Below are 144179 nucleotides of genomic sequence, written 5' to 3' on the forward strand. Positions count from 1 at the left end.
TTCTTGTACTCTTCAAGAAGTTGTCGAACCTCGCTTTCTCTCCCCGCCGCCTTCTTGAGGGGGCATCATCTAAGTCTAGTCTCTCCTCTTCTTATCTGAGATTGGGGCAACCTTGTTGCCAAAACGTCTTCTTCGTGTCGTCTTCATTCGAACTTCTTTGAAATAGTGTTGTCTCAACACTATGTCAAAGAGGGGCAAAATGTAGACACCTAAATTTGATTACACCACTTTGGTAATCTAATTTAGCCATCTCTAAATGCATCATTAATTAAATTCCTATTTAATTAATCCTTTTCTATCCCCTAGCTGATTGATTTAATTAATCATCTATTGTCCTAATTGATAAATCAAATAATCTATTATTTATCAATTAAATCCTTTTCTCCTATCTAATTCCGAAAATCCCCATTTATTAAATAAATCTATTTGATAAATAAAATCCTCAAATTCAAAAACTCCTAACCTATCTCTAATCCTCCATTTAGCCTAATCCACCCCATCCACCCATACTAACCAAGCTTAGCCACTAACTCACCCACCCTCATTAATGCCATCCACTTGCACATCTCTAACATCCCTAATCTAATCCTAAACCCAAGCCTAATCCACTCCTTAATGTTGTCACATTCCCTAAACAAGTTTAAGACTTTCCTAAACCAAATCAAAGTCTCCCCTCAAAAATTCCAACCACCAAGTCATGAGTGCTCTTACAAACCATAAAAGACTCTTACAAGCCCACTCATGACTCTTACATCCATCTTCCACACTCTTCCCTCTTCCACACTCATTCCTCTTACATCCCTCTTACATACTCAACCCCACTCATCATGCTTTTAACCAACCCTTTACCCTACCCTCTCACGCTCATCCTCCTTGTGACAAGTGTCACCTTCCCATTGGTGCTAAACAAGCACAATCCATGTGCTCCCCTTTGAGTGCATCTTAGCCCTCCTTAACCATCTCCCCATCCTTGCATCTAAGCCCTCCATCCCTCTACCCCTTAGCCTATAAATTGAATCCCATCCCAAGCCATTTCATCAACAATCTTTGAGCCAAAGTTACCATGCTATTTTAAGAACCAAAGCCATCAATCTTACCCTTATAATGCCAAATTGAGAGCTCACAAAGCTACCAATTTGCCATTACCCACCTCCATTGAAGCAACTTTTGAGCATCTTGAGCATACATCCACATCAAAGGACACATCTACAAAATCAAGAAAGCATGGAGTCTTTTCTCTTGTGAGGTTTGCACTTTTTGTTTGCTTTTCTTTGTCTAAACATATATGTGAATTTAGTTTTGGTTTGTGAATGTTTCTCTTATTGTTAATGTTCTTTGCATTCTAGATCTTGTTCTACAATGACAACTTGTGACCTCTAAGCTATGAAAAAAGGTGTAATAACACCTTAGAAGAAATATGCAGATCAAATCCCAAACTTACTCATATTTCTAAGGTATTTGTCCCCTATTCTTAGGGTTGCTCTCAAAAATCCCTAAAAAGAAGAAGAAGACAAAACCTCTAGACTAGATTGGACTAAACATAATCCATCTAGGAGAAAACAAACCTGACCTAGAAACGTCCAAATTCACACTCCTAACTTGGCTAGAGTCAGTACATGCCAAAATCAAAACAAGGAGCTTTGACTAGGTACTCTTGAACCAACCTCAATAATGCAGAATGATGCATGGGAGGTAGTTTCTAGACCAACAATAGGGAAGTGGTTGAATCACGTTGGGTCTATAAGATCAAGCACAATGTAGATCCTAGCATTGAGAAATACAAGGGAAGTTTTGTGGCCAATTAGTTATCTCAGAAAGAGGGGGTAGACTATGAGGAGACACTTTCTCAAGTGGCTAGGTATACTTCTATACAAGTTGTGATCACATTTGTTGCACAAATGTGATTGAAAATCCATCAAATGGATGCCAAGATAATATTCATTAATGGTGAGTTAAAAATGGAGGTAAACATAAAACAAACATAAGGATTTATAGTACACACCAAGGAGACCCATGTGTGTAGATTAAAGAAAGCCTTATATAGACTCAAATAGGATCCAAGAGCATGGTATGAGTACATCAATACATATTTGGAGGGAATGAGATTTGTGCAGAGTGACACATATGCTAACCTCTATTACTTAGTGGTTGGGGTGAGATTCTCATTCTTGTCTATATATGGACAACCTATTTCCAACAGCTTCACTAGTGCTCATAGACATATGCAAAAGGGATCTTGTAACAAAATTTAAGACGAAGGATTTGGGACATGCACTACTTTAAAGGAATGGAGGTGTGGCAAATAGATGGAGATATTTTCATTGGACAAGGGAAATATTGCCCAATGAAATTTTGAAGAGGTTCAAGATGGAGGATAACAAAGCCATGCCTACACCCATGATCATGAATTGGGTGAAAGTAGACATATAAAGGTAGAAGGAAGTAGATCACACCTTGTACAATGGATGTATAAGGTATTCTAGAGTTGAGCATGTAACATGATGATGTATGTAACATATGCATGTTAGGGAAGTTTACAAAGGCTTCTTTTCTTAGAAATGACACTAGATCCAAGGGTGTTCTTGATCTAGTACATTAAGATATATGTGGACCAACATCGATTAAGTCTCTTAGAGGATATGAGTAATTTCTTACTTTAATTGATGATTTCTCTAGGACTACCTATATATACTTCTTGAAGACCAAGGATGAGGATTTTAGTCACTTCTAAGAGCTTAAGGCTCTTGTAGAAAATTTGATAGGAAGGAAGATAAAGGTTCTTGGGTCAAACAATGGAGGTTAGCACAAAGGGAAAGAGTACCAAGAAACTATTCCAAAGAATAAATTGAGAGAGAATGAATTGTTCCTTATAATTTGCAACATAATGTGGTTGCTAAGAGGAATACTTGTTCTATATTAGAGGAAACATGGGCCATGGTACATGACTGAGACATGTTGAGTTACGAGCATGGGCTGGTACAACAATATACATACAAAACAAGGTTCCACATAAGGTTCTAGATAAGATAACACCAAAGGATGCTTTCATAGGTAAGAAGCCATATGTTAGTCAGTGTAGGATATTTGGAAGTTTAGCTTATTATTATATTCCAAAAGATGCATATACCAAGTTAGATAAGACTGCAGAGAGTAGGTACTTTGTAGGGTACAATGAAACCTCAGAGGAATATCATAGATTAATTCCAAGGACCAATAGGATTATAGCGAGATGTGATGTCAAATTCATGGAAGAAAAAGAATTTAACCAGAGATCCAAAGATTTTATAGCAGATGATTAGAGTGAGTACCCAACATATGCTCTGAGGATAGTTCAATTGAATCAAGGGCAATAAATTATCAACACAATTACTAGCATAAGCATAAAATCAAGAGGTGAGAGTTCACAAAAAGTGTAGCAAGAGATGCCTCATGAAGGCGAGGAGGTTGATATTTCATCCTCTATAGTTGGCAGGAGGAACCATGAGGTTCAAGAGACACATAGGGTACTTAGGAATTTGAGGCATCTCTTGGGATGAGTACTAGACAATATAGACAACCAACCAAATTTAATGACTTTGTAGCATTTGGTAGTTAGTTGATAGATAGTGATCCTTCCATCTATCAATAGTTTGCATAATATTATGTGTGGTGAGATGCGATGGTTGAGTAATATACCTCAATAATGCAAAATGATGCATGGGAAGTAGTTTCTAGACCAAGAGATAGGGTAGTGGTTGGATCACATTGGATCTATAAAATCAAGCACAATGTAGAGTCTAGCATTGAGAAATAAAAGGGAAGGTTTGTGGCCAAGGTGTGATGTTAGAAGGTGGGAATAGACTACAAGGAGACATTTTCTCTAGTGGTTAGGTATACTTCTATACAAGTTGTGATCTTATCCGTCGCACAAATAGGATTGCAAATCCATCAAATGGATGTCAAGACAACATTCATTAATGGTGAGTTAGAAAGGAGGTATACATAAAACAACCATAAGACTTTATAGTACACAACAAGGAGACCCACACATGTAGATTAAAGAAATCCTTGTGTCAAATCAAATAGGCTCCAAGAGCATGGTATGAGTGCATTGATACATACTTGGAGGGAATGAGATTTGTGAAGATTGAAGTAGATGCTAATCTCTATTACTTAGTGGTTTGGGGTGAGATTCTCATTCCTATTCTATATGTGGATGAATTGTTTCCAATAGGTTCATTAGGGCTCATAGAGGTATGAAAGAGGGATCTTGCATTAGAATTTAAGATGAAGGATTTGGGACTTATGCACTACTTTCTAGGAATGGAGGTGAGGTAAATAGATGGAGAGATTTTCCTTGGACTAGGGAAATATTGCATTGAAATCTTGAAGAGGTTCAGGATGAAGGATAACAAAGTCATGGCTACACCTATGGACATGAATCGGGTGAAAGTAGACACATCAAGGGAGAAGGATGTAGATCCCACCTTATACAAGTAATTTATTGGTTCTCTCATGTATTTGGTTAACACGAGGCCATAAATAGCTTTTGCAATAAACTATATTAGTCAATTCATGGTTGAGCCAAAGAGGATGCATTGGATAGTGGCAAATCATGTGTTGTGGTATTTGTAAGGTACAATTTAATGTGGGATTAAATATACTCAAGGTGAAGGAATCAAGTTGATAGGATATATTGATGCGAATTGGGCAAACAATGTAGTAGACAAGAAACACACTTTGAGATGTTGCTTTATTTTGGGATCAAGAGCTATCTCTTAGTTTAGTTGGAAGCAGATGTCTGTGGTTTTAAGAATCTAGTATTTTATAATAGGTCCAAACATATGGATTTCCAATATCACTTAATCAGGAATTGAGTACAATGAGGGATTTTTCAACTATAGTAAATACTTATAGAGGAGTACGTAGCAGACATTTTGACTAAGGCATTGGGAAGGTAAAATTCAGCTTCTTTAGAGATATTTTGAGTGTCATACAAAACAACTTCCTCCTAAGAGGGAGTGTTAGTTTTGGTAGCTTAGAAGTTGTTTTTCTAACTACAATTATTAGTAAAAAAAATATTTTTAGTTCTTGCTGTCGACAGGAAACTATAGCATTCAATGCACTTCAACTTTTTATTTTGTTTGTCCAATTAGAACAATTTATTATTCAAATAATTTTTGAGCTATAGAGTTTTCATATTTATTGCATTAAAAATAATTCAACATAATATATTTATTGACACTTTGATTGGTTGTTTTATGCTACAGTAGGGAGTGCAACGTTTTCATATGTTGTCCAATTAGGACAGTTTATTATTCAATTACTTTTTGCAACTATAAAGTTTTAATATATATTATATTTGAAATTATTCACAAATATATATTTATTGACAATTTAATTGGTTGTTTTGTGCTACAATAGGGCTTGCAATTTTTTGTACACAAAATACAACAAATTATTTTAGAGGCTTAATACATTCTACTGTTGCATACAAAGACAAATGACAAATTAAATAAAAAATGTATTACATTTAGCTTCTCTTCTTCACTATTTACATTTCAATTGACATAATATTTGACCTTATATTTTGTTGCGTTGTGAATTATAGAATTCGTCCCAATTTGTTTTTTTTTTAAAGATAATTTGGAAGAAATTATTGTTCTTAAAATAAATCTATCATCAATATTTGGTACCTTTAAGTTAATGAGAAATTCTAAAAACCTTTTTTTTTTCTAAAAAAATCTCTAACATTTATTATAATTGTTAAACAACACTTTACATTAATATTATTTTTCTCTATTGAACTTAACAAAAATCAAAACTACTATCTGCAACACAAATCAAAACTATGTAGTTCCTGCCCTAGTTTACATTTTCGAACTACATTTCTGATATTATTGCCAAACTCTTTTAGGCCAATTTATGTTTGATGATTAGTATTATTATTTTAGAGATTATCAGATGATGTTTACACTCAGTTTATTATATGATGAGATTACTTGGTACTCTATATTTCATGCATGTATGATGATTATTCAATGGTTTCAGTTATCGATGATGATTAGTTAGATGGTTTATTATTCCAGGTGCTTCTTATGGATACTTACCCCATACTGCATGTGTATGGTGTGCGTGTTGTTTTATTTATGTATGGTGTTTCTGATATGGTTAAGGAAGGGAGTTGTAGTCACCTGCTAGTCGGGATCTACACGATGCACCACTTCCTACCATTGTCTGTTTAGCTTAGAATATTGTGTTTGTACATGCGTGAATTTTATGCAGGTTGCAGGTACCGAGTATCGACTTCCCTGAATTGTCAGGATGAGCGTACCCTATCGCACTGTCTCAATGGTAAGAGAGGGGAGATAAACTCTTAAGTCCAAATCCTAAACCCTTTAGCCAATTGTCCTAATTGATAATTAGGACAAGTATCTGAGTTAAGTACCCTCCGAATGCATCAAATGATGTAATTTTGTGATTATAACCCTTTTTGTTTGATATGGTATGTATTTTTCTATGTTGGGTTTTCGTATGTTGCTTTATGAGTCCTTGGTGTATTTTCTATTAATTAAGTCTAATTAAAAAGATTAATTAATGATTTAATTTAATAGAGAATTATTATGATATCTTTATATTTAATTAATTAATTAATTAATTAAAAGAATTAAATTTGGAGATTAAAATTCAAAGATAAATTTAGAACAGGATAATATTTATTTAATTTAATAATAATATATTTGGAGTTCATTTTTAAATAAATGCTAAATATTATTGTTATTTAAATTAATTAAATATGTTATCAATTAAGTTCTAAAATAAATTAAAAGTTGAAAGATATTAAATTATTAAGAATTCTAGATCGCATGATCTAAGCATGAGTTTAAATATGAGAATTAAATTAAAAGATTAAATTATAGAAATTAATAATATTATTTTAATTTCTTAAAAGTGCACATAAGATTAAAGTAATAAATTAATTTAAAATAGAAGTCAAGTGAAATATTAAATAAAGTTATTTAATAATTCAACTTAATGTGCATGAAAGTGGAATGCAAAAGAATAAGAAAAGATAATAAAGGTTAATTTGGAGTTAACTGAGTTGTGCAAAGAGTCTTCTCGGGTAAACGCACAATTAGTGCCCCGATTTGAGGAGAAATTGCTTATCACAACTTTGGGGGTTCATTTTTGGAATAGACGAATTTGGACGGGAATTTTTGGGAGACAATTTTTGGTAGCAAATTTCAGAAGGCTGATACCAAAAAAGTTTTCCAGGAGAAGGTTATTGAGAGGAGCGAATTCGCATACAGTTCCTGGAGATTGCATAATAGCATCAGGATCAGGTAGGGTCTTGTGTTTTTGATTATCCATTAAATATGCAATTATCCCTTCCTGCCTTCTTCGTGTCTGGGGTTTGTAGATCTGAATTCTCTGTGATGAAAGTTTTAAGCTTTCAATATTGTGAATTTATTAATTGTTCGTCAATAATTTCTGTATCCATGGAGACTGGATGAATTAATTAGAACCCTTGTTTTCTTGATTTAGAAATTAAGATTTAATTTAGTAAGGGTTTTGTTTTTTGAAATTGAAAGTTCTAGATATATAAAAATTATATATATATATATATATATATATCTTAAAAAAAAAAAATTGTTTTATTGAAAATTAAACAAAACTAATTTTTAAAATAAAACTCGATTTATTTTATTTATATTGAAATTAAAAAAATATATATATATAAAAAAAAAAATATATAATAATAGTTAATGTACTTAGTGGGGGGGAGGGAATCACCCCGTACCCGCCCCCCACTGTCAGCGGGCCGACAGTACCTGCGTCGCAAGTACTACGATGGCAGGTACAGAGTACCTACCGCCGCAGGCCTGCGGCCAAGCCGACAGGCTATAAACGTTTTTTTTAATTTAAAAAAAAACAACTTTGTTTAATTCGCTTTTTTTTTATATAATTTTAATTTTATTTTTTTTAAAACAAATTTTATTATTAAATTTTTTTTTTAATTAATAAAATTATAATATATTTTAAATTAATAATAGTTTTAACTTTATTAATATTTAGTAAATAAATATTAAATGCATAAGCATAGTTGTAAATATTAATTTATTAATTTTGGTATAAAATTAATAAATTAACAATTAGTGAATAATATTTGACTAAATTATAGATTTGGATTATTGATTTAATGTAAAGTTATTATAGAAATGGGTTAATCGTAAAGGGTAGTTGTGAAAACTTAGTTACTTGAATTCGACATTAAACTGAAACATAAACCTTACCTTAACTCAAATAACATACTTTCAGATCCAATCTCTGAGACTTTGATGTTGTCTTTGTACTTTGAATGTTTTGGGGTTGGTTGACCAGTTTAGGTTGTTACCAAAGGCTCGGGGGTTGTGAATGTGATGTCATGATGAATTGGTCTCGATCTTTCTTAACCCGACCATGGTAATGTGATGAAGTGCTCTATGACATGATTGTGTTTACTGTTTGTTATTGCTTTCCAGTTTCCTTTTGTGAAGCTGAGGTGTATGTATTTGAGAATACCTAACTTAACCATTTCTGAGTCTCGATCAGTTATACTTGTATTACTTTCTGGTTGCTCATTGGAGAACCATTGGATTTTGTGACTTATCATTGATGCCTTCAGTTGCTGATAGAGAATTGTCCTGATTACATGATTACTATTTGATATTATCTGTTGCTCATGAAGAACTGATGTAATTTTGTGGATTATCTTTTTATGATGTTTTTCAGTTGCTTGTATAGGACTGAGGTGGTTTTATTATGATTCTTTGATTTACGAGTTCATGAGCTAGGGTAGGTTATCTATGTGTAGAGTCGGGAAGTGGCTTGCAATGGGGGTCGGAGCCCTAAGAGGCTGCCTTGAGAAACCCATTGTAAGTCGTTTTTAATAAGTGAAAACATTTACACTAAATGAGAGAAAATGAACCTAACAAGATAATTGTATGTTCTCTCCCATGCCTTGAGTGCTAGTACAGGCTAGGATGGGGTAGAGAGGACGCTTGGTTACGACCTTGCATTCCATAGTATGCCTCGTCAGTACGAGAGGATACTAGTGGTCGCAGGATCAGTAGGGACCCGGGATTCCTAAGGGATTGCTCGGGTAACTTCTACATGACTTTTGCGATGACACTTTCTCGCTTTCATATTAGGTTTCCTACGTGTCTTGTGGTACCTCTGGGATTTAGATGTCGATCTTTTTAGGAACCCTTGAGTTAGCATACTTATAGGATTTCCTGGACTTAGAGAGTATTTATGATTATAGGTTTTGTTATCCTATTTGGGACTTGAGACTATCTCCTCAGCGCGGTGGGAGTGGACCATTTAGGTTCCACGCGGTTGGGTGGTAGTGCTTTTACTCTTACCATTGAGATCCGTTCCGTGGTCACTGTGGCTGGAGTTTTCGTGATTGGCATTTACCTTCACTTTGTTCTAGGATTATTATGATGGATGGTTAGATTTTATGATAGATGTTTTATCATTATGGATGTATCATGTATGGTGAATAGTTTCATATATTTTACTTTACTTTGTATCATGGATTTGAGGATGTTGTATCTTGATCTTTACATATGTATATTCTTTTAAGCCTTTCATACCCTGTGACTTGTACAGTGGATGATTGAGCATTCCGAATTAATTTGCCAAGGAGCATTCGGAACAAATGTATATTATGGACATTGGAGTTTCTGATTATTCTTTCATATGTATGTGATAGTTGTTAGACTTAGAATTAATTAAATTTAAACGTGACTCAACGTCTTGGGATCTTTAAGAAATGTAACTTACAATGTATGTTTGTTGATGATTACATGTTATTGCTTCCGCTACTATGTGTTTGATGTGTATGTTATACTTTCTTACTTAAAAAAAAAAAAAAAAGTTTAGCAAACTTAGTGAAACTTTAGGTTAATTCTTTTGGATCCCTTGGCGGGGCGTTACAAACTACTAAACTACTATCAGTAGGATCTAGACACATTGCGTTCTTGTTATTACTGGGAATGTAAACAATTATTTATTAATTAATTGACCTCTTTTAGAAACATCTAGAAACTAATTTGTTAGGGTGTTATTAATCTCAGTTATTGATTGAGAATAAATCTCGATTGTTGGTTTTCCAATGAGAGTAGTTTAAAAGGGGGTCAATGGGCATTTGGAGAACACAAGTTTGAGAAGCATTTGCAGTGTTAGCAAGTGAAATTGTAGTATTAGCAAAGACACAATGATAATGTTGGAAATAACGATGATGGAATCTTAACAAGAGAATTTGGGAGATTATAAGAGCTCTGACAATAAGAGGCAAGCAATTTATGTATCTCTTAATTTGCTAAAGTTTAATATGATTCCTCATCTAGAATACTAGTTTCACCTTTGTGGTTTCTTGAGGGATAATTTGTCCAAAAATATTGTGATCCTTGTGTTGTGTAATCTTTTCATTATTTTATTTGTGAAGTTGCGACTGTGTTATTATTCAATATTTGCATTTGAGCAATCAAATGATCTATATAAGATAGTTGATTAATAATGAGTAGCTAAAATAGAATTTTCACACCCCTTACAAGACACCTATCAATGTAATAAATCATAAGCTCAAATACAATTTGAAATTTTCTTAAAAAATCTAACTCTTATTGTTTATAAGAAAGAAACACCCATGTAAGAATATGAACATAAAGTTCTACAATACATTTGTAGTATTGTTTGTGTTCTTTTCAACTATTAAATCAATCTAAACAAGAGACACAATGCGTCATAGTTCCTGCCTAACGCATAATGGTTGTAGAGGTGTAGACAAGTGATAATAAGGTTAAATAATTCTAAATTAACATTGTGAATGCATTAATTTTTGCCTAGAAATGCACTTGTGATCTGATAGGATGGCTCATATTTTGTTGTTAAATTCTTGTCCCAGAAATGCAGTTGTGATCTAAAAGGATGGCTCATATTTTTGTTGTTAAGTTTTCGTATTATATTATTATATGTTTGGGCATTTAAGCCCAATAACAAGAGGACAAAGTCTCTAACTATGTATTATTCTCATCTTGATTATCAAATGGAAGCCACACCATTTTTAATTATTAGACAGAGATAAATAGCAGTATAGAACAATAACAACATAAACATATATGCAGAGGAAAAAATGATAGATAATATATAGGAGGAAGAGGAAGAGCGATAAAATAGTAAGAGTGATACCAACATAAGTTGTGTGTGTGTGTGTGTGAGAGAGAGAGAGTGAGAGAGAGAGAGAGAGAGAGAGAGAGAGAGAGAGAGAGAATTATTTTCCTTAATAAAACAAATAGTCAAAATAAAATCATGGTTGTAATGAAAAATTAAAATATATTATATTTTAATTAATAAAACTAACAATTTAATTTTTACATTAAAACTCACATTTGTATAAGAAAAAATGAAATGTATTGAAATATAAAAATATTTTATAAATAAAACTAATTGTTTAATTTTACACAGTTAGAAAAGGTTTACTACTTAATGTTTTGTATTTCCAAAATTTTCATAAAATTAAGTAATTTTTAACTATGAAATAATATCTATATAATTTAATATGTACATTTGTAAATAATAAATAGATGTAATACATATAAATTTGATGTTGATGAAAAATATGATGTAATAAATAAGAAATAGAATATAACTATTTAATTTTAATACATAGTTTATAAAAATTTGATAATAATTTACATATATTTTAGAATTGATTTTTTTTTTTTTTTTTGTGGTTATTTCCTTTAGTATTTTTTATATTGTAAAATACAATTATTAATTTAATATTAAAATATATATTTAAGATTTAAATATATTTAAACTAAATGATAAATTATTTAAATATAAAATATTAATAATAATAAATGATATAATTTACAAATTGTAACATTTATCAATTATACAAATTACAAACACTATTATACTAGCAGTTGCATGCTTTTGTACATGCAATGAATGCGCCGATGGGAGATGAGATTTAAGAGAAAAATGTAGAATGAACATTAAATAATGTAAATTTAAAAAAAAAATAATGAAAATACAAAAATAAAAAAGTTGAAGATTAAAACTTCGATATAAAATTTACAATATTTAGAAATTTGAATATTGCTTAAGAAACGTGTTCAATAATTTCAAGATTATACAATTAAACTCAATTTATCAAATATGAAAAAAATAATCATTTGAAAAAAAATCAAAAATTTTATTACCAAAAATAAATAAGAGAAATACAAAAAAGTATATGAAAAATTACGACATCTCTAACAAATATTCTATTGACTAAATAAATGATAGAAATTGAAAAATATTATTTAAAGAAAAAACTAACCTAATATAAAAAATAATTTAAAGTAATTTAAAAACTAAAACCTAAATCAATTTAAAAAATCAAAAGTGTAATAAATAAAGATCACAACATAATCTAATGTGGAGATCACAAATAATTGGTTTTTAAATAAATAAGAAAAGAAAAGAAATAGTTAAAAGTAAATTTTTAAAATATAATCTTATGTAAACAAATTAGATTATTAATAATTTTTAATTTAAATAACATAATATTTACTAAAATCTTTTAAATAGATTAATAAATATTATTTATTTAAATTAAATTTATCAAATATGAAACAAATATTCATTCAAAGAAATCATCAAAAAAATCTATTATAATTTTTAAAAAAAAATATGTCTAACAAATATTCTATTAACTAAATAAATTATAGAACCTAAAAAATATATATTTAAATAAAAAATTAAACTAATTTAAAAAAAATAAAATAATTTAAAAACTAAAGTCTAAATCAATTTTAAAAATCAAAAGTTAGATGAATAGATCACAACATGAGTTAATATAGAGATCACATCTAATATATAGAAAAAGAAAAATAATAGTTAAAAGTAAAGATAACAACTAATAAATATCTAAACAAGAGTTAGCAGTGGAGGGAGATAAAAACTGCCAGTAAATAATTAACGAGAAGGATTTTCAATTTTTCGATCAAACTTACAACTTTCCCGGCCAACTTGCAAATTTTCAATCAAAAATTTAGTTTTTGAGAACAAAGTTCCCACAAATAGCCTATCAACTATAAAATATAATTAAAAAATAATATTGTTTAATTTATTTTTACAAAAATAAAATAATAGTAATAATTTGACTAATTTTATTAAAAAATCAAAGTTTAAAAAAAATTATAGATTCAAATATAAAGATATAACATATTGAAATTATATTGCTATTGAGAATTAATGTTGATTAGACATGTGCAAGGTGGAAGTTAAAATGATTGAAAAAATAAATCTTATCAACTTGTCACAAAGATAAAGTTGTAATTCATGCAAGATGAAGTTGAGAGAAATATTTGTATTTTTTTGAAGAAATTTAATTTTCTCCTCCACAAAAAATAGTATGGACCAATAGAATGAATGAAAACTGTGATTTATAAAATAATGAAAAATTAGAAAAACATATAAATATTTGAAATTTAATATAATCTTTAAGATTATATAAAAAAATAATTTAAGATTATAATATAACAAACATCTTTATCTAGAAAAAATATCAAACTATAGAAAAAGACCTATTCTTATAAATAAATAAATATATTTGAAATCTTAAATATAATGTAGGATGTCAATGTTAACTATAACTATAAATCGCAATATCTCTTGTTTCATGAACGTTGAACTTGTAGTTGTGGGTCCACGTCGGATAATCCAAATTAGTCTGAACTAAAAACCTCATTGATGTAGCGAATATCTACCCCACGTACCAAACAGAAAGTAAACCTCTGAACTAAAATGATAAGGAATATTTACTCAACTAATTTTTACACCTGTCTGCATCCTTTTTAGATGGACCGGCCAATAAAGACGACTTACTTTTTGAAAGCACGGAAAGGGAAATTAAAAGCTTTCCCTGCCTCCCCAAAAAGGAGAGCCCTAAAGTTATGACTAAATACCCCTGCAAGATTTAATGTCTCGAAGCCTGGCCATATGCATACCCAATGGAATTTTAGTACTCGTTTGTATGGTCTGGAATTTGGGAAGATCCGAAGTGGTGGGTTTGATTAGAAAAAAATTCAGCTGGGCAGCTGATCATCATGTTGAATTGAACCGTTGACTGTCATTTTGAGGTTAGCTTTTATGCTGAATTGAGATAATTTGGATTCGTATTTCTTGTTTCGATCAATTTGAGCTATTATCCGGGAAAAAAGAATAAAGAAATTGCGGGTTATGAATTAGATTGTCTGGTTCAGAGAGGTTTCCATTAGTAAGAGATTTTAAAAGCTTTAGTTTAAAATTGGAATTTTGGGAATTGTGGAGTTCTTAGAGCACGGCATGCAAACTTAAGGTTATCGAGGTTCTTTCTTTCTTTATTTTTCCCTTTTTCCCTTTTGCCATTTTATTAATGGTAAATTCTAATTTTGGGGCAGTGTCATAACTTCGCTTATTTTGATTTCGATTGACTAAATTATGGAAACAGCTAAAGAATAATTTAAATTATTTACATGCAAATCTCAATTGGAAACGTTGGAGTTAGGGTTAGTGAGCTCAAACCCTGCCCATTGTTTTTAATGTTTTTTTTGGAGTCCTTGGAATTAGATTTTATGATAGAGGAGTATGCTTTCTGTCAAATTCATCGAGGACTTGTACCTGTCGTTGTTAGTTGGGAGGGAATGGATGGTACCCATGATTGCTTGTGCATATTAATGTAACGTATATCCTTGGAATTTTAACAACATAGTTTTCCACTTTAAAAGCGTCAATGACCTCTGAAAAGTTCGAAGGTGTGTCATAACAGGTGCATTGTTAGCCGGGAAACATACTACCTTGATGGATTGAACTTCGGCTGCCATTTATGTCTTAGTCTAGATTGAGATTGTTGGGTTTGTAATATAATTGAGCATGTAGTGGTCGATATACAACAAATAAAAGAAATTTTTCACTTGTGGAAATTTAAGATTGAACCAATATTTTTTCAGCTAGAGATTGAAAAAAAGAATGTTCTGTTTATTTGAATGTCTTTCTTAGAGAATTTGTCATATCCAAGAAATTTTATAAGTGCTAGTGAAGATCAGAATTTTGGCAAATAAGGAGTTATTGTACGATATCTGCAAACTTAAGGAATCTTGAGGACCATCTTTTTCTTTTGGGGTATTATACTTCTGCTTATTTGGAATTTAAATTTTAGTTGATTTAAAAAAATGTAGGCTATCACAAAGAATCAAAAAATGAAATTGCTACCTATGAATAAGTGGTATAATAAAATGAAAACTGGGATATTTGATTAATAATAAATCTCATTTCAAAACATTGGATTTGGGGTTACTGTGCCGAACCCTGCTTGTTTTTGTTTTGCTTTGTTAAATATTTTAAAATGGAGTGCTTTGGCTTAGTGGCTACAGCTGAGCAATATTTCTTTGGTCAATTTCATCTAGGATTTGTCACTGGCCTTTTATGTTGGGGTTGATGCGATACTTTACTTGATTTAAAAGCCCAATATTTGAACATTTTAACAGCTAATAAGTCTTTTGGAGATTTGAACAATTCACTGAAAAACACTGATAGTACATGATAAAACCTGAAGGTATATAACTAGGTTACTGGTTTGCTCCCTGGACCTGCTGGTTCGGGTTCAATATTGCCTGGATCTGGAGCTGATGTGGTTGGCAAGGAATACAAAGACGATCCTTTAATCTCCATATGGGTTTGTATGCGATAATATCCGAGGAATCGGTGACAAATTTTGGGACCTTTTTGGGCATTTGCATGCAAGATTAAGTTGTGAGACATTAAAACCCTTGACATTGAATGTTTGCAATTGTCGAAAGACACAGATCAATCAATTTTGCACACTGCATACATTCTTCAAAGAGGTTTGAAATATCTGAACTAGTTTAAAGAAAATTATTTGTTAATTGTAGGCTTTTGTTTTTAGCAGTTCATGTAATGGACACCCCTGGATGTCCTAAAAAACTAAACCAAATTGCTGAAAGGAATTATGTCAAACAGTTTGCATTCAACTTCTTAAAACCCCTTATAACTCCAAAAATCAAACGTTTATTTGTTTGTTGTGTTTCGTGCATGGAATTGGTATCATACAACATAAACAAGAAAGAAACTACAATAATATGCAAAGTGGAAATGAACGGCTGCTAATAAAATGTTATTTTCAGAATTCATAAAACTAAATACATGACAGATTTATCAACTCACTAATTACTTCAGCAATATTGTCATAATACTCCAGCCCATGCTTATGAACTTGCTGCTACAATACTTTGTCCTCCAATCAGTGCACTACCTTCATAATACCATTCCCTCCAAGCGGCATAAGCATCGGACAAGTAGTGAAGAAGATATGAGCAAAATATCAAATCTGCCTGTAGCCGAAAATGCAACTAAACTGCCTGATAATAAAGCTGATAACAAAGAATTCCAAAGGCCAAACCCCAAGGGAATGACGTCTAGAATGTTACAAAAGAGGATAAACGTCCTCAAATGCCAAGAACGGAGCTGCAACTCATACACCAATTTCTTCTCATATTCAACCTTCCTAATGAAGCCACAGATGCTTCCTTTTATTCTATTCCCACGGGTCCGCTCAACTCATATGGGCAATGTGGGATAAAAGATGTGTAATATAAAACATATATTAAAATACCCCTTATGTCTCCCTTGGGTACACATCACCATAAAATAAATATTAAAGTAACACTTTAATATTTTACAATTAAATTAGACGTTACTTTAATAAAACTTCAGGCATTAAAATGTATTAGCAATCGAACTCCGAATAATGCGAGTGATAGCTCATCGGAAAGCTCTCACCGAGGAGTATCGAATCCAATCACCAAAATTGACCTGCACTGTGTCCTGCCGACTTACTAAAAATAGTAAGTATGCCTGAAACTGAGTAAATCAACTTCGTTTTGGCCCAAACTGGAAATGACTAGGCCAAAACACTCCAAGATCCCATTAAACCCTTCGTTAGCCCTCGGGACCATGTAGAACAAGGCTAACGCACACACACTTGGTCAACTGCTAAAATGGGGACATTACAGTCCGCCCCCCTTGAAATTGCTTGTCCTCAAGCAATCTCAGTCCAGCCTGCTGAATAACCTGCTCACTCTCCCATGTAGAATCTTCCTCCGGCAGGTCTTTCCATTTGACCAAATACTCCTTCACTATCCTGCTTCTAAGCTTCCTCTCTCTGGTATCCAGAATAGCCTCAGGTACTAACACAAGCTTCCCCTCCTCATCCAAAGGGGGTAAATCTGCAGAAGGCACTACACTCTGACCAATGGCTTTCTTAAGCCTAGACACATGAAACACATTGTGCACTCGATTGCCTTCTGGAAGCTCAAGCTCATAGGCGACTTTGCCCACTTTGCGAATCACCCTGTATGGACCATAAAATCTAGGTTTCAACTTTTCAGCTCCGCTCTTCTTGAGCGATGACTGTCTATATGGTTGTAGCCTCAAGTAAACCATATCCCCTACCTCGAAGCTGCGCTCTATTCGGTGCTGATCAGCATACAATTTTTGTTGATTCTGGGCCTGTTGTATATTCTCTTTGAGCACTTTCAGGATGTCCTGACTATCCTGCAATAAGTTTTTGGCTTTGGGCACTCTACTGTCCCCCAAAACTAAATCCATGAAGCTAGGTGCTTCATAACCATAGAGTGCCATGAAAGGAGTCATCTTGATGGACATATGATAAGTGGTGTTATAACAATACTCTCCCATATGCAACCATCTGATCCAAGCCTTTTGTTGTGTAGTTACATAGTTCCTCAAATATCCTTCCGCCCATTTATTCACAATCTCTGTTTGCCCATCTGTTTGCGGATGATAACTAGTGCTAGGTGTAAGATCTGTACCACACAACCTAAACAACTCTTGCCAAAAAACACTCATAAACTTACTATCCCGGTCGCTGACAATGAATCTGGGCAACCCATGTAACCTGAATATCTCTTTAAAGAAAAGCTCTGCCACCTGTGCTGCTGTGTAAGTGGACGGAATAGCAATGAAGTGAGCAAACTTCGTCAAGCGGTCCACCACCACATAGATGCAATCCCTTCCCTGTACTCGTGGTAAACTAGTGATGAAGTCCATTGAAATACTTTCCCATTTCCTATCAGGAATGGGCAAGGGCTGTAATAAACCTGCAGGAAATGTGTGTTCTCCCTTATTCTGTTGACAAACCACACACTCCCTGACATACCTCTGAACATCATCCTTGAGCCCTTTCCATGAGAACCGCTCTCGGATCTGCCTGTAGGTCTTGAAGACCCCCGGATGTCCAGCTGTGGGTGCATCATGAAATGCCTTCAGTATCGCCTCTCTCAAATGTGATGATGGAATCAAATAAACCCTGTCCTGAACTCTGATCAATCCATCTATCACTTCATAGCGATCATCCTATATGGTACCTGAAATCAATCCAGAAGCCCAAGCATCTCCGACATACTCTGCTATAATCCGATCTCTCCAATCTCCTGAAATCTCTGCCAGAGCACATAAGTGAGGTCTCCGAGATAAGGCATCAGCCACCACATTTTTCTTACCTTTGACAAACTCTATGTCAAAGTCATAAGCCTGCAATTTAGTCACCCATTTTTGTTGCCGGTCATTAAGATCACGCTGGCTCATGAAGTATTTAATACTGTTGTGATCAGTCTTTATCACAAAACGTCCACCTACCAAATATGATCGAAATTTGGCCAATGCATGCATTATGGCCAACATCTCCCGGTCATAGACAGAATAACTTTTCTCAACTCCTCGAAGCTTTCTACTCTCGAATGCAATGGGATGCTTCTCCTGCATCAATACTGCTCCAATCCCATCACCAGATGCATCACAATGAAGCTCAAAAGGCTTCGTGAAATCCGGTAGAGCTAGAACTGGACATGAAGACATTACCTGCTTGAAATGCTCAAAACACCTCTGTGCTGCCCCTGTCCACACGAAGGCTCCTTTCCTGGTAAGATCTGTCAAGGGTGTAGCAATCTGTGAGAATCCCTTAACAAACCTCCTATAAAAACCACATAAACCAAAGAATCCCTTAAGCTGTGTAAGGTTTGTGGGAGTAGGCCATTCTACAATAGCTCTAATTTTTTCGGGATCAACCCGAACGCCATCTGCACTAATGATATGCCCCAGGTAAAGGAGCTCAGTCATGCCAAACTCACATTTAGATTCCTTGGCATACAATGTCTCTCTCTCCAGAATAGATAACACCTCCTCTAGATGATGTAAGTGCTCCTCTCAGGTCTTACTGAAGACCAAGATGTCATCAAAGAAGATCAAGACAAATCTCCTCAGCTGCTTCCTGAATACCTGGTTCATACAACTTTGAAATGTAGCAGGTGCATTGGTTAGACCAAATGGCATAACCATGAACTCAAAGTGGCCATAGTGACATCGGAAGGCTGTTTTCTCAATGTCCTTTGCTCTCATCCTGATCTGATGGTATCCGGATCGCAAATCAATTTTGGTGAAGAAGCATGCCCCATGCAACTCATCAATCAACTCATCAATCCTAGGAATGGGATACCTGTTTTTAATTGTTTTCTTATTCAGTGCCCTGTAATCGATGCACATGCGCATCGTCCCATCCTTCTTCTTTACCAATACTACTGCTGAAGCAAAAGGGCTCTTACTGGGCCTGATATGCCCCATCTCCAACAAATCCTTAATCGCCTTCTCTATCTCATCCTTGTGTTTCTTAGGATGACGATAGGGAGTAATCATAACTGGTTTGGCTCCCTCCTCGAGCTCAATAACATGTTCCATCCCTCTGTCAGGAGGAACCCCATGAGGAATATCGCTAAATACTTTAGCGTGTCTATCGAGTATCTTCTGGACATCTAGTGGATGACTCTTTTCTTGTGGCTCTGGTGAAGTTGGCATAATGTGGCATTCTGCCGCCCACTCTATGTCATCATGACGAAAAAGTCTCTGCATTCTCCTCAAGGACACTATTCTGCAACCTCCATCTGAAAGCCCTCTAAGTACCACAGTTCTCCCCTCATGCTGGAATCTCATCTCCAATTTCGCTAGATTGAGTGTGAACTCAACTAGTGAAGCCATCCATGTCATGCCGAGAATGACATCATAATCTCCCATGTCCACAACATAGAACTCATCCTCCAACTCGTAGCCATCTCCAAACCTGATGCGAAGATTAGATATCTTCCGAGTGCATAATAACTTATCACCGTTAGCCACCATGACTCTAAACCCATCATGCTCCTCTGTCTGTAACCCTCTCCTGGCTACCAACTGTGCATCTATGAAGTTATGTGTAGCCCCAGTGTCAATAAGAGATATCACTTTCTGCCCCTGGATAGTACCCCTGACCTTAAATGTGATTGCCTTTTGGGCCCCTGTCAAGCGTGCCAACGATCTATCATCCTTAGGAATGTTGCTCTCCTCTATAGTGTTACCCTCATCTGAATCGGAGTGCTGATCCTCCCCTTCTGACTCTAACTCTTCTGCTGAAAAATACTCCATTTGATTTGCCTTAGCCTTGAGAGAACATTTATGAGATAAGTCCCAAGGCTCTCTACAATGGAAGCACAGCTTCTTCTTTCGAAGTTCATTCAAGGTTTCATTGTCTAGTCCTTTTGATCCTTCTTTGGGTTTGCTATACTCTTTCTGAAATGATTTTTTGTCTTTGTCCTTGCGGTAGGAAGAATCTGTTGAATGGTTTTTTCCTTTGTATACCGAAGGGGCTAAATCTCGTGCCTTTTTAGTTGCTTCAGCTAACGTGAGTGGATCATGTCCCTTCACCCAACCTCGTAATGGATCAGCAAGACCATCACAAAATAACACCACCAATCTCCTAGGAGAGATATCAGTAACAAGTACAGACAAGCGCTGAAACTCGGCAATGTAAGCATCCACAGAACCTGACTGTTTTAACTGTGCTAGCTCCTTGAAATGTAACTCGGGATCCTTAGTGTCAAATCTCCCAATCAATGTTTCAGTGAATTCCTCATAGGATGTAATCTGATTATGCCCCAAAGTCACCATGCCATGATGCCACCATTCATGTGCAATGCCATCCAAGTGCATAGCCGCATACTTGATAGCCTCCTCAGGCATAGGATTTAGCTGCAAGTATGTATCTACCTTCTGCACCCAAGCTCGTGCAGTCATCTTCCCTGAAGCATCATAATAAGGTAAAGAAAGTTTTCCAACTTTCTTCCTCAGCTCAAAGTTTTGATTCCTCCCTCCTGCTTTAGGCATGTGTCTCATCCTCAAGTCCATATAATCTCTAAGAGAAATATCCGCCTGAAACTCTGGTCCACTAGCCTCCCAGTCCCTCCTGAACTGATCCTGTAACTCGGTAATCTGCGGTTCGTTTACTGGATGAACCGGATCTCTGGGTGGAAAAGTGGGTAGAAGAGGTCTCGAGCTCGCAGTCCGTGCTGGGCGTGCAACGTGTCTAAAGTTATCAGCCTCATTCCCATTATTGCCGTGTCCATTATTACCATTAATGTTATTCTCAGGACCATTGTTGTTGCCTTGGCCTTCATGGTTATTGTTTCCCCCATTGTTATTGTTTCCCTCGTTGTTATTGTTTCTGTTGTTGGCATCACCTGGATTAATATTGACACCCATCTGTCTAGCCATGAGCTGCAACATCATGTCCATTCGCCTATTCTGCTCCTGCTGCATACGCTGCCCCTGCTCTAATGTATCCAGTAACTGTCGGAACAGTACCTCCTCCTGATCTGGACCAGTATTTCTGCCTCCGCCTAATCCTGTATTCCTGTCATCTCGATCACCCATATTATTGTCCTGATCACAGAATATCTCCTCTGTGTCTGTATGGTTGAATTCAATGTCCCCTTGCACGGATGTACTAGACTGTTTGCTTTGCAAGTCTGAAATCCTATTTTGTCTTGCTCTGGTATCGCGAAAATTATAAGACCCCTGTCGCATGCTCAAACATAAATGCTTAGCCTGTGTTTTTTACTTACTTTTTCCCTCTATCCGGCTGTTCCAAATTCCCTATAAGACCTCCACAGGATGGCAGGACTTATAGCTCTGATACCACTGTAATGGACACCCCTGGATGTCCTAAAAAACTAAACCAAATTGCTGAAAGGAATTATGTCAAACAGTTTGCATTCAACTTCTTAAAACCCCTTATAACTCCAAAAATCAAACGTTTATTTGTTTGTTGTGTTTCGTGCATGGAATTGGTATCATACAACATAAACAAGAAAGAAACTACAATAATATGCAAAGTGGAAATGAACGGCTGCTAATAAAATGTTATTTTCAGAATTCATAAAACTAAATACATGACAGATTTATCAACTCACTAATTACTTCAGCAATATTGTCATAATACTCCAGCCCATGCTTATGAACTTGCTGCTACAATACTTTGTCCTCCAATCAGTGCACTACCTTCATAATACCATTCCCCCCAAGCGGCATAAGCATCGGACAAGTAGTGAAGAAGATATGAGCAAAATATCAAATCTGCCTGTAGCCGAAAATGCAACTAAACTGCCTGATAATGAAGCTGATAACAAAGAATTCCAAAGGCCAAACCCCAAGGGAATGACGTCTAGAATGTTACAAAAGAGGATAAACGTCCTCAAATGCCAAGAACGGAGCTGCAACTCATACACCAATTTCTTCTCATATTCAACCTTCCTAATGAAGCCACAGATGCTTCCTTTTATTCTATTCCCACGGGTCCGCTCAACTCATATGGGCAATGTGGGATAAAAGATGTGTAATATAAAACATATATTAAAATACCCCTTATGTCTCCCTTGGGTACACATCACCATAAAATAAATATTAAAGTAACACTTTAATATTTTACAATTAAATTAGACGTTACTTTAATAAAACTTCAGGCATTAAAATGTATTAGCAATCGAACTCCGAATAATGCGAGTGATAGCTCATCGGAAAGCTCTCACCGAGGAGTATCGAATCCAATCACCAAAATTGACCTGCACTGTGTCCTGCCGACTTACTAAAAATAGTAAGTATGCCTGAAACTGAGTAAATCAACTTCGTTTTGGCCCAAACTGGAAATGACTAGGCCAAAACACTCCAAGATCCCATTAAACCCTTCGTTAGCCCTCGGGACCATGTAGAACAAGGCTAACGCACACACACTTGGTCAACTGCTAAAATGGGGACATTACAGTTCAAGAATGCTAATCATGTTCAGAAAGATTTGTAACAACATGGTATAATCATTTCCAGTTGCAGCTATTAGTAAGGTTATTGTAATGAGTCGGAAAAACTTGTTTTTACTTGTTTTTAATGGATCTGAAATGCTGACATCCATTTCCAAATGTGATCATTATTTTTACATATATTAAAGATCGTGCATAAAAAAAATGTTACATTGTAAGGAGAGCTACTGCTCCAGTCCAAAGTTAAGCTAGACCACCAAGAAACTAAACACATCAAAAAATAAGATTATCTCGAATAGTTCAAAACTAAGTTGCAGGGTTCGGATCCTACCAGTTGGGTCCGGGTTCTTTGCGGGTTTGGATTTGGGCTGGGTCTGTGGCAGGTCTATGCAGGTGTTACATCCCAAAATTTGACCTAACTTTAAACTTGTTCATAACCATTGGATTTAACGGATTATTCTTTCATGATCGTGTGAAATAGGTAGTAATTCATATACGTTGTATTAACTGTTAATGAAGATGGTCGTTAACCATTAACTATTATTAGATGATTAGCAGTTGCTTGATTTAAATATAATTATTAGTATGTTTATATGAAATTATTATAGAATTGTTATTATGGCAAAAGTGTTTTCATGGGTGATTGCAGGAGAAGATGAAGAGGAGGGAAGCATTGCTAAATGGGATCATCGAAATGGGATGTTCGCTTTGTTCAGTCATCAAGATTGGTAGGTATGACCTTAAACTTCTTTCGAAAGGACGCAATGACTTGATCACATAATACATTTGTGGGACCTGCATGAGCTATTAAGAAAATAATCTAAGAAAACATAAAATAATCTAAATTAAAATATAAAACATACCTCAAGGAATTTTTAATTGATTTATCATCATATTATTATAATAAATATTTATATATGTACATATAAATATAAAAATGAAGTGGCACCATTAAATTGTAATAACTTAATATAATGATGTCACCCCATTGATATACTTACATGAATGTAAGTATATATTATAATAATAGTGAAACTATAATCTTTCCAACTTTCTCTTACAACCTTTTAATTTTCTTTTCCCTTTCTTTTCCAATTGATTTATATTTGGAAATTCGAATGGCACATAATCTTTTTGAAAACGGAGGGAGCCAAGAAGTCACAACTCGTTCCTTTATGGGGAAGCCAAGAGAGGAGTCGAACGCATCACCATCCCTTATGCTCTCCACATTTTCGAATTCCTTTTGCAACATTGTTTCCAAGCTCCTTTAACCGGACTTCATCTCAGTATTTCTATATTTTTACATCTATCGAATCCTTGCAAATATCAACTAGTAACTTGTTCAAACCCAACGATATCTTCCCTTTGCCGTGCAAGTAATTCCGGTTAAGATTCAGAGGTTGTGAGCGCTGTAGGTGACTTTTCAATTTGCTGAAGAGAATCGATCAGAAGTTCAAGATTATCAAGCATTACTGACTCCTTAACGGGTCATGTAATTACCATTCCAATATGTCCATTTTCTATAGCAGCCGAACCTCTTTTTCTTTGCCTATGATCATGTTATTTTTTAACTTGTTGATTAATCACTGCAATTCATAAGGAACTGTCTTTTTACTTTCAATATAACGAGAATCATCATAAAGAAGTTGATTTGTATCCCTTTAAGAAAAGTTTCTAAATGTATTAGAAACCTGTATGATTGTTACTGATCTCAAGAGCAAGTTTTATAATGTTGCAATTCATGATAAAGGATATCAAGAGCAGAATGCTCATAAACTTTCAATACACCAGGGATTCACTGGTAATGTAGCCATGAAATGGTGAAGAGGTGTCAAAGGGTAGAGTGCTCATAAATCTTTTAATACACCTGGGGAATCATCGGCGGTGTAGCCATGTATGGTGAAGAGGTGGAAAAAATCTGCAAGAAAACAAAAGAGAAATCAGACATGAATAACTTAAATGAAATAAACTTAATAGCTCATGCTCATCCCTGTAATGAAACTTGTTGTCAAGTCGAGCAGTGGTGATCGGGTCGTTGAACCCATCGGAAATCCTTGGCCAAGGTAGTTTATAGGCATGTTTTCCATCTAATGATCACTTGATGTCAGTAGCACCAATTATGTTAAGCATGTCCATTTCATAACTGAGTCGACATTGAAAACACCAGGATGCTCAGGTGGTTGGACTAAAGAACATCCCAAGCCTGATCCTAAGGTAGGGAGGGCTTTTCTAATTTAATAGAATGTGTGGGGATAAGTATGGTCTGAGGTTGGGAGGTTAAGCCTATGTCAATGCTTCTCCTCTCACCAAAGTTGAGGCTTGCACAACTAGCTAAAGATCCTCTGATGACACTTGTGTGTTCCACTCTTTTTCTTGTTAAGCATTTACTTTACTTGTATGTTTCGTTAATTAGTTGATCATGAATATAGTTATGCTAGTTAGTCGTTAATCTAGTTATTTTAGCTGACCATGAATACAGTTGTGAATAGTTAATCATTGATCTAATTATTTCGGTTGATCTTAAATATAGTTGTTTTCTGTTAAATGTTAAAAGCAGTTAATGTCATGTGAAAAGGATTCAATTATCTATTTATGAATGTTGGGAGTTTTTAGTTTAAACCGTCTTTGTTTTAGATACGAAAATCCGTTTGTTATAGTAGTGTCCGCACCATGGACTGTGGGTCCGAGTGGGTTTACGTACCTGCACATACCCACATTCCATGGTGCGGACCCTGCATGGACCCGAGTTTTTTTTGGAAGGGACTGGGGACCTGCAAGAACCCACGGCCCATGGGGCCAAAAAATAACTTAAAAACACATTAAATAATATTTTTTCATTATTTTTTTCTTCTAAACACTTGTCACTATTATCATTATGTTTCAAATTTTATTAATATGATGAACTAGTCTATGTTTTAAATTTCATTTTGCAATTCAGTAATTTAATGTATCATTTCTTTAGGATCGTGACCACAGATTAATGAGTGAGTATTTAATGTTTATCTTTGACATCTGAATTGGTCAATGATCGAGTAACATATATTTTATTGTCTTTTTCTGAACACTAGTATCGCTCCTTTTACCAACAACAGGAACCTATCTTTTGGTATCTCCATTGTTTCTGAAACATGTAAGATACTAAAATTTGATCATTATTAGTTTAGATTGCAGTAGTTAATTAGGTAATTGTAATGACACAATATTTGATGTTTCTAGTGTTCTAGCAGTTATACTATTTTTTTGCAAAGAATTTATTATTTTCACTCTACATATACTATAAATATGGTACTTAAAATGCTAGTTATGAAAAGATGTAAAGACTTAAAGATATAAAATAGTAAATTAGAATTACTAAATAGTAAAATACTTGAACATTGCATTGAGCATGGAATGATTTTTTTAAAAAAATAGTTCAAATAAGCAAATGGAAAAGTTCTATATATCATATGATAATAGTATCAAAGATATTTGATCATAAAGATGTTTTCTTTGAGTGGCATGATATCAGAACAAGTACAAAATCAAAATGACTAAATGTAGTGAAGGAGGCCTCTAGTCATCCCTTTGGAGTTTGGCAAACATTTCATCGTTGGAACTACTAGACTCTTCAAGGTTAAGAGTCAGAAAGGGAATACCAATCAGCCCTGCATCTGAAGTATGCTCATCCTCATCAATCAGTGAGGGATCCTCTGACTCTACATTACATGGTGTTGCTAGGCTCTCCTTGTACATGTGCCTTGCGATCAGTGATACACAAATCACTATGTACAACCACTAGCTTCTCTGCTCTTTGAGAGATAAGTCTGTTCCTCTTAAGAGAGTGGATGAAACTATAAGTAGACTAGTTCGTCTCAAAAGATGAAGAACTAGAAACCTAAAACAACAAACAAATGGCTAGTGTGGTAGTTGTTGATTTTGATCCATGACAAGTCCACTACAAATTCAATTTTTTTTGTGCCACAATTTTTATGTTCACCTTTGGTGCAACCTTATAACCCCTAAGAGTAGCAAATTCGGTCCACTTAGTGCAAATCTTCCCAGTAGTCCAAAGTCATACATCCTATCAATGCACCTATAAAGAACCCTCCCTTCACCCAAAAAAAATAAAAAATTAAAAAATTTAAAGATTTGGCAAATAGAAGATGCTAGTTATGAAAAGATGCATCTTCACTCGAAAAAAATAAAAAATTTAAAAATTCAAAGATTTGGCAAATAGAAGATGCTAGTTATGAAAAGATGTATAAGACATAAAGAGGATTACAGTGAGTAGCATGATATAAGTCCCCTCATCATTTCAAATTGGTGTAACTCTAGTAGGCCTAGGCATGTACCACTTCGGATTCAAAGCATAAGCAACAATGTGTGTGGGATTGCTTAGGCTGATTAGTTCACTGAATAATAGGCCAAATGCTTTCACTGAATGTTAAAGTAGGGTCCCTCTATTGCACATTTACCCTCATCTAGCCAAGCATAGAATTACTGCACACACACACCTCTCCAAGGTTAGGTGCATCCCAATCCCCACATCTAATGACCTGAAAAAGTAGACCGATGATAGAGATTATGTACTTTGCATCTCCCCAAAATACATCACTCTTCACTATCTCCTTCACCTTCCTTTGCTCTATCCTAGACCCATCCCATTGATTCTACCCATTCATCATAACCATACGTTGTAGGTGACTTTTGCAACTCAAACATTGTCTACAAAAGGATGAAATAGGATATACATCTAGTCTTAACTGGTTTCAAGAACTCCTTATTCGCGAAGCTCTTCAAGAACTCATGTGAAGTGCGGTGGTTGCAGATATACATATGCACATCTCTAGCATCGTTGGCCACTCCTTTAATCAACTCAATCTTCCCCATGGCCTTGAGTGCTTTGTTCATGGCATGTACACAACATGAAGTCCACCAAATATGTCTATATGGTGCCTCAATAAGCATCCCTTCAGTTTGCAATATGTGCTACTTTTGTCACTACTTGGATTACATTTTGTGCCCTAATCTCCTTGATAGCTGTATGAAGGATGTCAAATTGAAAATCATTATCCTTTCGATACTCTGAAAAATCCCTGAGAAAGAATGGTCCCTTTGAGCAAATATATTGATGAGTGGATGGTGCCTAATTTCCGTCCACCCATCCATAATAATGCTGCATCTAGAGTCCTCCCAACATGCCCTCATGGTCTCCATCAATGAACTGTCTTGGCATACGCTTTATTGAAGATTGTGGTCCTCAATTTGTGCTCACTTGGTGGCACAAATGATGGTCCTCCCTAAGGAGATTGAGTTACATGAAATAGGATGCCATTGGCAGAAAATAATCTACCAATAACATCCTCTATCTGTTCTTTCAGGTGCACATTAATCATATCAGCTATGGGCTTACTCTTACTTTGCACCTTATGTTTCCCCTTGCTTTGTTGTGTTTCAACCATAGCACTATAAGTGGATGAAGGTTCAAAGGTTGCCCTTGTCAATGTTGTTTCTCTTTTCTTCGATCTAGGAGTAGAAATATGTGGCTGCCCCTGTATTTTCTGCTCATGCAATTGCTGAATACTCTGAATCTGTTGCCTACTAGATAGAATAGTAGGCAGTGGAATTCCCAAGTCATCTGGAACACCCCAATGCTTGTTGAACTCAATTCTATAATGCAGATTTTTAGTTTTCTTCAAAAACTCACATGCTTCCACTCCTTGTACTGGCCAAAAGAGGAAGTCTGCATTCACTCTAGTGATGTTACTAAACCATCTTGTACCACAAATGTTGCATTTCCAATCTCTTGTGCCACCACTTGATGGTATTCGCTCTGTTATCCTTGTTGCAAATGGTCTGAGAGGAGATTTGTGATCATAAGGACCCCTAGCCCACTCTGTCAAAAGTGTGGAGGGGCAATCAGTAGCAGGTGGACCAAGTGGTGCACTACCTATGGAACTAGTTTGTCCTTGCAGATTTGGCCCATGCTCACCCTGTTATTGGTGTCATCATCATGCTTAGGGTTCATACTCTAATTGGCTGGCACTATGAGAATGAGCTTCCATCTCATCATCACTCATTTCATGACTGTGGGAGCTCATCTTGACACTGCATTTTTTAAAATGAAAAAAAATCAATAAACACATAGTTTCAGCTTAGGCCCTATTTAAAAAAATAAAAATAGAACTCTATATTTTTAACAAAATGAAATTTTAAATCGCAAAACAAAAATCCAAGTATCTAAAGTAAATAGGCACACAATTGATTTCAGGACTTTTGTTTTCTGATTGAAAAGATCATTAATTTTAAGCTGAAGGAGGATATAATTATTATAAATATAGCTTATATATTTTTTTGGTAATTTATTGCAAGTACAGCTTGTATCAAGTAGTATCTGTTTTGGCTTTGGTTATTTACAGAACGGATAAGTGGCCTTTGTATGAATGAAATATGCAAAAGAATGATACTTAATATTATTCAGCTGGTATTAAAAAGACATTTACAAGAGGATAATGATTTTTCATTCATCCTGAATTTGATTAATATTTTGAGAAAATTCTGAGATGAATTGTCTGAAAAATGGAGTGTCATGTTGGATATGCAAACTTGGCTATAAACTCTTCTATTTTAGTGTTATAATTGGCCCTAAATATTACCCGACATGGATGGAACTGTTGAATATCTCCGCCAGCATGTGGCCTTTGCAGATTTCTGGCATGTTCAGAGACTAGTATTTAAAATAAACTAAATATATAGGGTCTTGTGTAACTAAGCCTTTTCTGTGATTAATTATAGTTGCAATAAAAATATTCTCATTTTTTTTTATGGATGTAGATATGGTATTGACCTTAAACATTACCCCATATGGATGAAACTGTAGAATGCCACCACCAACATGTGGCCTACACAGACTTCTGGCATGTTCAGAAACTAGTTATTGAAATAAAGTAAACACATAGGCTCTTATGAAAGGATTGCTTGGTAAGTTTGTCCTTTCTGTGATTAATTATAGTCACCAGAAGAGTATTCTGAATTTTTGTGTGGATGTATACATGGCAGCTTTGCTTTTGAGAGACTAAGTTTGGCACGTTCAAATGGCACAATATGAGGAAGAATACGAGAATATGGGAGATGACTATGACATGGGTGATTTTGATGATGATGTTGAAGACTTCTTCCATGGCCGTGGCAGGGGGGATCCAATTGATACTGACTCAGATGAGGATGTTGATGTGGTCAGTATCAGTAGCTACTATCTTCAGTTAAATTTTAAAGTGAAAAACTATATTGTAGAACCAGACTTGTAAGATTTGTCAAGGTCTTTTTTTGGTTATACTCAATGGACTCTTTTTTCATAATTTGAATATTTTATAGGACTTGGTAGATTATATTTCCTGCAGATGAGAAGGTTCTCTGATACTACAGCTGTGCAAGCCCGGCTTGGGAAGGACATTCAGGGCATCCCTTGGGAAAGACTGCATTTCACTAGAGATAGATACCGTGAAACCAGATTACAGCAGTATAAGAATTATGAAAATCTAAATATGCCCCATGATGCATTGGATAAGGTTACTGCTGTTTCTGAGTTTCCGAGTTATAATTTCATCTTTAAGAAGTTTGTATCCTTCCAAAGTTATTTGAACCTTTATGATATATTAAGTAAGAAGTCATTTCATGTCATTTGTTTTCCATCATATATTTTTCTCCTCATTGGAACTAAATTTGTTTTCTTATAATGACAGGAATGCAAACAGGTTAGGAAGGATGGCAAATTTTATGATTTCCACTACAATACTAGATCAGTGAAGTCAACATTTGTCCATTTTCAGGTCAGTTATTACTCTTACTGGGAGTTCAAATTTTATATAATTAGTTGAAGAAAAAATATCCATGCATGGTCTGATCATCAATTTCTGCTCATTTTAAAATTTTTTCTTCTTAAACGGGTTCCAAAAAGCTATGTACACACCAGAAAATTGTATTGCATAACAAGGGGTAGACATTGGATTCTTGCAGCATGGATGGAGTTTTGTGTATGTATAGTTATATGAAACTTGCTTTGCTTACTAATTAACAGTTTTTCTTTAGTTTGGAAGTAACCCTTTGTTAGAATTTATTTTAGTATCCTAGGTTCTTGTTACTTTTAGCTCACTATTGTTAATTTTAGGATAATTTCTGCAAATGTAGAATCATAGCCATTGTAATTGATGATCTCCAAATGCAGATTTGGATCTCATATAAATATGAGAATGGTGTAATCATCAGTTAAATAATATTATATTAACATGAATAATAATAATATGTATAACAATAATTTATATACACACACACACACAATATTATATATGTATATGTGTGTGTGTGTGTGTGTGTGTTATACAATAATATATATTATTAATATGGATAAGTATATATAGGAAATGTTGATTACCAATAACAATAATGTACATTAGATCAAATCAATCCGACTGAAGCTACAACTTTAACAATTATATAGAATCTTAGTATAATAGAGATTTAGGTCCAGTGAAACCTCGGGACTCGCACCTCCCCCAAGACCTCGAAGTACCCATCCCTATGACACCCTTGCACTACATGAAGTACCCGAGTACCCCATCTCTAGTATTTTGCAATTGTGCCACCGTTGAGATGGGTACTTAAATTTCTATTTGAATTTTGATTTTTGAATGTTACTATAGGGTATGCACTATGTTACTATGTTGAATGTTCAATGGTTTTGGTTCATGTTGCAATTTTGCACTGTTCAAGTATTTCAGTTCAATATGTTACACTAAAACATCATTTCATAACTAGCATTTCAAGTTCAATGTGTATAGGATACAAAAGACCTCTTGTGTTGTTCCCTCGCTGTCCCGAAATTGAGGACCTTTGTCCCCCCATCTTGGAAACTCAGCTTGACGTACAGAAGCATCGATGTTGTATTGTAAATTAGGTTCTATTTTTTGGTTGTCTTAATTAATTAATTTATAGTTGTCTATGTTTTGTTAATAGCTTTTGTAAACTCTAAATATTTGGTGTATTCAATTAATACAATTGCTCAGGTTTTTAGAGTTTCATGGTATTAGAGCAAGAGCTGGTCTAGGTGTGACCCCATCATGGGAGGGCCCAGGATCATGAAGAAATTGTGTGGGTTTTTATTTCTGCAACTCATGTTTGTAGATTCGAGGGCAATCTTGTAATGATCCCATCTTTTAGCCTTCACAATCTAAGTGGAGGATAAGAAAAATTAAAGTCATTCAATTAAAAATTAAAAGGTGACTTTGTATTAAAAGCTTCTAGGGTATGTATTAATTATTGGAAGGACGGAAGCCTCTCGTGATTTAATTAATTATTGTCAGGGAGGAATTTCTAGGGTATGCATTAATTATTGGAAGGAAGAAGCTTCTAGCTCTTGCAATTAATTAATGTTTTAGTTCCTTCCAGAAGGATGAAGAAAAGGATAAATAGGGCTGTAAGTCTCATTGTTGAGCAGGGGATTATTGTATCGGAGGATTATGACTTTCATTTGATAAGAGCTTGGATGTGTGAATCACACTCCTTTTTTTGGCAATAGAGGACGTTCATTCTCTGTTGTAACATTCTAGACGTCATTCCCTTAGGGTTTGGCCTTTGGAATACATCTCTTTGTAATTGATTGCAACATTTTCAGCATTAATATAATTTCAGCCTTGGTTCAGCTTTTGGGCATTCCTGGGTGCCCATTATAGTGGTATCAGAGCTATTAGTCCTGCCATCCTATGGAGTTCTTATAGGGAATTTGGAACAACGAGATAAAGGGAAAAGAGTTTGACAAAATGTATACCAGTCCAGATCAAGAAAGTGTAATGTTCAGGATACTAAATACATTACAGGAGGGGCAGTAGATGCAACAGGAGCATAATAGGCGAATGGATATGATGTTGCAACTTATGGCTAGACAGATGGGCATCAACATTGATGATTTGTATGTTGCTCCAGAGCAGACGGTAGTTGATTCCTCAAGTGGGATCGAGACACTTATAGAGCCAGCCAGTTATGATGTTGGTGATATGGGTATTTCAGTGGAATCAGTAGAAACATGTGTGCAAAGTCAGGAGACCACATATGAAGCTTTGTCGGGAGATGGTGCTGAAGTAATAGTGGGATTAGGAGAACATGAGGATACTGTCATATTAGCAGCCACTTCTGTGTCAGTTGAACCATCCAATGAGGAGTTTAATGGTATAAATGCAGTGGTTGATGTATTTTCTAATGAAGCCACACTTGTTGATGATTATGAGTTTTCATCAACTACAAATTCAGTTCAATTTTCTGTTGCACCGGTTAATGTTGTTCCTATGTCCATATATTTTGATGCGGCAGCACCTATTGTTGATACAATTAGCATGAGTACATATGGTTCACCTATAGCTACATCTTTTTCAATGCATGATGGTGATAATATGCATTCCAGTCCAATATATATTATGTGGATGGATACAGGGAAGAAGACATTTCATAAATCTTTTATGGAGTTGCCTTATGGTGACATTCTGACTTCATCAACACAAGTTTTGAATGTTAGGCTACAGGGGTTGGTCTTGATGATGCAGGTTTGCAATTGGTTTTTCCATATGGATATCACATATTGGGATCCAGGTGGAGGTTGGAGTCCATTATGTTAGTTAATTGCTTGAGGACAAGCAATTTCAAGGAGGGCGGATTTGTAATGATCCCATCTTTTAGCCTTCACAATCTAAGTGGAGGATAAGAAAAATTAAAGTCATTCAATTAAAAATTAAAATGTGACTTTGTATTAAAAGCTTCTAGGGTATGTATTAATTATTGGAAGGACGGAAGCCTCTCGTGATTTAATTAATTATTGTCAGGGAGGAATTTCTAGGGTATGCATTAATTATTGGAAGGAAGAAGCTTCTAGCTCTTGCAATTAATTAATGTTTTAGTTCCTTCCAGAAGGATGAAGAAAAGGATAAATAGGGCTGTAAGTCTCACTGTTGAGCAGGGGATTATTGTATCGGAGGATTATGACTTTCATTTGATAAGAGCTTGGATGTGTGAATCACACTCCCTTTTTTGGCAATAGAGGACGTTCATTCTCTGTTGTAACATTCTAGACGTCATTCCCTTAGGGTTTGGCCTTTGGAATACATCTCTTTGTAATTGATTGCAACATTTTCAACATTAATATAATTTCAGCCTTGGTTCAGCTTTTGGGCATTCCTGGGTGTCCATTACAAATCTCCTCTGCAATTTCTACGTTTTTTTTCTTTTGCAAATCTCAAGGGGTTGAAAGCAAATTGCAAATGAGATGCTTGCGTTTGTTTGGAATTTTTGTTTGTATTTGTCGGATTAATTTTCTAGATTATTGGGGTGTCGTGGTTGCAGAATCATGGAGTTTTGTTCACGACATTGTTTTCTTACACTTTTTGTGTCCTTGCCTATGTTTTTTCATAGGCTTTCTGTCCTCACAAACTCCATTCTACATTTTGCACTCAGGCTTAGGTGTTTTGTCTTCTTCCATTTGTGCACTTTTTGGAGCTTGCTTGATGTTTTTTGGCTTGCACAAGCACTTGGACACATTTCCTGCCCTCTCACGACTTTGTGCAAAAATAGATGAGTTTTCTCCTATATTTGTTGTGTTTTTCATGGAGGTCATTCTTAGAATTTTTTCTTGTTGTTTAGGGTGAAAACTATGCCTTCTAAACTCTTGTGCATGGACGCCAACCTTAGGGATTGGAATGGCGATGACATTTTTGGTCCGTGTCTTCAGTTTTTTTCTTGGAGCTGCGATGGGTCAACTTTTCTATGCGACGACTCAATATTTTTTAGTCATTTTTCATATTTGGCTAGAGTTTCAAGCATGGTTTTTAGCATTGAGGGTTTTCATAATTTTTCCTTAAATATAATATGATGGGTTTTTATGATTTTTATCGTTAAAAAAATTATATAACAGGTTTTTCAAAATTTTCTCTTCAATTTTGTGGGTTTATATTTTTTCCCTAAAAAATTTCCTAGAAGGCTTTATAATTTTTTGTCCTTAAAACATTGTCTGTTTTTTTCTCCTCAAATTGTTTCAGGGTTCTATAATTAAGGAAGTTGTGTGGGCTTTTGTTTGTTGGGTTTTATAATTTATTCCTTAAAATCTTTTTGAAAGGTGTTCCTATTTTAGGTTTTAAACCTTGTTCTTCCAAAAAAAATGATGCTTTGTAAAGTTGTTAACTTTAGTTTTAGGTTTTGTCGGTTTTTTCTAAAAAAATCTTGGCTTTTTGCAGTTTGTTTTGAGTTGTAGTGGTCATTTGCAAAAGGTTTTGTATCTTGCACTTTGTTTTGGGGCATTATGCTCATCTGCAAAAGCTTGGAGGGTTTGCCGATTTTTCTATAAAATCATGGCAACAATTCTTGGTGTGTCTTTGGCTGTAGGGAGGGACAACTTTGTTATCCAACATCATGTTGGACCTTTGTGATGATTTTTTGTTAGAAGTTTTATAGATTCCCGGAGGGTTAGTGATAGACTCATCTCAGTGGCAGAGTTCGTGGCAGGTTCATATCTCTTGTTATAGAGCATTCTGAAAAGGGACAGCCTTCTTTGTATTTTTTTTCCAGGTGGATTTTGGCCATTGTTGTTCATTGACAAACTACAGAGCTTGGGAGGGTTTCTGTAGCAACATAATGTCCTGACAAATTTATAACCACAAGACATGCACAATCTTCTATAGTGTAGTTGATAGATTGACCATTAAGGGAGGGTGTTAGAACATTTTAGTATCCTAGGTTCTTACAGTTTTTAGCTTGTTATATAAAATCTTAGTCTAATGGTCATTTAGGTTCTATTTTTTGGTTGTTTTGATTAGTTTATTTTTAGTCATCTCTATTTAGACAAATTATCTTTGTTTCTTTTCTGTTAAAAGCTTTTGTAAACTCTACATATTTGTTTATATGATTCATACAATGATTCCGTTTTATAGAGTTTCCCTCTTGTGAAATATTCATATTTTTTGAAGGGAAAACACTTTTGAGGCTATAAGAAGTCTATCATATATATGCTTTTACCTTTCATAATGAAGAAAGTGGCTACGTTATGATGCATTGAATATCTTGATGTAAGTGGCTGCATTGAGACACATTGAATATGTTGATGTGCAAATACATAATTTTAATTTGTTACACATAAACCCCTATGCTATAGTAAAAATCTTGAAAATCTCATTCTGAAACAATCTCGGGAGATAAAATCAAGCTGGACTGTTTTACTTTTCATCTTTTAGCTTTGTGTTCCATTTTTAGTTCGTCAAAGCAATTAATTACTGTTGCTGTAAAAGGTGTGTTTGTAATTGACATTAGATAATGTGCTTTTGTCCTATATATAGCACTCGAGAAATTATGAAAAATTTGTGAGGAATTCATGTTAGTCTTCGCATGGTTAAAATAATGCTGCCTGTCAAGTTAGGGTGAATAAGGTGAAGTGAGTTGTAATAATAAATCACAAAGCTTTTTCTATTAGATGTTAGAAGAATTGTTTGAGATTGCATTTAAGTTGTTTAGAACAAATAGATATATAATTAGGGAGTGGTTCCAGCATCCTACAATTTAGGAGATTAATTTCTTATATGAGCATGTAATGCGTATTGGATGTTAGATAGTATAAAACTATAAATAAAGATTAGTATTATTAATATGTAGCTCTTTGAATACCAATATGACATGAGAGCAATCAAATGGGAATGGATTGTGTTCATGTGCTCCATTATAGCTCATATTTATTGTGAGGTTGAACATTCAGTTGACTCACAAGAAATGTACTTTTGCTTTTGGTATTTTTCATGCACGATTGTCGTTAGAGCATGCATATTTGTTGTATTAGGTATATTTGCTTGTGTTGCATTAACCAATTATGCACATGCTCAAGAATATTCTCATGCATAATTGAACACATGTTTGCACATTTGTGCTTTAGCTTAAGTCCACTTAGTTGAGCCTAAATTTAGGATAGTCTAGTCTAGTTGTGCCCTAGTTTGCACATTGTACATATCACACACTTCTAGTTTGCATATCTAGCTGTAGTTTGCTATTTTTAGTTTTGAGTTAGCTTTTGCATATTTTGAGAACTATTGCTTATAATAAAAGCAATTGATCTCTTCATTGTAATTCATCCTACAATCTTGCAATTCTTCAATTATAATCTTGCAATATTGTAATCTTTTTGCTTCTTGAGAAAGGTTGCAATTATTTTCTTGTTTTCCCTCCTTGTGGAAGATGTTTTAGCTTGCTATTTGATCCTTTGATGCTTTTGTGCAAACTTCAACATGGTATCAGAGCATGGATTTAGAAAACTCTTCTCAAGATTTGAGGGTTTTTTTAATCAACAACTTATTAAGGTCTCCAAGTTTTCCTTTTTTGGGTGAATTTGAATTTGCTTATTGTTTTGCCTATCTTTTGGAGTTTCACGAACCTCACCATCATGTTTGTAGTGTCTCAAAACCTCAGATCAACCATCGTTTGATTAGATTTCAAGTACTTGCGGGCTTGGGTGGTCTTTATTTTAGTATGTATTTCAAAGCATGCATATATTTATGGGCATTGTGGTCAAACAGACATTATCATCGAGTTTGCAGTGCACCAAAACCCTAAGATTTGATAGTCAATTTGTCAAGATCCGAGCAGTTGAAATTTTGGGTAATTCTGGATGAGGACACACAAAACAAGATGGACAACCAGTCTTGTTAAGGCTGAGAAGATAACCAGTCTCCCTTTCACACTGAGTGCCTATCCTTTCTGCTTAGGCAACCCCTGTGTATAGTATGATGTTGTGTAATTAAGAAAGTGCTCTACATTTGTATTTAAGCGAGATTCTCTTAGTCCTATTTGTTAGGTTGTTGGGATAATTTGTGTACTTGTTATCCTATTTTTGTGCTCATGGTTGATTGTATTCAACTAATTAGCTTTTGAAACAAAATTTTAAACTCCATATGTATGCTTTATGCCTATTATGTGTGTGTGTGTGTGTGTGTGTTTATAAACAAATCAATGAATTTGGTGGTCAAAATGCTGATGTGCGTGTTTATAAACAAATCAACGAATTTAGTGGTCAAAATGCTGATCAAATCATCATCCGTGTATTTATCAGCTGTATTCCTGCCTAAAATTTGTTATTAATTTGGAGAAGGATAATCCGCGCGTGTTTTTATAAACAAATCAATGAATTTGGTGGTCAAAATGCTGATCAAATCATCATCCATGTATTTATCAGCTGTATTCCTGCCTAAAATTTGATATTAATTTGGAGAAGGATAATCCAAATTTTTAACTGAAGTTCATTTTAGGGAGCAACCAAGAAGTCACACTTCATTGTTAAGTTGCTCTCTTGAGTCTGCCTTGCAATTATTACAAATTTTTTAATTAACCTCAGCAAATTTGATTTCTTACTTATCAAGTGCCTATGATTCACTTTGTCTGATTGCTTATGATCACATGCTTCATAAATTCTCTTCATGAGTAGATAACATTGTATGATATTGTCTTATTATGCTAGTCATCTTTGTCTGCAGTTGAGGAATCTTGTTTGGTCAACTTCAAAGCATGATGTCTATCTAATGAGCAACTATTCTCTTATGCATTGGTGCTCGGTAAAACGAAAAAGCACTGAAGTTCTCAATGTCTCTGGACCCATCACACCTGCGAAAGAGGTATAATCAGTTACATTTGATTCTGTTCGTTTAAAAGGAAGGAGTATGCACTTTATGATGCTGTACACTTAATAAGCAATCAACTAAAGCTGTGCTGTCTAGAAAAGATTATATGGAGTATCTATTTCTTGCAGGTGGAGAAGAATCCATGGGCAGTACAAAAAGGTCTTGGGAGAATTCAAATTAGCACGATGTGTGTTAAGAACAATCTTATGGTTGCTGGTGGATTTGAGGGAGAAATGATTGCTAAGGTACAATATTCTTTTTTTTGTTTGGATGTCATCTAAACCATAGTGCTTATGTGGTGATTTTTACCGTTCTCTTTTCTATGAAAATCCTGTTAACTTCTAAATATTGTTCTTCTTCAGTATACGTTGGTTACGTTGGTTACATTGGGAGGATATAAGTAATTTGTTTTCCCAATATATTTCATCTTAGTGTCATGTTTGACATGTTTTATCACATTATCATCGTCTTGAATATTATAAATTGATGTTTGCTTTTTGTGTAGTTAGAGTCAGTTATAATATTGTCTGATCCTATATATCTTGTAGAGGGATACTATGGATTATTCAGCTGATCCTTTTTGAAATATGGCCACCAGAATTTAGATAGCAATGGAGTGTCCTACTGTGCAAAGATAACTCGTGATGAGAATGCCATCACCAATGCCATTGAGATCTATGATAGTACGAGGTAAACCACAAGGATACTCAGTTATCAAACAATTGATACTTTATATATATTTCTTGGGTAGAATACATTTAACAGGATTCTTTATAATTTTTGACAGCGGTGCAACACAATTGATGACCTCAAATAATGATTCTGTTGTCCGGATTTTTGATACTGAGACATTTTCTCTACTTGGGCGTTCTTACTATCCTTGGGCTGTGAATGTATGTTTTGTTTCATTGAAGATTGTTTTAATGAGATTTGAATATATTTAATGCACTGAATATCCAATTTGACTTTGTATGAGCCTTTTAAATGCTATTTGAATCTTGGAATGTTTTTTGGATTAAGGTAAAAGCAGGTTTTACAAACACCCGGAACCCATTAGTATCAAATTACAAGATATTATCGTTTAAGTCCAAAATTAAAACTATGCTTAAAAAATAATAAAACTTTATAAACTACAGCATCCTAAAGACCAGAGACCAGTACAAAACCCAAAAACCAGTAGAAAGACGAGACCAGAAACACAAAACACAAAAAATTAACAGAGAACCAGAGCTAAGCCAACTCCTTTGGTTCTTAGAATGTTAGTTAATGTGAATTTGAGGAATTATTTTGAAATGATACAGAATATTAATATGTATGAATTTGAGCTGGGAAGATATTTAACAAAGATGATTTTGATCTGTTACAGCATACGTCTATCAGTCCTGATAAAAAGCTTGTTGTCGTCGTTGGAGACCATGCAGATGGGATGCTTGTAGATCACCAGAAAGGAAAGGTATAAAATCTTCTGTTGCAACTGGATATTCTGAAAATAATTGTCCTTAATTCCGATAAAATTTCAATACTAAGCAATTATTTTTTGTGAAGAATTTATTTCTGAAAATGAGAATACATCTGTTTGTTCGTATGAATTAATGGGTTTGAATTGGCATGTACTCCTGCCTCAAGAGGTTGTGCAGACTGACAATTTCCACCTTTGATAAAGCAATGCCTTCTTAAATTTTCCATTTTTATTTCCAAGTATTTCCAATAAAAAGAAAATCCAATAGACAATTCACAGAGTATGTCTTTGAAAAATCCAAATTTTGACCTCAATTAGTATTGCAACAAGACAAAGTGAGTAGACTGATAACCAAATCTGTCGTGACAATACAGAAATCCTGTGGATGAAGTTTAGTGACTGGACAGACTAATATTAAACAGCTAAAAGTTTTGGGTTAACTGAAGGCAAGGAATTATGTTTGCATGCAATTATAATATAATGTTTTCCCCAAATTTTTGGGATGGGGAATTCATTTCCGTGATTCCAAATGTTTTTTTCAGAATTTGAGATCAGCAACATAGATACCAGGAAACCCATGGGTATTGATATGAGGGGGGAGATGTCAATCAAGTCAGGCCATGTCAGTAAATGAATAAGGAGATGGCTATATTATTTATAACTTTAGTCATTAGAAATTTTGGAAATGGGGACAAGGACATGGGTGTGGTCTATGGTGTCAGAAAATAAGTTATATATTGGGAATTCAAGAAATTAAAGATAACAATTTTTTAAAGAATTCATGACTTTTCTTGCTGTTGTTTCTGGATGATGCAAAAAACACACAATCTCGTCCGGAAACAACAGCAAGAAAAATACAAAAGAAATTATTTAAAAATATAAAATCACTTTTCTATTATTTAATTAAATTGTCAAACAGAATGAAATATTCTTAAGGCTTGAAATCAAATTATATTAAAATCTATGACAGTGGACATCAAACAATTTAATAGTCAAATCATTCCTTTAAGATAGAATGGTAACAGTTTAAGGTTCAAGGATCAACAAATTTAAGTGTTCATTGCTGTGTTTGCCAGTTTGGGTTTCGGTATGATGATTTTTTTTGGTTTTCAGTATTGCTGGGTGCTGATGTACACTTTTCATATGGAAACCATTAAAAAATTATTAACTCATAATTATACATATATTAAAATATTATTATCATGTATGTAAAATTATATTATTGTCATAAAATATTACATTGTTGGAAGCTTTATAGGTTAGTATTTAAATGAAAGCTAGGAAATGGAATAATAATTAAATAAATGAAGGATAGTTAATTGTATGGTAATAGTATCTTATACGACAGCTTTTGCATGTTCTAAAGAGGCTTTATAAAAGCCAATGTTTGCAAATGTAAATCAATCCAATTGATTACAAATGAAATATTATGATAATATTGCTTACTATCACTTTCATTCATGGCGTGATGCTATATTTAGTGAGCTCCATTTTCAATAATCATTGCGTTCTAGTACTATTATAATCAAAGAAAATATATCTTGAGGAGTTGCATTCAATGTGCCAAGGGGAGTGTTAACAAAAAGTTGAAGACAAATAAAGGTTAGGTTGGTGGACAGCTGTGGTTTTGCAGCCCATGACCAAGACCCTACAACTTGGACGGCAAAGAAGATTTTGTTTATGAATAAGCCAAATGAGCTCAAGGCGAAGTTGGAGAAATAAGAGGATGGGGACACTTTTCCATGAAGTAGCTTCTTGGTTAGAAATGACACATTGCTTTAGAGACATCAATTCTACATTTTGTGTACTTTTCAGATCAAGGAGCCTGTCAGTCTTCCTTTTTTTAATGTGTATAGTCAGAATTGAATGTCTTCATCAATAATAGATTTAGAAATATGTAATTGTGGATAGTAGAGTATGTCTTGATCTACAAACTTGGAGACTTGTAGAGTGCGTCTCAATTTAAAAGAGTGTTGCTGTGGGCAGTTTTGTATATGTTAATTCGTAGCTGGAGAGTTTCTCTTGTGGATGGTTATGTGTCTTGATTCACAATAGTGATGTATTTGTGAATATTCAAGGTTGTCTTGATTATAGGTGTTCATGGGTGGTCAGGGCATCTATTGATATGTTCAATTTGGTATGTCTTGGTTGGTTTGTTATATTTGTGCTAACAAATGGGTAGATATTAATTTGTAGTGTCAAATTATGAAGTTTTACTAGGATTTAACTACAGTTCTTGAGTCAAACTCATTGACCCATAGTTCATGATTAGTTGTTAACATAAACCCATCTCTCACGAGCTGAATAGTTCAGTTGGGACTCATTGCATTTAGGTGCTTCTCATAGGGGTGAAGAATTAGGAATTTTTTGGGAACTCGAGAAAACTTATCCTTGGATTTTCCTCAATATCAATGGGTGGGGGGCTATAGTTTGTCGGAAATTAGCCATTGATTGGTGGGGGACTATCCTGTTATTGGGGGTAAGATTGAATTGCCCTTGTTTTAAAATCCTAGGGCCCTAGCTTACTACCACATTTAAAGACTTTTCAACTAGTGCTATGCCTTATGAATCATATCAATTAGAGAGCTCCTTTAGCTTATCTATTTACATGTTGGAGGGTTTTTGTGCCAAATTATGATGCTTTATTAGATTCATCTTTGTAGTTTTTCAATCAAAATCACTAATCCATATTTTGTTAGCAATAGTTCACATAAAACGATCTCTCTTGAGCATAAATAGTTAGTTTAGCACTCATAACATCTAATAGAGGTGCTTATAGGGGTGAAGAATTGACACTTCCTAAGAGGTCATCCATCTCTCATGAGCATGACCGGTCCATTTAGCACTCATCCCATCTAGTTGATGCTCATAAGGGGTGAATAATTGAGAGTTCCTTAGGGGTCACACATCCTAGTATTACTTTGACTCAAGTGCACTTAATCATAGAGTTTCCCCAAGATCAAGCACACTTAGCTTGTTGCCTCATTTGAAAAACCTTCAACAAGTTTTGTTCCTTATGAACTGTTCATGTAGAATTCATAATCTCATCCATTGACATGTAGGAGACATTTTTTGCAGCATGTCAAAGTTATGATGTTTTATGAGGTTTTGATGACGTAGTTGAGCCAAATTCATTAGTTCATATATCATGAAAATTGGCTCACACAAATCCCTCTCCAAACAACATCAAGGCCCACTTAGCACTCATTGTATTTGATGACACGGGTGAAGCATCTAGGCTTTTTAGAGGTGTTCTATTCTATCACTACTCCAACTCAAGCTCACTTAACTATCCAATGCCTTGTCTAGTGCCAATGGTCCTACCTTTGTTCAAAGTGATGTACTAAGGAGCGATTGTTGGAAGTATTACACCTTTCGAATTTTGAAGATTAATATTTAAAATTAAGTTGTGTTAATAATTAAATAATAAAGGTTGTACAAGAATCATATCCCATAGGTTAATTTTGGGGTGGCTGAAAAAGTGTTTATAAAAGCCAATGGTTGCCAGTAAATTGTTTAGATTGAATAACAAGTGAAACTAATATTAAAGTAATTGCTTATTATCGGTTTTGATCATGGTGTGATCATCAATGTTTGAGTCCCCTACTATTATGATTGTGAATATAATATATTAATATTGTTGGATTAGCTAGGAACAACACCTTGCAAACCAAAGAAAACCTCTACAACACAAAGAAAATCAACACGGAGATGATATTTCACTTGGAGCAAAAATATATTAAGTGTGATTACTGTTAACACAAAATTTTGCATCCATGCTTGGGGCTTGATCCCCAAGCAACTTTGTGAAACATGGAAACAACCTCCAAGTGTAGGACTTGTGCGTTGAGGTGAATCTCCGGAGAAGGCCGACTTCCTTACAATCAGAATGTGCCTAAACTATTGGTTTGAGGGAAAAGAGATAAAGAGAAGATAAGATAAATTTATTAATGTCCAACAAGAGACCACAAAGAGGGTCTAAGGGATTGCTAATACACAACAAAAGACCTGCAAACGACAGGAGTACCTAAGGGTTCTCGGGGAAAAACAACAACAAAATCCAAAAACTTGAGAAAAAGTCTAGAACAAAAGGATACGGTTCGAGGTGATAGGAGGCCCTGAGCCCTCTTTGAAAGTCACTGGAAGTGGAGGGATGTTGCCACGTGTAACCCTTGCGTGGCTTCATGGATCTAGTGTCTCTAGGAGGGAGGCCAAGCGATTGTTTGGTAACCCAAGCCAGAGAGATCAACGTGAAGGAGGGGTTAATGAGATGATATGTGTTTTGTCTCGAAGGGAGCAAAACCTACAAGGTGTGGTCTTGAAGCCTTGTGACCTAGAGATGAAGCGTAAGACACCGCTGATCAGAGTACTTGAAGAATGATGAGAGAGACTGACACTCCCTAAATAGGTAGTAAAAGCTTCCTCAAACCTCATGATAATGAGGCTGTAGAAAATAAAGTGTCTTCGTCTTAGCCTCCCCTATGTTGCAAAGCCGATAGATCTAGTCCTTTCTATCAATTTGGTGATTTGTTTGGATATGGAGCCAATGAAATACCTCCCTGAAAGAGCCCAAGGAGATCCAAAGTGTGTGTGTTCAACACTGGGAAAGGTATTAAGGACGCACAATGAACTCATCCTATATACCAATGAACCACTTTGCATAAAATGCCATCCTTGGATGGAACCCCACAGGGGATTGACCCAAGTGGTACAGATATATTGCCTATAGATGTCTATCCTCGCATGCCTATTCAACTCTTGTCGAGAAGGGAGGAGATGAGCAAGGAAATCCAAAGATTATTGGAAAGGAGGAAGACGGTCCATCTCGATCCCCACAAAACTCAATAGAGAAGATGCCTGGGCATACCAACGATAGGCTCGACCAGTGGAGTCAGCACCCACAGTCGCCTCTAAGGAGCGATAGGCTGAGTAACAGAAATTATTATTAAATTAATTATGCATTGAATTCCAATTTACCTTTATAATTTATTATTTAATTAAATTCTCAACCTTAACAAGTAGACTTTTTAAATTAGGTCTCCAAATTAACTATAAGTATTTAGTTAGTTTCACATTAATTAAATATTTTTATAATTTAATATTTTCATATTTCAAGAATAATGAATTTACTATATAATTAAAAAAATCCACAATGCAAAACCAAGCACAAGGGAAGGGTCCACGAGTTCATGTGACCTTGTTGAATTCAAATGGGTAGTTAGTAGGATACTCGTCCATTGTTTCAAGACTATGAAAGCTTAGGATTAAATTTGGTTTTGAACATTATCTTCCCTCTCTTACCAATTAGATATGTAATAGGGCATGCTCATTCTGGCAATTCAAGGAAGTCAATGCTTGGTATCTTCAATCTTGCATAAAAGACGAGCATGTACATATACAACTACATATAACAGACAATGACGGGGAGTGGTACATCGTGTAGATCTTGTTTGCAGGTTACTACAACTCCCTCAAGGATGTTAGGCATGTCAAACAAAAATGTAAAACATACAAGATATCTATTCACTTCCGAGTATCATGACAGTATCCAATAAATCTATATACATACATGACATCATGACATATAATTCCATTGTCATGAAGATAACCATAATCATTAATTGGAAGCATATAAAGTATCATCATGATGTAAGTAACCATAACCATCAATTGAACACATAAAATGTCTCAACTAAGCAATGACTCATGATATATATAAATCCAATCATAAATAAGTGTCTTACAACTATATCATCAAGATTCACTAAATAAATCAACACACACATGAAAACTGGCCTAAAAGAGTTTGACAATATGAACTGAAAAGTAAATTACAAGTGGGCACTGCATCTACCCATTTAGAGTTAGGCTTACTCCTAGAAGCCTATAAACAAGTCGTGATGCAGCCTCCCAAGTCGTGATGCAGCCTCCCAAGTCGCTGATGAATCATCAGTAGGGTCCTATTGGACCCGTACCTGCTCGATAGTGCAACCCTTGAGGTTCAACTCCTGTTGCTGAAGTATGCGAACAGGGTCCATAGCCAAATTGCCCCCTCTATATGTAATGCATTCTAGTCAAGAACATGTGCCACATTTAGAATATACTGTCTAAGTATTGAAACATGGAAAACACCATGAATGCAAGTTATGTTGGGCGACAATGCAAGATGATAGGCAATTGAACCTATCCTCTCTAGAATCTCAAACAGACCCACAAACCGAGGTGCATGCTTGGAACCCTTTCCATAATGGATTGAATTCTTCTACGCATGCATTCTCTAAAGGACCTTATCTCCAACTACAAACTACTTATCCACCTTATGAGCACTTGCATACTTCTTTGTCTATCCTGAGCTGTGGTCACATGCTCTTGGATGTGCACAAGTTGTTGCTTCATATCTCGAAACATCTCAGGTTCCAACAAAATGTGATCCTCTAACCTATTCCAACTCAAAGGTGTATGAGAAGGACAACCATACAATGCTTGAAAAGGTGACATAATAATTGAACTATGATAGCCATTATTGTAAGCTAACTCAACCAAATATAAACAGTTCTCCCAATTAGTCTATTTGTCCATGACATACATCCTCAACATATCCTTTAACATGTAATTAATTCGCTTTGTTTGACCATCGGTCTCAGGGTGATGTGGTGAGTTGATACTTAGTTGAGTTCAAAGGTCATGTTGTAAGGAAGTCCAAAATGCAGATGTAAACACATGATCCCTATTTGAAATAATCTTTCGTGGAATATCGTGTAGTCTCACAATGTCCTGCATAAAGACTAGCTATTGAAGTTGTTGTATACGATGTTCTCATTGGAGAAAAGTATGCCACCTTAGTTAATCGATCAATAGTGACCATGATAGCATTGTGCCTACAAGGGGTCATAGGCACATCCACAATGAAATCAAGAGAGATGATGTCCCATTTCCATGATGGAACAAAATTAGGTTGCAAAAGTCTAGCTGGATGTAGGTGTTCCTTTGACACTCTAGACACCTAGCCACATAATCAACAATTTTACGCTTCATACCGAAACGATTTATAGTTGTTGAAGGTCTGTGTGCATCTTCTTGACACCTAGATGTGTCGAGTAAGGTGCACGATGAGCCTCAAATGAAACTAGTATATGAAGATCATTTGATGTTGGTACATATATCCATCCCATGTGACGTGAAAGACCATCTAACTCCAACACATGACCTAAAAATGTGCCCTTAAATGGTCTACCTGACTCAATCTCTGAATTCACTTTTTGATACCAAGTATTTGTAGGAATTGCTTGGAGTATATGGCTTCATGAATCCACACTAAGAGTCAAAGCTTATATCTAATGTTTCCTGTGACTCAAAGTGTCAGCTGCCACATTTTCCTTACCTTGGATATACTTGACCTCAAAGTCATGCTTACAAAGAAATTCCATTCATCGCCATTGTTTAGCATTCAGATTAGGCTATAGAAAGATATATCACAAACTGCGGTGATAACTATGAAGCTCAAATCGATGTCCCAAAAGGAAGTGTCTCAATTGAACCAAGGCATAAACAACTATTGCTAACTCAAGATCGTGTGTAGGATAATTCAACTCCTGATCCTTGAGTTTGTGAGATCATAAGCAATCAAACATCCTTCTTGCATAAGGGCAACTCCAATCCCTTTTTGAAGAAGCATCTATGCACACCATGGAATCATCTAATGGATCAGGTACTGCTAGTATAGGTGCACTAGTCAAATGCTGTTTGAGCTTTTGAAAGGCCTCTTCACCCTTCTCTGTCCAGACAAACTTCTTCCCTTTTCTCTGGAGAGATGTAATATCCTCGAAACTTCTGATCCTTGAACAAACTTGCAGTAATGTCTAACGAAACCAATAAAATTGTGGACTTCTGACACATTAGTGGGTGTTGAGTATTCCACAATTTAGTGAATCTTTGAGGGATCTACTGAGATACCCTCACCTCAAATAGCATGCCCCAAAGATTGAACTTCCAACCGAAAGAAATAACAATTTGCTGCATTGGCATACAACCGATTATCTCTATGACATTGCAAAATCAGTCATAAATGCTCCTCATGCTCTTCTTGGGATTTAGAGTATAGCAGAATATCATCCAAGAAAACAAGTACAAAGTGGTCAAGATAAGCACAAATACTCCATTGATCAGACTCATGAAACGGATGGAATATTTGTGAGACCAAAGGGAACTACTATGAACTCATAATGACCATATCGAGTATGAAATGTTGTCGTGTGAATATCTTCATGAACGTGCAATTAATGGTACCGTGATTTAATATCTATCTTAGAGAACACCTTGACTCTTTTAATCTAATCAAATAAATCATCAATTTTCGACAAAGGACACCTGTTCTTGATTGTTATCTTGTTCAACTGTCTATAATTAATGCACAAGCTTAAAGATCCATCCTCCTTTTTTAAAGAAGAGTACATGCACTCACCATGGGGAAACACTGGGTCAAATGCAACACTTGGCCAAAAAAGATTTTAATTGAAGCATGTGCTCACTCAATTGTTGAGTAATCATTTGGTAGGGAGCTCTAGAAATAGGTTTTCCTCTTGGAATAAGATCAATATAGAACTCTATATCATGTTTTGGTAGCTTATCCGAAATCTAACTTGGAAAAATATCTACACATTCTAGAAAAATGGGATGACGAAGGGTCTTTTCCTTAGATTCATCATCATCAAGTTCATTCACAAACATAACAAATACCTAACAACCTCTTAACGTGCTTCGCCTAAGTTCAATTGCGAAGGTCATATAAAGAGATATAGGTCACTGAATATCTACAATCTCAATGTCCTTTACACATCATCTTTGCGCTTAATAATCTTTTCCCTACATTCAGTACTAGCTCCATGAGATCTTACACAATCCATTCCTAGGACAATGTCATATGATCCCAAAGGAATCACAAGAAGATCAATTGCGGTGATAAACTTTATTAAGTTCAACTCACACTTATGCACTAGAGAATCTGTTGACACCTTTACCCCTAAGGCTAACTCTATTTGCCAACTTTTGTTTTGCTTTACTTTTACTAGCTCACATTTCTCTACTATGATAGGAGATATAAAGGAATCTGTAGCACCTAAGTTAAACAAAACAAAAAGAGAACTACCTCAAATAGCACCCAAAGTCTCTACCATAGTGCCCTGGTGCTTTGCTTGGTGATGCTCTACAACTGCAAACACCTTGTGTGATTTAGCGACATCTCCTATTGTAGGCTTTGAAGTTGTAGGTCTATGTCTTAAAAATTGTGAAGCATTTTGAGGGTAACTTGCTGCAATATACCCAAATTGAACGCAAGAGAAGTAACCATCACCTTTGCCAAAACCTTTTGTTGATGATGGCACATTAGATTGCTGAAAGATGCTTCTGCTACCAACTGAATGTGTGCTTAGTGCAGGCTAATTGCGTAATTAGGTTTAACAACAGAAGAGGTTCTTCCCTCTAGCTCAGGGTGGAGGTTCTCATTTCAAGAATATCCATAACTTCCATCATAATCTGTACAGAGCACACATTCAGTTGCTAGTAGAGGCAACTTTCAACAGTTTAGTGCACGACCACCCTTTTGGAAAGGTTTTGGTAGAGGTAATGGCTGCTTCTACTGTGGTCAGTTTGGGAAAATTGCAGCGAATTTCCCTCAGGGTGCTTCGCAATTTCCAGGATAGAGGCCTACAACTTCAAAGCCTACAATAGGGGATGCCAACAGATCACACATTGTATTTGCAGCAGTAGAGCATCATCAGACAGAGCACCAAGGCATAGTTGTCGAGACTTTGGGTGTTATTCAGGGTACTTCTCTTACTATTTTGTTTGACTCAGAAGCTACAAGTTCCTTTACATCTCCTTTCATAGTAGAGAAATGGGGGCTAGTAGAATTGAAACAAAACATAGGTTGGTAAGTGGAGTTGGCATCAGGGGCAAATGTGTGAGTAGATTCTCTAGTGCATAAGTGTGAGTTGATCTTGAGAAAATTTATCACCATAGTTGATCTTCGTGTGATTCCTTTGGCATCATATGAAGTTTTCCTAGGAATGGATTGGCTAGGATCTCATGGAGCTAGTATTGAATGTAGGAAAAAGATAGTTAAGTGCAAAGATGATGTGGGCAAGGATACTAAGATTGTAGGCATTCAACGGCCTATATCTTGTCATAGACCCCCAAATAAGATATAAATCTTAATAATAATAAACACCTATTTGATTAATAAAAAAAAATATAATTAGTAAATTGATAATTAGGTCAATAATAAAATTATATCAAGACAAATTAAGAAATAATGATAAGCATCAATTCATGCATATTAATTAAATCTCTAATTACTTGAGATCATTACATAAGAAGTGGTGTTAATTATAATATAATAATTGTAAGGGGGATGATGCCCCACACTAGCGGACAAAGAGGTCACTTAAAAGCTGTGACTGTATAATATGCCACATAAGCGCCTTAACCCATCGGTATATAACAACAAAGAATATGGGCGAATAAGACAAGGCGAGAGTTGTAAGGAACCAAAATTATTAAGGGCAAACAATTACTGAGTTGGACAGGAGAAAATATATTATATTTTGGAGATGCTAACAGGCATAAGGCTACGCTCCCCATCATCATCGACGGTTAAGTTTGACTAATAGCTTCGCTCGTGGTGTGAAGGGATTAGCCTGAATATAAGGTGAGACTACCCAAGAAATAAGGTGAGACTAAACCACACGTTTTGGGTCATGCAGTCAAATGTACAGGATATTGATTAGAATAGTTATGTGTTGGATAATAGTTTGTCTTCCTTAATGTTATGGTTTATACATTGATTCTTGAAATGCCCAACGACTAGTGGAAAACAAAGAAGTTAACAATAGAATGGGTTAGTGTAGTAATCTATCAAAGACCCCTGAATTGAAAGGTATGACTCCCTTTTATTTGCAAGATTTGCAATGAATTTTGTTTTTCGGGTTTTGGGGGTATGCTCTTAACCAAAGAGTAGAAGAGGCAAAGACCAGATTGTTCAACACTTTAAACAACCTTGGCAAATCAAAAATGGGAAGTAACTCATGATATGCAAACTATACTATCTTAAATGCAAGGATGGAAACATGCAAGACTAGCTACGACAACAAGAGAGTGGGAAGGATGGTTGAATGGGTAATTCCCGAATTACAAAGTTAACTGATATTTCAACAATACTCGGATTGTCTATCTTTTGGCTACTTTATTAATCAATTTCTGGCCCTCTTATGCAATGAACTACACTACATACATGAACTACGATGTGTGGCATAAAGAACATAAAAATGCTTATGCTGAAGAAAGTAAGGCCTACAATTTATTGAATGAAAGAAATAAAACCAAGTTCATTTGCATTCATTCAATTATCAACAATAGCACATTCATTCTCAATATTATACTTTAACTAAATGAACAACAAAATTAGAATGGACTCAGAGTCACACACAGTAGTCCCAGCTACAAGGGTTCGCTAAAAAGTAATTTTGCCGATCTTATTAACTTCTTAAAAATTTACATATATAGGCCTTTTCAAAATGGCCGGTTACATTGACTGAATCATTGTTTGTTACGGAGACTAGGCTAGCTGTCAAAATGCCAAAAATGGCTACAAAAAGGAAGAGAGAGAGAGAGAGAGAGAATGACAGATGTCTAGAAGAATATCAGGGATTATGCCTTTTTAGGAGTAATTGTCTTAGTTCTATAAGCTTTCATTGCATCAGTTACTTTGTCTAACTCCTTGACACTTGGGATGATATTTTCAGCTCGAACCATCTAGTAGTCATGCATCTCTATTAGCTCATCGGCTCTGGCGACCTTTGATTGGAGTTTTTCTGATGCCCTCCTTATGATTGAGTCCGTTGATGAAAGCTCTTGGATCTTTGACATCTAGAAATTTGCTGGGTCAGTCGCCTCATTAACAAATGCCAGGAACTTGCTTTTCATACGCTTGACATCCACCAATTTACCGTTGCTAGATATGTATGATTTCGTGTGTAGTATTTTTAAATTTCCAAAAAGTTTCTTAGTGACCTTTTGCACTAGGTCTTGCATGCCCTTGAGCTCGTTTGTGGATTTGGCAGAGCTTTCTACCAGGAACTCTAGAGATTTTTTCCAACGAAACAATGGCTCTTGGCTTGTATTGAGGATCCTGTCAGAGATGGCAACATTGGTCTTTACGTCGATCACGTTTTGCAACAGAGCCAATTGCTTTGTCGAGCTATTTGCTGCCTTTTGTATGGTTTTTTGATGGTTGGAAGCTGCCTCCCTTAACTTGTCAGCGTCCAACAACAAATTTCCCTTATTTTCAATTAATGGGGGACCTTGAGCTTTCATCTGATCTACCCATGTTCGGCCAATTTGCCCGAATTGCGTTTTCTTGCTGTAGTTTCAAAAGTAAATTCTTGTTCTCCTCTGCATTCGGGTCAAATTGGCTTGTTGATGTACTCCCAAGTGTAGACCTGATACACTCCATCAACTCTTTGTTTGAGGCTTTGAGGACCTCTTTTTCCACTCTTAGCTCTTCTAGCTTGTCCTCAATCTTCTCATTGGTGGACTTCCATATATTTACCATGGAGTCATGAACAGGGATACCAGGATCCACTGTTTTAATCTGGAAGTCACTCATGGTAAGCTCATGGAACTTCCCTTCCTTTTGTGGCTCTGTTATCTCCACCAACATAGGGCCAGTGGAAGGATCAGTGGCCAATGCTGCAATTGATTTCTGCTTCTTTGTCTTCTTGGAGGGTGGCTGAGAGGAGGTGGCTTGTGTGATTAGATCTTTCGATGGGGCGGCCTCTTCATACCTCTTCTTTCTATCAATGGTCTTCTTGAACCACAACTCAGTTGAGAGGACATTGATAGTAGACTGCAGGGTTATAGGATTGAACAACTTCCTAGCAAATGGGGGAGTTTTCTTGCTTTGAGAAGCAGCAAGGAAGGTAGCAACGTTAGTCACTGAGAGGGCCAAGGTATCCCCTTGCTGAGATGTATCTTGTCCATCCATAGGGTTTGTGTCACCATCCAACTTGATCACTTGAATAGGGGAGGCAGACTTGGCCACAGATTTCTCTTGTTCCTTCTCCTTCACTTTGTCCTTGTCCCCTTCCTTGTCCCCAACTTTTCCCGTATTCAGGAGAGAGCCACCTCCACAAGTAGGAGTGGTTGAGACATTCTTGTTTGGAGGCTGGTCTCCACCTTCTCCAATAGATTGAGCTGGTATTGCAGAAGTTGAAGTAGTAGCTATGGTGGTGGTTGTTGCAGTTGATTGGGCAATACTCCACCCGTAGAACTAGTGCTTCTCGTCCTCTTCTTCTTCGCTTGGGTCCACTCTACCCACTTGTCCGTCCTCTTGATAATTCCGTGCACGAGGACCTCCACAGTGTCAATAAAAGGGCTTGCAGGCGGGGTAGACACAATGGGAGTGCCTTTGATCTTCTCATAAGATGAGGGATGCATGTAAGCGCCATCATTTGCAAGGTCAGAAACATCAATAGAATCATTATACGACTTAATTTCATCAATAGTTAATCGGGACCAAAACTACTCTTGAGTCTAGTATTCATTGAGACATTCGGCCGAGTAATCTTCAATATCCAAAACTTGTCTGTAGGCATATCCCAGCTTCAAATGATCCCTCATGAAGTTCACAGGATCATATTGAGGCCTGAGTACCTCATAATCAACCAACTTGATTTTTCTCTCGAAACTCTTCACTAGATTTCGGGCATTGGATCTAGAAGCACAGGAATAGAGTCCAACCACTATGGGGAAGGAAATCTCGGCTATTTTCTTCACATTTGGATACAAGGTGTTTACTTCAAGAATTTGTCGACATAATTCGACCAGAACCACCTTGTCCTCCCGATACCTAGGTAGTCTCTTGGGAAAACCATCAAAGGCACCTATCCACAAGTATGGGAAGCTCGAAAATTGGATTAATGAGCATCCAAATTGGCTAATAGCTGAAATTACCTCTGGTAAAAATCTCCTTTTAGGGCATCCTTGCAATTCCTGACATAGCCTCATTGTGAAGGCATCATTTACTGCCACATATTCCTTGAAACTTCTCTGCAGCTGTAGATGAGAATTTTCAGGGCATCCTTGCAATTCCCGACATAGCCTCATTGTGAAGGCATCAATTACTGCCACATATTCCTCAAAGCTTCTTTGCAGTTGCAGATGAGGGTAGAACTCATATACCTTTGTATGCTTGTCGTAATTCTGGATGCTGGGAAGGCCAGGCCATAGGCGATGCATGGCCAAGGCATAGATTAGATATGAGGACATGTAGAACTGTCTGAATTCATCCACGAGGCGAGCTCATCATAGATGATTTGGGCCTAGTGAATTTGTAAACCTTCGACACAGATAGCTTGCACTAGGAAGAAATGGTGCTCAATAAACTTGAGAATCTCCTCCCTTCCCTTCAGTTTGAGCAACAGAGCGAGGATATCTATGATCTCCCTCTTCAAATTAGTGCCGAACAAGGTCTTGGACATTTTGCTCTTCTTCAAGCGAGGCATCTGAAGCCACTTGTGCATGTCTTCCCTTCTTAGGGACTTCTTTTAGTTGAACATTGACGCGGAAGAGCCGAAATCAATATCACAATACTCCTCTTTTACGGGAATTCCGAACGCAGATTGCATTAGAGCTTTGTTGATTGAGATGAGGATGGATTGGTCAGGAAACAAAATCTGCTTTGTTTTTGGGTTGTATCTCTCGATACATTCCCTCACAAGCTCTGGTGCATGTACTGCCATTGGAAAACAAACTGCTTCTACCAATCCGATCTCTTTTAGCTTTTGATTGATCAGGTGAATAGGCTGAGAATTCAATCTTCTATGGAGATCACCCAAATCGTAAAATTTGAATGACGTATCTGTTAAATCTTTCAATTCACTCTCCAGGCCTATTAACTTGCCATAACCTACAACTCTCATTGCCATTTGCTATGATTGCACAGGATGCAATTCTCGATAAATAGTCGTTATAAAAAACTCAGGGAAACAAATTTCAAGCAATTCCGATGAAATAGATATAGGAATCCGAACGTTGGCGCTACATGAACGAAATTAAGTTCGGCCAACAATTATAACAACAAGATTTGCATTAAATTTCATAATCAACAACTATTTAAACTTTCCGTTTTCTTTTACATAAAAACTCATATTCTCGGAAGCCTTGTTACTATACTTAAAGTAAAGTCATATCACTAAAAATCACTTACCGAAACATGTGCTTTAGTTCTGCAGAAAGTGCCTTGTTTCCCTTTACAGTCCGACTTGAAGATATATTCGACAACTTAAGATATGTGGGGAAGAGAGAGAAACTCAACTTTTTCGTAGGCCCAATTTTCCTTCTATTTGGAATCACAGTACTATTACAATAATAGATAAGATGTCTATTATTAGTTAATGGTTATCTTGTAAATATCTTTAGCTTTAGTTTGCTTTCGTTTTTTGCTTTCTCTGGAATAGAATGTTTCTATTCTTTACGATCGTTTCCTAAGGAAACATTGTCTCTTCCTTTTGTATAAATTGACCTTTCGGTCTCTGTTATTAATAAGCAAGTATTTACCAATTACCTCGTAATATGGTATCAGAGCTAAATACTTAAATTTTTTCGGAAAAATTTATAATTTCTTCTTGAAATTATTTGTTTAAATTTTTCCAAAATTATTTCAGCTAATTTCTCCAAAACCCACCTAGGGTTTTTCTGCTTGGAGAAATTCCCGAATTACGGGTCTGCAAATCGCGTGGAAATCGTGGCCATTTTTTGAAGACTCGCGTTTTTGGGGTGAAAATCTGCATGTTTCTGTATCAAATCTTCATGCTCTTAGCCGTCTCAGTCTATCATCGTGCTCTGGGAAGCAGATTCGACCATTTTTCATCAAGAAATCTGAAGTTTTTTCAAGTTTTTTTCAGCTAGGGCCGTTTTTTTTCAAAACGCTAATTTTTGGGGTCGAAAAAAAATTTTGTTTGCAAATTCTTGGTGGGTTTTTCGAGAGCTCAACTGGGTTGTTGTCCGTTTTTTTGGGTGCCTCAATTTTTGTGCCTCGATTTTCGAGCCAGCGGATTCAAAAAATGACAGCAGATTCCTTCTGGGTTTTTCGAGCTCTCTTCTGGGTCATTCTCTGATTCTTCTGGGTCTTTCGTATTTTTGCCTCGAAGAACGTGCCTTCACATATTTTCACAGTTTTTCATTGAAAAATGTGCCATGGCATCTCTAACAAATATTCTGCTCGAGCATAATTCCAAATTCAATGGTCACAATTATGGAACCTGGAAGCAACGCATCATTGCAATCTTCGAATATCGAAACACGGATCAACTTGTTCTGGGTCTCCGGGTCCTGATCAAGATACATGGGATCTGAATAATCGAGAGGCAGTAATGCTTCTCAAACTATCCGTAGCTGATGACCAGCTTTCTCAGATTCCATCCGGCAAGACAACGGCCGAAATTTGGACACATCTAAAAGGTCTTCATGAGACTTCCGACAAGAGCAGAGCCTTCTTTCTGAAAAACACTCTGTTTTCTATTGTCATGGATGAGCGCACCTCGCTCCAGGCACACCTGAATCGGATTCAGGAAATCCGTGATCAGTTACTTGCCATCGGTCGCAAGATGGAGGAAGAGGATATTGTGGTAATCACTCTTCGGAGTTTACCAAATTCCTATGAGCATTTTATCGAGACTCTCAACATCACATCTACTGGTGTTGATCTAAAGTTCATTGATCTCTGCACCTTGCTACTTCAGCAAGATCGGTGGAAACAACAGTTCGGTAGCAGCTCCAGTTCCATCTCCACTGAGCAAGCCTTTGCTGCGAAATCCTTTCAGAAGGATAAGGGCAAGTTTCAGCAACCATCTCAGCAGAAGTCTTCTGCTCCAGCATCCGATGGTACCAAAAAGAACATTCAATGCCACTATTGCCACAAGTATGGTCACATGAAGGTTGCATGTCGGAAACACTTAGCTGCCCAGTCTAAGCAATCAGGTTCGCAACCCAAAGCGAACAGTGCAGAGCACATTGAGCAGGCAGAATCTGCCTTTTATGCCTTCATGGCTAAAAGACCCGCAGATCACGTACAGTCATCTGCCTGGTACATTGATTCAGGTGCCTCTCGACATTTCACTCACCGCAGAGACTGGTTTACTGACTACCAACCTTATTCAGATTCTGTTATCTTTGGTGGTGGAGAAGAGTACACGGTTGTTGGTAAAGGCAACATTCAAATTCAGTCTGTTGGGAGGAAGCTCATATTCCTTGATGTGTACTATGTTCCAGGGATGGAACTAAATCTACTCTCGGTCAGTCACTTGCTGCGATATTCTCCACACTTGGCAGTCACCTTCAGTTCACATCAGTGCAACATCACTGATCGGGCGACTAAGTCTACTATTGCAGTTGGTCTTGAGGATCATGGTCTATTCAGACTTACTGATTCTGGTGATTCTCAGGACTTAGCTATGGCTGTTCGGCGATCTTCCATCAGCACACTTTGGCATCAGCGATATGGGCACTTAAATGTGCATTATCTCTCACAACTTGCTTGGGATGAGCTTGTTCTTGGTTTGCCAGAGATTCAAACCTAACACCTTGGAGTTGACGCATGTCAGGCTGGGAAGCAACATCGCACACCTTTCCCCAATGGCGATTCTTGGCGAGCTTCTCAAGTACTTCAGCTTGTTCATGCTGATATCTGTGGCCCTATGGCCACTCCTTCTGTTCCTGGGTACAGGTATTTTTTGTTGTTTGTAGATGATTTCAGTAGAAAAATGTGGGTGTATTTCCTTAAAAAGAAATCCGATGCATTTATTGTATTTCAGAAGTTTAAACCCTTAGTTGAAAAAGAGTCTAGGAAATCTATTATTACTCTTAGATCAAACAATGGGGGGGAATTTTGTTCTAATGTTTTCTCCAGCTTCTTGGATACACATGGCATCCAACGCCAGTTCATCACACCCTACACGCCACAACAGAACAGTGTAGTTGAACGTCGGAACAGGACAATCACCGAGATGGCTCGTTCCATGCTCGAACACAGACATGTTCTGAAGCGTTTTTGGGCAGAAGCAGTTAACACTGCAGTTTATTTGTTGAACCGGTCACCCACAGTGGCGGTCAAAGGTAAAACTCCGGAGGAGGCCTGGTCAGGTCGCAAGCCCAGAATCAGTCACCTGAAGGTTTTTGGCTCTCTTGCTTTTGTTTGGATCCCTGATGCTTCACGCACCAAGTTGGATGCCAAGAGTCAAAAACTGATGCTTGCTGGATATAGCAGTCTTCACAAAGCCTACCGCCTTATTGATGTTGAGACATCTCGTCTCATATACAGCCGCGATGTAGTCTTTGATGAGCAGCGAGGACCATTCATGCCTGTTTCTCCTGTTCCTGATCGAGCAGACCAGCCTATGCAGGTTCATGATTTGGGAGTTCGGCTTCCATTAGGTCCACCTGATGGGAGGGCTCCAGTAGCTCCTACAGCTCCAGTCCTACCAGTGATACTTGTACAGCCACCTCCGGCTTCTCCTGCAGGATCACCTCGTTTTGAAGATGCTTCACCTGAGTTTGATCCAGATTCTTCTGATCAGGATCCTGCTGATCGAGCATCTCCTAGTACTACTGTTGGTCATTCTCCTCTCCGGCCTAAGTGGTGGGCTAAGACACTTGCTGATCTTCATGATGATGAGCTCATTGATGGGAGAACTACTCGGAAAAAGAGCAAAACTATAGATTCTGTTAACTTTGCTCTTATGGCCAACATTCACAGTGTGTTTGAACCTCAAACATATTCCGAGGCTAAAGGAATTCCAGAGTGGGAACAGGCCATGCAATCTGAACACCAGAGCCTGCTGAAGAACAACACTTGGGTCCTTTCTGATCTTCCCCCGAGGAAGAAACCCATTAGCTGCAAATGGGTCTACAAAATCAAATACAAATCAGATGGTACTTTGGATAAGTACAAAGCTCGTTTAGTGGCAAAGGGCTTTTCTCAGCGTCAGGGCATTGATTATGAGGAGACCTTTGCTCCTAGTGCAAAGATGAGCACCATCAGATTAGTCTTAGCCATGGCAGCACAGTTTGGCTGGAAGGTCCATCAGATGGACGTAAAGAGTGCTTTCCTGAATGGTGATCTCCATGAAGAGGTCTACATGACGCAGCCTCCTGGTTTCAAGGTTGCTGGTAAAGACCATTAGGTTCTCAAATTGGTAAAAGCTCTCTATGGTTTGAAGCAGGCCCCTCGGGCATGGTACATCAAGATTGATACGTACCTCAGTGATCAAGGCTTCAAGAGGAGTTCTTCAGACTCAAATCTGTACATCAAGACTACTGACAGTGACATCATCCTTCTGGTTATCTATGTGGATGATCTGATCATCACTGGCAGTTCGACATCTTTGATTCAGGGAATCAAACAACACTTATGCCAATCTTTTGATATGACTGACCTTGGGCTCATGCATTATTGCTTAGGTGTTGAAGTTTGGCAACAGTCTTCTGGTATATTCATCTCTCAGTCCAAATATGCCAGAGCCTTGTTAGACAAATTCCGAATGCAGGATTGCAAACCTGCATCTACACCTATGGAGAAAGGTCTCAAGTTATCAGCCAAGTCTGATTCTCCTTCCGTTGATGATACTACATATAGGCAACTAGTAGGCAGCCTCATCTACCTATCTGCTACTAGGCCTGATATCAGCTTCGCAGTCAACTATATTTCACGCTTTATGACAGCTCCTAAGGCTGATCATTGGATGGCAGCAAAGCATGTGCTTCGTTATGTGAAGGGCACTTCTGATTATGGACTTCTGTATTCTCGGAGTTCTAATCCTAAACTCAGTGGGTTCACAGATTCAGATTGGGCAGGCTCTGTTGATGATAAAAAGTCAACATCTGGATATGTGTTCAATTTGGGATCCGGTGCAGTCACATGGACTAGCAAGAAGCAGCAGGCAGTTTCTCTCTCTTCTACAGAGGCTGAATATAGAGGGACTGTTAAGGCAAGATGTGAAGCTGTCTGGCTTCGTCGGATGCTTGGGGATATGCAGATGTCACCAGCAGGACCGACTACTCTGTTTGTTGATAACAAAGGCGTTATCAAGTTAGCACGGAATCCAGTCTTCCATGAATGAACCAAGCATGTGGATGTTCATTGTCATTACATACGACAGCTGGTTGAAGACGGGACTATAGATCTGCAGTATGTTCCTACCTCAGATCAGACTGCAGACATTCTCACCAAGCCTCTTGGTCCTAATAAGTTTGTCAAATTCAGAGGACAGCTTGGTGTGTTAGATAGATTAACCATTAAGGGAGGGTATTACAATAATAGATAAGACGTCTATTATTAGTTAATGGTTATCTTGTAAATATCTTTAGCTTTAGTTTGCTTTCGTTTTTTGCTTTCTCTGGAATAGAATGTTTCTATTCTTTACGATCGTTTCCTAAGGAAACATCGTCTCTTCCTTTTGTGTAAATTGACCTTTCGGTCTCTGTTATTAATAAGCAAGTATTTACCAATTACCTCGTAATAAGTACGGGGAGTGATCCTTCAATAGCTTGCACATTTCATTCTTTCACTTTTTGCCCTGAGCATTTAACACTTGCTTTCCTTTATGTCGGGGTTCCATCTTCACCACTGACTTTTCAAAAGTATCTTTTGAGCATTTCCAAAGAATATTCGTACTTTAAAGTCACTTATCTTTCCATTTTCAAAGCCTTCGGAGAAGTGGCCTTTTTCATTACCTAGGGACGGAAAACCCCTCTGTGAGCAACATTTTCCGGTATGAAGTAAAAGCAACAACACTTTACCCTTTAATATCAATCTGATGGCTACAAGGTTAGATCTTGAGCACACCTTTTTGATTATGAGCCCAAAATTGTTCATTCAACATCATGCTCACATTGTTTGTACATAAAGAATTGGATTTGACACAAGTCATTGTAGCTTTAGAAGTAGAACATGACACCTTCGCTTCCATTAGTGCGTAGCTGAAAGCCCATAGACCTGTTCTTTCTTGTAAAGATAGATTTTACCTCTGCAACATGAATGGGCTTCATCCTGGCTTTGATTTGCAGCTTTGTGGGTCTTTCCATTATGATAAAATCATTTGTACAACTTGTTAGTCATCACCACGACTTCCCTCTTCAGATATACACTTGATTAAGTTTGCCAAAGGGGAAAGCCAACTTGAATGCTCAGAATCCGTAGGAAATGGTAAGTTGGGGCAATATAGTAGACATTGAGACACATAAAACTTACTTCTCATTAGGAAGATGCCCAAACAAATCACAACCACACCTAAGTCACCTGTACCCCGACACATTAGAGAAACAAAAAACCCTCATGGCAGAATTAGGTAAAGGTAATGCAAGGGAGACCCAAAAAACATAAGTGAGATACTCGGGAAAGATGAGAAGTAAGTAATCTAAAGGATACTTAGACATCAACTTTGTACAAAGATTCATTTAAATACCAGTCACTTGAATTTGACAAGGGAGTAACTGAAATTTGGCAACATTATGTTATTTTGTATGGAATTCGCATGATCTAGAATATACTAATTCTAATTAGTTTGAATCACATTATTGTATATACTAAGGTATCACACAAATAAATAGGAAACTATATCAAAAGTTAAGAGATATATTGTATGAATGGTCATATATATAAATATATGTATAGATATATACATATACTGATATATATTAATGATGACAATATAAATATATATCTAAATAATTATACATAAATGAAATACAATTTGATAGTTTCATAAATTCTATAAGAACGTATAAAATTTGTAATTCGAAGAGATTGGCATAGTTTTAGCCAATTTTCTTATTGTCCCAATATACTTCTAGGAGTTAATAGATGGTGTTGTGTAGGGAGAGGCAGAGTAAAACTAGAGGATGTACTAGTGTCAAGCGCCTTACGTCAAGTAAATCCACGCTCTCCTTAGGATGGTTATAGATGGGAGATAAGGAATCGAGGTTAAAATTTTGTCAATTACTTGATGCACTATAATACACACACACACACACACACACACACACACACACACACATATATTATTGCTCAAAAAGAATTAAGTTGTTTACGAAATAATGGATTTGGTTTTGACAACCTTTGAGTAGGGGTCATTACATATCTCTTTGTATAATCTCCACAATGCAACTTAAGTGGAGCATGCAAAGAGGTTGTTAGGTGTTTGTTGTGTCTATGAATAAACTTAATGACAATGAACCTAAGAAAAAGACCCTTGATCATACCATTCTTTAGGAACATGTAGATGTCTTCCGGAGTAAGATTCTTGGTATGCCACCAAAGCGTGATATAGACTTTTGTATTGATCTTATTCTAGGAACAAATCCTATTTCTAGAGATCTCTATCGGATTACTACATAGGAGTTGAGTGAGCTAAGGCTTTAGTTAGAGAATCTTTTGGCTAAGTTTTACATTCGACTGAGTGTTTCCCCATGGTGAGTGCCTATACTCTTTATAAAGAAGAAGAATGAATCTTTACACTTGTGCATTGATTATAGACAATTGCACAAGGTAACGATCAAGAATAGGTATCCATTGTCGAGAATCGATGATTTGGTTAATTAGATTAAGGGAGCCAAGGTGTTTTCCAAGATAAATCTCAAATTAAAGTACCATCAATTGCACATTCATGATAATGATATTCATAGGACAATATTTCGCTCTTGATATGGTAATTATGTGTTAATAGTAGTTCCCTTTGGTTTGATGAATACTCCATCCGTTTTCATGAGTCTGATGAATGAAGTATTTCGTGCTTACTTGAACCACTTTGTACTTGTTTTTTGGATGATATTCTGATATACTCTTAAGCCCAAGAAGAGCATGAGGAACATCTACTATTGGTTTTATAGTGTGTTAGAGATAATTAGTTGTACGCCAATGCAACAAAGTGTAATTTCTTTCAATCAAAGGCTCACCACTGGGGATATGTGATTTTAGCCGATGACACCCTAATACATACCTCAAAGATTTAGGCAAAAGTAAAGTGGCCAACACCCATGAATGTGTTTCAAGTTCACAATTTCATGGTTTTGTTGGATATTACCACATGTTTGTCCAGAGTTTCTCTAGAGTAGCATATCCCATCACATCTCTCTAGAGAAAGGGCAAGAAGTTTATTTGGATAGATAAGTGTGAAGAGACCTTCCAAAAACTCAATGAGTGTTTGACTAGTGTAGCTATACTAGCAATACTTGATACATCGATGGTGTGCACATATGCTTCTTTGGAAGGGATTGGACTCATTGGAGAAGTTCTTATGTAAGAAGGATGTGTGATTGCTTATGAATCTTGCAAACTTAAGGATCACAAGTTGAATTATCTTACCCATAATATTGAGTTAGCAATAGGTCTTCATGCCTTGGTTTGATGAAGGCATTTTCTTTTTGGGCATCGATTGAACTTTATAGTGATCACTCTAGTTTGCGGTATACTTTACCCAACCTAATCCGGATGCATGCTAGACAAAAATGATCGATGGAATTCCTTTGTGAGTATGACTTTGAGGTCAAATATACTGAGGATAAGGAAAATGTGGTAGTTGATGCTTTGAGTTGCAGGGGGCATGAGATATCAACTTTGACTCTTAGCGTGAACTTATGTAGCCGTGTGCTCTAGACACTTCCTATAGATACTTGGTAATAGGAAGTGAATGTAGAGATTGAGTCGGGTAGACCCTCGGAGGGCAGATTTTCAAGTTATGTGTTGGGAGTTAGATGGTCTTTTGTGTCACATGTGCCAGATATATGTACCACCATCATATGACTTGCATACACATGTTTTATCTGAGGCTCAACGTGCACCTTAATCGACACATCTAGATGTCAAGAAGATGCACGCAAACCTTCGACAACTATGTTATTCGTTCGGTATGAAATATGACATTGTTGATTTTGTGGCTAGGGTTAAGGTAGAACACCAACATCCAACATCCAATAGGACTTTTGTAGCCTAATATTGTTTCATCATAGGATTGGGACATCATCTCTATAGATTTACTGGTAAGTTTGCTTGCGACTCCTTGTAGACTTGATGCTATCACAGTCCCTGTTGATTGGTTGACTAAGGCGGCACACTTTTTTTGGATGAGATCATCTTATACAACAACTTCAATAGCTAGAGCCTTTATGGAGGACATTGTGAGACTATGTGGTATTCCATTGAAGATTATTTTAGATAAGAATCATGTGTTCACATTTGCATTTTGGACTTCCTTGCAGCATGACCTTGGAACCCAACTGAATTTTAACTTGCCATATCACCTTGAGACTGATGGTTAGATAGAGTGGGTTAGTTAGGTGTTGGTGGATAGTTTGGGATGTATGTCATATACGAGCAGACTCATTGAGAGGATTATTTATATTTGGTTGAATTTTCTTACAACAATGACTATATAGTTTGATTGTTATTCAACCTTTTCAGACTTTGTATGCCTATCCTTGTCATACACTTCTCAGTTGGGATAGGTTAGAGGATCACATTCTATTGGGTTCTGAGATGCTTCAGGATATGGAACGACAAGTTATGCGCATCCAAGAGTATTTGGCCATGATGCAGGATAGGCATAAGAAGTATGCAAATGCTCATAGGCTGAATAAGCAGTTTACAGTTGAAGATAAATTTTTTTTGAGAGTGCGTATGCAAAAGAGTCAATTTGTTATGGAAAGGGTTTGAAGTTAGCACCTCAATTTGTGGGTCCATTTTAGATTCTAGGGAGGATAGGTCTAGTTGCCTATCGTCTTGGATTGTCACCCAACTTAAATAGTATATTTCAGATGTGATACTTGTTCTTGAGTAGAATGCATTATAGGTAGAGGATGGGCAACTACCTTTGGAGCCTAGTCTCATACTTTAGCAGCAGGAGTTGACCCTCAGGGGTTGCATCATCGAGCAGTTAAGAGTCTAATGGGACTCTACTAATGAATCGTTAGTGACTTGGGAGGATGCATTGAGACTACGAGATTTGTATCTGGAAGTGTTTATAGGTTTCTAGGAGTAAACATAACACTAGGTGGTGGATATAGTGCCCACTCGTCATTTACTTTACAGTTCATATTGCCAAACTCTTGTAGGCCAATTTTCATGTTTGTGTGTGTTGGGTTATTTAGTAATACTTGATAACACTGCTTTATGTTTGGATTTATATATCATGAGCCATTGCTTAGTTGAGACATTATATGTGTTCAACTGATGGTTATGGTTATTTTCATGATGATGATACTTTATATGCTTACAGTTAGTGATTATGGATATCTTCATCATAATGGATTTATATGTTATGATGTCATGTATGTATATGAATTTATTGGTTACTGAGCCCATACTTGCACGTGTATGGATGTCTTGTATGTTTTACATTTCTGTTTGATGTGCCTGATTAAGTTGAGGGAGGGAGTTGTAGTCACGTGTGTGCGGGATGTACACAATGTACCACTCCTCACCATTGTTTGTTATATATAGTTGTATATGTACATGCTTGTCTTTGTGCATAATTGCAGGTACCAAGCGTCAACTTCCTTGAATTGCTAGGATCAACGTGCTCTATTGCAATATCAAAATGGTAAGAAAGTGGAGATAATGTTTATGTCCAAACCCAATCTTAGTTTTAATTGTCCTTAAATAGTGGACAATGTTAGTTTTCTGGATCGCTGTAAATGTAATAGCACTGCCATGAATTCAGTATGTGTTTTCCAATTTGCAGCAATCTCTTATATATATATAAAAGTGAGTAAAGAGTAGACACGTCCCATGAATGTCTATTCATTGATATAATCCCAATCTTACAGTTTTGATATCTCTAATATATATATACATATATATCCTAGTATTTATCCAAGAGAAGCTACAAAACATCAACAGACAAGAATTCAACTGACTACACATCTGAATTTGTCAAGGTAACATGAATTCATGGACCCTTCCCTTCAACTTGGTTTTGCATTCTGGATTTTGTCAGATTTTCATGCTGCTTATACGTCATGTGATTTATTGTGGGATGTGGTATTAAATGGTTAAGAAAATTAAATAAGGTTAATTATAAATCTCAAAATATATAAATGTTAAATTAGAAGATTATTTGATTAATGAGAAATTAATTAAATACTAATATTTATTTTGGGACTTAGAAAGTCTGCTTGGGGAAGTTGAGAATTTAATTAAATAATAAAGGTAAATAAGAGTTTAATGCATAATTAATTTAACAATTATTAATTATGAGATGCATATAATTAGCATGCTATAAATATTAAATATTAATTGTGCAATTTAAAACTGCATGCATTAATAAAGTGAGAAAGAAAAATAAATTAATAAAAGTAAATTAGTTTGCATGAGGAGGAAATATAATAAATTAAATATTTATTATTCAAATTTTAAGGTGAGTTGCCTTTTTTAGACTTTGCATATATGAAACCCTAGAGGGCTAGGTTTTTTTTATTAGAGCTATTATTGGTCATTTTGTGTATAGGTTTTTTGGGAGTCTTTTGGAGAGTCAGAATTTTCAGGTTTTTGGTGATTTGAGAATTGAAGGTAAATTATATTTTTAAACCTTAGGAGTATTTTGGATTGCACGATTTAGGTTGTTTCCTTATATTTCAGCTCGTGGATTTGAGGTAGGAGTTGAGAAACTTTGCACTTTGCAAATCTGTCATTCTAAAAAGATTATTTTCCTTGTGTCTTCCAGGCTGAGTTGAAATTTGATTGTTGAAATCATGAATGATTTTTTTAGATTGTGAATTTGAAAAGAGAAATTAGTTTTGGTTTTTCCATTGTTTTTGAGAAATTGGGAGGAGAAAAATTGTTGTATGCTCGTGTAGAAAACTTCAGGTAAATCATTAGATGTAGGGAAACCTTGGTTGAAATTTTGAACCCTAGGTTTCTTTGAATCCGGTAACGTAGCCTATCATGCAATGCACTCCTTGTTAATGTGTGATAGTACAACTAAATATGTGGCTGCATTGAATTGCCTAATCATCTTTTCTTGGAAGAGTGCCATGATTGAGCTAGTGCTTGGTGACATCCCCTGTTGCACTCACCAAAGAAAAAAAATAATAACATAAAATTTAAATATATCGATAGCACATTCCCCAAAATTTTATTATAGAAGTCCTATAAATATAATTATATCAAAATAATAAATATCTCCCAACAGTCAATACAAGTATTAAGTGGAAGGTTGGGAATAACTGTGGAGTTGAAAATGGTTGTAATTAATCATTTTACTTAATCTTTTATTTCCAATCCAGGAACCTTATTTCCCAGCCTTCTTATATTTATAAACATTAGAATAAAGAGTTTTATAAAAATTATATACAGTGATGTGTATAATTAAACTTGGACAAGTGGCATCTTCATTCCACGTGGCATCTTCATTCCACGTGGCATCTTCATTCCACGTGGCATCTGAATAATTAGGCTGCATAACACTAGTCATGGTGACTCTGTATCAATAGCTACCAAGGGTGCCTCTACTTTTCAATTCATGTGTATAGAAGTCTTATCTGATGTCATTTTCCTCATAGTTATCTGGGAGTAATACTGTATTTATTTTCTCAAGCAAAATCCAGTGTACTTGATAACCATTGCTTTAAAAAGAAACAGGTTTCTGGCCTCCTAGATGGACCTGCACACAGTCATTTGTAACTTTTGACCCCGAAAATAGTTTCTCAATCGCTCCAGTGAGAATTTGGGGAACTAGCCTCATAACATCATATCCAAAACTGAGCAAAGTCCAACGGTGGGGTAAAAAGTTATGGCACCCACATCGGGACTAAATCTTTGATTACATTTCATCAACAAAATTGGTCTCTGCTTCTCCATTTTTATAAACTAATAGATGGTGAACATCTTATCAGTTTGTGATTAACTGAGCCATATTCATGAGATTTGGGACCATTAAAGTCTGAAAGCCTGAAGAATCAATTCTAAAAAACTGAACCAGTTGAGCTTTTGAACTGAGGAATTTGTTCTTTTGAACTGGAACTTTGAACTGTATGGTTTAGGTTCAAGTTTGACAGTTCCTCGCAACACTGCCCCTTTGAATCTGAGCAAATTACTCTTGAACTTTGAACTTGAACTTGAACTTGAACTTTGAACTGTGTGGTTCAGGTTCAAGTTCAACTTTCACATATGCGAATAGACAGACCAATGACATGAAGACCCAGTGACTCACTTTTAACTTTTCCCACTAGTCACAGAACTTGAACTTGAACTTGAACTAACATGATTTCGAGGTTCAAGTTCGACTTCAACAGAGTTACAAAGCGAGCCTAGACAATTTATCATGAAAGCAAAGGAAAATACAAGTGTAACAACACACTCAATTGCGGATGAGATTAATGTTGGAGAAACCCTTAAATGAGAATAATACTTGAGGTAGAGTGAGCACTTGTTTTGTGCTATTAATCAAGTCATGACAGGTGTTACAATGCCTCTTGGGATTTTGAAAGCTCTATTTCACATTGTGAGCTTGCCAACTCACTTACTGTCCCAAAGACGACATAGATCTGCAACAATTCCTGCTACAGTGACAAGTATGTACTATAATCATCATAGAAATAAGTTATGGGCTCCTAATATCAACTTTGTAGATGATAAACTCGATGGCGAACAGATTTGTCTTTAGATAAGAAGAAATGAATCAAAAGTTCTATATGCCCAAGTCCACAAGACAAATACAATTTTCCAACAGTTGAGGAATTTCAACTTTCTCAATTCCTCTCTGAATTTTGGTAAGGTTCAGCTTCTTTATTAGATCTTCAATCAAAACTGCCTTTCAAATAAAATTACTTTTAACCTGAAACTAGTAAGGCTTCCCATCTATTCTTGGATAGAGGGATAATCTGATAAACAATAATTAAATAAACACGAATGCATATAGTGGAGAGAACACACAGTTTCTCTATCAAGTACCCTTCGAAAAACAATCAAAATTGATACATATTTACCATAAAAGGAAATATCCAGTATCAAAGGAATTTCAACAATTCAATACTGATTCAATACTAAACCAATAATGAGTATATTCAAAGCATAACATCTTTGAACATTCAACCATTTCCTTTCAATAAGAACAATACTATTCAGACACAATACTGGAAACTTAGAAAACTTGCATAGCCATAAAGTTCAGATAAAGTGGTCACAGTATGATAACCATCAAAAAGTGCCAACCCTTAACACTACTGAGTTTCAAACTTAAATAGGTTGACGTAAACTACAAATCACTAAACACCAACTCATTGAAAGTCTTGGTATTTCTATCATGATTACAATGAACTACAATAGGCCTTAATTAATGATCTATTTGTGCTCCCGAAATGTTGTGTCAAACTCCTCATCACTAGAATTGCTGGAATCATCTAGCTGAAGCTCTTCCAAATGACACCAAGCAACATTGATCCTCACCAATATTTATCGGTTCTGTAGGCTCTACGTTCGACCACGCCGCTGGGTTATATGTAAGCATGTCGCAGTACATGAGACAAAGGATATCATTTATAGTTGTAAGCTTGCTCACTCTCCTAGTTGTCAATAGGTGGTCTTGGTGGCAAAAGCTGAATGAATATGAATTTTCAAGTGGTAGTGGGTTGAGCAATATAGGTACTTTCCTGTATTTTTTGTTTTGAGTTCAATAAAAAATTTCATTTGTAGGTTTAGGTTTTCTTTATATATATATATATATATATATATAATTTAGTTCGAATTTATCCCTCATTAATGGGGTTGGCTACCAAAAAATTGAATTGGGACCTTGTGCTTATGGTTGCATCCTTCCAAATCTAGGTTACATGGTTATACTGGTATTATATCAGTTGTGTTCTTACTGGTATGTATTGATTACTTGGCCCAAGAATAAAATCAGTTCAAACATGACACAAACATCTTTTTGTAAAATATGTTTGGTTTATTTTTCTGGATTTTCTACTAGAACAGCTAGCAAGGTGCCTAGGCTGGTACCTCAGCAAACCCAAGGCTGTTCCAGACCTAAACCCAAATCCAAACTAGTCAATGTTTAGCAATTGAATGGACAAGATCAAAGAACTCAGTAACTTAGCCTCTACTATGGCAGCGATTGGAACTTTAGATATGATAAGATAAATTTATTAATGTCCAACAAGAGACCACAGAGGTCTAGGGGACTGGAAATTGTACAGAGAGGAGATAGGATTGTCAAAACTATGCACTTTCTAGAAACATATGATATCATTTGACCATTTCATTCTTTATGTGATAAAAGAAAGGGCACCGTCAAATTGGGCATTTCATTGTTTTATTGTTGGTAGAATGGAGGATAATGTGGGTGAAGGTGGGCACGTGGATTATAGGTAGTCAAACCTAAGTTACCATTTTCGCCGTGTCCCTGCCGAAGTCAACAGTCAATTCAGAGTAAATTCGAAGTTGGATCATAATCGGTTTTAGTTTGAGGAATTCACTCTTAATTCAGTGAAAAGGACCCTGGATGACTTTTATCGTGTTTGCAGCAAATTTGGAAATAGTCACGTGAGCTCCAGCCAAATTTAAATCAATTTGGGCTAATTTCAAGTGATTTTGGTTGAATGTTCAGGTCTTTTTTTTTTTTTTTTTGACTTTTGTTGACTTCTCATTTAACTTTCTTAACTTTATTTATCCCAATTGAAACCCAGTATTTTTACAATGCTTTCGTTTTCGTTTCACACAGCATCTATGTGGTTTGTTTTCACATGACATGTTCTCAGAATAATACATCACAGGAAGCCATTTTTCCTCACACGACATTCTTCGAGCAGCATCTGGGTCATCCAGCAAGGCAGGCATTTGTCCATTTTGGCATTTTTCTGTGGTCGTCTAGCAGCAGAGCCACAAGTTTATATTTTTAGCTTTCACACACACACATAAAAGAAAATCTTATATGAACGAACCTAAAATGAACCTGTACTCAAGCCCAAATTGTTTTGAGTGAATTGCAAACCGGAATCTCAAACCTACACAGTACCAGAATTTGAACCGTCAACTTAGAGTCAAACACAAACTTCCAACTGGGTTGACTGGATTGTTCTTTTTTTCTGGAGAGCTTCTACTATGGCAGCTATTGGAACTACAGGAGATAGAATCGTCAAAACCATGCAGTTACTGGAAACATATGATACCAATTGATCATTTCATTGTTTATGTGATAAAAGAAAGGGCAGCATTAAATTGGGATTTCATTATTTACCATTCTTAGGATGGAGGATATTATAGGTGAAGGAGGGCATGTTGATTATATAAAGTCAAACACAAACTCCCAATTGGATTGACTAAATTGTTCTTTGTTTTGGAGATTCAAGACTCAATTTTTAAGCCACTGAACACGTCAAAAGTTCATCAATGAAACTATCATTTATGAGCTCAGGTTATCTATAGTGGTCTAATTTGTGTTATAGATTATGTTATATATTTTATAATTGTAATTAATCATGTTTATGTTCTATAATATGTTTGAATTAATATAAATGTAATAATTAATATTCTAAAAGGATATATATTATTATACATTAAAATATAATTGTAAAATTGTATTTATAGTGGATATACTATATATATATATATATATATATATATATTTGTTGTTTTTAGTATTTAATGTCCATAGATTATAGAGCCGAACCTGAATCGGAACCCAGGAATTTTTTCTGTTTTTCCCTCCATATTGGAAATAATTAAACCCCAAACTGGTACCTGTACCCACACTGGGACCAGTAACTTAGAGTGAAAAATATAATTCCTCTTATGAGATTAATAGATTATAAATAAATATTCTTATCTGTTTCAATTTGCAACAAATGTTAGAGTGTACAAACATTTTTTAAAGTGCGTTATCTACTATGGTTGTGCATATGGTTATGAAGTTATGTTTGCTTACAGTTGGTTGCTGCTTTACGAGGGCACTTGGATTATTCCTTTGCATCTGCATGGCATCCAAATGGTCACTATTTTGCCACTGGAAATCAGGATACCACTTGCAGGATCTGGGATACCAGAAACCTGAGCTCTGCATTGTCAGTCTTGAAAGGGCGAATTGGTGCTATCCGCTCATTGAGGTTCTCGACTGATGGCACTTTTCTGGCAATGGCTGAGCCAGCTGATTTTGTACATGTGTTTGATGTTCGGCATAACTATGAACGAAGTCAGGAAATTGATCTCTTTGGAGAGATTTCTGGAATGTCATTTAGTCCAGATACAGAGTCTCTTTTCATTGGAGTAGCTGATCGAACCTATGGAAGCCTGCTTGAATATAATCGCTGCTGTAAAAACTTATATCTTGATTCAATGTTCTAGTTTGCAGAAGTTGCAAATTGCAAGCTCCCTCCATTGATACTATGGTTGCCAGAGTACACCATAAGCCATTAAGTAGTGGTTGGAAATAAGTTTGATGAAGGCCTATATATTTAGTGGAAGTTGAGTAAAGTTCATTAGACTGCTGTTTAGTTGTTTGGGGCATTGGTGTAGATGCAGTGTTTCAGATTATATTTTCGGCAGTATGTAAATAGAAGATGGAACATTGTTTGGAACTCGGAACTAATGTTCTGTTTGTATATCACATGTTTGTATCCTTGGTTTTGGATGGAAAACATGTTCGCAATGTTTTCTGTTCCTTTGAAATTTTAATTGTTCGAACAAAACTCCATAACTGCAACTAATATTGATATTGCATCTGATGAATATGGCCATTGGGCAGGGGCAAGGTATATCAAACATATGATGGACATCGTACTCTTCTATACTGATCAAATGCCCTGTGCTTCTTTAGAGTAATTCAAAGAACTGGAGCTTTGGTGAATGGATGCCTTCAGCAGTTAATTTAGTTATGGACTCCAGAATAATTTGACTGGAGCTGTGATGATTATCACACCTTGAGCATTTTCATATAGATTTTCAATGTTGGTCTGATTCTTCGTAAATTTTGCTCGTTGCAATGATGCAGGATATATCTAAATCTGGGTACCCTCCGTGGAAGTCATAAAAGGTAATAGAGACATTTCTAGAATGTTTAATATTTGTTACTAGTTTAGGACCAGATTGATGTTGGTGGAATGTTCCAAGCTTGTAAAACTATATTTTTTTCCACAAAGGAAGGTAAGTAGCGTGTCTTGCAGATGGATAAAATGGGGCATAGTATTTATGGTAAACTGCACTGTTGAGAATGGAGGCTTATTGTTTGTTTTTAATTGTGGCCCCATTGTTTTTTTTATTGAGAATTCTGTCTAATACATCATTCCAGTCCAAAGAGCCAATTAATATGAACGCGAGTTCGAGCCACCGAAGACAACCTTATACATTTAATGAGAATGATTCCCCTGTCGGATTCTGTCAAGGAAGACATTTTATCAACTGAACTGTGGTAAATTGACATTTTGTTATGATTAATATGTATATCAAAGGTATATCTATCAAGGTATTTACTCTCAAAATGGACCAAAGACAGGTAAAAGGATCAAGGAGAGAGATCCATAGGATTCAACAAAGCTTTTTGATGGTGCAAATGAGAACATCCAATTATTTTTTCCTTAACCCATTCTGCACAGGTTTTTTTTGAGGGTCTTCACCAAGGGATTTGCTAGTTCAATGATTATAGCGGTTGTTATAAAGACGAGGTCTTCTGCTCTTGATTTTTGCAAGAGAATAAAGCTTATACTGCTAATTAACTTTTGCATGTCTAAATGCATGTTTATGGGTACAAATGTTAATTTAAGAGACAAATAAGAAGAATGTGAAATGAACCGCCATGACAGTTGGACTTCACATCCAACAATCTCCCACTTGAAGTTCAACTTATGCTACAACCTCATATCTGAATATCCTCCCACTTAAACTCTGCTTTTCCTTACCAAATCCCACGGTAAGAAATTGCCAAAAGACAATCTTCATAGCTGGCATAGCAACCACAGCTAATTGCTAATGACATCCAACTATCCATACAACATCAGTAGATTTATAACTAGATAACCAGTCCATACAACTCACCAAATAGATTAACTTCCAACAAAACACACCAAAAACTCATTGATGTGCAAAAAACTTGAAGACCATTATAAGGAAATTTAAATTGCATGAGCAATGTCAACTATAAGTTGACTCAATCTACCAATCGAAACATATGAGGCATGGCATTAACTTGAGATGATCTATGAGCCACAACCAACCTGTTGCAAAAATGACATCTTCCAAGTCCTCATGAAAAAACTACGTATTGTTGTTAAATAAACAATGAAGTACAACAACAATAGATGATCTCAAAAAAATCTTGGAAGGAACACTTGGCAAATCATAACTCATCCTTCTACCAACACCGTCAAGTGCCCAACTGTGTCAAGTATGATCTCCTCCACCTCTCCATATGAGAGCAATTACAACACCCAAACACCATGAATGAAAGCTCCTATAAACTAGAAGATCAAACATTCCAATATTAAGAAACAACCATCTCCTAAATGCATAAGGAGATAAATTTGTCAAATAGACCAAGCATGGGAAGTGGGAATACTCCTCGAGGATACACCAAGTCTTAATGATTCTTCTCCAAGAATAATCTCCACTAGGTCTATAATGACCTCGCACCCATCCACGTGTAGGCTCCTCGGACTTCATGCTGAAACTTCGAAACAAAAGTCGTCTTAACAAATGTTCTCTAAATCAAGAGAAATGTAGCCTCACCCAAGCCTTTTAGTTTTGAAGAGCACCTCCATGGCCAATCTGCCATGGCCAATCTGCCATGGCCAATCTGCCAAAGTACTCGATACCTAGAGCGCTAACCAAGATCAATTATCAAAACTCCCATTGCACATCCGCATAACCTAAGAAAACCTTATGACAACTTGATCTCCACAAACCAACACTCATGCTTGAAGGAGCAAAACCTCTCAAGAGAACTTCTATCATGCCAACACTCTAATCTGGACTCGAGCTCACTATGGCACAATAAAAAACATCTCCAATCGTATGGAGGGAACCATCTCATGCCAGTAATTTTTTTTTGCTAAAACTCCCATTGCATCATGACAGTGAATTTTTCATGGTATCAAAAAAAACAAAATAAAAAATAATACCAAATATTACACCGAGTCTACAATTTCTTCGTAACCTAGATAAGTAAAACCAAACTAGCATATGCCAACACTATATCCCTTTAAATCTTCTACATTTATTTTAGAAGCTAAGGGCCCTGTGTCTTCCAATCTCTCAGACACCCACCTCACAATACTGGCCAGCATAACTGCCTCTAGGGCTCAAAATAATAGACCACTCACTTTAATACAAAGACCTCTTGCAAAGTTATTCCACCTCAACATCTTATTGAAGAGATTCATCATCTAGTTCTACCAAAATTTCAATTTGAAACTAAACTTATATCATGTTGTTGCATACCTCTGTGCAAAATAATACACTAAGTAATCATACATATGTATGAGTAACCTCGCACAAATTCTTGATAAACCATATTATGGGGAAAAGAAAAATACTGCACCAATCATGTCCATAAGTAATAGAATGTCTGCACTTACCAAAGCATGCTCCAATCAAATTTGGGTCTAAACAGAAGAACAACGTGTTGGTGTTTTTACACTACCAAGTAATAAAGATACCTGATACCAAGATAATGAAGATCAAAATAACCTAAGGATTAACTACTTCCCATGATCAGTTAGAAGGTCTTCAGATCTGGACCCAACTTCAACAAAATTCATAAAAGATCTTCTACTCTTTTGACTCTGCAAAACCAAGGCAGGTGCACCTAAGGGATAAAAGGATTCACAACTTTATACTGCACTCACATTTCATTCATTCCATGACATTTTATAACAATATTTGTCCCTTAGAACAAATTGGTCACAATTCTTCTCATATCTACAAATAATTTTGGGCAATAACATCTAATATGACTTAGAGGTTAAATGTAAACAAGTATTGACCAGCTATGACATTCTTCATACATTTAAAATTAAATTGATATTGAGTTTTTAGATTTTTTCTTGACATTAATCTATGATTTTTTCATATGCTAACCAAAATAATTGATTAGTGACTTTGAATCCTTACATAAGTCCTTCTTACTTCCTGGAGATCCTATCACATTCACTGAAGCATCTACTCAATTCATTGAATCAAAAGCAATAATGAATTGACATACAACTTATCCTAGTTGCATTAAACTGAACAAGCTTTGCTCATACAATCTCAAAATAACCAGCTGATAAAAATGGAGACAAGATTTAGAGTGAAAAGATATGGGGACAACTCATCTTTGTATTAATTCTCTTTGAAAATTATGTAACATTGGATAATACTCAAAACAACTCAAAACAAGACACCATGATTCTGGAAAATTAATGTATTATCAGAATCAGAGAGAAAATACATCAAAGAGTTGACATCAATAAAACTAGACCGCAATAGACTAGCAGAACTAGAAGTTATACAATAAATTGTACCCTCTCTCTAGCCTTGGAATCTCACTTATATAGTGTGAGATGTAACAAGCTGGATAATACTCAAAACAACTCAAAACAAGACACCATGATTCTGGAAAATTAATGTATTATCAGAATCAGAGAGAAAATACATCAAAGAGTTGACATCAATAAAACTAGACCGCAATAGACTAGCAGAACTAGAAGTTATACAATAAATTGTACCCTCTCTCTAGCCTTGGAATCTCACTTATATAGTGTGAGATGTAACAAGCTTAAGGCATAGAGAATATTGACAGCTGTCCCTAAAGACAAAAAGATATTTACAAAGTTACTATCATAAAATACAGAAGTTGGTGCAATAGAATGTCTTTCATCATGAATATTCTCTTGTGAGACCACTTTTGCTGCACTTTTTTTTTAATTTCTGAGGAGTTTATGATTGGTTTTGCTATAGTTGTTCTTCCTCAGAGTGTGTGACCATTGGACTTGCATGTGATAGGCCCTGTTCTAGTGCTTGAAAGCTGAGCTAAACTTGGGGTTCTCCATCCATGTCATCTTGCACCGATAGATTGACAATCACAATCGATTTTCCTATTGTCAAGTCATCAATTTGGGCCTCTATGCTTGTAACTGTAATCGGTTGCTTACCTCTGTCATCTTTTGCTTTTATTGATGTGTTAATTATTTGCACTTCATCCTATTTCGTTTCATCATCATTTGGTTCACCATATTCCAATTATTTTGTATGAACAAAATTTGCCATCCACTTGTCAAAAAGTGTGTCATCTGGCCAGTTAAAATTTAGAATATCATGTTGTTTCTTGATCACATATTCTCCCAATTTGTCAATCTCAATAAAATCTTCTCTTAAAGAATCATAAAATAATTGCACTTTTCACAACTTCTTCAGTTGTAACTGCCCACCATGCATTTTCCTTTTCATTTATTTCATTTGAAGACATAATAGGTCATTCAATTCTTGGGCCCATTCCTCTTTATTCTTCAACTTATTCTTTCTATCCATGGCATGGGGGAAGAGTCCAAAACTTTTACTCTTATATTTTTCAAGATAATTAATAATTCTCCTTTGTAATGCAGTTCTTTTATCGTCAAACTTAGAGAGATAATTAGTCAATTCATAAGTCTAGACAGAGTACTGAAAAACACAAAAGAGTGACATCCTTGTCCCTCTTGTTGATAATTGGCTTTAGAGCATCATCATTTTCTTTTAGCTCATCCCAGATATTTATTACCTTTGCTAATTGCCATAAAATGTTGGCCAACCAATTTTATCAACTAAATAAATGATCGCTTTCCTTAATCTATCATCATATTGGATATCTAGCTCTACATGTAGTGCCCATAGTTTACTCTTTTCTTCTTCAAAATCCTCTGCAGTGTAATACTGAGGTCTTTGTGGTGTGTCTAAAATTTTAATAAGAGGAGTTGATTTAAAAGGCTCCACTGGTGGATAAGGATAAGTGATCCTAGGCTTACTAGATTGCCCCTAGTGCCCAATCAACTTATTTTTGAAGCTCAATTCTCTTTTGAACTTCTCTATTATAAGCAGCTAAAACTTTCTCATACTTCTCTTGTAACTCTAATATTTCCCTTTTATCCCTTTGAGTTGTGGCTAGGGTGAAGTTGGTTGATTCAACATCTAGCTCTACGACCTCTTCACTTATAGTATCTTCCACCCTCCTTACAATTAAATTTCCTATCAAGCCAGTATCATCAGACTGGGAATAGCTAGTTTTGGATCCTTTTCTCATTGACTAGATCACTAATGCAACATGATCCTCATTGAACTTGGCACCTTTCCTCGCCTTCTTCACCTTCTCATCTGCATTCAATTTTTTGGTAATAGAATTAAAGACCATTCAATCAACAATGTCCCAATTTGGTAGAAGCAGGACCCCAAATGATTTTATCATTTTCCTCCCCTCTTTAGGGGTCAAGCTTTTAATCTCTTGCATCATTTCCTCCTTTATTTGGTTCTATAGATCTACCTCCTCCATCTTAGGATGCTTTGTTTTCATTTTGTTACATCTTTCTTCAAATAATCCAATATTTGTCCTCTAGCAAAATTGATAAAAGGATCTAGATTTAACTAAATTATCATCAGAAATAAATTCATGACTGGCCTGTTCTACAATAGGGTCCAACTCCGTTCCTCTGTAGTCAGTAATAGTCAACTTTAGGCTTGGCATAGGAGGTTCTTGAGAATTCCCCTCTTCCAATTTTGAAGCAGTGATAAAAACTCCCCCTTGGGACCCCAATTATTCCATTTGCTCCTTAGTAAGCTGTTCATCTCATATATGTAATGGGGATTGAGTGGGTGAATACCTATTTTTCTTCTACCTTCTACCTCTTGGGCATGGGCTCATTAGACCTCTCCTCCAAAACAACACTGGTTGGCCCAATTATTTGTTTTCCTTTGTTTAATGTAGTTTTCTTATTATGAATTATATTATAGCCAAGTCTTCTTTGAATAACTAACTGCCTTGATCCTATTGCAGGGGTGAAAGAAAATCTTCTCATGACCTCTCAGGCCTTATCAGGATAAGAATTAATAAAGAATAATTTCTTCTCATTCATAGCCTCCATGATCTCTGGAAAAGTGATCATTAGTTTATTTAATTTATCTGCCTTTGTCTTGTCATCTTCTAGAGGCTTATAATCCTTGTCAAAACAATTAATAAATTCTTAAATCCTAGAGTAAACTTTCCATTTCTCCTTTTTAATCTTTTTCTCTTGAAGAGAGAGCTCATTCCTTATTATGTCCTCAGAGAAGTAGGATTGATGGTCCTTAACACCAGTCTTAGCCCTTCATCTGAATATATCAAAGAATCCCTTATTATCATTAAAATGAGCATGGGAGACAACTATTTTATATTGGTGCAAAAATTTATATAGAAACAACCAAACACCGTTGGTGATTATAAATTGGTGAGCAACAGTACAAGATGGGAAAATTGAGCCCCTAGACCTACCAGTCAATTGTGCTTCCTCCAACCCACCTATTTACAATAGCATTTGAGCTATCCCTACCTTCAGAGGTACTTGGTAAGGAAGTACATGGGGAGTCCCTTAGAATCCATATACTCTAAAAACTGTAGACATAGGGTAGGGTATAATATCTGCCTAATTATGAGACAGCTTCAAACCAACTAGGTTATCCATAGGCCTGATAATATCCAACAATGCCTTGGGCATTTTAGGATTGTCCCTTAATATGAGGTTTCTCAACTTGGATGCAAAGTACCTATCAAATTTAACAAAGCTAGCCTCCTTTGCATCCTAGGTCATTTTTGCACTCCACAACTGGACTGACAGAGCTTCTCCCTCATATTCTCTGTTTAAAACCATCTCTTTTTCAAAGTGAGTAACCCCTTTAAATAAGAACATATGCATCAACAATGAATAATGGCCAACTGTCTTCTCAACTTTTCTCTTTGCAATCCTAACCAATCCTATATGAACCTCCTCTACTAAATAAGATGCAAAATCAAAGATGATATCCACACCAAAAGAAGAGATCTGTGTCACCATGTACATGAACTTTATGAGCATAAAATTTTGTTCATCCTTACCAAAAACTCTACATAAAGTCATGTAAATGTCTATGACCCTAGTAGTGAAAAATTCCTTCTTAAAAGGCTCTTTAATTGATGATGTAAGAAAGGTCAAGTTTCCAATTGTAGCCAGGTGTTCTCTCATAGGGCTTCTGGTAGCCGCACAGATTAGCCACTGTTGAACTTTTTTCCTGTGAAGACGGATACCTAATCTTTTCTGTGATGTTTCCTGCTTTCTTCTTCTTTTGTTGTGTTTGTTCTTTCTTTTTTGGACACTGTTTGGTGCTCCATTTGTCTTCTTTTTCTTTGTTGTAAGCTTCCAGTCCCGTAGACCCACGTTGTGGTCTTTTGTTGGACATTAATAAATTTATCTTATCTTATCTTATCTATCTCAATGCACCTTGCCTGACTTGATCCTTTTTAGATAGATACTCTTTTTCCAACCCCTGAAAGTCAATGATCTCATGGTAATCTGTGACTGGCTCCAACCCAAAAACCTCTCAGATTTCTTTAGCATTAATTCTTATCAAGCATTCCCCATCTACTCTCCTCACTATCCTAGCTACTAGGTCGTAATTTTGGGTTATGACTGCGAGAAGGTCTAAATCCATGAAAACCCTAAGGACTATTAATTTACCCAAACCAAAACTCCAAATATTTCCATGGGGGCAAACAACTTCCTTTCTGAGAATCATTTCTTAAATATCTGGAGCCCTTAATTAGAAGTAATGGCATCCTAATCCAATTCTCTTTATCATATAAACCATTTGCAATCTTGAGTCTAGGGTTCACAAAAATTAGCTTTTTCATTTGGGTTGACTCATTTATGGACTCAATTAATTGTTCCAGGAAGTCATCATGTATATTCCTATTAGCATAGTCTACTTTTCCCAAAAGGCCCTTCTTTGGAGGCATATTTGATGATAATAATGCAGAAAAACTAGAATTCTGTGAGTGATATACGGGCTAAGATACTTGCTTCTCCTGTTTCTTCTTTGAAACCTGCAGTAAATCATTGATACAAAAATTTCTTTCACAATTCTACTAGGCGAGAAAAGCTCTTCAACAGGTTCTTGCTCTTAGAAAATCAGAAATATGTTTGCACAAAGAAAATCTTTGAATTTTGCAATATATCTCTAGTTTTTACTTCGCACTGGGAGCCTTAATTCTCACAAATGGATCATAGAGAAAAAACAAAGTGGCATCACCTTCCAATTTGAAAACAAGCCATCGATTTTTGAAAAATTTGATGGTTGAGGAATAAAATTATTAATGACTCAACTTCAACCCTCCAAGTTGGCGGTCAACCAAATTAAATCCTTCCAAATAAGCCTTTTCTTTCACTGCTGGCAATTTACATTGGACCCATGTCATAGCCCCGTAATGAGATATAATGGATGTAAAACTAAACATTGTTATAAAAAATATGTATTCAATTCACTTTTAGCAAATCATGGTGTCTCATTTATCATTATAATACCAATTGTTTACATTTACATTACTTGAAAGAAAGATCAGGTGGAGAATCATGATGGTCATAGTGTTCTCTCACAATAACTGAAGAAGGATCATCCTCAATAAAGAGAAGATGTATATCATCAATAGCGTCTCCCATATCCTCAATGTAGGACTCCACAAACAAACCTGTAATGTCTATCAAGAAGTCATCCCAAGGAACTGAGTCTGGACGACAATGAATATCTTGTTGCAATGAATCATGTGAATCCACAATCGTGTGAATACAATAATCATCAGAAAAAATAGTAGATGTAGTGATCTCAATTGAAGAGGATGTAACTACAACTTGATGTAAAAGATCTTTTGGGAATGGAGGAACATGTGGATCTCCATACATCTTCCATAGATAGATCCAAATATCATAAAAATCACTTGACTTCATGTCATCAAGTGAATCCATAACCTCCATATCCATATGTAGAAAGAGTGCACAACAAATGATTGTAGTAGTGTCACCATTGCATGAAAGTCCTTTCACATATTGCAATGCATTATGCTTACTAAGATAGGTGAGAACTAATTCACTCCATTGCTTATAGTTTTGTGTTGTCAAAGTAATTAAATCTTCCTCATCCATGATGTACTAATCAATACAACCCCCCTAAATAGATTTTTGGCACTTTATATTAAGTGCATATACAATTGCCACTTGTCAAAATGAACCAAAGTGGACTTTTAATTTTTATAGTTACAACAACAAATATAAAGCTATATATGACTCATAAAGATAAGACACAAGACCTCTCAATGATCTAATTAATTACAAGTGCCAAATAGGCAAAAATGACCAAATGCTGAAAGTACTATGTCTACTCAAAATTACTTCAAACTGATACTAGATCTGGAAAGTAGACAAAAAATTATGCACTTTCAAAAAATAAATAGAACCTAAATATGTGTCCATATGAGCCAAAATGAAGCCTCTAAAGTTGTAAAAATTGAGATTTTCTATTTGCAAAAAACTTTAGGAATAGAGATCACAAACAACCTACACCAATGTGTAAATCACGACATTCTACCCCAAAACAAAAAAAAATTGCTCGAAAAAAAGGAGTCCGTATGAGAGAGATATCACTGTTTGAAAATCACCTCTGTAATTATTTTTCCCGAATCACCATCGTCGCACCTCCAAAAATAATGACTATAGATTTCACCTCAGATGTCTGATTTTGATGATGCAAGAGTCAATTTGGGGATATTTTGACCTTCTGAATGTGATACCAATATCTGATTTGCACTAGCAAGCTCCAACCTTGACCTGCAAAAAAAATCTCTCCAATGACTATGCAATGAAATTTGGTATAACTCTGATACCATTTAAGAATTTGCTATAACTCTGATACCATATAAGAATTTGTCTAAGACAATAATTCAACACCAAGATCAAGAAGCTCAATAGATAGCACAAGAGAGACGAATGATGATCAAATGAGAATGGATATCAGATAATTGGATGAACACATTATAGAAAGGAGTCATACAAGAGATATGCATAAAGGCAACTGATATGTCTAGGAGTCATACAAGAGATAAGTATAACAACTAAGCACATGTCCACCAAGAGTGGATTATCCTCCATTGTGCATGAATGTACGTGCAACAATGAGAGGATAAGAATGAAAAGGTGTATCTCATAAAGAGATGTAGTAGACATCATGTGCTCAATTAGTGTGCAAACTACTGTGTTGTCAACATGACAACTCATATGAATATGCAAACTCTTAGGTGTCTACATGACAACTAATATAAAAATGCATTAACCTAAGTAAATTTAAGTAAAGTGTAAATAGTAAATATTTATTTACACCAACATTATTAAATGAATAATATGATATCACATATTTTGTGATTATATCTTTAGATTATTATCTATAGAATTACTAGTATTGGAATAAAGAAATAAGCAAATATAATCATTGAGCATAAGATCCAAGTATATCTTGGTGGAGGATGTTCATTATGAATGTCAAGATATGATCCAAGCAAGCTTGGTGGAGGACATTCGTTATGAATGTCGTATTGTGATCCAAGTGCACTTGGTGGAGAATGATCCAAGTATAACTCGGTAGAGGGCATTTCGTATGGATGTCATAGTTGATGCAAGTTTTCTTGGTGGAGGGCAATTCCGTATGGATGTCATAGTTTGATCCAAGTTTTCTTGGTGGAGGACATTCAAGAGGAATGTCGTACATGATCTGGGTTATTCCGGTGGAGAACATTTGTTGCAAACGTTAAATAATTATTAAGGATATAAGCTATTTAACTAGATTTATTATGATCATACCAATTTATTATAGTTTTTATGTATCCCAATTTAACCCTAATAGTGGGGACATTATAGCCCACTTGTGCCTTTGGACACGTGTCATGCTCTCGCTATGTCACCAAGGGTAAACATCGAGCAACTTCCCATGGTAACATAGCAACCATTGCTGATGATGCTTTGATCAGACGGTTAAAACTTTATGATTATTCCATTGTAAATATGGTGGATTCGTAGTACCTCCCTTTGGTCGCCATGTCGCTAGCAGTAAAGTTTGAGAAAGTTCTCATAGCGACAAGTTGACCACTATCAATCTTGAAGAGATTTGACGACGTAGATCAATAGTACATTTCTTTTAGTGCGCATCCTCAGTGGTATCTGACACTGACAAATTAATGTGTTGACATGGCTATTAATGGCAAGTAAATTTACAACGTTGTCTTTAGGTTTGGTCTTGCTATATTTTCTTTTTGCAGGTAGTCGCTATATCGCTAGTAGTAAAGTTCATGCAACTTCCCATAGCGACAAGGCGACCACCGTTGATCATAGGGAGATCTGACGGTGTGGGTGATTCACCTTGAAACAATGTTTACTTATTATCTGGGTCTCGCATGTAATAGTTTCTTGGTCGCTATGTCACTAGTGATAAAAGGTGCGCAATTTCTTATAATGACATAGCGACCACCGTCAATCATAGGGAGATCTGATGGTAAAGATTATTTTGGGAGCTTTAGGGAACAATGTGAATAACCATTTAAAAAGTTCTCAGAAACATAAAGGAGTATTTTAAAAAGATTTCTCCCGCTCAAAATAAAATGAAAAGGCACCTAACCCAAAAGCTTTTCTAGGGCAACATTTTAGTGAAACAAAATTAGGGTTTTTCTAGGGTTAGGAAAATTAAAAAAAACACCAAACCCAATTTTCACAAAAGAAAACTGAAACATTCACTTTGAGATATATTCAGATAGGCACGAAGCGAAAACATGACCAACACAATGAATGACTTTTCACCTTATGCTTGGCTATTCTAGCCTCTTCAGCTATCAATTCATCAATATGAAATGACTCCTCTTCGCAAGGCTTGCGAGAATCTTGACAAGCATCCTTACTCTCAACAATTGTGCTCTCTATAGATAATGTAGGTTTATTACCTACCTTGGCTTTACTTATCAACTTGCGTTGGAATAAGGGGGAATAGGTGAAAGTGCTACAAAAGTTTTAACAACTACAGATTGTAGAGCACCTTTTGCAACAAACTCTAGATGATAGAGGACAAAAATAATATTATATCTTAGTGGCAGGATTTTTGCGGTGCCGTATTTAAAAGGCACTACTTTTTTTCTATCATGCCTGCTCTCTTTGGATCATATGGGCTTTGATAGTCTGCTCTGCTCTCTAGGATCTTACATGCTCTGATACCAATTGTAATTTAATTAAGAATGCAAATAAAAAGTACAGAATAACAAGACACATAAACACAAATGTTTATCATGGTTCACCATAAATCGTGGCTACGTCCACATTAAGAGCAAAGGAATTATATTGATGAAAATAGAATGAGGTTACAATAGATGCCATCAACATTTATAAATCACAAATGATCAGCTAAAGAGACACAATACAAGTGGAGGCCTTCAATATTCACAACAAATGCATCCTACTATTAGAATATATATATATATATATGACATATATACACTTCAGTCCTCCATGGAACAATTAAATTATTTGCATTTCTTTTGTTCATATTTTAGCTGTATATATTGTAGGCATATAATCATTTGATGAGAATATGATAGAAATCCATGATTTCTAAATGAGTCATAAGCTTAAAATGACATTTAGAGCAGTGGGTAAAAGACTTTGTTGGGAAAGCTTCTATTAAGGTTCAATTCCCACTAGGTCATTGTGCTCACAGGTTTTGTGACTATGTCAACACAAGTTTGACTTGTGGAGTGTTTGGCAGCTTGAAACATTGCCATTTACTGATCTAAACAATAATTATTTAAAAACAATACCAATGTTTTGGTATTAAGACACCAAAGAAACATATCACGCTATTTTTTTTGATTGAAAAGCTGAAGCATTGGCTATACTTGTGCACAGTATAAAATGAATAAATAAGGAAAGCTGGTTGTTATGATTCAAAATAAAGCATCCTTTATTATATGCATTCGTTAATGCATAATTTGCTTATGTAAATATGCTCTCTTATTTGGTTTTATGTGCTGTTTGTGGGTGCATATTTGGGCATTTATGAGTGTACCGATGCAAGTGTGTGTTTGTGCAGATGTATGCGTACGGCTGTTGTGTGCTTGCATACCTACATGCTCAACAAGATGGATTCTATATTTTTTGAATTTCCCTAGATTGTAATTCAGATGCTCGAGATGTGATGACTTTAATAAGTTGTAACTCGGGAAGAATAGAGACGTTAACAGCTGCCTTATCAACTCCCAACCTGTTAAGCAGTTCTTGCAGCTTGGTGAAACTTGCCTAAATGAGTAAGTTTACAAACATGCTTGTAATCCAAGTGATTTAATAAATTTGAAATGCACGCCAATAAAAGTATTTTGTTTGATTTAGTATGATTAGAACTTCATATTGCACGAGTTACAAATTTGAAATCCGATATCACCTTTAATTGGGGTGTTTGATTTAGCGATAAGCTTTCCCTGCTAATTTTTTTAGCAGCGATAATAGTACTGTGAGTGGTCTGAATGACAACTAGATCATTCATAGAGAATAGATGATTTCTCATGTAAATTACCAAGCTCTTTCAGCAAGTGAAATATAGCCTTAAGCTTTTGGTAGCCCCATGGACTGCAAGTCTCGTAATATGCTACCCACAAGTCGTCTATAATATGTATCTTTAACTTACAATATGTTGTGCGGACAATTCAACTTGAGACTAAAATTTGGGATAGATGCACATTTGTAGTTCTAGATGTTCATTTGTAAAGTACTAAGTTTTCTAGATTCGATTGTGTGTGTTTATTTATCATCAACATTTCGGATAACGTTGATGATAAATAAACACACACAATTGAATCCAGAAAACTTAGTACTTTACAAATGGATTGTAGAAATCTGTTACTGTTAGTTAGATGTTCATTTTTCCAAAAACAATTTGGGTGCATATTCGGGACTCCACAATAAGGGTGGATTTAGAGCAGAAATAAATGTGGAGAATGTTGCAGATTTATGAAGCAAAAAACAATGATATATCAATCCATTTATGAGCAGACATAGAACAAGAAATATGAAGGCCGTTGAAGATTTATATTGAAAGCATCTATTAGCTATGAGTATGAGATATAAGCATGATAATAGAAAGAGATTGAATCAATTTTGTTGGTGAGAGAATACGTATTACCAATTTTTGTGTGGAGATTGAAATAATTTTGTCATCCATTGAAGAAGACATGGTTTGAGAGATTTTGTGGAGAGATCCATGTAAGGAAGCTAATGCACAGAATCACTTCCTACACTAATCTTTGAGAGGAAGATTATGCAAATACAACTAACTATTGTAGAGATCTCAAGAGATGCATAATAACTTAATAAAAATAATAATGAACGTATAAGACAATGATTACAGTAGGGAAACCCTTTTAGGAGAAAAACCCCACCCTTCAAAACCCACACAATGTATTCTCAAATCTGGAAGATTACAATACACTTGCAATGCAAGTTCTTACAGGAGCACATCACCAGAACTCGAACTCGGACGCAGACTTAGAGAGACTCCTTCTAGCACCAGTCTTGCAAACTGAACTCGATGATTCAAACATCTCCCTAAGCCCTTCTTTCATATTGATTTGCCACTTGAAAACCATTTGTGGTTTTACAAAACCATGGGCCAAAACCATGGTCAAAACAACTATGCCACATGTTACCCACTTGTAATTTGTAACTTTAAGAATACCATTTTCGTCCATAATAATGTCCTCTAGTTTAGATCCCCATAAAAGTCATATAATGAGTTGTTTACACTCTAAAAATAGCCCTTCTACATTGTTCTAGAGACTAGACACATTTTTAACAACTCATACACCTTTTTCTAACTCATAAATATATAGAAAACTACCACAAACAAAATCAATTATTTTCTAAAAATTTTCTAGAGTTTTTCGGCTAAATTTTTTTAGAGTTTTCTGGAAAAAGCTTGCAAGGTTGAGAGACAATTCTCAACATTCTCCCACTTGTCAAACACCTTGCAAGAGTCAGTGGATCCATAGTGTTATGGACTTAATTACTAGGGGCCGAGAGGCCCATAGAGTCCGAACACCATCTAAATTTCTCTGTGCTTATGAGCTTAATTAATGCATCAACAACATTCACTAACGAGTCTCCACCTTTTCTAGCTTCACCTTGTCATCCTCGACCATATCTCTCACAAAATGATATTATACATCAATGTGCTTGGTCCTAGCATGAAATGTCAGGTTCTTCGCTAGACAGATTGCACTCTGATTGTCACTATAAATTATCACTGCATCCTGTTTGAACTCTATATCTGAACATAGTCTCTTAAGCCAAATGGCTTCCTTGTAGGCACAAGTAGCTACCATATACTTTGCTTCTGTAGTGCACAAAGTGACCACAACTTGTCACTTGCTCATCCAACTGATTGCACCACCAAATAATGTAAACACATGCACCGGTGGATCTTCTTCTATCAACATCGCCAGCTTAGTCTGAATCCACATAGCCTTGAATACTCAAGGAATGCTCATATCCTATTCCATGAAAACATATAGATTACTCCGAGGTACCCCACATGTATATGAAAACTCATTTTACTGCACCCCAATGTGCTTTTCTTGGCTCAGACATATAACGGGAAAGTACTCCCACTGCTTGGGCAATGTTTGGTCTTGTACAGATCATATCATACATCAAACTTCCAACAACACTCTGATACAGTGCTCAACTCATTTCTTCCATATCCAATGGGGATGAAGGACACTATGAGCTAGAGAGCTTTGTTCCTGTAGTAACAGGAACACTCAATGGTCTGGAATCCTGCATATTGAATCTTCTTTGAGTATTCTAGAATGTACTTTGGCCTAGCCAAAACTTACTTTTTTGTCTCTCTTATAATCTCCATTTCTAGAATGTACCTTGTTGCACCAAGATCTTTCATTTCAAATTGTGCTAAAAGCTGAGATTTTAATTTTGCAATCAAACCTTTTCCTTTGCCAATAAACATGTCATCAACATATAAGGCAATAACCAGGAAATAATCACCATTAGACTTGTAGTATATATAGTGATAAGATTTGGATCGCACAAATCCCAAACTCAATACATATGTATCAAATTTTTGGTACCACATCCTATGAATTTTTTAAAAATCATACAAGGATTTCTTCAATTTACAGACCAAATGACTTTTACACCTTTCACCACAAAGTGCTTTGGCTGTGTCATATAAATTTCTTCCTCCAAATTTCTATGAAGGAAAGCTGTCTTCACATCCATCTACTCATTTTTCTATAAGAGAAAAAATTTCACCATAGTCAATTCTTGCAACTTGGAGTAACCTTTTGCAACCAATGGTGCTTTGTACTTCTCAATGCTTCCTTATGAACCCATCTTCTTTTTGAACACCCATTTACAACCAATAGACTTTCGTCCTTCAGGCAATGGTACAAGGTCCCATGTGTCATTCCTCTTAAGAGATGCCATCTCTTCTTCCATGGATATCTTCCAAAACTCTGAATCATTCATACCAAGAGCCTCTTCTACAGATTTCGGTTCATCAATATTAGCATTCAAAGAAAATATACACCTCCAATCATCAAGAGACTATCCATACCTTTCTGGTGCTTTCCTCTATCTACTAGACCTTCAAACAAGATTTGGTTTAGGTTTAGGTTCATGACCAGGTTCTCCCTCTTCCTTTTATGATTCAAAACTTGTAGAGCTCTCTACAACAACTTGTCTTTCTAAGGGCCTTGATCCAACTTTCTCAGGTGTAGCAGGAAGTTGAATCACATCTTTTTTTAAAAATCTGTTGTAGCTACACTGTAATAGAAGAAGGTTTAGTTTCTTTAAAAATAACACTTTTGGAGTAAAATATCTTTTGTACAACAGGATCCCAAAGCTTGTATCCGTTCACACCATAACTCTATCCAATGAAGATACATTTGACAACTTTGTTGTCCAATTTTGTTTGCTTCTCCTTTGGCACATGAGCATATGCCTCACAACCAAATTTTTTTAGATGTCTAAGTGAAGGCTTGTGGCCTGACCATGCTTCCATTAGTGTCTTATCAACAAGAGCTAATGTAGGAGACCTGTTTATCAGGTAGCAGGTAGTGGCTACAACTTTGGCCCAAAACTTTTGTTACTGTCTAGCTCCACTCAACATACTCCTAGCCTTCTCCATCAAGGTCTAGTTCATTCTTTCTACAATTCCATTATGCTATGGAGAATATAGAGTTTTCTTCTCTCTTTTAATACCACAATCTTTGCAAAATGTGTCAAAATTATTGGAGCAATATTCACTACCATTATGAGTTCTCAAACACTTTATCTTCTTTCCAATTTGCAACTCAACCATTGTTTTAAATTCTTTGAAATGCCTAAAAACTTCAGCTTTACTTCTAAGAAAATAAACCCATGTTCTTCTATTGAAGTCATCAACAAAAGAAACATACTGATTTACCAATAAAAGGCACATCAATTGGACCAAATACATCTGAATAGATTAGATCCAAAACACATGAGGACTTATGAGAACTTGAGTAAAACTAAACACAATTTTGTTTACCATAGATACAATGCTCACCAAAATCAAAATCAAGATTGAAATCATTTGACCCATCAACAGGGTTTTTATTCTTTAAGGTTCATAGACATTTCTCACCTACGTGGCCGAGTTCTCGATGCCATAATATAGTCTCCTTTGCAGGTAACTTTGATTCAGTAGATAGAGCACCCTTGGGTACCCAAAAACCACGACCATCTATTGAAAGAGAAACTGTTTCCTCCAACAAAGTAGTCCTCTTCACAATCTTTTTAGAAGTACTATTGCACTCAACCGTGCAAGCATCAAGCTGTTACAATGTACCCAATCTGCTTCCTCTTTCTATTACCATAGCACGTCTCACCATTTTCACACCTACTTCAGAAAACTATACATGTACACTTGGATCTATTAGTTTACTAACAGATAACAAATTCCTTGCTAGTCTTGGAATATGCAAGACACCATCAAATCTTCTAATTCTACCATCAGAAGATTTTACATGAATACTTCCATGACCAACAATATCAAGAACTGAGTTATCACCCAAATACACCTTACCACCATCAAACTTTTCATACTTGCTAAACCAATTTCTATTAGGAGTCATGTGAAAAGATGCACCTAAGTCTATCAACCATGCATTATCACCTGCATGAGTGGCCAAGGTGCGATGAAAACATCTCCATCTTCCTTCTCAGACTCATAATCATAATCTTTCTTCTTCTTTTTCTTTTCCTCTTTGTAGTCCTTTTGGAAGTGTCTAAGTTTGCAACAATTCAAATCACCTTGGACTTACCATGAGATTTTGATCTCCCTTTATTCTTGGATTTAGAATGGCCATGCTGCTTCTTTTTCTTGCCTCTTTCCTTTGGTCTCCCTCGAACACTCAAAGCCTCTTTGGCGTTGAGAGAGACCTTCCTTCTCATCTCTTCAGAAAGTAGAGAACCAACAACATCTTCCATCTTCAAGACAACTAAAGTGCTCCCTATGGCCATGACAAGGCTGTCCCATGAGTCTGGCAATGAATATAGCAATATTTGGCACCTTTCTTCTTCATCCATCCACATCCCAACTAAGGTCAACTAAGTCACCAACATATTAAAACTTTCAAGATGCTTAGAAATCTGTCCACCTTCTTCCATTCTCAAGGAATACAACTTCTTCCTCAAGAAAATCTTGTTCACAAGTGATTTCGCTTGATAGATCTCAATTAGCTTCTTCCAAAGCTTCTTTACGGTAGGTTCTTCATGGACATTAACCAGTATAGAGTCTACAAGACACAATCTAATGAGACTTTTAGCTTTTTTGTCTCTCACATCATACTCTGTGGTCGAAGTTGGATCTATGGGTTCTTTTCATCGACTGCATCGCATAGATCCCGATCAGTCAATAGATCTTCCATCTTCAGCTTCCACATTTCAAAGTTTGTGCCAGAAAACTTCTCTACATCAATCCTCCCTGATGTTCTTGCCATCCTTGCAATCCTGCAACATAGAAATAAAAAACCTCTGCAAAAGCTCCCACTCAAAGCTTGATTAGCTCAAAAAATCCTATATTGAACAAATAGAACCAAAATTGGCTAGGCTCTGATACCACTTGTAAGGAAGCTAAGGTGCATGAAATTGCTTCCTACACTAATCTTTGAGAGGACGATTATGAAAATTCAACTAACTATTGTAGAGATCTCAAAAAATGCATAATAACTTAATAAAAATAACAATGAACGCATAACACAATGATTACTATGGGGAAATCCTTCCAAGAGAAAAACCCCACCCTCTAAAACTTGCACAATGTATTCTCAAATTTGAAAGATTACAATACACTTGCAATGCATATTCTTACAGAAGTGCATCACCACAACTCGAACTCATATTTGAACTTAAAGAGACTCCTTCTAGCACCAGTCTTACAAACTGAACTCGATGATTCAAACACCTCCCCAAGCCCTTGTTTTATACTTATTTTCCAATTGAAACCATTTGTGGTTTTACAAAACCATGGGCAAAACAACCATGCCACATGTTACTCACTTGTAATTTGTAACTCCAAGAATACCATTTTCGTCCATAATTTTGTCCTCTAGTTTAGACCCCCATAAAAGTCATAGAATGAGTTGTTTACACTCTAAAAATAGCCCTTCTACATTGTTCTAGAGACTAGACACATTTTTAACAACTCATACACCTTTTTCCAACTCATAAACATGTGGAAAACTACCACAAACAAATTCTAGAATTTTCTAAATTTTTCTAGAGTTTTTCAGAAAAAGCTTGTAAGGTTGAGATACAATTCTCAACAATCCATTGAAGAAAACATGATTGCAAAAGGAGGATACCTATTCATTTGGAAGTTGGTGCTTCCTAAAAGTGGACATTGGTTTCTCTTATTCAGGCGGGGTGCTTAGCTATGAGAATTGGTGGCTAATGTAGGGGGCTGTTGTGGGTGGGTTCCTACGAACTTTGTAAGACAAGTTTATACTAACACTTGCAACTGAAGTAGGTTCAAGGGGTACTTCGATAGGAAAATAGTTTGAGTTTGCATAAGATGGTTGTATATAACTTTTTGTGTTTAAACTAGTGTTTAACATCATGAAGACTCAGTTTACTACATAAACTCTAAGGCCTTGAAAGGATTGAAACCGTGCAAGACACTAATTATCTTACTCAGAAACCATGTCCAAATGGATATAAATGAAGGTTGATACATAAATCATCCACATGCAAGTGGGAAAAGAGAGTTGTTTTGATTGCATGTTACCGACTCATTGCCTTCTTGGTTTCCAATAATCTGGTGGTTGTATCCTTAGTCGCACACAACCCATGTAAGATAAAAGCCATGAATTTGAGGTGAGATTCATTTTCCTAACCTTGTGTGGTTTTCCTTTAGCACTATGTGATGAGCAAATTAGTACATAGTTTAGTTTGGGGATTTATGAGATTCAGATTTTGATCCTTATCTTTCTTCTATTTCTTTTACATTATAATTAATATTAAATTAAGAAAACATATAAATAATAATATAATTAGAACATATAATTTCTTAATATTTACTTTGGTACTACATGTATGGTATTTTAGCTTTTGTTAGGTATGTATATCTAATATTATCTCCATAAATATATAGGAATAATCATACTAGGCTATGAATGCTAAGAATTTTTTATGGAAGATGAAACATGTTTTCTTTTCAATGAGGAATTATAATATTTTAATAATTATGTCAAATTGTAATATTGCTATCAAGATTCAATTGTGTAGTCTTCAAGTCAAATTCATTGACTCTTCTCTCATGAGTAATGGTTAGGAAGAGTCCATCTCTCAGAATAATGAATGGAACATGTAACACTCATTGCATCTAGTTGATGCTCACAAAAATGAAGAATTAGGTCTTCCCAAAAGATCATCCATCTCAACACACGATTAAAACATTAGACAACTACAATAATCATCTCAAAATCCTTAACAATTACCAAAATTTATACTAACTTTCAAATTTCTTCTCTAAACCAATCTAGAAGAAAAGGAATGAATAACTACCATAACCCTAATCTTGTCTAAATTACCTTGTATTACATGGTGCAAATATAATTTCTAATCTTGTTAAATAAAAAATGGATTTATTTTTTAATAAAAGTCATTCAAACTACTATTCAATGTTTTATCAGACTTATAATTTAAGCAAATACAATTTTCCTTTAGAATTTTTTCTATACAATCCAATTTTTTTTTTTTTTTTTTTTGAGCTATGCATGAGAAGATTTCACATTCCTTTTTGTCTCCAATTCAACACCATACTCTTGAAAAATTGTGGCCTTTTTAAAATTTCAGTACCAGATGTATAAATATGGACTTTACATAGATTATAAGGAAGGTATTTAATTTTTTTAAAACGAGCTTCATGAAATCTTTTCCAAAAATACTTGTCACTATCAAGACCAACACACTGAGAATGATAACTTTTACTAATGAGGTGTATGGTAAGCTAGCTTTTGGGATAGACCACATTTCCATAGTAGAAGATATTTTCCAGAACTAGTCAAATTATGATATTACTATTACAGATCAACTGTGTTGCCATGGTTCTTGTACCTGCTAAATTGCAAGAATTATGTCTATGGTTTGAGTCAAAACACGTCCAAATGTATCAAACTTCTAGCTTTAAAAGGGCCAACTGTCGATTGTATTTTTAAATTTCGAGATCAATTATCTTGAACCAAGCCTCCCATCGGTTTCTAAATTATCACAGGCACATACATTGGTCAATTGGAAGCTATGAACAAAGACCAAGTCCACATAGATGAATTATAAGAAAATAACATTCTCTTACCACATGGACAAAATGAGAGCTTCTAAATATAATGCAAGTGTCTCCTCAAGCGTATGCAATAGATCACTTTAATATGATCCAATTGCTATAAATCTCTTGAAGATTGCTTTCGAGTTCAATGGAGAGGTTTGAGTAAATTCACAGGCAGATACTTGGATTTGGAGGTGTAGTTTCCATTAAGTTGAAGATCTTGTGATCCATCATTTTGACATGGGACAATACCTTATTCTTCATGTGATACAATGGTTCTAATTTTTGACCTTGGAAATAGAAACTTTTGTCATTTTGGGTTAATATTGTAGACGTTAATTAACCTCACCCAAATCATGTATTTGGGAAGTAGTTATTAACCACAGAGGAGTAGTTCTTAACCTCCATGTCTATATAAGGGATCATCTTAGCTTTGTAAGGGGGACTTTTTTTGGACTTTAAACAAAAAGGGAACACTATGCTAAAATTTTGATATGAAGATAATATTTGGAAAGTTTGTACAAATTTTGTCTTCATAATAAAAAAATTCCTTTCAGGTTCTTGGTGCAAGAAAATAAAGGAACATGCAATTTGAGTTCTCTTTCAAATCTAAATTGTTAGAAATATTGACTTTCTTTGTAGTGAGCATTTTCATGGTATTGTGCAAATATTTATGAATCTTTGGATCAATATTGTGTTAATGATAATTTTCAAGTGTAGATCTTGACTGTTGTAATTAGCCAGTTTAAGTTAGCCTAGGAAAGCTTTGAAGTCATTTGGTGCATTCGTCATCAATGGCTTTCTATTGATCTTTTAAAGTTTAATTCTATTTTTTTGAACAACTTCAAAATTCTATCATACGAGTGAGCTATTCCTCTAAACATAGAGGAAGGTCGCATATCAAGGGCCTATCCAACTATTGTGAATAGTTTACCACATACACTCTATTGGGCCATTTTTACAATGACAAATCTATTTACCAACAGATTTTTGGTGACTTTTCTTGGGACTGAAACAAGAAAGATTAATCAATCACCTGTGATGAAACAACATGGTATTACTGTGTGAGAATGTGCTTCCAGTTCTCTAGTTGAATCTTGGTTTCCAAGACACCTATGAAGATGTTATTTCATATTTGAACACTCTAGCTGGGAGGTGTAGATGAATTTTTCAAGAATATCATCAAGTAAATCGAGTTCTAGAAGAAGAAGAAGAATTCAGGAAAATCTTACAAAGAGCTCCTATTGGTCAAGACATTGTAGTCATTGAAAGAATAGTTGTTATTACAAGAAGGAATAGGCAAAATATTGGTCACATCCAAGGTCAAGTAAATAATAATCAGTAAGCTAGCTAATAAAGGTACCTTCCCTTGAAAAGGTTGACGACTCTATTTGAGGTTCAAATTCAAAACATGGTTTGGTACAAAGGGAAAGTGGAAAGTGATAGTGATAGTCACAACGACAAGGAATACTTTTCATACTCAAAGAAACAGATTCCTAATGAACCTCTATAGGTGAATTTCTTGAAGAATTTCTATGGCGGTAGGAGGCTAGATCCTAGAATGGTTCATCCTTACTTGCTGCAAATTTTTCAAAAGATTGGAAAAGATGATGGAAAAGATTGTGGATTTCTTTCTCATGATCATGATTGTTTATTTGAAAAAGGTTCAACATATAAAGAAGGCCTTGCTAAAAAATGTGCTTCATCTAAATCAACAATGAAGAATACTAAAAGTAAAAATGTCTCTCATGCACCTGTATCTCAACAAAATCATATTTTCATTAATCCTAAGTAGTCTAAATTTTTGAAGAGTTTCTATGGTGGGTAGAAACTAGATCCAGAAAAGATCTATCCATCTTTGCTCCAAAATTTGCAAAAGATAGATGAAGAAGATGGTAAAGATAATCAATTTTTCTCTTACAAGCCAAACTCATTTTCAGAAAGAAGTTCCACATGCTATTATAAGGAAGACCTTGATCAGAAAAATGATTCATATGAATCAAAGATGGATAATGGTGGTCAAAGAGAAGGTGATGATAAATATTATTGTTCTTGTAAGACTTGTAATGAATTAAAGACAAGAAGAAAAAAATAAAAATAGCTGAGAGACATTGTAGGGAGAATGGTCACATTGAAGGGGGGTTTTATTATCATCCATTGGTAAGTTGTTTGTTATATTATTTTTGCAATTAATGTACATATGAACCACACAACAAGGGTTTTTTTATAACACTGAAGAGGGGTTTGATTATTATCATTTTAAAATAGGTCGATCTCCCTAGGGTAGTACATGATATGGACCACCACATCTCAAAGGAACATGGAGGTGTCAATATGGAGGAACATGGAGGTGTGAGTATTGAAGGAGAAGATCATGATCCCATGGAAGATAAAAATCATGCGCCATAAAACACATTTGAAGATGGTGGTACAAATGCATTGATCCATGACACATTTGGTACAAGTGTTGTTGTTGTTAATGATGACGATGATTATGACAAGGATGACATTGAGGTTGTCCATGATATACCTCTTCTTGAGAAGACAAACATGACCCTTTATGAAGGATCCCAATCAAATCTTCTCTCCGTTGTATTATTGTTGGTGAATTTGAAGGTTATGAATGGTTTATCCAACATAACAATGTCATGTATGTTAAGGTTTGTCATATACGTCGTTATATAGTCTATAAAAGGTAAAACATGTACCATTAAGATTGTTTATACTAATGACTTATATTTTTTTGTTGTAGATTGATAGTTGACTATTTGCTACCACCATCAAATGTTCTCTCTCACTCATACCGAGAATTATGTGCTACTATGAAACATGTTGGAATGGAGTATCAAATAATATATGCTTGTCCTAAAGATCATGTTATTTATCATAAAGAACACAAAAATTCAATAGAATTCCAAAAATGCCTTATGAGTAGATATCGAGATGATCAAGTGACAAAAAAGGTGTCTCACAAGGTTCTTCTTTACATCCCCATTATTCCATGTCGTAAATGATTATTTAGGTGCAGTAGCTTGACCATGTACATAATAGAAGTTGAGATGACATTATTTAAATACATGTAGATGGTTCAATATTTATGGACATAGAGGAAAAGTGGTCAGACTTTAAAGAAGAACCTCAAAATCTCAAGCTTTCTCTAGAAACAGATGGTGTCAATCCATTTGGAGAGATGAGATCTATTTACTCAATGTGGCATGTTTTTATTATCAACAATAACCTTCCTCCATGGATGTCAATAAAGAGGGAGCACATTATGTTGGCAATGATTATTCCAAGTATTTTATTATTTTATTTTTATCTACATGTAATTATAATTCTTGGAGTGAAATGACGAAAATAATTATCTGATGTTGTTTATTCAACTAGGTAAGTACCAAGTGAAAGATATGAATGTATATATTGCACCTCTTATCGATGAGTTGCTGGTGTTATGGAATGGTTTCATTATGTATGAAATATCTAGACCAAATGGACAAAAACAATTTCAATCCCATGCAATGCTTTTGTGGACAATTCATGATGCCCTACGCTTGACACTTTTTTGTGGCATGTTATGCTGAAATCTAGTTGTATGCGATAATACAAATTCCAAAAATAAACATATTTAATCCAATTGTATCTTTATCTTGTAAGTCTTCAAACAAAGGGAAAATTTGCATATCCAATGTGTGGTCCAAAGATGAAACCTTGTCATTCCAAAAGTTTAAGAAAGCAGGTGTTTGATGAGAATAGACACTTCCTCCATAGAAATCATAAGTATCAAAGTGCCAAAAAATATCTTTTCAATGAGAAAGAAGAGACTACATCAAAGTCACGAAGAATGACACCTCACCTATGACAGTTGGAATATAATAGAATGAGGTAGTATCACTCCACCTAATGGTTTATATTTGAAAATTATATATTTTGATTGTGTTTTGTTGGCTAATTATGTAATTGATGATCATGAAGGTCGTTAAGGTATCACTGACCACCTTTCAAAGGGACTAAAATGTTATCCCATAGAATTTACTAGGTTGCCCTACTACAAGAAGCTAAAAATTATGTATTTGTTAGATACTACACATATTAGAAAGAATGTAATAGAGACACTATGGAAAATATTGAATGGAAGGCATGAAAAAGAAAAAACTTGCCAAAATTTGTAGTGACATTCATGATTCCAATCATGCAATGAAAAATATCATTGAATCAAATATCAATGGAGACCAGATTAATGCAAGTGCCTTTCCTTTGTTATTAATGGAGCAAAAAAGTAATGCCATAAAAGAAGTCATACAAAAAATTTGATTTCCTACAGGATTTGCTGGGAATATAAGCAATTTCATAGTAAAGAAAAGTGAATTTCGGCCAAGGCCGAAAATGCATGATTGACATACCTTCATCAAGATAAGTCACAGTCTTTTGTATTTACAATATATTTGTGAAACTACATCCAATTTTCATTGTATTACATTAGAAAAGAATGAAATGATTAGTAGACAATTTTTGTAGTATGTGCTACCTCTATTGCTCCCAAACAACTTCAACAATAATATCAAACAAGTGATATATGATCTTGGAAAATACATGAGGTAAATAGTGATAATTGTTCAATATATCAAACAAGTAATATATTGTAAAGTCTCGTCTTTATATGTTTTTGTGTCTTGAATCACTTGTAGGTGGTTTTCATCTAAAGAAATCCATAAAAAACATATAAAATATTGGAAAAAAAATATTATTTACTAATGTGTGAAATGCAAAAGTGTTTACCTTGAACTTTTTTCAATGCACAAGATCACTACCTCATAAACCACATTGAAGAGATTGAATTGTGTGGACCTGTACAACCTAATTCAATGTGGATGGTTGAGAGACACTTGTAATTTTTGAAGGGTTTGATTTGATAAAGAGCACAACCTGAGGGTTCTATGGTTGAGGGATATATGGTATACTAGATGATGGTGTACATTACTCAATATTTTCCTAATCTTGCAGCCAAGACCCATATAGATTGCATTTGGGATTTCGAATTCATTAAAATTTTTGAAGGGGAGTACTTGGTGGAGATCAATAGATTTAGGAAAGTGAAAGGTAATAAATTATGATATGTTATTGTATTTAATTAATTCTTAATATTCAAAATAAATCTCTTGTAAGTCATCTATTTACTTTTGTACATTTGCTAAAGAGTAGGACACAATACATTTTTTTATTGCAAATAATCAAAGATTGGATAATGGTATGTATTGAACAATGTCAACATTATGGTCATAGATTAAAATAGGAATCTGTGTCTTCATTGGTTATACAAGCTCATTGTAATGGAGATCCCAATGTTACACAAAAGGAAATAGATTTAGCATATGGTTTAAGAGATTTCCAGGTACTTATAAGTTTGTTAATCAACTGTATGTTTTTGAACTCATGATGCAATAATTTATACATGTTTGACATTATTGTAGGTGAAACACCATAAGGCTATGTTATGCAATGGTTATAAATTATGCATCAAAGACTTTGATGACACAAAGAGAAATTGTGATTATGAGATAAGTGGAGTCTTCCAAGTGACCAATATTTCATCTAGAAATGACTTACATCCTTGAGAATCTCAAAACCGTTATTATAGAATTTTGGTTGATATACTTGACTATGACTTTAATTCCTTCAACTTATTTCTCTTCATCATTGTTTCCAAGTTTTAGTCTTCCCCTTTTAAAGCTTAATGTCATTGGTTAAAGTGAGTAAGAGGTGTCTAAGTCTATTTTAGATTATTTACTTCTCATCTTTCCCGAAGCACTTTGCTATCTCCATTTTTTGGGTCTCCCTTTGCAATACATTTTCCTAATCTTTATATGTGGGTTTCCTACTTTTCCAGTGCGTACGTGGATTAGGTGATTTAGGTATGGTTGAGGTGTGATATTGTGTCCTCCTGATGAGAAGTAAGTTTTCGTTCATAACACCCCCAATTTTCCCAATGTAGGACACCTCATCATATGATAAGTAATGGACTTCACTGTTGGAAATATTATGACAAGCTAAATTACTGAGAGGGGAGGGGTGAATTAGTAACTTCTAAAACTTTTATCCCAATTAACAATTAATCCTTTATATGAATTCTGATCTAACTTCATGCATGAGAAACTAAAAAACATGAAAGCATACATAACACTTTGACACACAATTTGGAGACCCAAAAACCTTCCAAATAGAAATTAAAACTAGGGTGGGGATGATACCCACAAGCTTTAGTACTGCAGTATAAATTTGGCCTGTTAAAGCTTACATTGATCACTTTTGATGATCTGCCTACTAGGAGCAATAAGGACTGCTAGGTCCACCTTACAAAGGATTTATAGACATACAATGAAGTATGCACTTGGTAAAGAGCTTTACATAAGACTTTTAGGTGTACCTTATTAAAGATTTGATTGATCCACCTATTAGGATGAAACAATAGTTGATCTCGATCTGATCTACAACTTGGTTTGTTGAATGAGATTCTTCTGAGTTTACAAATCACCTTGCTATGATAGATGAATTTTTTCTACTCCTTATACTGCTATAGCCTTTGTAATTCATGCTTTTGCTCTTTTCTTATGATTACATTTCTTCCTTGTAAATTCCATACATACATTGGATGTGATACAATACATTAGATATATCAATCCAATTACAAATTACAAAGTGACCCATGTTAGTGTAGTTTTTTATTTTTTCCTATTTTGCTAGGTTTTTCCTACACTTTTAATAATCTCGCTTAGGTTAATAAAGCATGTCTTATTAGGTGAATGGTTGTGAGGTGTCACCTTCCTACATGTGAGCATCCATTAGCTATCTTGGGAAGATACTTTGCTATCTTTAGCCCGATAGATGGTTGCTCCTCATTGGTTGGTGTTGCCACCTCCTCTCTCTTCCTAGCCTATATAAGCATGCTACTTGGCTTGTATTTGTATCTCTTATTTTTGCATCCTCTTAATGCTATTTTGCTTCCAGCATTTGCATTACTCTTTTGAAGACTAACTCTATGATGCTATTTTGATTTTGTATCATTTGCATCCATAGTTTAGATATTTACTCTTTGCACTAGTTTTCTGGGTTATTAATCTTTTCAGATTCTAACATGGTATCAGAGCTTTTCTATGTGCAAGAGTAGATTTTAGTTTCCTTATTTGAGAGATTCGGGGGGGGCAAATAAACTTTATTGTAGTTTTTTGAAAAACAAAGTATGCTCTTCTCTTGCATCTTTGGATGATCCTGAGAATCAGAAAAGTTTTGACAAAAACAGTTTTTCTCTAGGGTTTCAATCTCAAATTTGACAACCAACTTGCATATTTGGAGTTTTCAATCAGTTTTGCAGGTTCCAACATGCCATTGATGGACTTAAGAAGCTGATCCAGCATTTGCATGTCATATTTTGGTTGTTGGGGTCGTTTTCTAATTTTTGGAGCCGTTTTTTACTGTTAAAGGCATCTGATTTACACTACAGCAACATCTTCTGTTCATCAGCAAGAAAAATGCTTTCTGGGTTTTGTTCGCAGCCCCGAAAAACCATCTGGGTATCTTTTAGATTTTGCATGCAAGCTGTATATTTTTCATAATCGAGCATGCAAAGCTACAGCCATACCCCTCTCCGTTGGCAGCCGCAGATTTGAATGCAGTTTTCAAATGTCTCGTTCTTGCTCATATAGACTCTGATTTTGATGATTCTTGTTATGAACTTGGCTATTTTTTTGTGCTCTATCCACTATTGGAGTTATTTTTTGATTTTCATGCATGAATTCTTCAGAAATTGCAGATTCTCAGCCGTGACTGTGCACAGTTCTTGTTTTGGAAACTTCGGAGGATCATAACTTTCTCATACGACCTCATATCGAGGCGATTATTTTTTTGAAAGTGCATGATTTTTTGAGTAGATCGCAGTGGTGCTATTCGTTTCCTTGATTATTGTGCCCAAGTTTCACTTTTAACATATGCTCTTCATGAGGGTTTGTAATGCATTGAAATCAAGACCTACTTGTGGTTTTTTGGCCATAACTTTTGCATATGGAGGTATTTTTCCGATCCGAAAGAAGCGTCGAAAAGCTGGTTCTGAGACAGAGATACTGGTATAGGTTTTTTTGAGTTTTGATACAGTTTGGTTGCCTATTATGGAAATCAAAGTCAGATGTTCTATTTTGCACTCCGGGAGGCGTATCTTGAGCTTTCGATCTCCATTTTTGGACTTCTTTATATCGCTGGAAAGCTCTTTCTGTGCTCTTTCCAGTGATGTTGGTTGTTGTTCCAGATTCTGTTCCAGACACATCCTATTCAGTCTTTTGCATTTTAGCATTCTGGTGGATATTCTGTTTGTTTCAGGTCCGGAGATCGATTTTGTTGCTTCAGTTGCTTCGTTTTGGGCTTTACCTTCTGTTGTTTCAGCCCTATGTTTTTTTTTTGATCATTGTTGATATTCACTGTAAGCATCTTTATGCAACGCACTAAGATAAAGTGCCACTCTTGCGATTCGGGATCCTTTTCATCATTGTGATTCGTTGTACTCACACTATTATATAAAGTGCCATGGGGGGGATAGTTGTTTGCCGCTTATAGGCTCTCTTTCTCTAATTCCTCATGCAGTGTCGACGACACATGCCTTTATTTGTGTTTGTACCTCACTCTCGATGAGTTTGGCTCCTGTGTTGTAGGAGATTTTTTGGCCCATCTTTTCAGCTGCCTGTCACCTCACCTACCTTAAGGGGAGGTTATATTGTTGTTCTATGCTTCTTTGGTTGATGGTTCGTGCCTTCTATTTCCATGGAGGTTCCTTTGGTTGATGGTTCGTGCCTTCTATTTCCATGGGGGTTCTACAGATCAGCATTTTGATAGAGTTTTGCGGTTCTTCATGCTTCAGTGATGCTGCTTCTTCATGATCACTCATTGTTCCTATTTTAGGGGACAATTTCCCTAGCGGGAGACTTCTTCAGTTCTTCACTAGGTTCTTACCTCTTTTTGGGGGAGGGTTTTTCCCTTGTGGTTTTCTCTCTTTCCCCGCTTTCAGAGGTTGCATCTTCTTGCATTGTACTTGGGTACCTAACATGGCCTCGTTGCCGGGACCCATTTCTACATCCACCTAAGCTTCGCTTATGGGGGGGCGTTAGTGTAGTTTTTTATTTTTTCCTATTTTGCTAGGTTTTTCCTACACTTTTAATAATCTCGCTTAGGTTAATAAAGCATGTCTTATTAGGTGAATGGTTGTGAGGTGTCACCTTCCTACATGTGAGCATCCATTAGCTATCTTGGGAAGATACTTTGCTATCTTTAGTCCGATAGATGGTTGCTCCTCATTGTTTGGTGTTGCCACCTCCTCTCTCTTCCTAGCCTATATAAGCATGCTACCTGGCTTGTATTTGTATCTCTTATTTTTGCATCCTCTTAATGCTATTTTGCTTCCAGCATTTGCATTACTCTCTTGGAGACTAACTCTATGATGCTATTTTGATTTTGTATCATTTGCATCCATAGTTTAGATATTTACTCTTTGCACTAGTTTTCTGGGTTATTAATCTTTTCAGATTCTAACAACCCACAATATAGGTTTACACAAAATATTACAAAGTTGGCCAAAGTGTAGAAACTCGGGCTCTGATGACTGACTTAGTGAGGTTCTGATACTCGACATCCACTGTCAATGTTCGGCATCATCATGCACTCGGTAGACATAGAAGCTAGGTCCATACTGATCACTTCCAAGTACTCTTGAACTTGGTCTGCACTGGTGACTCAATAAATATTGTAAAAGTCGACATATAAACTGAGTCTCTTGATTTACATTGTATGACTTGGTAAACACTATCACCTCGAACTCTAGTAAAAAGTGTGTCTCTTGGTTAACACTGAGTAGCTCAGTCAACATTGGACTCACATCACATCAACTATGAACTTGATAAACACTGCACAACTCAGTCTACACTACTGAACTTCAACTTTGTAGTAACTGCTCAATTCAAACTGAAATCTATCCATAGGACTAGGTAGCAATTGTAGGACTTAGTAGCAACTGAAATGCATGGTTAATATTGTTAATTGTACAATGTGCTCAGTATGAACTCACAATCTAAATAAGTGTATGTCACTAATAAAAAACATGACTGGAATGTCAACAATTTCCCCCTTTGGCATTAGTGACAAAAACACTTATCAATCAAAATGGAATTATCTATCACCTTATATTTCCAATTCAATAGAGTATATTGTTTTTGAGATTTTTCAAAATTATTTTTGTAAAGGATACATTTCTATACATGGTAATGCTTCCTCTAGAGATAATATACAGTGTACTATACATACATTATATATTTGCTTTACACTTACAATTTTCTCCCCCTATCTTTTTACACCTTTCTCCTCATGAATTCTATAGATCATCTTATATTCTTATATCTCCTCCAATATCTTCTCCCCCTTTTTTGACATTAATTCCAAAGATCTATGCTATATGTATTTACATAGTAATGCCAAAATGAGATAAGAAGTCTGAATGTACCTTTAGTATGATTGCCAAAGTCTTGTCCTAGTTTTTTTGCAAGACCTTGCATGTGTGCAATGCCACCTACACTTCTGCTGAAATTTCGATCATATGGTCTACAATCAAGAAATTATTATCATACATGAGATTTTTTGAATAAACAATATGCTTTTGCAGTGCATCCATGTTAGGGAGTATCATATTTTGAATATCTACCAAAGTAGATTTGATTTTGGCTTCTTCTTTTAGCAATTCTGCTTGCATGTCTATCAAAAATGTAATCCTTTTGAAATGGGCAAAGCTTGAACTCAGGTCAAGCTGCAATTGTTGAGCACTCGCCTTAAGATCTTCATCAATCTTAGACAAATTGTCTTTTATTTCCTTTCTAAAGCTTGAAATATCACATAATTTACCAAAAAGTAAAATTACATTTGTACAAGAAGTTTCAAGAGAACCTAAAATAGTAGATAACTCTACTTGGTAAATGGCAATCTTTTGAGAAATAAGTTCTAAGACCTTATTCTCAAACTTCTTTTCTACTTTTGTAATAATTTACCTTGTCTATCTAGATCTTCATTAAAATTCTGGATTGCTTCTTCCAGTTGATACAAAATTTGCTGAGAAGAATTAATCTCTATACCTATAGCCTCTGCCAAAATATTCTTGGTATCCTCAATAATTTTGAATTCTTTATCTCTTTCTTCTCTTAGCCTCTACTGCTTGGCTTTCTTTTGGAGTAATTCTCCAAAGGTTTGCATTTGATCAAGAGTGAGTTTTGAAATATCCCAATTTGGAATCAAAATTTCCTCATCAAGGTCAACATCCTCCTCGTTTCCTTTACGTTATCCCAAAATTTTTGTGTTCAATTGAGGCTTGGTCTCAACTTTCCTTGCACTTATTGCTTGTGAACTTGGAATGGAAACAATAGTTGAAATAGTGGGGATTGCTGCAAAAATTGATACTGCACTTATTGTAGAAATGTAAAAATGCTAGTAGAAGTAGTTGTTAAAGAAAAAATTGATGTATTGAAGACTGTTGAAGAGGCAAGAGTCTGCAGCTCAATAGATGAAGTAGTTGATACTTCAGTCAATGATGTGCTGAGCTGTACTGGTGCAAAGATTGATTAGATGCTTGTGCTTGTAGTGCTAGACACAATCAATCCTGTAGAGGTTGTCTCCATGCTTGATGATGTCACTATTTTGCTTGGAGAGTGAGGAAGTGAGGCAATAACTGCTGCAACAATCTTGACTGGGTTAGTTTCCTCAACATCTTGTGTTCCTTCCTCAATAGCCTTTTTCTCTTGTTCCTCTTCATCATCATCATTATCAAAATGTGTTACCTCTTTATCATTTTTCTCTTCATCCTTTTCTTGATCATCATCTTCATCTTTGTCACTTATGTTGATTGAAAAATCACTCAGTTTATGAAGAAGATATACATTCTTCCATGTATTTGTTGCATTCTTCACAACATGCTCTATTTCATTCAACAAAATTAGACAAGTATTGAAACTTAAAGTCAAATTTTCTTCATTTTTCTTTAAAGATTCCTTGATTTCTTTGTTAGTCAAATTTGGCATAAGTTGCCTTAGGGTATGGTCATGAATGTCCTTAGCAGTTTTCTTTGCATATTCCCATCTTGGCTTGATTTTATCCATTAAAGCATCTGGAATTTGCTGAGTGAGCTAGTTAGGAGAGTATTTCCATTTGCCCATTTTAGATATCAGAATATCTTCAGTCTGCCTTTGCTCATCAGCTATTCTGGTCTCATATTTTAGTGCTTTGAAATTTGTTATCCCAGAACCTAATTCCAATTCCTTCATCATCTCCCCAAATGTGGGTAGAGACCTCTTGAAAATTATGTCTCCCCCTTCTTTGTTTGCCTTCTTCCTAGAGGATCTCCTTGTGAACACTACAATGGATGTTTTGATAGGCTTGGTAATGATTACCTTGCCCTTTTTCTTCAGTGGTTCCTCTTCCTCTAATTCTTCATCCTCTGCTTCTTCATCTTCATTTTTTTTTCCCTCAGTTAACAAAAGAGTAGAAATTGTTTTCAATTTAGCAATCCTTTTCTTGCCTTTGCTAACCGCCTAAGGGAGCTTCATCTCCAATTCTATCCAGGCCTTAGCCTCATCACATGTACCAAAGTATGTAGCCTTGGGTTCAACTAGTTCATTAATTAGTGCCTCAATAATATCCTTAGTTTCATCAATATTTATCTCATATCCTAGAGGTTTTATCTATGCAATTCTGGGCCTAACTATTTGAATGCATACCTTATCACTATCCACCATAAAACATACACCATCCTTATAATCTTGAACTAGTTTCTTGGGGATTCAATATGTATTATTCATTTTCTCCTTGAAAGCATCAAAATAATTATCCATAATAGTAGTGTAACTTTCTGGCACATCTTTCCTCTAGACAATAGTACCTTTTGATGGAAAGAATTTTTGAATATAAAAGAATAAACATGTTAACAAGGAGACAAGCTTACACGGGTTATTCTTCGATGTCCTGATGCTCTCCATGTTCTTGTTGAATTGATTCAACAGTAGCTAGGCAAGGTTGAGAGAAAGGTTATTCTTGACAAGTTTGTACGCCAAGTCTATTGCTTCACATGATACACTGTTCAACCTGCTAGAACTATAGATCTTGTGTGCAATGATATGGATACCAAACTTCAATTCCATGTTAGTGACACTAGTAATTTTTATTCCCCTACCATCCCACTTTGCTAGGGTTTTCTTCTCTAGTTCGACCCAACCTAGGGTTTTTGTCATTTTAGCTTTAGCTAGCATAGGAAGACCAGTGATCCTATGAATCATCTTCATTGTAATCAAAATAGGTTGTTCCAACCACAACTGTCCACTGTGCACATGACTAAGAATATACCTAATCCATTTGACTTGAAAATCATGGGGCATGTGAGAAATATGGGTTAAACCTTCAGCCTCGAGATGGTGGTGCTCAGGTTTCAAAATGCCATCAACACAACTCTTTTAAACATTCATCCATTTCTGGGGTGCTAATATCTTGAATCACACATTTAAAATGAGAACAGATGTCATTGATTAACAATACCTTGGAAGAGATTTATGATTGAGCTCCACTCGAGTCTAGGGTTTCAATGATTGCAGTAGTGAGTTTGAAGTTCGTGCCTTCCATTCTACACCACGAACTAGCATGTCTGATCCTCATTTTTCTTAGCTGCTAGTAGCTGCCATCTTCACTTAGTAGGGTTTGAAAGAATTAAAAATTTTTGAAAACAATTTTCTCAAATCACTTGAATGCTCTTGAAGATTGTTCTGCGCAATTTGCTCTTAAAAATTCATAGTGAAAATGAATTTGATTTCATTCCTTTTATCAAAATTTTCCATAAATGCTTGTTATGAAAGTTGGATTTGACAGATTGTCATCCACTTTGCTTGCATTGATTTCTCAGTAAAATCTTTCATCATTCGGTGACAACATGTAAAACTTAGTTATTCCCAATCTCGCTCGGTAGAGTCCATGACTCGCCCTCACTAGGTAAGGAAGATAACTCGGTAGTGACTGGTACCTTTTACTCAATGATCCCTTTCACATCTTGAATGCTGATATGGATCTTTTATCCTGACAGCTAGAACTTATTTAGATATCTTCTTTAGTAGCCTAGTTCTAGTTCTCCTTTGAGAAATTAAGTTGAAATAGTGGAGTCACCCAATTCTTGAGTGACTTGATCGTCATTGCTAGGACTTGCATTCTCGATAGATTTTGAAATCCATTATTGTCTCATTTATTTTCTAATGTTGTCAGCTTTTTCCTTCTTTTCATCTTCTATTCTTCCAGTGTTCATATAATTCTTAGCAAGATGCCCAGGTTTTGTACAAATGAAACATCTTTTGGTAGTATCTCTCTTCCTTATGTGATGTTTTACACAATTTATACTAATGTGTCCAAATTCTTCATAGTAATGACATTTGTGCTAGGTGTTGTAGTCCCAACCAAATATAGCTTTCACAATATGTTTTGCTGGATTCAATATCTTGGTTTTACATTCTGATGATTTGTGCCCATGCTTCTTACATTTGTGACATTTTCCTTTAAAACTTGGTTTCCCTTTGCATTCATTTTCTCTATGACCATGTTGATTACAATTGTAGCATTTTTCATTGAAATTTGCCTTCCCATTGCTCCAACATTTGTTTGAAGTATGAACTATCTTACCACAGTGATTGCAAGTAGGTTTTTGGTTACTTTGAGCTCCTTGTTTGGATGATTCTCCTTCTTATGTATATCCAATTCTTGCTTTTCCTTTTTGTCTAAAGTGACTTTGTTCATTTAACTGATTCATGTCTACTTGGAATCTAAACATTCTTTCATTGGTTTTCCTTTCAATATTTAGATAATTCTGCAATCTTTCATTCTTTGATCTCAAGTTCATGATTTCTTTATTTGCATTAGTGAGCTAATCGATGAAGTTTTCTTGCTGAAGGGATAGGTGCTGAATTTCATTGTTCTTTCCTTCTATCTCTTCTTTTATCTTATTTTTCTCTTCCATGACTTCACACAATCTTACTGACTAAATTTCTTGCTCTCTTCTTAGTTTTCTTACTTCTTCTTGAAGAGTATTATTCTTTTCCAACAGTTCTTTGATTGCTTCGTTAACTTCATTTGAATTGCTTGGAATGATGTCTTCAATTCTTTCTTCAATGTAGAGTGAATCATTCATCTGGATGGCAAGATCTTTTCTTTTTTTTTTCAGGAATTGGGAGAGTTTCTCTTTTGTTTTCTTGAGTTGTCGAATGGCCAATTCCAAATCTAGCTTCTTATTTTCAATAGCCTTTTAAAGTCTGAATACCTCCATTGCCTTTGATATAGAGTTTCTCATTTGCTTTCTTGAGTTGTCCAATGGCCAATTCCAAATCTAGCTTCTTATTGTCAATAGCCTTGTCAAGTCTGAATACTTCCATTGCATTTGATCTTTTCTCAAGCTTGATAAACTTTTCATTGAGAATCACAATGCTCTGATACCAATTCTTGTAAATATTATGACAAGCTAAGTTACTAAGAGGGGAGGGGTAAATCAGTAACTTCTAAATTTTTTATTGTAATTAGCAATTAATCCTTTATTTGAATTCTGATCTAACTTCATGCATGAGAAATTGAAAATCATGAAAACATACATAACACTTTGACACACAATTTGGTGACCTAGAAACCTTCCAAATAGAAAGCAAAATCGGGGTGGAGATGATACCCACAAGCTTTAGTACTGTAGTATAAAGTTGGCCTATTAAGGCTTACATTGATCACTTCTAATGATCTACCCTGTTAAGAGCAATAAGGATTGCTAAGTCCACTTTGCAAAATGATTTACAAACATACAATGAAGTATGCACTTGGTAAAGAGATTTACATAAGACTATTAGGTCTACCTTGTTAAAGGATTTGACTGATCCACCTATTAGGATGAAACAACAACTGATCTTTGATCTACAACTTGGTTTACTAAATGAGATTCTTTTGAGTGTACAAATCACTTTGTTGTGGTAGATGAATCTTTGCTACTCCTTATATTATTGTAGCCTTCGTATTTCTCTCTTCTGTTCTTTTCTTATGATTACATTTTTTCCTTATCAATTCTGTACATACATTGGATGTGGTACAATACCTTACATATATATCAATCGAATTACACAATTACAAAGTTGACCACAATACAAGTTTACACAAAATATTACAAAGTCGGCCAGAGTCTAGAAACTTAGGTTCTAAAGGCTGACTTAGTGAGGTTCTGATACTCAAAATCCACTGTCAATGCTCGACATCAACATGCACTCGATAGACGTAGAAGCTTGGTTCATACTGGTCACTTCCAAGTAGTCTTGAACTCAGTCTGCACTAGTGACTCAACAAATACTGTGAAACTCGGCATATAAACCGAGTCTCTTGATTTACACTGTATGTCTTGGTAAACACTATCACCTCAAACTTGGTATAAACTATGTCTCTTGGTTAACACTGAGTAGCTCGGTCAACACTAGACTTGCATCACATCAATTGCAAACTTGGTAAATATTGCACAACTTAGTTTACACTGCTAAACTTCAACTTTGTAGTAACTACTTGGTTCAAACTAAAATTTGTCCATAGGACTCAGTAGCAACTAAAATGCTTGGTTAATATTGTTAACTATACAATATGCTTGGTATAAACTCACAATTTGAATAAGTGTATGTCACTAATAACTAACATGACTGGAATATCAACACTCATGACCATAAGAGTACCTTAAGCATTCCCACCTTGTATTTTCCTAAAGGTCACAGTCCCACAAGTACTCTCACTAGATGAAGACATTTTTTATGACCTCCAAGGCTTTCACCTTTGTGAAGAGGTTTTGATTATAGTGGGTTGGATTAGTTGGGCCTTTCTTGTTCCCACTTTGGGTTATTTCTATTGATATATTTCCACCAATAGCAGGCCCTCTAAATGTATGAATCTCACTAAGAGATTAAGAAAAAAGGATCCACACCGAGGAGGTCAAGATTTTTGATTCATTAAGAAGGTGGAGAGCATACTCTCATACCCCCTAATATTTCCCCAACTAGGCCAAGCGATGTTAATTAAAATCACAAAAGAGTGGAGTGTACCACCCACTTTCTTGATTAAATAAAGGGTCAAGATTTCTAATTCACCTAGAAGGTGAAGATCATACTCTCCTACAAACAAATAACCCTTACTAATAGGTTTTATGTTCCTAAGGAAATGAAAGCAACTAGTAGATGCAAGCACAATGAAATCAAATGAAGACAAATTAATTTTTTTGTTTTGTTTTTTTAGCTTGGGCAACCTTGCAACAATGTTAGTAGCCCTTTTCAATTTAGCAATGTCCCTTAGCAAAGCATGCAAGAAAATCCTACAAAACCACAAGGTTAGGTCATCAGAACTAAGCAAAACCCACAACACAAAGTTGTTAGTTGCCTAAAATCATTTCTTACTGTAAAAATTTTCCTTAGGGAAAAGTTCACCCAAGATCAAAGAACTCAAGCACAAGCACAACAGTAGACCAGAAAGAGTATGATCAAAATATCGATATGTATTCGATTTCATCTAAAAGTACACTGGAATTTTCTATATATAAAGGCCTCTAGAATGCTTCTAGAATGCATAGGAATCAACAACATGATAAGTCATACAACTAGGCACATGTCCACTAGATATGGGTTATCCTCCATTAAGCACAGGGGTAAGTGCGATGATGAGAGGATAAGCCTACAAAGGTGTAGCACACAAATTTATGTTGTAGACACCATGTACTAAATTAGGAGTGCGAATAACTATGTTATCTACATGATAACTTAGTTAATGATACAAACTCCAGTGTTGTAGACACCATGTGCTGAATCAGAGTTGCTTACTTCTATGTTGTCAACATGAAAAATCATAAAAGTACGCAAACTCCTAAGTGTCTCACCAAATAAATAATAATATAATGCAATATAATAAAATAATGCATTAACCTAAGTAAACTTAAGTGTAAATAGTAAATATGTATTTACACCAACACCCTCCCTTAAGTGCAACTTAGGGGAATTCCCTTAAACATACAAAAACTAGGATGAAATGCATGATGGGTCTTGACTACTAGGCCATGTTAGGTACCCATGTACTTAATGAAATGAAATCTCTCATAAAGCGGAGAAAGAGGGAAAACCTCATGGGAAAAACCCTCTCCCAAAGAGAGATGAAAAAATAAGATGCATGGATGGATGGAGTAATCAAGACCCCCTCATTACGACATACATCAAGTATATACAATAGTGAAGAATGAGAAGAACAAAACCTCATAAGAGGAAAAAGTCCCCCCCATAGGAAAGAAGAGGAAGAGAGACAAGGTAGTCCCTCCCCAAATGAAGAGTGCCAATCAATGATAGCTACTCCAAGGTAGAAGCTGGTCCTTAAGTGATGAATAATGTTCCTCCCTTTTGGAAGAAACAATGGCAAAGGTACAAGTGAGATGCTTCCCCTATGTGTAGAAAGAATCCTGATGATTAGTGATGCCTCTAAAACCTGCTCAATTGTCCCCTTGTCGATACTGATGGTCACCCCTTCCAATAATGCTAAAAAGAACAAGTATAGATCTGACAAGGATGGATGGAGAAGCTATCCCAAAGAATCCATAGTCTGCTCAAATGATAAAGAGACCTCCTGCAACTGCTGTACATAAGGATCCATAATCATATCAACCTATGAAGATTGATCATGTAGAGAATGGACAAGAGTGGCAGAGTGAGCCCTTGGAACAATTGAAGAAGGATCATCATCATCAAAGAGAAGATGTTTATCATTGATGATGTCCCCCAAGTCTGCTATGTATGACTCAACAAAAAAACCTAAAATTTCTACTATGTAGTCATCCCCTATTGCTAGAGCTAGAAGACAAGGTGTACCCTTCTGTGTTGGACCTATCACTATGGTAATGTATGCATGTGGAAAGTGTTGATGCTGTGACCTCTCTCTGTAGCTATCAATAGGATCCCACAAATTTGAGTCTGTTCATTCACTATCTCTAGTGTCGCTATCAGTTTCTAAAGTGTATGAAGTGCGGAGAGGATTAGAGGATAAGCTTGGTGAACTTTACTTAAAGTGAACATCCTTCTCCACAAAGATGTCATGAGTCTCAGGATCTAAAAGTCTATATGTCTTAACATTGTCTTCATATCTAATGAAAGTATAAGGCCTAGGTGATGGTGCCTTGCATCCCTTGGAAGATATATTTGTGCATGCAAAACAATCGAAGACTCTGAAGTGACTCACAAATGGTTTTTTGCTGCACCATGCCTCAAAAGGAGTCTTACCATCTAAGGCATTATGAGGAGACCTATTAAGTATGTGATTGGCACTGCTAATAGCTTCAACTTCAAGAGTTCGATCAAGAGACTTGGCTTGTATCATGCAACTTGCCATGGACTTAAGAGTTCATATCCTTGGTGCTGCAACATCTGTCTTGTGCGGACTGAATGATGGTGGATTTCGAAGATCAATTCCCTCAAGTTTGCAAAAGTCTTTAAGTCTTCTATCCACATAGCTACTTTCATTTTCCATCCATAGAACCTTGATGGTTTTCTTTAATTGTTGTTCAACATGACTCTTGAATGCTTGAAGCTTAATAACCACTTCATTCTTATGATGAAGAAAGTAGACTTGTGTATAGCGTGAAAAAGCATCAATGAAAGTGAGGATGTAGCAACTCGGCTAACTAATGCCACTACAAAAGGACCTACTAGTGCCATGTGAACTAACTAAAGAACAATTGGTACTTTTGAAAACTTCCCTTTATCATACTTCTCCTCAAGATGCATAGCCACTAAACATGATGAACATTCACCCTTAGAAAAGTTGATTTTAGGTAGACCTTTGACCATATTTTTTGAGCAAAGTTGCTGAAGAGAGCAGAAGGCAAGATGACCATACCACTCATGCCATAATTTGGCTGGTGAATGTGATTGAGTTAACAAGGCTTGTGAAGGAGACTTAGGCACAAAGTAGGAGAAGGAATAAAGCCTCTTGTCATGATTGACTTTCTCCACTACAACCAATGAATCATCTTTGAGATTTCGCACCATTACTAAATACGAAAGGAACTCAACTTTGTTTCCATATTCAAGGTGAGTGATTTGGTAAATTGAGAGGAGATTAGAATGAAGGTTTGGAACATATAGAACGTCTTTGAATTCCCCATTTTCCGTCTCCACATGTCCTTTCCCTTCAACTTCCATTTTAGTATCATCTCCCACAAAGATGTGTAGTACCTGTGACTGCTTCAATGAAGAAAAGTCTCCCTTTGAAGAACCAATATGATAGGAGGCGCTTGAGTCAAGAATCCATTCTAAAGAAGAACTTGTATTTTCGATAAGTGCTTGCACTTTTTCCTTTGAAGTGGTTGGAGTTGAATCCTTGGAAGCATTTGACACTTGAATTTTGTTCTTCTTGAGTAGGTTTTCCAACTCATAAATTCTTTTAGTTTTGCAATGATGCTCATAATGATTTGGTTTCTTGCAATATGTACAAAAAAGTTTTTCCTTCTTTTCATTACTTCCCTTCTTGTTGGAAGAAGAATTGCCTTATTGTGAGGAGGAATGTTGTGTCTCAGATTGTGATTTTTGCTTCCACTACTTTTTCTTGTTGTTGTTAGAACTTCTTCCTCCTTGACTTGATTGGTTCTTATTATTAGCCACAAATGCTTTGGTCTTTGATGTTATGAGAAGTCCCAAATCTATCAAGTAAGATTGTTCAAGAATCAACATTTTTGCAAAAACATCAAATGTAGGCTTTTGGAAAGCACTTCCCATGATTAACTTGTGAGTATTATAACTTGGAAGAAAGGAAGCATACTCTAAAGGTAGCCTCTTCAGGATATGATGAATCAACTTTTCATCCTTCTAGGGATTTCCACAATCTTTAAGTAGTGCTCTATACTCATTGGCTTTGTTGATGTAATCTTGAATTATGTCAAAATTTTTTGGATCCAATAGAAGTAGATCATCCTCAATCCTCAATCCCTTTTCCTCATTCACCTTACCACACAATGCTTCAAGTTTGTCCCATGTAGGTTTGGATTCCTTGAAATTGGAAATGTGGAAGAAGAGATCTCTATGTACACAACTCCTGATAATTCCTAAACCCTGTTGGTCTTGTTTTTGCCAATCAAAAAGTGCTGTAGCATCAGTGGGTTTGGAAATTGTACCATCAACACAAAGACTTAGACCTTTTTCCATTAATCTACTCCATGCAATATCTTTCCATGTAGAATAATTATGTGAAGTTATGTGAAGTTAGAAGTGGACATTTAGGTGAACCCATGATGTAGAAAAGTAAAAGAGCATAAAAGAGACACAAGAACACAATACACCCCCCCCTTTTCACTCAATCAAAAGACCCCCACAAAAAAGATGCTTTTGGCACTTTATATATAGTGCATGTACAATAGGCCACTTGTCAAAATGTACAAAGTGGAATTTTGATTTTTCTTTTTACAACTACCTTTTGAGGCTCAAATCTATCACTAAGAACTATAGCTTAGATGTACAACAATTTTGTAAGGTAATCAAAGCATTACAATGCAGAAAAAGCCCTAAGTCTAAAAGTGAGATTTTTGTCCACACAACTCTATAATTTGATTGTAGATCTAGAAAGTAGACAAAAAAAATGCACTTTAAAAAAAAATGAAACTTGAAAATGTGTCCAAATGAGCTCGTATAGAGCATTTCAAGTTGCAAAATGTAGGATTGAACAAGTATAGTCACCAAAAATGCAATTTTTGATAAATCCTTGCACCAAAACTAGAAAAGAACACCACCACTAAAAAGTTCAGGAAATTTTACCTAACAAAAAATAAAATTGCACCTAATTTGGAGTCCGTATGACTAAGTTATGGCCTCTCAAAGTCGAGTTGCCAAATCAAAACTGCATCTAGAGAGGGGTCTAGGTAGAAAATTGTGTGGTTAAATTTGATGATCAAATATTTGTCATAGTAGTTATAAAATGCCTAGAAATGACGGTCCGACAACTATCAAATTTAACATAGTGAAATGCTGACATAGGAAAAAATAGCCTCTCTTGCTGATGTGATAGGCTGACTGGATCGTACAGTGGTACAAAAAAGTAAATGTGGTAGTATAGATGCATGGTGATTGGGTGACATGTGTTTCTTATGTGGAAAATTTGACTAAGTTAGCAGAGTGACACGTAGACTATGTCTAGGGTCGATGTGGCATTGGCATGTCGTTCTGTGGTGGCGAAAGGAGGTCCACTTGGCAGCTGGTGATTGGTCTTGAATGACAGATGTGGCCCCCATGTGTCACTGAGCTAGATGCCTGCATGTCACTATATGATTTGGCAAACAGAGAAAGTGTTTCCAGCGTGGTCGACATTGGGTTGTTGGACACTAGAGAGACTTCATAGCTATTTAAAAAGATAAAGACGTGGATTGAAAACACAATGAGGTAAGGCTGTCAGATGGTTAAGGGCTTTGGTGGTTGGTTTGTAGTCACTGGTGACCGATTGTCTTGGCTGGAATTTATGAAATTTGGTTGTCGAAGAGGGAAGACTATTACCGCTTGATGCAAGCCAAAATGTGAAGGTCCAACTAGATTTAGCCACTATGTAACTATAGACCACCAAAAAATATTCCACCAGGATATAGGGTCGAGGTGTCACTGCCCGGTACCTATACAAAAAAATTTTCTCTATAGGGCTGCCTAGCCAATTTTTTTTTCCGAAAAATCTATCTGAAAAATGTAGAGAAAAATCACTAGATCCAAAAAACAAAATTGCAGATCTAAAATACGATCATATCGTAGTTTTAAATCAGGGCCGTCGAGTGTCGATTTGCAATTTTTTTTGCCTCACGAAGGACTTTGGCCTAGGGTAGGCAAATTTATAGCCGATTTTTACCAAATTGACATTCCGAATGCAATAGTGATGTCCGTTTTCACTTTAAATGCTCTCAATTTCTGTGGTACTTTAGATTTGGGTTGAGGTACTGAAGCTACCATGTTCTTGAATGGCTATGTGAAGAGAAATTCTCCAAGACCTGATACCATGTAAGAATTTGCCTTAGGGAAAAATTCACCCAAGATCAAAGAACTCAGGCACAAGCACAACAGTAGACTAGAAAGAGTATGATCAAAATATCGATATGTATTTGATTTCATGTAAAAGTACACTAGGAGTGCCTGTATATAAAGGCCTCTAGAATTCTTTTAGAATGCATAGGAATTAACAACATGATAAGTCATACAACCAAGCACATGTCCACCAGATATGAATTATCCTCCATTAAGCATAGGAGTAAGTGCGATGATGAGAGGATAAGCCTACAAAGGTGTAGCACACAAATTTATGTTGTAGATGCCATGTGCTAAATTAGGAGTGCAAATAGCTATGTTGTTTACATGAAAAATCAATTAATGATACAAACTGTAGTGTTGTAGACATCATGTGCTGAATTAGAGTTGCTTACTTGTGTGTTGTCAACATGACAACTCAAGAAAGTACACAAACTCTTAAGTGTCTCACCAAATAAATAATAATATAATGCAATATAATAAATAATGCATTAACCTAAGTCAACTTAAGTAAAGTGTAAATAGTAAATACATATTTACACCAACACTTACAACCAAGTGTATGCAAATAAAGTACAAGCTAATCACAAATGCTCTCTTTTTAAATTTTTTCTTTTGACCTAGTCAACAAGATTTTATTTTTTTGTTATTATATTGGTTGCAAAAATAATAATTCAAAGAGACCTTTGCTAAAAATTAGAGAGCTTTCCAAAATTACAAGAAATTTAGTAATATCTCTTAATTTGTGCCATAGGGACCCGTTTTGTCAAATATACTAGGTTTTTCAAATCAATTTATTAAGCTCTAATATGACCTCCAAATTCAAAACACAAAGAACCAATCCCCTATAGAATTTGGAGCCATTTCCAAAAATGTAGAATTTCTTGAAAACTTCGTTGATTCACACCTAAAAATGATGTTTTATGAAAAAAAGAAAAAATTATAACTGCAGAAAATAAACTGAAAAAATTAGAAAATTGGATTGAGACATATTGGATGCATCCACAACCTACAAAATAAATTTTAAATCTAAGCTCCAAGCAGTTTGGAATATATGATCAACTCTTTCAAAAACTAGGGTTTTGACCTTCAAGTCAACCTGTACAAGGGTTAGTCTTAAAACCAAAGTGAGAAACCTACAAAACCACTTGATTAGATCCAATAAGTGGCTGTCAAAAACAAAAAATAAGCATGCAACTAAAATGCAAGTGAGAAAATAGAGCTAGAAACTTGGTTCTAGCCCTAATGTCTATACTTGTACTATCCAAGTTTGATGCAAATCTCAGGGCGTGACTGAAAGATGCTTCTCGATGAAGAAGTTGAAGGAGATGTGGATGCTGACAATGTTTGCTGTAGGAAGGATTGTTGGGTATGCTTCAAATATTTTAGAATCATATCACACCGTGCGCTCCAAACTAAAGTCAAACAATGTGCAGAGGGACAATTGAATCTTTTTCAATTGATTCAAGGGTAGATTGGACCCTCTTTAATATGAATGGAGTTTTGATTGCTTCTGGATATTAAATTTTAATTTTGATAACATTTTGAAGACTTTATTCCTGGTCCAGTTGTGTGTGTTGATCACAATCAACAATCAAGTAACGCAGGAAACACAAAGGATGATGAGAGGTGAAAAAATAGGCTTTAAAATTAAATTTTAAAAAAAACTAACAACTTTTAAGAATGGCTTCCTATTGAACATTTTATAGACATCAACTCCATCCAACACCATTTTGATCATAATTGTAGCAATAAACAAACATAATTTTTTTTTGCATAAGTTTTATATACAATTGTTACAATGTGTATATATATATATATACACACACACACACACACACACACACACACACACACACACACACACACACACACACACACACATACATATAAATGATTTATTTATTATTTGATTCAATTCTTATAATATAAGAATGGCATATCAAAATTTTACAAAACACTAATTACCAAAAAGATAATTACATACATTGAAGTTTATATTAAAGATATATATTATCATTAATATATATTTGACAATACATTAATAATATTATTAAGATTGAGTAGAAAATTAATTTGGTAATTTTGTATAGCAATATTATTAGTTTACATAATAAATTAATTCTAAATTATTATTGTTATACACAATAGTAACATATATTTTATATTAATTAAAAATAAAAAAATAAAATAAATAAATAAATAAATAAATAAATAAATAAATAAATATATATATATATATATATATATATATATGTAATTGAGTATAAAATAGATATATAGAATTTTACAATGTAATATTTTATGTAATAATATTATTTTTAATAATTCTTTCTTAATTTTTTAAATTTTTATATTCATGTAATTTTTATATTAATCTCAATTACTTTCACTTATATCCATCCTCTCATTTGTAGTTTTATGTTGTGTTGAGAAGTCATGTTAATAAAGATATTAGACCACTTTGAAAAAAAAAATATAATGGTGCATAATCATAGTTACTAATAAAAACTTATTCTATCAATGTGATTAGTTGCTTGAGTTGTAAGAATCTTGCTTCGTAGATAATCAATTCTATGTTTCAATTCGATTTCAAGTAATTAAAGATGATTATGTTATATATTATTGTGCTTAATATCAACAATATGACTTGTGCAAAATATTTCAATGAGTATGACTCAAAAAAAACACGATTGACAACAATATCAAAATCTCACATGATATGGCAAATGTCTTCTACTTGTCTATTAAAAGCATAGTTTACATATTATCTGTTGTAAAATTGCTATTGTTATATGAGATGGAAAGTTTGATGATCAAATTTGCATTCTACATACATACATGCTTGACACATTGTCTTGATATATTCCATAAATTCCAACCAACTTATCATTCCTAGAAATAGTTTAGTATGTTGTGCATATGAAATATGATATATCGACACTCAAGGACTGCATGTTGATGTAGGGACATGTGATTAGGATTGAATATGTGATCTTTGAGCAACTAGCCTTTACCCTTATGCATATTGGGAAGACTATACTACAAAAAAGTCTTAGCATAAAAAAGTCAATAAAGCGTTAGTGTAGTACTCAGAGAAAATGTACCCAAAATAATGGCAAGCGGAAATTTGATACTATATGAGTGTTGGTAAATAGATTTGTCACTTATAAAGTACACGATTTGGCCCAATGGAATGTGTGGCAAATCAATTTTTGCAACAGTTGGATAGGCCCTTGGTATACGATCTTCCTCTGCATTTAGAGGGGTAGCTCTCTTGTAAGATGTAGTTTGGATTTTAAAATAACGATGTATTGAAATTTAGAAATATATGAAGAAAGCTATTGAAACTGAATGCACCAAATGACTTTCAAGCCTTCCTAAATAAACTTCAATTGCTAACAAGAATGATCAAGAACTACGCTTGAGGGCTAGTATTAGCTTAGTGATGATTCAATGGTTCACTAACATCTACACCATACCATGAAAACATTAATTACAACAAGAATCAACAACCAAAATGTTTAGACTTTGTAAAAAAGAGAACACAAAATGTTGATTACAAGAACAAGAATTGTACACACTTTCCAAAAATTTCCTTGCTATCAAAAAATAACATAAGTGTCCCCTTATTTTAAAATCCAAAAAGTCCCTTATTACAATGAGATTTAGGAATTTATAGCCATTCTAGCATAACCAACTTTTCGGGTTCATAACTACTCAAAAAGTTAGAGTTTGAACTATTTTGAAGATGATTCCTAACTAATTCTAACTTCCAATGCTTAACGATAACTAAAAGAAAGCTAAGACCCTAACTCTAGTTATAATAAGTGACATAAGTCAGTTTTTATGATAGATAATTAAAAACCTACTGAAATGAAAAGACTAGAATGTTGATTTTATTGAGGTAGCTTTCCATCTTCATCTTCTTCTTCTTTGTTTATCACCACTTCACCACTATAGCACACATGTACTTTATCAAATTTTTATTCTTTTGACAAATTGCAATCTTACCAATTCCACTGACCCGTACTTTTATCACTTCCCTTAAGTTTCCTAATACCATACTATCATAGCCTCTTTCATGATTTGAGTAATGATAAAAATCCTATGATGTTTTTATAGCCTTCAAGATTCTTTGGCATTTCTACAGTTCAGATTCTCTTTAACCAAAGTGATGACATGTCCATTGAAGAATTTCATTGTGTTTGCCTATGCACCCTACATTGTGACAAATTTTAATGTGGACTATCATTTTATAAGATCCCAGCCTACTATAGTGAGATTATGTCAAGTAATTTGCATGCTTTCTATGGCCCTTTCTTGATACCCATCAACATATATGTTATTATGATCATAGTGGTGTGTATCACTTGACTTGGAAGAAATCAATATATTTAAAAATATTGGAAAATCTGAAAAGAAGCACTTTCTCAAAGGGATTTAATGATGTACATTCAATGGTAATCAGCTCCAAGACTTGTAGAAAGAAGAATAGGGAATGGGTTGTATATCATTGGAGGATAAGTAGAGTCTATGCACAATGTCCTGTTAAACATGGAAGAACTAGATTCATATTTATCAAGGGTGGACTAGTTTGACTAGAGGTTTTTAAATTGAGATTTGGAGCCCTTGATGGTTGCCTTGGTCCAACAAAAGTAATGGAGCATCTTTGTAAATATGTGATGTTAATGACAACTTCTTGTCACAGTTAAATCATATGAATAATAACTCTTGTTGCACCTTATAATGGAAACATATTGAAGAAGGTTCTACAACTAATCATGAACAACCTATTTGGACTACACAATGTCAAGAGCCCAACCTTTAATAAAAGGGTGAAAACCTTTAATAGTATGTAATTCTTATAGATGTATATACATACATTCATTGCATGTATTGCAGTCTATATCATTAAGCATAGTGTTCTTCCTTGTCTATTCTAACAAGAGTGAGATTACATTTAATTCCTGTTAACCAGCAAGAGTATTCTATACATTGTCAACCCATGTTAATATAGAAGTTATAATAAAAGCAAGTGGAAATTTTTATACAAGGGAATTATCATCAAGCACCAATAAAGTTAAAGAATAGAGTTCATGATTTAGCAAGAATTCTGGGTACTAATAATGTGCAAGTACATGAAAATTTTAAACATATTCATATAAATCCATTTAGTATTCATTGTACACTACAAGCTTAGGAGAAGAGGTTCAAATGATAATCATACCTAAACAAGAGCTATGTGCACTTAATTTTTTAAATCCTTTACATTGGTGTACAGTCGATTACATAATTACAAACAAAAATAGAAGCACAAGTTTTTCTAAGTTGTATAAAGTGATATTTGATGTATCATTTTGTGTATGTGAAGATGTTTAGATTTCACATGAGGGAAGCCATGTTTTAATCTATAACCAACATTATAAGTTTTATTTTAACTTTACAACTTATGCCCATAGCACACTCTATCAATGAGCAATGGGAAATTTATAAAATGACATCAACACTTATGCCATAATATACCACAAAGGTATTAGTAGAAAAAAAAGGTTCATCTATTGCATTTTAAGGAGTTAAAGAGTCATAACTAGAATTCAAAGTATTTCCCATAATAAAGATTTGAGTGATTGTGAGTTTAGTGAATAAATAAGCATTGAACCATTTGCAATGTGTCACACACTCTATTATTCACTATTGCCTTACTTTATAATTTAATTCTTGACAACTAATTGTGAATAGTATAAATTCCATATATTTTTCAACATTTTTATTCAACCAACTGATGCAGAGGGCTCAACAACCTGACCACATGTGCCAGAATATGAGGAATTGGTTCTATATTTCACACCATATATGATAGAAACAAGTCCTATTAGGATTAACCTCAGATAGAAATACTAGTTACATGCAAATATAACCAATACTAGAAAATAGTAGATCCCATAAAAGAGAACACGACACCAAGATTTAAGCTTAGGGTTCACCTAATCCTTTGGCTACGACCACCAACAACAAGTTTAATATTATTATTATCCAGTGATTACAACCTGATTACAATCTGTAATCCCTTACGGCTCAATACTACCACAAGAAGCTACAATATCACCATTTCATTATGAAATCCCTAACCCTAAGCCTTTTTATACAAGCTTTTGCTACTTACAAAATTAGGGCTAGAATGATAGAAAATTAGTATCTGATGCCTTTTACAATATAAGGGCATTTTTGGCTTTGGGAGAACTACCCTCAAAAACCCCTACAGGGGCATTACCCCTCGACCCCACCCTATACTACAACAAAGAGCACACTTGGGGCTCTGCCCTCAAACCCCCGTTGAAATAAACTAGAGAAAAATGACGCTAAATAAACCTCTGAGTCTTATTAGGCTCCAAATCACAATAATCTCCCACTTATAGACTGATTAGACTCCACAATAATAACTTCCCACTTGGAGACTGATCATAGCACAACTGAACCTTTAGCTGCCACTGGAATTTATGAAACCACCATGAAATCTACTATTCTTTTACTCTATTTAGTCAATAAGACCAATCCAAGCTGAAAAGGAATTCAACTTCTCCCTTGTCACAACCTTTGTACACATATCTACTAGATTTTCATTTGTATGCATCTTCTCCAACTTTAATTGTCCATCATCCAAAAATGACCAAATAATACCACAACTGTATGTATTTTGTCTTTGAATGCAGAGCTGAATTCTTTGCAAGATGAATGTCACTTTGACTATCTGTAAACAAATAATTATCCTTCTGAGGGTGTCCCAATCTTCCAAGAAGAACTAAAGCCATATCATCTCCTTAGCTGCCTCTATAGCAGCAACATACTCTAACTTTGTAGTGGATAAAGAATTAACCTTCTATAACTTAGAAACCTAGCTCACAACTGCTCCACCAATAGTAAATACATAACTTGTAGTACTTTGCCTGGTATCAATATCACCTACCAAATCTGAGTCAACATATCCCTGTAAATTAGTAGTAGAGCTCCCAAAGTGTAAGCACTTACTAGATGCTCCTCTCAAACATCCAAAAATTTATTTAATTGCATTCCAATGCTCAAGTCCTGGATGACTCATATACCTATTAACAACTCCCACTGCTTTTGCAATATCTGACCTAGTACATACCATAACATACATGAAGCTTCCTATAGTTGAAGCATAAGGTACCATAGACATCTTGTCCTCCTCTTCTTGTGTCTTGGGATAAATGTCCTTAGTCAAGTTCAAATGACCAGGTAAAGGTGTGTTGACAACTTTAGCATTCTCTATAGAGAAACGTTGCAACACCTTCTCAATATAATTAGCCTCAGATAATGTCAGTTTTTTATTCTTCCTATCTCTGCAAATCTTCATACCAAAGATTTATTTTGCTACCCCCAAATCCTTCATAGAAAATGAATGTGCTTACTGTTCCTTTAACCCCTTAATGTGATCCATGTTAGACCCAACTACAAGCATATCATCGACATATAAACATAAAATAATATAGCTGTCATCATCCAACCTTTTAAAATAAATACAATGATTTGAATGACACCTACTATATCCATGCTCATGCATAAAACTGTCAAATTTTAGATACTATTGCCAAGGTGCTTACTTCAAGCCATATAAACTTTTTTTCAGTCTGCACACTAAGTTCTCTTTACCTTTGACCACAAATCCCTATGGCTGAGCCATATATATCTCTTCATCCAAATCACCATAAAGGAAGGTTGTTTTAACATCAAACTACCCCAAATGCAAATCTTTAGTAGCCACAATACTTGAAACAATGCGAATAGAAGTCATTATAACAACAAGAGAGAATATCTCATCAAAATTGATGCCTTTTTTCTATGCAAATCCTTTTACAACTGATGCAAAGAACTCCCCTTAATACCATAAACTATAACAGAAACAAAGAAACAATAGAAAATGCAAGAACAAAATATGGACTTCTTATTATCGCCGCAAATGCAGAATTATAGAATTCTGAGCAATTACAATATGCTAAACCAAATGAGCACCTTCATTACAGTAATTTGTAAGATAGTGCTGCGAACTATCACCTAGAGCTATCTTAAACAATGTTTGGGCCTTTCTTAAATAAGCAGTTTTATGCCACTTGGGAAGGTTTTTAGATGCTCAAACTTAATACCTAGGGCTGACAGACCTTAACAATACATATAGAGTTGGCCAAATACATCTTTGACAAATTATTTTAAAAATTTTGGTAGCCCAACTTCTGAACGCCATAACTCATGAAGTGTTGCTCCAATTGGCTATTATAACCACTTTTCAAAAATGTCAGCTTCTGATCTACATACTTAGAATCATGTTAGAGCCAGTTTGTTGAATTTTCGAACCTCATCCAGGCACTCTAAGGCCTCCAATGGTGAGCCTAAAGATTTTTCTACAAATTTTTTCATTGAAAATTTGCAACAACTTCTCTGATACTTAAGCTGGAGTAATGAGATTTTTATAGTAGACTTATATCTCTAAAATGAACCTTCCTATAGAAAATATAACATTATGAGCTCATATGACAAATTTACTAAAAATAGAAAGTTCCCATAAATAGTAACCACCCTATCTACTAGTCCTTATTAAAATAGAAAAGACTGAAAATAAAATATTTTTGGGTGATGGAAGATTGCCCTTACACCTAGGATGCTCCTGCATCAACAAATAAGCTAGCTCTAAATATTTTTTTACCTCCATCCTCTTCTTTCAACTTGTAAACTTACTTATTCTTTAAATTTTTTTTTACCTACAAGCAACTTGCATAAATTCCATGTTTTATTTTTCAGCAAAGAGTCCATTTCTTCTTTCATTGCAGACTCTCACTAAATCTTTGTATCCAACTGCATAACTTCATTACAACATTCAAGTTCACCAACATCAGTAAGTAAAATAGAATACAAGGAGAAAAATATTCCTGGAGGTCTACTCATCCTTGTTGATTGTCTAACATTAATTTGGGTGTGTGGTATTTATTGTTGCAGTTGTTGCACATTATGAGGAATTGTTGAAACATTAGCTTTTGAAGTATCATCCACAACTACATAATCATTTTCTTTCTTCACATGTTGCTACAACAGATCTTTATACAACACTTTCTCATTGAACATGACATCCCTACTTATTACAATTTTTCAATTTTCAAAATCTCAAAGCCTATAACTAAATTCATTAATACCATATCCAAAAAATACACATTTATTTGACTTAGCTTCTAGCTTGGTTATATTTTTAGAATCTATAAGAGCAAATGCTTCACAATCAAAATTTTTGAGAAAAGAATAACTCACCTTACTAGTCCATGCTTCCTTTGGAATACCACAATCAAAAGAAGTAGAGAGACCTCTATTAATCAAATATACAATAATATTAATAGCCTCTACCAACATGTTTAAGGGTAACCCTACATGTAACCTCATGCTTCTTGCATGCTCCATTATAGTCCTGTTCATGCGTTCAACAACTCCATTTTTCTGTGGAGTCTTTGGAATAGTTTTCTATCTACAAATACCATTAGCAGAGCAATAATCTTTAATTTCACGACTACAATATTCACCAAAATTATCAGATTTGAGACATTTACATTTCTTTCTAGCCTCATTTTCAACCAAGCATTTCCATTTCTTAAAAGTTTGAAATATACTAGATTTTTGTCTAAGGAAATAAACCCATACTTTTCTAGTTGCATCACCAATAAATGTAACATAATAATGAGAGACACAAGGATAAGATACCTAAGCTAGTCCCCATACATCTCTGTGTACAAACTCTAATTTCTCACTTTTATTTTCCTTCCTAGTCTTCACAAAACTCACTCTCTTTTGTTTTCTATACACACAACTTTTACAAAAATCCATATTAACACATTTCAGATCTGGTAATTTTTTTTTTGAATGAAGTACTTTCATACCTTTTTCACTCATTTACCCAAGTCTATTGTGCCATAGCACTGTATCATAATTGACAATAGCAATTTGTTCTCCTTGCTCAGCTGCAACAACTGTTTCCTGAACATTCATTTTTCTCTGAAATAATCAAAGTAGGAGGAGCAATATGACCTAAACACAGATTTAAGGTGCCTACTTTCACACCTTTTACTAGTACAAGAAAAACTTTTGCAACCTTCCAATGTTTATTATTTAAACTAACTACACAACATCACCAAGTTGCCCCACTGAAATCAAATTCCTACTCAACCTTAGAACATGTCTTATCTCATGGAGTAGCCAATGATTCCCATTATGCAACTTAATCTTAACTTTTCCTTTTCCAATAATTTGACAGGGTTCATTATCCCCCAAATGAAGAAGCCGTAAATCCCCTTGGATATAATCAATGAAATAACCTCTATGAGGTGTAGTATGAAATGGAGCACCAGAATCTAAAACCCATGAATCATCAACACTTTCTAAAGATAGAAGCAAAGAATCCTCTTCATATTTGTTACTCACCACATTTTCTTCTTTGTTCCCTTCTGGTTTATCTCCTTCATTATTCTTTCAAGTCCAACAATCTTTCTTCTTATGCTCTGATTTCCCATAGTACCAACAATCTCTTGGTCCTCTGGATTAAGACCTCTTCCCCTTTAATTTTTTTTTTGATTTCCCATGATTTTAGAATTATTTCCTCTTAGTTGTTCTGCCCCTGCTTTGTGCGTTCAAAGCACTTCTTAATGTAGATCCACCTAAGGTTTTCCTATGAGTTTCTTCACTCAAAATAACACCAATCACATCATCATATTTTAGGGTACTAGATCTAGAAATATAATTACTCATAAGCATTACCAAACCATTCCAACTTTTAGGAAAAGAACACAAAATCTAGAGAGCTCTAATTTATTCATCAAAATTGATACCCATAGAAGATAACTGACTAGTAATAGTATTAAAATCATTTAAATGATCCACAATAGATCTACCTTCTGTCATTTTCATATTAAATAAACACTTATGAGAAATACCTTATTTGAAGCGGAAGGCTTTTCATACAATTTTTTTAGGGTTTGCATCAACTCTTCTATTGTCTTCACTTTTGTAATATTAAATACCATTGATGGTGCCAGGCATAATCAAATACTTCCAAGTGCCTTTCTGTCTAAAAGATCCTAGTTATCATTTGTCATAGACCCCTAATTTTGTTGATATCTAATTGAAAAGATCATTGATTAGAAAGATTGTTGAAGAAGACTGTGTTTCAATCATTGTTTTGTCACTGATGTCAAACCTAGTATTTGCTGGTAAGACAATTACTTATATGTTTCAAGTACTATCACTTAGTTGATTGATGAGAAAGATTTGATCAATAAGATGTAACAAAAGTACCTAGAGGAAAGGTTGAGTTATAATTATGTAATAAAGTACAAGGATCAGTTAAGACAATGATAACATAATGTATTGATGATCTACTTGAGGTTACAAAATGGTTGGTTACACTTGGAAAGCTTAGAAGAATAAGTTAAACAAAGTTCATTTGCCAGGCTTGACCAAGTGGATAGTAGGTGCCCAACAAAGTTAATTCAAGCCAAGCAAAAAGTTAGTTGAAGCCAAGTGAAAGAAAATTCTAGTGGATGCCAATCAAAGTTAGTAGATGCTGAGTAAATTTCAGTTGATGCCGAGCACCAATAAAATCCAGTTGATGCCAAGTGATTTTAAAGTTGATGTTGAGTGATGCAGTATGTGCCGAGCATTAGAAGATTTATAATGCCGAGCTACTGCATTATGAAAAAGATCTAAGATTCACCAAATAAAGGTTGACAAGTTTGTTTTCTTGGAGCTTGTGAATTAGGAGGAAGATAAGATTGATGAGTTGGTGGCACAGAATCTTATGTAAACTATTTTGGAGTCAAATTCAAATGGATTCTAAGAAGTTTCTAGAGAGGACAAGATATGGGATAGATACATTGTATCCTACCTAATCCATCCAAAAACCCTAATTTAGATGATGGATAACAAGTAGGAAAATATTCTAATTTCTTATATATAAGAATGTTTGGTCATGAAGCAAACGAATAAGAGAGTTTGATGTGAGAATCTAATAAAGAGAAGGAGAAAGGGGTTTTGTTTCACCAAATGACCCAAGAAAAGAGTCTGCAATGACGTACTAAGCAAGAAGGCTTAAGAAGATGAATGCTTGAAGGGTGAATAAGATGTTAGAGCTGCAAAGAATGGAAGCCAAGCATAATTGAGGATTGAATAGAGATTTGTAATTTGCAAGTGAAGTTGTAAGTTGCATTAGATTAAAGCTCTACTATTACTTTCTAACAATTGTTTTAGTCTAGGGTAAATCCTTTGGAGTAAGGTTGACTTAACCGTTATTGGAAAATCTTTTAACAGGGTGGCATTTCAAGTGAATGACCTAAAGTCCTCTAACAATGCTCACTTTTAATAGGGTGACTGAAATCTCTTAATTGGGTCACATTTAATAGTGTGTATTGTAACCTTTAACATGGTTGGCCTTTAACAGGGCATCACTTCAAAAGAGTGAAAAATGAGTAGCATGTTACTAGTAGTTTTTTCCAAATTGGGTTTCCATGTTAAATCATTGTGTCAAATGTGCTGATGGAAGTGTTGTGTTTTATGCTTTACATTTTTGCAAGTTAATTTTATAGTAACATATAAGTTTTACTTGATACACAATGAATGCATGCATGGGTTCATTGAATTGTGAAAAAGTTTTATTTGTACATTTGGACCTTTATAACTGATTCACCCCCCTTTAATTATTCTAAAAGAATTCCAACAAATTCTTGGTTTTTGCTTCCAACGGCTTCCATAAATCCTTCTGATAAAGATAGTCCTCCATTTGCGTTTTCCATAATTGAAAGTTCTGCCCATTAAACTTATCAACCCTCAACTTACCTTTGTCTACAATTGCTCCCACTCAACCGTGAGACCTTCCTATAGAGGATTGCTAAAAAAAACAATGACAACGGTCTGGCTAAAAAAGAAAGATGAATGTTTGGCTCTGATACCACTTGTTAGGATTAACCTCAGACATAAATAATACTTACATGCAAATATAACCAATACTAGAAAATAGTAGATTGCATAAAAGAGAATACAAGATACCAAGTTTAACGTGGTTCACCCAATCCTTGGGCTATATCTACTAATAAGAAGTCCAATATTATTATTATCCAATGATTACAACTTGATTGCAATTTGTAATGCCTTACAAGTCAATACTGGCACAAGAAGGTACAATATCACCATTTCATTATGAAATCCCTAACCCTAAGCCTTTTTATACAAGCTTTTTCTACTTACAAAATTAGGGCTAGAATAATAGAAAATTAGTAGCCCATGCCTTTTACAATATAAGGGCATTTTTGGCTTTGGGGGCACTACCCGCCAAAACCTCGATTGTCCCTAGACCCCACCTTATACTACGATAGGAAGTGCACCTGGGGCTTCGCCTTAGGACCCTATAGAGGCACTTCCCTCAAACCCTTGTAGAAATAATCTAGAGAGAAATCACGTTGAATAAACCTCTAATTTTGATTAGGCTCCACATCATAACAAGTCCTCATATTATAAAATAATTATTTAAGTGTGATTTTGTATTAAGTCACATTAAAAGAGGGGGAAAAAGATTGTGTCCAATGTATCTTAGTCCCTTATCCTACCAAGCTCGTGGGAGATTGGCTAGCTCAGGCTTTGGATACCCTTGACAATGAAGTTGCTCCATCAATTTACACATGCACATTAAAGTGCAATGGTCTATGATTTACCTATAATTGGAATTGATTTAAGAAACAAGCAATCCCTATATTCATAACTTCCCACTTGGTTTATCTATACATTTATATTAATGTATGTTCAATTCATTAGTTCAAGAGAAAGTGTGTCTAGTGTGTAGAGGTGATGATTTGGATATGCATCTAATACTTGTCTTTGAAATCGGTTTGCACCATTATAATTTTGAGACTTATACTACATACATTGATTCCATGCTCAGATAGGAGGTTCTAAGTTGATGACAACATCACAAGGTGCTCAATTAAGGAAATCAAGGGGGTGATATCATTCTTCCACTATTACAAGTGTGCAAAGAACCAGATAAATTTAGATCCTCTTTTACTAGCTACAATGTGCATTTACAAGACATACACAGTTTCTCAAATAAGAACACATTGCTAATAAATAATTTCAAGAGAAACTTTAAGAATCCAACATCAATTCCCATTTCATAAGGCTTTGCAACATGAAAAGTAAAGTTCTTACAAATAGAGAAAGGAAGGAACCTGATTAATATAACACTCGAGTTCCTCCTATATCTTCCAATTTCCAATGTTGTTCCAGCTCTTTGTTCCTCACTGCTAGCTCTATTATTTTTTTCTAGATTAGTTATGATATTTATTACAATTTCCTTTGGCACATAATTGACCCAATTCTCACATGACAAATCATGGCAGTGGGAGCCAGAATTTTCTAAACCCTAGGTAAGGGCTCTCTAGTTGCAAATAGAGAAAAAGCTTGACTTAGGTTAAAGTAGGGTAACTTATCGTACTTGAGAAGCTTTCTAGAGGGTTTGGTAGTGGACCATTTTAATGTGTAGAGCTCATTGAAGCAGGAATTTGGGGATCAAAGTCTAGTGGTTAGTCTCAAGATTAAACCTCTCTATAATGAGGGGATGAGAATAGATAAAGAAATGTTGTGAAATACCTAATAAATAATGAATATTCACGATTTTCATTTTTTGACTATGTAATCCAAGTTGATCAAAATTTTGACCAACTTGGGCATAAAAACAAAAAAAAGGTATTGAACAACTCTCTTGAGGAGTTGGTCAAAAATTTAGGTCAAAATTTGACCTCTAATGTACTAGTGGTGGATATTGAGCAACATAGTGTTTAATAAGTTGCCAAGTGACAACAATATGAGTTAGATCGAAGATTCATTGAATCTGAGCTGACAAAGTTGATTTCTTGGATTGTGTAAAGTGTGTGGAAGATAAGCTTGATGAGTTGGAGGCACATAATTGAAGATAAATCATTTTGAGGTGAATTCAACAAGGATTGTAGAAGAAGTTTCTAGAGGGAACAAAAGGGAAAAGAGGGAGGATTTGATGAATCTGACCTAACCCTAAGATGGATGATTGTGATTAAGCAGAAAAAGATCACAATTATCTTTATAAGGGGATAAAAGGCTTGAAGAAATAGTTGGCATGTGCGAGAACCTAAGGAAGACAATGAGCGTAGGGTTCTTCTTCATATTATGGCTGAATAGAAAAGTCTACAATTGGTATGCAAAGAAAGAAGACTTAAGAGGATGAATGCTTAAAGGCTGAGAAAGATGTCAGAGGTGAAGTGTGTGAAAGCCAAGAATAATAGAGGACTAAAACAAAGATCTATAATCTACAAGTGAGTTGTGATTTGTTATTAGATTAAACCTTATTGTTACTTTCTAATCATTGTATTAGTTTAGGATAAATCTTTTGGATTAAGATTGACCTAAGAGGCATTTGTAAATCTTTTAACCAGGTCACATTCTAATGGAATGTTCTAAAGTCCTCTAACAAGGCTCACTCCTAACAAGGTGATTGAAATTCTTTAACCAGGTCACATTTAAGAGTGTATATTGTAACCTTTAATATGGTTGGCCTTTCATAGGGCATCACTTCAAAAGAGTGAGAATTAGTAGCATGCTACTAGTGGTTTTTTCCAAATTGGATTTCTGCATATAATCCTTGTGTCAAAATGTTTGAATATTTTTTAGTATTTAATGTTTACATTTATGCAAAGTGATTCTAACTTAGGATAGTGACCTACTAAATTATGGAATTGTTAGATGCATGCATGATACATGATAAGGATATATGTATATGAGTTTTTGTTAAGTGCTGAAAATTTTTATTGGGACATTTTGACCTTAGATAACTGATTCACCCCACCTCTCAATTATTCTAAAGTATATTAACGAAGGGTTTAATTAACTCAGAGCCATCTATTGATCATACTAGTGTTACTGTTACACTGGACATAGACCACAAGCCTCCTTATCAGTATGATATTTTTGTGCCATGGGTTTGGTATACTATTTCTTTTTTATCATTTTGTCTAGGATTGGACAATAATAAATAAATGAGGGCCAATGTTCTTGAAATGATTTATAATATCTATTGAGATCTGATTGAAAATATCATTATTGAAAGAGATCATTGAAAGAGGGAGATTGTTGAAGAAGACTATGTGTTTCAATCATTGTTTTGTCATTGATGTCAAACCTACTATTTGCTGGTAAGACAACTTCTTATAAGATTCAAGTACTATCACTTAGTTGATCGATGAAGAGGATTTGATCAATAAGATGTAACAAAAGAACCTATAGGAAAGGTTGAGTTATGATTATATAATGAAGTACAAGGATTAGTTAAGATAGTGATGACATGATGTATTGATAATCCACTTAAGGTTACAAATGTTGGCTACACTAAGAAAGCTTAGAAGAAGAAGTTACACAAAGTTTGTCTACCAAGCTTGACAGTGAATAGTAGGTGCTAAGCAAAGTCAGTACAAGCCAAGAAAAAAATCAGTTGGAGCCAAGTAAAAGAAAATTTTAGTGGATGCTGAGAAAGATAGTTGATGTTGAGTGATTTTATAGAGGATGCCGAACAATGCAGTATGTGCTGAGCATTAGAAGGCTGATAATTCCGAGGTATTGAATTGTTTGAAAGATCAACGATTTGCTGAATCTGAGCCAACAAGTTTATTTTCTTAAATTTTGTGAACTAGGTGGAAGAAAAGGTTGATGAGCTAGTGACATAGAATTTGAGGTAAACCATTTTTAGTAGAATTCAAATAGATTCTAGAAGAAGTTTCTAGAAGAGATGTGAGATATGGGGTAGATACATAATATCCTACTTAATCCATCCAAATCTTAAATTTGAATGATGGAAAATGAGGGGGAAAGTATCCTAATTTCTTATTGATAGGAATGTCTGGTCATGAAGCAAAGTTGTCATGTGTAAGAACCTAAGGAAGAGAAGGAGTTAAGGGTTTTGCTTCATCAAGTGACCTAAGAGAAGAGTGTGCAATGACATGTTAAGAAAGAAGGCTTAAGGAGATGAATGCTTGAAGGGTGAACAAGCTATTAGAGCTGCAAAGTATTAAGGCCAAGCAGAATGGAGGACTGAATAGAGATTTGTAATCTGCAAGAGAAGTTGTAAGTTGTATCAGATCAAAGCTCTACTATTACTCTCTAACAATTGTATCAGTCTAGGGTAAATCATTTATAAATCCTTTAACTGGCTGGCATTCCAAGTGAATGGTTTAAAGCCCTCTAATAAGGCTCAATTCTAACAAGGTGATTGAAATCCTTAACCGGGTCACATTTAACAGTGTGTATTGTAACCTTTAACAGGGTTGACCTTTTACATGACACCACTTCAGAAGAGTGAAAATGAGTAGCATGTTACTGGTTATTTTTTCCATATTGGGTTTCCATGTAAATCATTGTTTCAAGTGTGTTAATGAACCTCTTATGTTTCATGCTTTACATTTCTACAAGTTGATTTGATAGTAACCCACAAGTTTTAGTGATTGCTTAATCTTATGGATGCATGCATAGATATGAATGTTTTATGGGTTCAATAAGTTGTGAAAATTTTTATTTATACATCTGGACCTTGGATAACTGATTCACCCCCCTCGTTATTCTTAAGTATTTCAACAATTGGTATCAGATCCATCTACTTAAGAGAACTAGTTTGAAGGTACTAGAAGCACAAAGATCGAGATGTCTAAAAGACAAGTACCCAAGCTCAATAGAGATAACTTTTCAGCATAGCAAAGCTTGATAAAGCTACACCTTGGAGGACTTGGAGATCATGCACAATGTACTATTTCTATGGAACATGTTGATCCAGCTGGAGTTCTAACTATTGAAGATATGAAGAAGAAGAAAGAACATAATCATACAATGTTGGAGATTGCCTCTGCCCTAAGCTATGCCAAATTTGATGATATCAAAGGTCTTGATAGTGCAAAGAAAATGTGGGATGCCCTAGTCACCATCTATGGAGGAGACAAAAATGTTCAAAGAGCCAAATCTAAGTCTCAGAGGTAAGTTTGATGATATGAGAATGAAAGAAGGTGAGAATATTACTCAATATGTTGCTAGAATAAAAGAAGTTGTTAGTACAATAAAATGAGCTACTGATCAGATAGATGATGATATCTTGAGAACACTACTACCTATTTATGCTATTACAGTTTTTGCAATTCAAGAACTGAGATGTATTCTAGGAAATAATCTAACCCTTGAAGGTCTGGTAGGTAGACTTACTGCTTTTGAGCTATCTAACTTTGATAATTACAAACCTGAGAGTCCTATATCTGCTTTCAAAGCTAAGTTGTTATTGAAAGATTCTGACGAGGTAAAGCAAAAGAAGAAGAGAAAGATAAAATATGTTCTAGTAATAGTGATACAAATGAGGAAGATGTTGAACAATTAGAAGCACTACTCAAAAAAAGATTCCATAGAGGTAAAGGCAAGTTACCCATCATTTGTTTTAATTGCAATGGGGTTGGTCATATTGTTACAAGATGTGCGCAGAAGAAGAACTACAGAGGTGGTGACAAGTACAAGATCAAAAGAGAAATTGAGGAAAAGATTACAAAGATAAAGGCAAGAAGTCATGCTACATTGCTGAATAGGAAACAAGGGATGATTTTGATGAACATGATGATGAAGTAGTGTATGTTGCAATGAAAGATGAATCTGATGAAGATGAGGCAACTAAACTTGTGACTTGTGTGAACAAAAGTGATAGATAGATCATTGATAGTGGATGCTCAAATCATATGATTGGAAAAAAAGTTAAGTTCATTACCTTAAATTGTTATGATGGAAGTAGTGTAAGATTTGGTAATGATGCACCATGTTTGATAAAAAGAAAAGGTTCTACCAAACTCACAAATAAGATTTTAGGTGACAATGCTTACTATGTTGAAGTACTAAATTATAATTTGTTGAGTGTGTCACAACTAAACAATCTGGGATGCAAGGTTGAATTTGAAAATAAGATTGCTAAGATAAATGAAACAAATGGAAAATTGATTGGAAAAGGTGATCAAACTAGAAGTAATCTATTCTATATTGATATAGAGGATGCTATTTGTTTTGTTTTAAAATTTGATGATGTATGGATTTGGCACAAAAGGTTATGTCATGTTAATTTTGATAACTTGGTTAGTATTAGTAACATGAAGAAAGTTAGAGGTTTGCCTAAGTTGAAGAAGCTTGATAATGTAGTGTGCAAACAATGTCAGCTAGGCAAAATGGCAAAGTCAAGTTTTAAGAGTAAAACTTATATCTCTAAAGGAATACTAGAGATTGTTCATACTGACTTGTGTGGACCGATTGAAGTGCAAAGCTACAAGGGAGATAAGTACATAATGCTATTTGTTGATGATTACTCTAGGATGGTGATAGTTATATTTTTGAAACATAAATCTGATGCTTTTCAAATGTTTAAGTGGTAGTTGGCAAGAGTTGAAAAGGAAAAAGGAAAAAGTATGAAATATTTGAGATCAGATAGAGGAGGGGAATTCACATCAAATGAGTTTGAGATGTTCTATAATGATAGAGGAATCAAAAGACAGACATCTGCCCCCATAACCCCTCCACAAAATGGAATAGCAGAAAGGAGGAACATGTTTATAATGGATTGCGCTAGAAAACTCATGATGGAGAAGAATTTTTCTTTGAAGTACTAGAGAGAAGCTACAAGTACAACTATCTATACCTTGAACCGTGTGCAAGTCAAGAAAGGTACTTATTTAACACTTTTTGAACTACGGTATGGACACTCACCCAATATATAATATTTTAAGGTATTTGAAAGTAAGTGTTACATTCTTAAAGATATTAGGAATGTAAAGCTTGATGCAAAAAGTGAAGAAGGTATATTCGTAGGATACTCCACGAGAAGTAATTCTTATAAGTGTTTGAATACTAACACTAACAAAGTTATGGAAAGTGCAAATGTGAACTTTGATGAATATATAGAAGTGCATGAGGTTGAACTTATAAAAGAACCAAAAGAATATAAATCATTTGTATATTTTCATGAAGGTATGCTTGCTAAAGAAGATGTTACAAATCAAGCTGGAAACCAACAACAAGTTTCAGTGACTGCCAAGTCACATCCTGTGAATGCCGAGTTGGATTCAAGAATCGAGCTGCATTCAGGTGCTGAGTTACAAAATGAAGTAGATGTACATTCTAACTCTGAGATTGATACATATGAAAGAGATGTTGAGATACTTGACAAAGATGCACACAATAATTCTAAAGTTAAAAGACAAAATGAAGAAACAAGAGTTGAGCCAAGATTGTCCCAATATGTCAAAAGACATCATTCTACTATTGAAATCATTGGAGATAAAGATGCTAGAATAATGACAAGAAATAGATTGAGAAGTGAAACATGTTTATTGAGCTTGAAGGAACCCAAAATAGTAAAAGATACGCTAGAAGATGTTGATTGGTACAAAGCCATGGAAGAAGAGATTGAACAAATAGAGAAGAATGAAACATGGAGTCTAGTTCCTAGACCAGAAGACAAAAATGTGATTGGTACCAAGTGGATATTTAGAAATAAGCTAGATAAAAATGGTGAAGTCACAAGAAATAAAACAAGATTAGTTTGCAAGGGATAGGCATAAGAAGAAGGAATTGACTATGAAGAGACATTTTCCCCTATTGATAGATTGGAAGGAATAAGAACTCTACTTGCTTATGTTGCATACAAAAGTTTCAAAGTTTATCAGATGGATGCTAAATCTACATTTCTGAATGGCATATTAGAGGAAGAAGTTTACATAGAACATCAAGAAGGTTTTGTTGATGATAACAATAAGAACATGGTATGTAGACTGCACAAAGCTGTATATGGTTTGAAATAAGCACCAAGAGCATGGTATGAGAGGCTTCATAATTATCTTGTGAAGATTGGATTTGAAAGGATTGATGATAATAACAATCTATACATAAAGATAGAGAAAAGAAAAGGTATTTTGTTATTTGAAATATTTGTTGATGATATCATATTTGGAGGTCAAGATGCTTTATGTAAGGATTTTGCAAATTAGATGAAGCAATAATTTGAAATGTCTATATTTGGAGAGATCAAATTTTTTGTGGGTTTACAAGTATATCAGATGAAATATGGTATATAAATCACTCAATCAAAGTATGTCAAGGAAGTACTAAAAACTTTTGGATTAGAGGATTCCAAACTAGTAAGTACGCCTATGGTGATGGGACACAAGTTGTCAAAGAATGATGATTCTGCTGAGGTGAACCAAACCATGTATAGGTCTATGATTGGCAAATTGTAATATGTAGTACATAGAAGGCCTGATATTACATTATATGTAGGTATAGTTGCAACATTATCTGCTAATCCCAAGGAGAATCATTTAATAACTGTGAAGAGAATAATGAGATATTTGAAAGGAACATAAGAGTTTGGTCTATACTACAAGATGAATAAAAAGTTTGAATTGAGAGCCTACACTGATGCTGATTGGGCTAGAAAAATTGATGACAAAAAGAGCACCAGTGGAGGAGAATTTTTCTTAGGCAAGAGGCTAGTTACATGGACTAGCAAGAGCCAAATTTGTACTTCACAATCTACTGCTGAAGTTGAATATGTTGCTGCTGTAATAAATTGCACAAACATTGTATGGATCAAACAACTATTCAAATGAATGAAGGAAGAAACCACAGAACCAGTGATACTTTATTGAGATAATACAAGTGTAGAAGTTGATGAAAGCCAACTTCATAGCTCGCCAAGATCACCTGCATGCAAATAACTTGTTGAAGGGAAACTAAAGAAGGAAGGGTGGAGCTTGGAGAAACTAAATGGATTGAGAGAGAAGATATTGCAATAAAAAAAATGTATTGGTGTACAATATGATATGAAATTACAATAGGAGAGCTCAAATATAAAGGCCTCTAGGAAGCTTGTTGAACAAGCTAGAAAGCTCTAGGAGATAAAGTTGACCACTAAGCATACGTCCACAAAAAGTTGGATATTCTCAATCAAGGTGAGAGGATAAGTATGACTTAGATAGGAACAAACTCTCATGTTGTCAACAACTCCTCGAATAGAACTAATAAATAAATGTATTGATCGAAGCAAACTTAAGTAAAAAGGTAAATAATAATAATTTACTCTAACACCCCCCCTTAAGTGCAACTTAGGGGAATGCACTTAAGCTCACAAAAGCTATGATGAAATGCATAATGGGTCTAAAAAATGAGGCCATGTTAAATACCCATGTACAAATGCAAAGAAATCTCTATAAATCAGAGACAAAGGAAAAAACTCAGTGGGAAAAATCTCTCTCTGAAAAGAGATAGCTGAAAACCTAGTGAAGGACTGAAGAAGCCTCCAACTAGAGGATGTCCTAAAAATAGGAACAAAGAAGATCATGAAGAACATCACTAAAGCATGAAGAAGCCACAAACTCTGTAAAAAAGAAATTTCTAATCTGAAGATCCTCCATAGAAATAGAAGGTACAAATTGAGAGTGTCTATATGGTAGATGATCCATCTCACTAAAATGCATAGGTAGCCAGCCACTCCAATCGCCTAGTATATAGGATCAAATACTGAATACATAGCTCATACTATCGAACCAATGAACTAAAGAAGCATTAGAAACAATAGAATAACCCCCCCTTAATGTAGATGGGGTGAGATGACAAGCAACTGAGAAAGTGAGCCAAAATTCTCTGTAGAAAGAACTAAGAACAACGAGAGAGAGGAAGAGGTACAAACACCTATAAAGGCACATGTCACCAAGACATTAAAGGGCTAATGTCATGGAAGAGACACTCACTTGACAAAGGAAGAGGGCAAAAAAATGACAACTAACCCCCCATGGTGCTTTATAAAATAGTGCTAGTTCAACTATCTCAAAACAACGTTCATGAACCCAAAATGCAAGAGTGGCATTTTATCTCAATGCATTTGCATAAAGATGCTTACAAATGATATCAACAATAATTAGAAAGAGAAAAAAGTTGATACAAAAGATAATACAACTCAAAACAAAGATCCCATGCCATGAAAATGATCCTCGGACCCGCAACACCCAAGATATCCACCATAGAGAAAAAATGCCATAAAAATGATAGAAAGAGCATGGGGTAGAATCTAAAGGAAATTACAACATTTTTGAAAAGTAGATAGAACTAGCTTTCCAAAAATATAATGTTTTCAAAAAATGGAGATGAGATGCACAAGTTAAGCTTGCTGAAGTGAAAAACAAAATATTTGACTTTGACTACAAAAACTAGCAATCAAAATGTATCAAAACCACAAAATACCTACAACAATGTCTCCATCTTGGAACTAGCTTTCCAACACGTCTTTCAGATTGGAAAAACACCTCTATATACTCAAGTTATGGCCAAAAAATTGTAAGTAAAAAAGGGACCTAAAGAGGATACAGGACTGCTGATGCAGTTCTGACATCATGCTGATGTCAGCATTTTACACCATTAAATTTGATGGATAGGGGGCTGTCATGGAAAAAAAATGTCTTCTACATGGCATCCACATAGCAATTGGGTGATGTGGCATGGGCCACATGACACCTGTGCCATGTGGCACATAGAGAACCTGCCAACTATGCAAAAAACTCCACCTGGGCTGCAGGGGTGGTAGTGACTATTCACCAACAACAGAGAAGGTGCCGCTAGTGGTGGTGGTCATAGAGGTTGTAGAGGTAGGCAATGCTGCGGCCACGATGGCTGGTGGGAGGCCCATCAGTAGCGGCCGAGCTTGAGTGTCGCTATGGTGGTGTGACCTGCTATGGTGCGGCCCGCTATGGTGGTCCTCAAGTTAAGTGCGAGAGGCACAATGATGGTGCTGGGGTGGTTGAGTGGTGCCATTCGGTGGCTAATTTTGATTTTTTTTGTATAAAAATCATCCATATAGGTCTGTACAGCCTCCTAGGTAAATTTTTTTTGCCTCGGAGCAACTTTATGCAAAATGGACAAATTTTATATGGATCCTAATAGTAATGGGCCTTCTGAACTCAATGGTAGCATCTGTTTAGGCCCAAAGTGCTCTAATAAAATTCTCTTCCCCTTGATTAAAGAAAAAATTCACAAAAAAATAGGGTTTGTGTTTCCAAATTGCGGCTTCAAAAATCCTTCAACCAAGAAGTAGTAAGGAGGCCCTGATACCATGTAGAAGTTGATGAAAGTCAACTTCACAGCTCATTAAGATTACTTGCATGCAAATAACCAGTTGAAGGGAAATGATAGAAGGAAAGGCGGAGCTTGGAGAAACTAAATGGATTGAGAGAGAAGATATTGCAACAATGAAAAATGTATTGCTGTACAATATGATGTGAAAAATGATATTAAATTACAATAGGAGAGCTCGAATATAAAGACTCTAGGAAGCTTGTAGAACAAGCTAGAAAGCTCTAGGAGATAAGGTTGACAACTAAGCATATGTCCACAAAAGATGGGATATTCTTGATCAAGGTGAGAGGATAAGTATGACTTAGATAGGAACATTGTCAACAACTCCTAGACTACAAATAATAAATAAATGCATTAACCTAAGTAAACTTAAGTAAAAGGGTAAACAATAAGAATTTACTCTAACAACAAGTGCTATCAATATATCAAAGAATCCAATGATGCACACAAAGACAAAACATATTGCAATCAAGTATCATTAATTGAGGGAGTTAGTTCAAGATAAAGAGGTGAAGATGGAATATGTCAACACAAAGGAGAAAATTGCTGATATCTTCACAAAACCATTACCTAAGGACTCTCATGAGTATCTAAAAGGTAAATTAGGGGTGATACCCCTATCAAAGGCTATCTAAATAACATGAGGAGTGCCCTGCATCAAACAAGCTAATTGCCATATGTTGCAAATTGATGTAGTGGATCTTACATTAGGAATTTACCTAAAGTGATCACAGAGTTGAAACTTCAAATCAGTCACAAGAAAGGTGACAAAGGGAGAAACTAAAGAAATTGCAAAAGCCTATATTTTCATGTTTAAGATGAAAAGATTATATGTATTTGGAATTGTTGTCAAAGAGGGAGATATTCTACCGATCAAGAGCCAGGACATATAGGGCGATATTGATCAAGAGCTAGAACAAATAAGGAGATCTACTAATCAGAAAGGGAGAAAATAATATCAAACTGATCATTATTAGAGAAAGTACATGAGAAAGTATATTAGAGGAGAATATCAAAAGATTGTTGTCAAAGAAGCTAGAGAGTGCTATTGATCTTAGACGGAGATAATTGCTGATGTTGCTAATTAGAAGAAAGCACATGTATGATGAAAAAGATAAAAAATATTGCAAGAAAGATGGAGAAATCCTAATCTACCTAGAAAGATGGAGATAAAAGTAGGAACTCAGAGGGAGTCATAAGGAGTCTTGTAAGCTAATTAGAAGATGGAAGTTGCTGATACAAGGAGAAATTTTCATACAAGTTTTCTTTTTGGTATTATCTTACTATTTTAACCTAGTTAGTTTGGTTGAACAAGATGTTCATCATTTGATTGACTTAGTTGATCAGTTTGGTTTGCCATCAATGCCAAAGAGGGAGATTGTTGAGATCTAATTGAAAAGATCATTATTGAAAGAGATAATTGAAACATGGAGATTATTGAAGAAGACTATGTGTTGCAATCATTGTTTGTCATTGATGTCAAACCTACTATTTGTTGGTAAGACAACTACTTATAAG

The 144179-nt window shown here is 35.3% G+C and overlaps 1 protein-coding gene across 6 annotated transcripts; it reads left to right on the top strand.

Moving 5' to 3' along the window:
• Positions 1–13859: 13859 nt before the first annotated feature.
• LOC149564365 (putative WD repeat-containing protein C2A9.03) lies at positions 13860–73291 on the top strand. Of its 6 annotated transcripts, none has more exons than XM_089827422.1 (11): positions 13901–14156; positions 23860–23938; positions 30249–30424; positions 30590–30757; positions 30932–31018; positions 38735–38872; positions 39007–39123; positions 39477–39568; positions 39666–39771; positions 40245–40331; positions 72307–73291. In XM_089827422.1, the coding sequence occupies exons 3-11, from the start codon at positions 30284–30286 to the stop codon at positions 72718–72720; spliced, it is 1350 nt and encodes a 449-aa protein (XP_089683548.1). In that variant the 5' UTR covers positions 13901–14156; positions 23860–23938; positions 30249–30283; the 3' UTR covers positions 72721–73291. The 6 variants fall into 6 exon arrangements, with proteins under 6 accessions (XP_089683546.1, XP_089683548.1, XP_089683551.1 ...); XM_089827421.1 differs by having other exon boundaries at positions 14006–14156; positions 23860–23942; XM_089827426.1 differs by having other exon boundaries at positions 14021–14156; positions 23860–23942; positions 30574–30757.
• Positions 73292–144179: the final 70888 nt, after the last annotated feature.

Source organism: Cupressus sempervirens, chromosome 4 (genome assembly GCF_028749045.1).
Source record: "Cupressus sempervirens isolate cs-2001-9-10 chromosome 4, ASM2874904v1, whole genome shotgun sequence".
In the NCBI taxonomy this organism is placed as follows: domain Eukaryota; kingdom Viridiplantae; phylum Streptophyta; class Pinopsida; order Cupressales; family Cupressaceae; genus Cupressus; species Cupressus sempervirens.

Coding starts and splice junctions, on each gene's coding strand:
- LOC149564365 (XM_089827420.1), top strand. CDS start 30,284: ATGGCACAATATGAGGAAGAATACGAGAATATGGGAGATGACTATGAC. Junction 39,772..40,244: donor ACTATCCTTGGGCTGTGAAT/GTATGTTTTGTT, acceptor GATCTGTTACAG/CATACGTCTATCAGTCCTGA. Junction 40,332..72,306: donor TAGATCACCAGAAAGGAAAG/GTATAAAATCTT, acceptor GTTTGCTTACAG/TTGGTTGCTGCTTTACGAGG.